Source organism: Camellia sinensis, chromosome 3 (genome assembly GCF_055761805.1).
Source record: "Camellia sinensis isolate YWXY chromosome 3, ASM5576180v1, whole genome shotgun sequence".
Taxonomy (NCBI): domain Eukaryota; kingdom Viridiplantae; phylum Streptophyta; class Magnoliopsida; order Ericales; family Theaceae; genus Camellia; species Camellia sinensis.
In genome coordinates this window covers 21427270-21571448 of record NC_138963.1, presented here as the reverse complement: position 1 = coordinate 21571448, position 144179 = coordinate 21427270, and the positions used below count along the sequence as shown (strand labels likewise).

At 38.5% G+C, this 144179-nt stretch overlaps 1 protein-coding gene and 1 pseudogene across 1 annotated transcript in view; both read left to right on the top strand.

Annotated features, from left to right (window-relative positions):
• Nucleotides 1–43201: 43201 nt before the first annotated feature.
• Nucleotides 43202–111101, top strand: LOC145821366 (type I inositol polyphosphate 5-phosphatase 8-like; annotated as a pseudogene).
• A 26908-nt stretch (nucleotides 111102–138009) lies between these two features.
• The window catches only part of LOC114269987 (protein neprosin-like), a 9055-nt gene continuing 2885 nt past the window's right edge, over nucleotides 138010–144179 (top strand). The window contains exons 1-7 of the mRNA XM_082917872.1: nucleotides 138010–138046; nucleotides 138194–138249; nucleotides 142416–142502; nucleotides 142603–142836; nucleotides 143294–143333; nucleotides 143515–143651; nucleotides 143734–143787. Coding sequence (XP_082773998.1) covers nucleotides 138010–138046; nucleotides 138194–138249; nucleotides 142416–142502; nucleotides 142603–142836; nucleotides 143294–143333; nucleotides 143515–143651; nucleotides 143734–143787 — 645 coding nt within the window. The remainder of the gene's footprint in view (nucleotides 138047–138193; nucleotides 138250–142415; nucleotides 142503–142602; nucleotides 142837–143293; nucleotides 143334–143514; nucleotides 143652–143733; nucleotides 143788–144179) is intronic.

The window sequence follows — 144179 nt, the reverse complement described above, 5'->3', positions numbered from 1 at the left end:
ATATGGACTAAAATGATGGCTCGCAAAGCATGGAAATGAAGCTCATGAAATGGTCCAAAAATAAAGTATTCATGCATAACTCTCAAACACATTTAAAGTGTGGAAAACATGGAAATATGGCATACATATAAGCTCTGAAATATGATTCACAATGATGCCAAAACATGGAAACACAAAATACGCATGCAATAGGCTTCAAAACTCAAAGGTAGGTAAGGGTATTGAACTACAACCATGCATAGCAAACATCATTCGACCATGAGGCCCAAAAACAGAGCTAAGGCAGTCCAAAACATGCATAAAATCAGTTTAAGGCATGGCCAAAAAGTGCTAGAATCAAGGGCCAAAACCACATGCAATGTAAGCTAGTGAGCATGGTTTACACTACAAGCATGTGAAGCATTCAAAAGGCCACTAAATCAGCAAAAGTCAGAGACATGACATGCCAAATAAAGCCCAAAAATCCACTGAAACATGGTTAATACATACAAGAATGAGATGCTCTTTCGATATGCTATGAGGAGGGTTATTCTACACATGCAAGATGGACATCCAATATGGCAAAACAAGCTCTGGACAGAGCCTATGCAGGTCCTAAAACTCATCAAAAATGGCTTGAAACATGGCTTGGAAGCATGCAAACAAGGGCTCCTTTGTAAGGCCAAAAATGCTAGAAAACAAAACAAGGAGAGAGAGGGTCACCCCTCTCAGATTTTGGTGCTTAAAACAGCATACTAGCCACTGAAAATCCACTGGATTTCAGTGGCTAAAAGGCCAAACGAAGGCCAACACAAATGCTCTAAGGCATGGCTCAAAACAAGGTAAAATGAAGCATGCAAGGGAGTGGATGACCCCCAACGGAAAAATGATCTTAAACAAACATGTTAAGAGCCTCAAAATAAATTTTTTTTTCAGTTTACACCAAAGCTCAAAAATTCTTGCAAGTATAGCTAAAAGATGAAGCAAAATAAAGCCTTAAAAGAGAGAAAGTATATTACCCTTGTAGCACAAAAGGACCAGCAATCTCTGGACCACAAAGACAGCCTCTTAACCTCGGAAAATGACCTCCAAGATGCTTAGAGTGATGTTGGAGGAGTTTGGATATGAGGTAGTGTGCAAAGGTGCAAGAACAATACACTTTTGAGCCAAGAATGTAGAGATATAGAGAGATATATGTATTTTGCCTTTACAAAAATTCTGAACCCTCTACAAGGAAGGGGAGCCATTCCTTTATAGACAAGAGGGACTAAAGCTTCTCCTAGAAGCTTCAAACCAAGGGCAAACATCCTCCATACACGTGTATGAAGGATCCAGTCTGTGCCTTCCAGTTGGCACAGCTGGCAACAACTCATAGAGACAAAACTGGGGGAAGCAGGCCGACTAGAAAAGGTGGTCGGCCAGCTACTTTTAGTGGTCGGCCGACCACCCTAAGTGGTCTCCCAAAAAAAAAGTGGTCTCCAAGGGCATTTGGTGGTCTCCATACTGAAAGAAAGCTAGTGGTGTGGTGGGAGACCAGTAAATGTGGCTCAAAAATCAAGGAGACCAGTTTCTCGACAAGAAAACTGGCTGGCGGAGAGAGAAGTGGTCTCTAAGGAGAAAAGGTGGTCTCCCACCCTTGTACCATCTCCCAAACAATGAAAACAAGATCCATGCCAAAGATGAACCAACACCGATGCAAAACGAAGGTTCGGGTGTCAAAACGCGTAGCCGGGTGCCTCGAAAACAGGCTGTTAAGCACCAAAAGTGGCGTGCGACCACAAAAGTGGTCTCCTGAGCCACAGTGTCCCTCTAGACAGAGGAAACAAGGTGTGCTCCAAAAACCGGGGCAAGCGGAGAATGTTAAGCGGTCCCGAGCCGAGGCGCACGGCCGACGGCCCCGAAAACCGGAAACTGGTCTCCAAACGGGAACAGTGGCCTACGACCACGAAAAGTAGTCTACGACCACTGAGAGATGGTCTAAAAGACCTCTCCCTCCCTTCGGGAAGAGAAAACAGGACCTGGTCCGCAAACCGAGTCAAAGCCCAAAGAGTTCCGAGGTCCGGAGGCAAGGCTCTCAACCAAGACTCCGAAGACTCGAAACGAGCACAACATGCACTATCACCGAGCGCTCAATCGATGACGTCTGAGTCTTAAGGTCGGTCAAAATGAGGTGTCTACAGTACCTTAGACCCATGAGGGTGCCTTTCTTTTATAGCCAACACTCTCGTAATCCCAATAGAAGCTTAGCTTCTATGGACTTTGGATTACTACTAATCTTAGACTCCCAGTTAGATTGGGATAAACTCTCTAAGAGTCTTATCTTTATCTAAAATGAAGTCCTCTCCCATTCTAGGACTCTTGTCCCTTATCCGCTCATTTTGGATTCTGGTATCTTCACAAATTACCTCGGCCTAGCCGAGATTACCTCGGCGTCATGACCAGGACACGTGGCACCTTAGCTGGTATTTCGGTGCCACCTCGGCCACGTGTTGTCATTCAAAAATTATATCCCCACAACTACCCCTTAGGTTCTATTACCTCGGCATCCTGAGGTAATGGAACCTATATCATTTAGCCATATAGCATGTCCGCTAAGCTTGCTCTATCTTTCATTACCGAGGTCATAGCTTGTCGGCTCAATGGACCAGGTCCTATAGTCTGTTTTCACCTATGCTTTAGACCCAATAACCAAGTTGGTTCATGTTTCTCAGCCGAGATCATCCTCCTAGCCGAGGTCTTTGCTTTATTAAATCAAGAACTCCAAGAGTTTCTTTACGCGTATGAGCTGTCACTCACAACAACTCAATCATTTTTTCCACGTGTCTTTCCCCCACTGGACCGTACCTGACACGCGCCTTTAAGTCGCATCTCACTTGCGTGCACCGTCTGACAAGCACGTTGTCCTAGGCACACTAAATGCGTTTTTGCCGCCATTTCGTGGTTTTGATCAAAATCACTTCTCTTTCTCCGTCTTTTCACTTTTGCATCTTCGTGTAAACTCTCTCTCTCTACTCTTCCAAATCCACCATTGTCCCAAACTTTCAAGCTCTGCAACTTCTCCGTTCATCTCCTCTGGCGAAACTTTTGCCTCCCTTCTCCGATTGCTACCATCATCTGACTTCGGCGTACCTCACACTGCCCTCATTTTCTTCGGTGAGTTACTTTTTTACCCTACGTTTCAATTTCTCGTTTCACTTCAAATTGTTGCACTTTGTATGCTGCTACTATGATTACATTCATGTTCTTGAACCTTCATTTATGCATTGAATTCAATCATGTATGAAGACATGTTTGTTTCATGATTCTACTTTGCCCAATCTTTTCCTGAATATACACATTGCTCACACACTTGTTCATTCTGCCACTGTTTTTGGCATCACACTCTTGTATACACTCTGTCACAGTGTCCTTGATAGTTGACCACTATTCTTGATTCTGAATCATTGTTCTTATTTCTATTTTCTGTGTCTTTTCCAGATTCTTGCCTTCAATCCTTGTTTGCATAGACTTAGGTTTGGGATTTGTTATAGAACTCACGAATTTTAGGGAAAAACTGGAATGAATTCCCCTTAGATCCCCTTAGATCCTCACAAATTCTTACCTCAGCACACGTTTAGGTTGTAGCTGAGGTCTTCCAAACCTTCACAAAACACCTCCTTCTGAAACCTAACACCTTCTCCCTAAGCCGACATCATGGGTATGTGGAGGTATAGGGTAGACACCCCAACTAAGTTAGAATACTTAAGGTAGGAGTTTGATATCTCGGCCGACGTCCATCTCAGGTTGGCTGGGGAGGAGGACTCCATTATGTCTGATGTAAACTTCATGCCTTTCCTTGTTATAGCTTTCATAGAATGTGGACTTAGGTTTCCACTAGAAAAGTCCTCCATTACTATAAGCTCAACCCGATACAACTAGCCATTAACTCCTATCGAGTCATAAATGGTATCATCGTCTTAGCTAGCCAAGAAAACGCTAGGGTTACCCTTACCGACATCTAGTACTACTACACCATGTGTGGCCTTAAGTTAGAACAAGGCTACATTTACTACTTTAAGCCAAGGTCTACAGAATATAAACTTGTTGCCGACCTCCCAGACTCCAACAAGGGAGCTGGGGACGATTATTTCATTGTCTCAAGCAACTGGGAGTTTGCTCCAGATGAGGACCTTCACCTCTACCCTCTTAGCCGAACAGTATTCAAAGAGGGTAATGGTAAGAGCCATGAGTTTACTTTACTTGCTTTTAAGTCTTTAACACTCTGCTCCTTCTATTGGTTCTAACGTCTGTTTTTTCTTGCAGCTCTTCCTCAACCACAAAAAGACTTTCGTAAGTCCTTCTTTCCCAGCAAGGACTTCAAAAAGCTGTTGGGTCTGCCAGTTGAGCGGCGGAGAGCTCCCTTGCTACTTAACTATATCCCAACCTACAAATCTGTTTTGCCCAATGTCCCGAGGAAGAAGAGCAAATCTCCTCCTTCCGCCACAACTCCTCTAATAACTTCATCACCTCGGCTAGATCAGGGGTCAACCTCCGATCCAGCGGAACAGCCATCTACTTCGGCTCCACAACTGATCCCTCCATCTCAACGCAAACACCGATGTCGAACTGCAATTCCCGTCGAGATGGGTCGTAAGAAAGCTATTGCAGACGACCTTCTTGCCGACATCCCAAATGTTGGTACCGCACAACCTTCACCATCCCAATCTCAGTCGAAGCCAAAGCCCAAAAGGCTAAAGAAAGCTCAGCCCAAGGCAACGGTGACTCAGATCGACTTTGAGGACACCTTGCCAATCTCTAAAATTTCTGAGGCAGAAAAAAGTCCATCAGCCGCCGAGAAGAGGCCCGCCGAGGTTACTCCCTCCGAGTCCACTCGGTCAAAGAGGCCAAGGTCGGAGTCCGCTACGACCTCTGGATCTCTGAGATCTGATGCACCGTGGTCCCCTTCAATCACTATTGAGGACAAGCTAGTAAGGGCCGGCAACAGCGCGACTGACCTTGAAGTCGGCGTTGCCCTCTCTACGGCTTTGCTCCTCCTAAAAGACCTCGAGCGCAACGCAGAGGTGAGCGAATATGAAAACTTCGCTCTGATGTTGCAACGCTCCTATCACGACCCAAACCTGCCCCTATGGGTTCATGACGTAACCGGCCAATAATCCTTAGATTACCGAAGGCCTCTTAGCATAATAATATATAGATAGGGGCTGAGGAAGTAAATACATAAAATATACATAGTCCATCGAGCTGTGCAAACATACTGTAGACACCCCATTTTTGACCGTCCTCAAGACTTGGACGTCATCGTTTGAACACTCGATGATCATCCATGTTCATTCGTTTTGAGTTCCCGGAGGGCTCGGCCGAGCGCCCTGCCTCAGGATCTCTTAACTTGTTTGTTTTGTGCTTGGTTGGACCAAACACTTGTTGGTTTTTGCTTTAGAGGGTAGAGAGTGGCTTGTCTGCCATTCCCTAAACCCACCGGTCATGGCTTGAGGCCACCGGCCCTGGTTTTTTGCCACCGGCCATGGACGGTCGGTCGGCACCATTGATGGACGGTCGGTCGGCACCATTGATAGACGGTCGGTCGGCACCGTTGACGATCGGTCGACACCATTTGATGGTTGGTCGGTTGTGGTCGGTCGGCCGGCACCATTGATGGACAGTCGGTCGGCACCATTGATGTACAGTCGGTCGGCACCATTTGATGGACGGTCGGTCGGTACCGTTGACGATCGGTCGGCACCATTTGATGGTCGGTCGGTCAGTCGGCACCATTGATGGTCGGTCGGCCATCTTTGTTGGCCGATTGGCCATTTTTTTTTTTGCTGGCTGAACCCTCGGTTTTAGCTTCTTGAGGAAGCTTGAACTTTTTGAGCCTTTGTTTTAGCTTCTTGAGGAAGCTTGAACCTTTTGCTCTAGCTTCTCCAAGAAGCTTGACCCTTTTGCTTAAGCTTCTTTGAGAAGCTTTGACCCTTTCTTGAGACTTCTCCAAGAAGCCTTGGCTCTTTTCCTCTATAAAAATGAACCCTCCTCTCCATTTGCAAGGGTTAGAAAAAGATTTGGTTGGAGCATTGCATACTCTCCTCCATAACTCTCCATTCCAAGCTCAAAACACCCTTTTTTCTTGGCCATTTACACTACACCTCTAAGCCTACCACCTCCACCATCCATTCCAGCACCTTGAAACTCATTTTCAGAGGTTAAAGGCTCACTTTCTTGGTCTAGAAGTTGCTGCATTGCTGTGCTACAAGGGTAAGTCTCCATTTCTCCAATTTTTGCACTATTTTGCTCTATACCTTAGCTCCATTTGCAAGCATTTTTGAGCTTTGACATGAACTGAAAAGTGTCTTATTTTGAGCCCCTCTTGAACTTTTTTTAAGGACACTTTTCTGTTTGAGGTCATCTACCTCCTTGCATGCTCCATTCTCTCTTTTAAGGCTTATTTTGCATCATATCTTAGCCTTATTTGCAAGCATTTTTGGACTTCAACATAAACTAGAAAAAGTCTTTTTTTGATCTTCTAAACATGTTTGTTTAAGGACTCTTTTCTGTTTGGGGTCATCTTTCCCCTTGCATGCTTCATTTCCTCATGTTTTGAGCTATGTATTAGAGCATTTGCATTGGCCTTGGTTTGGCCTCTTAGCTACTGAAATCCAGTGGATTTTTAGTGGCTTAGATGTGTCTTTGAGCCTCAAAATCAGAGAGGGGTGGCCCTCTCACCCCTTGTTCTCTTTACTAGCATTGTTGGCCTTCCAAAGGAACTCTTTTTTGCATGCATTGAAGTCATGTTTCAGGCCTCATTTTGTGAGTTTTAAGGTCTGCCTAATCTCTATAAAGAGCCCATTTTGCCATATTTTATGTCTATGATGCATGTGTAGAGCAATCCTATTCAAGACCTTTCAAAGAGACCTTTCATTGCATGCTTCCTAGACCAATTCCAGGGCCTATTTGGTGAGTTTTAAGATTGTCATAACTCATTTCCAAATTTGGTTTTGCCCTTTTGTTTGTCTATCATATAGGTGTAGAATACCCCCTTGCATGGCCTTCCAAAGGAGCCCCTCATTTTTGCATGCATTGACTGAGTTTCAGTGGGTATTTGGGCATATTTTGGCATGAAATACTTCTGTTTTTGGTTGGTTGGGTGAGCCTTCATATGCTTCATATAGTTGTAGAACAACTAATGGTTCACTAACTTTCTTTGCATGCTTTGTGGACCCTTGATGTTAGCACTTTTTGGCCATACCTTAAACTGATAATGTGCTTATTTTGGACTACCCTAGCTCTGTTTTTAGGCCTCATGGTCGAATGATGTTTGTTCTGCATGCTTGTAGTTCAATACTCATGCTTAACTTTGAGTTTTGAGGTCCATTGCATGCATGTGCTGAGGTGTGTTCATGTTTTGAGGTCATTTTTCATCATATTACAGAGCTGGTTTGAATGCCATATTGCCATGTTTTTATCTCTTTAAGTGTGCTTGAGAGTCGAGCTTGTATGCCTCATTTACCGACCATTGAATGAGCTCCATTTCGTTGCATTCCGAGCCACTATTTTAGGCCATTTCCCCACTGTTTCAGACCTGCCTAGGGTTTGTTTGGGGTTGGTTTTGCCTTTGGTGCATTGCTTTGGGTACCTCTAGTGTAATGCACTTCACTAGTTTCGGTACCCGGGCCCCCTAGCTTGCATTGTGTGACATATTTGCATGTTTCGGGACCATATTGCATGCTGTTTCAGAGCTGTAATTTATGCTATTTTATGCCATATTGCATCCCTTGCCATACTTTGGTAGAGTGGTATGTTATGCCTTAGGGTCGGTCCTTTGTATCCATGTATGTTTGCATGTGTTTCGGTTGTCTCATTTCCATCCTAATGGCCACTGATGTGAGCGTGGCTGAGGTCCACTCATGTTGGTGTAAGTCCATCGTGCATTGTGTATGCCATTTCATAGCATTGCGTATACTAGGTTGCATGTTAGAGCATTGTGTATGCCATGTTACATCGAGCATTGTGTATGCCATTTCATAGCATTGCGTATGCTAGGTTGTATGTTAGTCGCATTGTGTATGCCATCTCATTTGCATTGTGTTTGGGATAGGAGTTAGCCCAAGCACGGGAAATGAGGGATGTTTCGTACTCCGAGTGATGGAACGTGTCTCAATTCTCGGTCGCCGACACTCCGGATTACCCATGATGGATTTTAGGCCTTTTTGTGTTTCCATGTGCATTCATTTTACATTGAGTCATGTAATTCGACTCCTCGGCCATCATGCATTGAGATGCGTGATTGGTGGCACGAGGATCGAGGTGTGCATACATATGTGAAAATACTTTGTCATGTCCCTTTCTTGCTCTCTGTTGTAGCAAATCAGAAATTAGTAGCCTTCTAGAGCTTCGCACAGCATTCCGGGATTAATTGCAAACAGAGGCGAATCGGGACATTGCAATGGATTTCCGCGCAAGGCAACTCAAGCATGCATCTTTCATCATTCGGAACAGAGCTGAGGCGGTCCATGAATTTGCATACTAGTTTATTTGCTTTCCTAGTTAATTTGTTAATTAATTAGGGTTTTGTAATATTTAATTATTCATTAGGACTGTAATTATTTATTCGGACTGTATTATTTATTCGGACCCTCCGAGGAAGGGCACAATTGTAATAAGTGTGCGTGCGTGTGATGTATGTCTTCTAAACCCACGTCTTTCTCCCTTTTATTTACCAGCTTATGATGGTTAGATTAGGGCATGCTTCAATTAGCATACAGTATGATAGCATGTTTGCATTCATTCATCTGTCTTACATGCACCGGGCTCGGCGCATCATACTAACTGCATTTGTATTTCAATTCCAAAGTTGAATACATGTTAGCTGTAGCATCATCATGTGCCATCTTAGAATAGCCGAGCCTATTGTAGTTGCATTTTCGCATGTGTTGCATTAGGCATTTCTGTATAGTTAGGATCATGCATAGATTTCTAACATAGCTTCTGTTTTGGCTTGGAGTACTCGGTAAGTTTTATGTTTTAGCATCCTTGCATGTATGCGAGTGACTGCCATGATAGCATGCTTACTATGAGGCTAACTGCTTATGTGATATAACTGCCTGAATGTCTGTGGGTGAAGGTTGGGTTATTTGGATTGGAACAATTCATCAATTGCAAGTTTTAAGCCTACTTGAGAGTGGCAAAATCATGTTTTCTAAGCCCACTCGAGGGTGGCAAATCCATGTCTTAGCCTACTTGCGAGTAGCACCATCAAACCGTTTCCAAAATAAACAAACATGAAATGTTTTGTTCCAATTCAGCCAACTCAGTCTATACTTGTATGCTGTGTGCATCACATAGTAAATCTAGGCTAATAACCGGAATAAGAGCACATAATGTTTTCAAAACTCGATATCATGGTTAGTAGAGGCCGATCTTTGATCGGGCGAGCGGGGGTGCTCACGAAGTGACCTTCCCCAATCGTACCCAAATTCTCGAGCAGAGACAACTTTGGTGATGACGGACACGTGGCCTTAGGCACGAGTCAGGGTTTCCTAAATTCTCCAAGAATAAAATATTTAGGTGGCGACTCTGTATCTGGCAAAGCAGTCCATGTTTGGCACTTCTTTCAAAAAATCTATTTTCAAAAACGATTTGTCGGATTTGGACGCTTTGATGATTCATCGGTCTTGCATTGCACTCTGCGAGATTAGATACAGGACCGTGACATTGAGTCCTGAACTGTAGTGAACCCAATGAACAAAACGGGATTCCCTCCCCGGGCGTTCGAGGACGTCTACACATGCATGAGACTGATAATTTTAAACTTTTATAGACATACGAGTGACGTCATAGATACAGCATTTACACATCGTTTCATGTACATAAAAGTAAACTTGTTCATAGAGCAAAAGATTAGTCATATACACCCATATAAACATAGCCACGAAACATGACTTGGTCTGAAACCTCCTCGTAAGGCGCAAAAGGTGGCTGACAACACAAAAACGCTACAGGCATCATCTCAGGCCTGATCACGAGCCTGCTCACCTACATACATAATAAATAACTAGTGAGCGGACGCCCAATGAATAAAAATAGAGTAAAGGGGTATATGAATGATGTCCCAAAATCATGGCTGAAATAAAACAATTCATGTTCATATTCTTGTTCTGAGCATATAAACAAAAATTAAAGTTCATACTTAATCTTTCACATACGTTCATCAATACTAGTAGATCTCACACTGAGTGGCTTGAATTTTTACTTGTCAATTCTATAGAAGAACCTTCGGCCGGGTGAGGATAACTTGTCAGTCCCATATAGGGACCTCCAGACTAGGAACTTGCATACTTGTCAGTTCTACTTAGAAACCTCCAGCCGGGTACAGATAGCTTGTCAATTCCATAGGAACCTCCGGTCCGGGAACTTATAGCATACTTGAATCATAACATCATGTCACTTATGACGTACTTGAATCGTGGCATACATCACTTGCAACATACTTGAATCATAGTATAGCATCATAATTGCTTTTTATGTCGGACAATCATTCATAGTAATAAACATGGCATTTCCTTCAACAGATCTTATTTCGTATATAGAAAATACATAGATTTGAACATAGCTTTACTAAGTTATTACTCACAGACAATAGGTGTTGCAAGTAGGTAATTCAGCTTCCTTGTGGTGCTTGACCTACATAGTCACAAAACGAACATGCCCTGAATTACACACCCGTAAATGATAACTTGGCCCTTTCTTGTTCTGGTGTGTACTTACTTCATTATCCTCATTATGGGGTCTTAATCATGGCCTAGGGATGCCTAGGATGGAATGAGGATGCAAAGACGCACTTGAAAACATTTCTCAATTTTTGCTGAAAATATGGTCCACGCTCGAGCGTGACTTTCCCCGCTTGAGCGGATATACAAGATGTGAAGGTTTGCTCGAGCATGACATCCCCCGCTCGAGCAGACTGTAAACTTTGGAAAAAGTACTGGTTTCATGTCTTTCATGCTCGACGGACACTTGATCCCTGCTCGAGCGTGAGACTCAAACCTACGCTCGAGCGTGAATTCCAATGCTCGAGCGGACTGTAAAACATATGAACTTCTGGGTATATACATTTCACGCTCGAGCGTAACTCATGTCGCTTGAGAGGAAGTGCACATACTCAGAGTGTTCGCTCGAGCGTGAAGTACCCTGCTTGAGCGTAGATCGAATTTATGAAATTTTCAGATTTGATCTTCAAGCTCAAATTCAACTTTTAAAGCATCAAACTTGATTTTTCTGGGCCAAAACTTGAGAAAACACATGAAAACCCTTAAAACAACATGAATTAAAGATCGTTTCCAGAAATCAGGGCCCAAAAGCATGTCAATTGTACACAATTTCAACTTAAATTTTAGGAATGATTCAAAAACATAACATGCATGGACTTTCTTAATCTTGAGCTTCTCAAAACATGATCAAATGCCATAAAACAACTTGAAACTTGATGATTTCCCTAAATTGAGGTGAATTTCAAACATGCATGAAGGAATTTCCTAGCAACATGTTCTCAATGCATTGAAATGCACATGCATGCATAAATTCATTCTTAATTCCATTCTTTTAGCTCAGTTCTCATGTTAATCCACCTAACACAATTGATTTCATGCACTAGTCAACTAAATTACAAAGCTAGAGATTAAAATTCTCACCTAAGGTTCTCGATTCCTTGTGCTAGAGATGTTCTTGAGTGATCTTTCAAGTTTCCTAGCAATTTCAAACTTGATCTCAATTTCATCCCTCTCTTTCTCTCTCTTACACACACACACACACACACACACACACATACGTTTGTGTGTGTGAGGAGCTCAAATGTGATTAACCATCAAGAAAAAGTTGAGTGGGGTCTAAATGGAGCCTTTTATAGGCTTCATTAGAGTTGATTTAATAAGACTAATCAAATGGGTATTAAATCGTTCCAATTTAACCATTCCAAACCGAATTTCAATTGAACCTACCATAAAATCCTAAAATTCTAATTAACACATAAATCAAATCAATTTCTGTATCGGATGCCGATAAGGCCTTCAATTCGCAAATCGAAACTAAAACATGAACAGATCTTTCTACGCTGAACAGATAGACACATATCAATAATGCAATGCACACGTAATTAACTCATGATTTCTTATTAATTACTTGTTAGGCACACTTAAGCATGAATTAACGTTAATTAAGGGCTGGGGTTGTTACAGCTCCGTACAAGTAAGCTCCTAACACTTGGTATTTTTCTTTCTCTATTTTTCATACTTAGAAAATTTTACTAACTTTTGTTCTGTCCATTTCTTCTAGGCGATCTAGCACGCCCACTCCTTCACGATGTAAGCTTTTGACATGAGGAAAAAGTTGGCTAACAAGATCAGGGAGGTTGCTGGCTTGTAGAAGACCATTAACAAGGCAGAGGCCAAGATGAAGACTTTAATAGATTAGGCCAAGGCAGCCAAAAAGGCTCAGGACGAGGCCAAGGAGAGGGCATGGGCTACCGAGGCCATTGCCAAGGTCCTTAAAGCAAAAAAGAAAGAGGCCGAGGCAAAGACCGCCGAAGCCCAGGCCGAGCTCCGTGTTACCTTGGCCACAAAAGAGGCCGAGATTAAGGTGGCGGACGAGAAGGCATATGTCACGACCCAAACCCGCCCCTATGGGTTTAGCATCGTAACCAGCCAGTATTCCGTGGATTATCGAAGGCCTCTGAATAGATAAATAGATAATAATGGGCTGCGGAAGCAATTATACAAAATAGACAGGGTCCAATGAGCTGTGATACGCATACATGGGACAGAATTTATTTAAACATATATATATACACGTTAGCATGCTAGTCAAAGGACACCAGTATTTACAAACTATTTACAAAAGTGTACTTCCCAAGACCTGATTTACAAAACATTTACAAAGACTAAGCACAAAAAATAGCCACAATACAAGACTTCATTCGGAACTTTCTCGGGAGGTGCAATGGTTAGCTGACAAAAACAGAGTGAAGGTCGTCAACTTTGGCCCTGATCACGTGCCGGTTTACCTACATATATAATATAAACTGTGAGCGAAAGCTCAGTGAACAATAACAGAGTAAAGGGGTTTCAATGAATGAGTCTGTACAGATTCAGAAATCAAAATTCAGCTTTATCTCAAATCCATAAGTTGTCCAAGTCATATACAGTAATCAGAAATCATACATAAGCATACGTGGTACATCCCTTAGCATTAACAGAGCAGATACAGAACAGAAGCAGATACAGAACAGAAGCAGAAACGTGAGGGTTACAAATAACCAGTTCCATAAGGAACCTCCGGATCCGGATAACAGAGAATAAATACGCTAAGCCCCATGACGGGCCTCCGGTACGGGTAACAGAGTGCAGACAAATTAAGTTCTATGATAAAACCTCCGATACCGGGTAACAGCCAATACATATCACATGATGCTAAGGATGCCACGAGTTCATATCAGACATGGACAATCATTCATTGTACAGAATATAGCATATCAGAAAACAGATCTTATTTTATCATACAGAAAATAAATACAGTTGAACATAACTTTACTAAGTTATTACTCACAGTTGGCCTTGAGACAGACAGACGAAGCAGACTGATTAACGGTGTATGGCACGTAACCTATAGAACACATAACAGATATATACCTGAAACATACTTTCGAATTGTGCATAACTTGTTTCGTTTGTTCTTATCGTGTTTCTAATCTCTTATCCTCATTATAGGGTCTTAAACATGGCCTAGGAATGCCTAGGATGGGATGAGGATGCAAAAATGCATTGAAAACCATTTCTCAAATTTTGCTGAAGATAAGGTCCACGCTCGAGCGTGGGTTTCCCCGCTCGGGCGGGCATGTAGATATAGGAGCTCCGCTCGAGCGTGAAATTCCATGCTCAAGCGGGCTGTAAAATTAGACAAAAGATACTGGATGCATGATTTTCACGCTCGACGGGCGCTCGACCCCCGCTCGAGCGTGAGACACAGACCCTCGCTCGAGCGTGGCTTCCCCGCTCGAGCGGGCTGCAAAACTCACAAACTTCTGGGTATCTGCATTTTACGCTCGAGCGTGGGCTTCGCTGCTCGAGCGAAGATGCATGTACTCAGAGTGCACGCTCGAACGTGGATCAAAAATCTAGAATTTTCAGATTGATCTCCAAGCATGAATTTCAACATTTAAGCCTTCAAAACTCAATTTCTGGGCGTGAAACTTTGGAAAACACTTAATAACTCATAAAACAACATGTTTAAAGCATCATTTCAAGAAATCATGGCCCAAGAGCAAACCAATTGTGCAAAACTCAACTTGAAACTTTGTAGATGATTCAAAACATGACATGCATGTACATTTTTTAGCTAAGGCTCTCCAAAACATGATCAAATACTACTAATCAACATGAAATTCATAGTGTTTCCAGAATTAGAATGAAATCAACACATGCATGAAGAAATTCTTGAAATTTAAACTTCAAAATGCTATGAAACATGCATGCATGCATGAATTGATCTACCTCTCTAGTCCTTAAGCTTGATTTTCACATCCTATAACTCAATTAACTTAAATTCATGCATGGACAACTTAAATTCTCAACCAAGAGGGTGATTTTCCTACCTTAAATCTTGAATTTCCAAGTGTTGGAGCTTAAGCACACAATTCTCCAAGCAATCCCTTGATTTTCCCTAGCAATTCACTCTTGAATTCAATCTTCCTCCAAGTCTCTCTCTCTCCCACGTTTTTCTCTCTTCAAAAGGCTCAAGTGATTAAAAATGAATGTAAGAGAGGGTGAGTGGGCTCAATGGTTTATTAAATGATAATAGATTAAAAGAAATCAAATATCATTATTATAATTGAATTTAGTCGTTCCAAATCAAATTTTAATTAAACCTACCATAAAATTCTATAAATCTCGACTAACACATAACACAAGTCAATTTCTGGTTTGGACGCCGATAGGGCTTTCAATTCGCAAATTGAAGTTCAACTGAGAACAGATATTTCTACACCGAACAGATATAAACACAAAAATCATGCAACACACATGCAAATTAATTCCAAATCCTTCCTAGATTATTGTTAGGCATAATTAAGTACGCATTAATGTTAATCAGGGGTCGGGGTTATTACAGCATATGCCGAGGCGGCAGCCGACGTCAAGGAAGATTACAAAAAACAAGTGAAACATGCATGCAACAAGGGTTTCACCCTTGGTTGGATGGCTGCTCTGAAAAAGTTGGATGTTCCTGAGGACTCCCCCCTCAAAAATGCCGACGACCTCGTCCTGCCATTCCTCCCTACTCTAAGTCAATTCGAGGACGAGGTTGAGTCCGAGGAGGAAGCTGAGGTTGAGAAGAATAAAGAGGCTGCTGGGACCAAGTCCCCAACTCTGAATGAGCAAGTCTTGGACTTGACTCAGGACGAAGATGATGAGGTCTTAAAAGATGCCAGCCCTGAAAAGACAACATCTGACGTGCCTATCGCCGAGAAGAGCATCGACCAGAATCTCCAAGAGATTGATGCCGAGCTCGCAGTTGAAAAGGCTGCCGAGAAGAGTTCTCAGATTTTCGAGCCCCAAACCAATGTTGATGCGAATAGTCTAGTCTTGATATTTTTCCTCTGTACTTAGTACTTTTTTCTTACTTTTGTGAAACAATGTCTTTAATTTGGCTGACGTGCCACTTTTTGTAATTTGCTCAAGTAATCCTTTTGTAGGCCGAAGTGCCCTTTCTTGAATGTAAATACAACTTCTTCTTTCAAATGCTTGTATGTTTGTCTTCTTTTTTACTCTTTTGTATGATTCCATACTTAGAACAATTTTTATGTCTTCAAGATACAACTTAACTGTGCAATCTCTTCGGGGTGTAATACCTCGATTATACCCATTAACGGTTTATCTCGGCAAGTATGTAAGTATTTCTTTCAATACAACTGTGGTTTAACTTGTAAACTTTTCTTCAAAATTTCAACAAGTGTTAAACCAATCCTCTAATTTTAAATTTTTTTCAAAATTTCAGCAAGTGTTAAACATGACTTCGGCTAACTTTAACTTGTAAATTTTAAAATTTCAATAAGTGTTAAACCAATCTTCCTTTTAAAATAACCTCGGATTAACTTCAACTTGTAAATTTTAAAATTTCAACAAGTGTTAAAACCATTTTTAGCTTGTAAATTCCAACTTCCAAGTACCATTCTCCAACTCTCTGCCCTCTAATGTGAACCTAAGTTCCACTTGGGTTCTCATTAAGCATGTGTCTTTTGAACTTGTTGTTGAGGTCAGATTCAAACAAAGATTGGTCGAGGTTACCAACCTTGGTCGCTTTGTTAATCTGATTGGCATGTACTGAGTTCCAGTCTTTGTTTGACTCTGCCGATATGGAAAACCCAGGTTAATTCAACTTAGTTTAACTCTACTATATGCAAGTAGGAACTCTGTCATATAATAAGTTTAAGTTATTCGTCATGTTTCAATCAGAAACATCGCCAACTTAGTTCAACTCTATTATATGCAGGTACGAACTCTGCCATATAATAAGTCTAAGTTATTCGTCATGTTTCAATCAAAAACATCGTCAACTGACTTGGTTAGTCATTCTACACAAGTTTAAAAATCAAACTAAAACTTTATTATTACTTCGACTAATAACAAAAAGCTTAAAAAAATTAGAAAATCTAATGATAGAAAAATTTCAGATTGCAAGTATTCCAGGGTCTTGGCAACTTTTTGCCTTCACTGTCTTCAAGCCGATATGCCCTATTGCCCAAGATCGAAGAGATTCTATAAGGTCCCTCCCAATTTGGGCCAAGCTTGCCCTCTCTGGGATCCTTCTTGTTGCCAACGATCTTTCTCAGGACGAGGTCTTCAACTTGAAACTCTCGTAAGTTGACCTTCTTATTATAAGCCCTGGCAAGCTGTTGCTGGTATGCCCCCAGCTGAATTGCTGCTTTCTTCATTCTTTCTTCTAGCAGATCCAGATCTCGAGCGGGGAATGCTTTATTGGTCTCATTTTCTACTCTTTGGGTTCTGATCCTTGGGATGTCGACCTCTAATGGAATAACTGCTTTTGTGTCGTAGGCCATGGCAAATGGGGACTCCCCAGTCGATCTTCTCGGCGTAGTCTGATATGCCCAGAGAACATTGGGCAACTCTTCCACCCAATTTCCCTTTGCTGCTTGCAGCCTTTTCTTGATCCCATTCAATATAACCTTATTGGAGGCTTCTGATTGACCATTACTCTGGAAAAAACTTGGGGTAGAGTAATAATTCTTGATTTTGTACTTTGCACAGAAGCTCTTGATTAGCTTACTGTCAAACTGTGTACCATTGTTAGCTATTATTGCTCTTGGGATCCCAAACTTGGTGATGATGTTCTTCCAGATAAAGTTCTTCACATCAACGTCCCGAATCTTTACAAGGGGTTCAGCTTCTACCCACTTGGTGAAATAATCTGTTGCTACCAGCAGGTACTTCATTTGTCTAGTTGCTTGAGGCAGTTGTCCAACAAGATCCATGCCCCATTGGGAAAATGGCCAAGAGTTGGATATTGGGTTTAAGTCTGCTGCTGGTTGATGTATCAAAGGTACAAATCTCTGGCACTTCTCACACTTCTTGACATAAGCTTCAGCATTCTTCTGTATGTAGGGCCACCAGTATCCCTGAGTAATGGCCCTATGAGCAAGTGACCTGCCCCCAACGTGGCTTCCACATACTCCTTCATGTATTTCATATAGAAAGTCTTCAACTTGTGAGGGATGCACACACCTCAAAAGGGATCCAGTAAAAGATCTTTTTGTAGAGATGTCCTTCTGCTATCAGACTAAACGTCGCCGACTTCAGTCTGATCTTGTGCACCTTTTTGTGATCATCTGGAAGCTTTCCATCTCTAAGAAATATTATTATCGCATCCATCCAGCTTGGTCCCATCTCCACACACATTGTCTCATGCTCTGTGTTCAGTGGTTCTATGCTTGGGCCAGATAAGTAGTCAACCATTATCGTCCTTGCCTCTCTTGGCTTCATTGCACTAGCCAGGTTGGCCAGAGCATCAGCATGGCTGTTATCATCTTGGCTAACTTACTGTAGTCGGCAATTCTGAAATAAGGCTACCAGTCTGCCCACCTCCTTTATATAGGCCGACATTCTTTCATCTTGGGCTGCGTATTCGCCTGTTGTCTGGTTGACGATATACTAGGAGTCACAAAAGACTATCAATTCGTCAGCTTCTATTGCTATTGCCAGGTTTAATCCTACAATTAGTGCTTCATACTTTGCTTCATTGTTTGAGGCCTTAAACCCTAAACGGATGGATTGTTCCACTATCTGCCCATCTGGTGATACTAGCATTACTCCTGCCCCCGCTCCTTGTCGGTTTGAGCTCCCATCAACAAACAGTTAAAAGGTGTTGTCGATGTAAATGCTGCAGGGCCTGAGTTTCTCTTCCTTCCGTTGTTCTGTTATCCCCAACTGGGTTTCTCTTTGTTCATTTGGACGTCGTATACCTCGGCTCAATGGAGCCCGATATATAACGGTGTCTGGTGTGAGCTCGACCACGAAGTTGGCCAAAACTTGGCCTTTGATTGCTGTTCTGGGTTTGAATTCCAGGTCATACTGGCCTAAGGCCACTGCCCATCTGACTATTCTGCCTGTCAGATCTCCCTGCTGCAACAGGGACTTCAAAGGATGCTCAGTTAGCACCACAATTTTGTGGGCTTGAAAGTAATGATTCAGCTTCTTAGAAGCCATTACTAAAGCCAGTGTGAGCTTCTCTAAGGGAAGGTATCTAGTCTCAGCATCAGCTAGGGTTTTACTTGTATAGTAAACAGCCATTTGTTCTCATTTTTCTTCTCTGATTACTACTGCACTTACTGCATGTTCTGAAACTACTAAGTATAAGAACAGCTCCTCTCTAGCTACTGGATTTAAGAGAATTGGAGCTGTGGTCAAATACTTCTTCAAGTCGGCCAAGGCGACTTTGCACTCTTCTGTCCATAAGAAGTCTGTGGCTTTTTTCACTAAACTGAAGAAAGGTTTACATTTGTCAGAGCTTTTGCTTATGAATTTATTCAGGGCTGTAACCCTTCCAGTCAACATCTGCACTTGTTTTGCCGATATTGGGTTCTTCAATTCTAAGATGGCCTTAATCTGATTCGGGCTAGCCTTAATGCCCCTTCTGGTAACCAAGTATCCTAAGAACTTACCAGACCCAACTCCAAATGCGCACTTTGATGCATTGAGTCAGAGTTGATATGTTTTAAGGATGTCAAAAACTGCCTTTAAGTCTTACAGATGATCCTCAGGTTCCTTGGTCTTCACGACCATGTCATCTATGTATACCTCTACGGTTCTGTCAATTAGATGTCTGAACATCTTGGTTACCAATCTCTGGCAAGTTACTCCTGCATTTTTCAACCCGAAATATATCACTCTGTAGCAATACAACCCTTTTGGGGTGATAAATGTTGTCTTCTCCTCGTCTGAGGGGTACATGGCTATCTAATGGTACCTCATGTAAGCATCCAGGAAGCTCATCCTTCCTTGCCCTGAAGTAGCATCCACCAATTGGTCAATCTTGCGTAATGGGAAACTATCTTTGGGATAAGCCTTGTTCAGGCTGGTGAAGTCCATATAGACCCTCCACTTCCCATTCTTTTTCTTCACAACTACCGTGTTTGATAGCCATGTTGGGTAGTTTACCTCTCATATGGCTTTGGCCGCCAGAAGTTTGCCCACTTCCTCTTCTACTGCCTCAACATGCATCAACGTCGGCCTCCTCGCTCGCTGGATTACAAGTTTGGCCGACCTGTCCACATTTAGTCTATGGCAAGTGACCTCGAGGTCAATGCTAGGCATCTCGTATGGTGTCCAGGTAAACACCTCAATGTTTGCTTTCAGGAACGTCTCTAGCTCTTTTTCCTCTTCTTCAGCCAAGCCCAAGCCGAGAAGGAAGAAGCGCTCCTCATCCCCTTGTTGGACAAGGATTTTCTTTAAGGCTTCCTCACTCTTCTCGGCTAGTTTTTTGCTGACGTCCTCCAAGACCTCCATGTCTTTTTCTTCAATCTCTGCTGTCTCTACTTCTCGTATGTTGCAAGTGGAGTTCATTGCTGCCATGAAGCAATTCTTTGCCTGCACTTGATTCCCTCTGACTTCTTCAATTCCATGCTCTGTTGGGAATCGCAACAACTGGTGCAATGTTGAGGGAACAACCCCCATTGCATGCAGCCATGGCCTTTCCAGAATAGCATCATAAGGGGAGGGGGTATCAATTATTGTGAACTCTATTTTCGTTTTCTTGGTGCCAGCCTGCACTTCCAAACTTGCTGCCCCCAAGGGCTACGTTGGCGTTTCGTTGAGCCCAACCATTGGGCCATTGGATTGCTCCAAATTGTCTTGATGAAGGCCAAGCTCCTTGTAACACCTGATAGACATGATGTCACAAGAGCTGCCTTGGTCAATTAAGATGCACTTCACTTGGCACTCTCTAATCTGGAGGGATATTACCAAGGCATCATTGTGTGGATACTGCACCATCTCTAGGTCGTCTTCGGTGAAGGATACCACTGGTCCTTAGCACTCATCTGCCTTAGGTCTTTTCTGCCGGACCTGGTACACATGCTGCAAGTGCTTTACCTTTTGAGTCTCCCCCCGTATCTCATTCTCATTGACCTTTGAGTGAATCACATTGATCACTTGAGGTCCGCTTGCCTGTGGTTACGGTGCTGGGAGAGACGGTGTTGCTAGTGCCTGAGGCAGTCTTGCTTGCTCTTCCCTTGTCCTGGCCTCATCTACTAGGTCCCTTAAATGACCTTGTCTTACCAGGTCTTCCAGATGTGCCTTCAAGGCTCTGCACCCCTGAGTCAGATGTCCAACTTCATTGTGGTAAGCACAGTGCTTGCCAAGGCTTCTTCCCATAAATTCGCCAGGAACCCTTGCTGGTGCTCTGTAATATGACTGATTTCATATTTTTTCCAAGACTTTGTAAACTGGGATTCGGAATACGGTTGTGACTGCCTGTGCAGCTCTCAATCCTGTCTATTATTTATTAGATCCATTGTTACCTCGCCCTCGCTTTGACGAGCCATTTCTTTTCTCTTGTTTTGTCGCTTTTGTCCCCGGCGAGTCTTCCTCGGCTCTGGCATATTTCTCAATTCTGGCCATGAGTTCCTCCATACTTTTTAGCAATGTCTTTGCCAATGACTTTTGAAGTAGACAATCATCTTTCAGGCCGTTCTTGAAAGACACAACCGCCACCTCTTGATTGCACTCAGGTATTCGGTTAAACACCTCATAATACCTTTTGGCATATGTCCTAAGGCTTTTATCCTCACTGATTCTTAGAGCCATCAGGGAGACCACCCTCAACGGTTGTAGTTTGGTCGTCACAAACCTGGCCACAAACATCTCGGCCAGGCCCTCCCAGGTTTTTACAGTTCCTTTCGGCAACTTGTGAAACCAGTCCGATGTAATTTCTCCGAAGGACGAGGGGAACACCTTGCAGAGCAACGGCTCATTCCCGGTGTACAACGCCATCGAGTTCAGGTACAAGAAAACGTGAAAGTTGGGGTTTGACTTACCATCGTATATCTGGAATCTCAGCATGTGGAACCTCTTCGGGGCTTGAATTTGTCCAATTCTACTGAGAACAGCGTTCTCGGCTTGACCGAAGAAGTCACCTTAGCATCTTGCCGCTTTCTCTGGAGGTAATTCCTCAGATCCTCTTTGGTCCGCCCAGGAGCTCGGCTATATCCGAATTTCAGCCTCTTTGGTGCACTACTGCCAGTGTCATTGTGAGTCCTTTTGGACTTCCCTCTATTGGTTATGTTGAAACAAAGTTCCTTCCCTTGAACATCCCAGTGTTCCTTGGTGCAAGCCTCTTTGGTTCGACGTGTCTTCTGGGATTCTCTTCCCGTTGATTCTCCATGCCCAACCTCCCGTGAAGATCGGTGAGAATGTCCCTTGGTCCTGTCGTGCTGAGGGATTGCAGGAACCATTTTCTGTTCCCCTTTTCGGGCATCTTTCTTGGTCGCTGGAATCGACGTTTCTTGTAGTGGGAACGGTGGCTGCATGACGTTGTTCTGCATCATGAAATCGACGACCGTTTGTAAGTCTGCAAATTTGTTCACCATTCCCTTCATCTCGTCATCCCTCCGCAGGCATCTATCTTTCCATACCTGGAGGTCGTCCTCGTTATAATACCCGCTTCGGTCTGATTTCTTTGGCACGTCGCCCTCTTTGCCGACGTCCTTTTCTCCGTGATTCTTATCCTGAGTCTCCTCGTTACAGTTGTCTTCTTCGATGTCAAGATCAATATGTTTCCCACTCTCAGTAGGAATGTTGTCTCCCATCTTCTCTTTCTGTCTGTCGTTGGCCATCTATTCTCCTTTCTTTCCCACAGACAGTGCCAAAGTATGTGTGTTGATTTTCGACCACACTGCCAATCAAGCACTCAGCTGGAGAACACTAGCAGAATAGATTAAACCCAAACAATCTGTCACAGAAAAAAGAGATTCCGGCGGTGGTTTGTCCACCCGGGGATACTCCGACGATCAAGTCAGTTATCTCTCAAAGATAGCAAAAGTACTTAACTCACTATTCAGAATATAAAAAGCGTATCTTAGACCCATGAGGGTGCCTTTCTTTTATAGCCAACACTATCCTAATCCCAATAGAAGCCTAGCTTCTATGGACTTCTGATTACTGCTAATGTTGGACTCCCAGTTAGATTGGGATAAACTCTCTAATAGTCTTATCTTTATCCAAACTGAAGTCCTCTCCTATTCCAGGACTCTTGTCCCTTATCCGCTCATCCCGGATTCTGGTATCTTCGCAGATAACCTCGGCCTAGCCGAGATTACCTTGGCGTCATGATCAGGACATGTGACATCTCGGCTGGTACTTCGGTGCCATATCGGCCACGTGTTGTCATTCAAAAATTATGTCCCCCACAATCTACCCTCTAAATGTTTTTTTAAGGGTACGTAAATTAAACTAATCATTCTTTAGATTAAAAAAAAAAAAAAAAAGCAATCAGTCTCATAAGTTTGGAATAATTTTATCGACTTCTCTATTGGTAAGACTAAAGTAACTTAATTAATATAGATGGTTTGTAAACAAGGATAAAATATATATTACAGTGTAAAATAGATATTCACATCGTATTTTTATTCGTCTAACTAACGAATTATTGATGAAAAAGAAATTATGTATCACTCCAATCCAACATGTAAACATTTTAGACACCAAACTTTTTTGTTCCTAAAAATGAAACCTAGTTGGCTCATCGAAATGTCATTTACAAACCATAGTGCTTGAGAAAGGGACATCTGCACCTATATGGACATTTAAATTATAATGCAAGCTAAATTACACAATATTCCTATGATTTACCTAAGTCATCCGGATGTCATTTGTGTGGTTTTAATAGCAATGTTATTGCTATATTGTTTGAAATTGGTGCAGCATATAAATTGTGGGGGAAAAATTGCAATATGAAGGTTTAAAAACAAAACTATAATTTTATATTGACAATTGATATGTTCTTATCCTTCTTTTGGGGGGGGGGGGATGTCATTTGTGTGATTTTAATAGCAATGCTATTGCTATATTGTTTGAAATTGGTGCAGCATATAAATTGTGGGGGAAAAATTGCAATATGAAGGTGTTAATCAAAAACACAAAAACATGCAGCGGATAAAATAATCAGATCATACCTTTTGATTGATCTAAAATCTCGTGGATAAATCACGTGCTTCCAGAAAACTGATAAACCAACCCAGCAGTGGGGTGATATCACAGATTGAATATCACCCACACAAATCACAGTGCAAATGACTTGATCGTTGTTTCTTGGGAGAGAGTCAGTTTATGGGTAGAAACAGATCATACGTTGTTTCTCTCTTGGTTACCCATAACCATATATCAGATATATAATATATTATTATTATTTATCCATATCAGTTAAAACTGATAATAGCTATATCCTGAGTGGTTATCCTAAATAGGTTTGAATTCAATTCAAAACCTATTTGGATAAGATCCAAATTATGTTCAAATGGTCATGCCACATGGGCGCCCATTACTAACATCTCCCACTCGCACATGAGTTGGCATGACACTGCCACATCTCTGTCTCAATCTCCCAAAAATAAACAATCTCATACTAGCCACTGCACCGTGCGACTGCTGAGAACACCTGCATGTGGGAGCTCTATACTAGAAACTCAAAATGAGCCAGCATAGAGACATCAACCCAAAAAAGAACAGAAATAGTGTCTCATATACCCCAGACCCATCTAATTACACCGGTCCAAAAAACATCTCTAATCCCTCAAAAAGAGCATGTTTGACCCTCTCAATTCTTGCAATATATTCACACTCAATTCGCCTCTCATACAGAGCGATGTGAGTTGCTGGCAGTGAATATACAACAGTGGTGTAATACTAGATGATCTTCCCTTTGCACTCATGCCATTTAGTTTAGGATTGACCGCTTTCCCAGTAATGTCCCTTAAGGCCGAATCATGCATGACCGCAGGCAACATACCAAAGTAGCAGAACATCAACCCCTTACCTTATGACATAGTCAAAAGTCACAAAAGGGTACATAAATGAAAGTCATATCAATAATGACACGTAAGACTCACACGGTGAGGAAGCAGGGATCCATTCTCTCACCTCATTACTCGGTCGCCAAGCACATATAGTATGAATACATGCTACGGTGGAGTAACTCTTCCATAAAGAGTGACGTCATACTCGATACACCGTACAGATATTAGTCTAGTCGCTTTCTAGCGCCTAACCCGAATTCTCTATTTGCTCGCCTTCTAGGCGCCAAATGAGATCTCGCATCTGGCTAATCATAACAGGCATAACATGGAAAGTGGGTACTAACATCCATGTTTGGTCCTTAACACGACCTCATCTTGGTTATAACCAAGGCGACATACATAGTGGATGATTTAAGCCTCTCTTGGCTCCAAAAAAAATAAACCACCAGTCTCATCCTTGCTCGCTCCCAAGCGCCAAGGGCGATTGCTCGTGTGAGTGAGCCAATCTTGCCTGCTGACATCATCATCTGCTAATCATTATGACAAAAACCATAATAGTGTCAACATCCCATCATCTCAAAATAAGTGATCGATTTAAAAAAAAATTGACCACAGCTTGCGCAATTATAGATTCCAAACATAAGCCTTATCAGCACCTCTTGCGATAAGTATATACAACGGAATCCACCATGTGCGCCTCACATGAAATGATTTAAGATCACTACCTCTTGCGCAATAATCTCTCTAAAGATATTTTTTTTTTTGGTGACCAATTTGCGTTCATTCTTAATGCGCCCAACTAGCACAGATGCGCCCAACTAGCGCATTGAATTTTACAAGGAGCAAATTAATATGCTTCTAATAGAGCATTTTATCCACAGTCTAATGAGCAAGGTCAATGTCTAAACAACTCAGTTAACCATTTATCAAAGATAAAACTTATCATGCCGAATACGCCCACATAGCGTACTTTAGGCTCCCACAACAAAGAAAAAATCAAGGAATATAGGTCATCTGTTTCTCCCAAAGACAATCTGAGGATTCACTCAATAGCTAAGGCTCTGGCTTTTACCGATAGGTAAGTCAATGGGTTTGCAATTTTGCATCTAGAATCGTTCTAGGATATTCCTTATGTAAGTCATCGAAGACAAATCGAGAATTTTCCTAAAACAATCCCTAAGGATCGTACATTCGAGCATATGAATTACATCACCCATGTCCATCATATCTAAAATGGAGGACTGCCCACCCTAGGTGGCGACAACCTTATAAATTACTGGCTCATAATGACTAAGTAAGGAAAAACTTCTTTTGGACCATTGATCATGCCTCAGTGGTCTTCATCGATCATCATTGCCTTATCATGGCTTGACGAAATCTAAGAACCACTGTTTGGATAACTGCTTTAGGCTGTAAAAGATTTATTGGAACTAGCAACCTTTTTGCGCTCCTAACTTTTCACCATAAAAGCAGAAGGTAAATCCCTACGGATCTACTTATCCAATTCTCTAATGAGAAATCGGGTCACAATGTCCACAAATCAATGTTCCGAACTTATGTCAATTATAGCCTAAGTCAAAATAACCTCACTCCCCAGGAGGAAGTCTTCTCATGGTCTACACTTTCCTCAATGGTGCGACTTTTCGGTATCTAGCGAGCCTTATGCCTCAACAATGACTATCCAAATTACGCATAACTTTATAACAGTTTTGCGTCATAATGGAAAGTCAACCAAATTATAAAAAATGGTTAATCCTCAAAGACTTTGTCTTAAACTGCGCAACATTGATCCACTTTCTAAAAACAGGGGACTAGAGCCTTTGGCATTATCCTAGGCTCTTTATCATCTTGCGGAGCAATCATGAATGTTTCCCTCTCAATCACCCAGTGATGACGTGGAAAATTTTCACATTTGCTACCACGCAACTAATAATGTAGAGTATTCTTCTCTAATGGAGTAATCCATTAGTAGGCACATCGCTCCCACTGTCCCTAGGATATTGGAGATTTCTTTCCATTCTCAACTAGGCTACATAAAAACGCTATGCTTAGAATTCTCCATCTTATAGAGTTCCAAAAACTCTATTCACGTCACCTTTACTAAGAAAACTTTATGTGACTTTGTTACACTACCACAAAGCTGCTTACCTATATGCACATGACCCAGAGGGTTTATATGACAGCATACAATAATGCGCCACACGACACTTTGTGTTTACAAGACAGCATACAATAATGCGCTATAGAACCCTAGGTCTTAACTTCGCAATCTTATGAGAAGTAGAATAAAGATAAGTTGCTTAATGGTTACAGATCGCCCATAGATGGCTCTCTGCTAACCCATTACTCAAAATGGAGTGTAAAATCTGATATAGAGGGCACTTAGTTAGGGATATAGGCAACAAACTAGTGCAATTCCCAATTGGAAAACATTTTGCGCCATTATCCACCTAACATTAACAATATTTAATACCTTATCTCTACTACACCTGTGTGTTGTTGAGTACTAGGAATAATCAATTCTAAGCATCCATTTCTCTTCACAGAGTTTTCAAAAACTATAACTCAAATAGATACTCGCCATCTTGGTCAAAAATTAGGTCAAAAATTAAAAGCACAAAAGCTCTTATCTAATTGATCTCGACCTCATATGTGCAATGTCAAAAATCATCTCAAAACTTTTGACTTATGGGAGATCAAATAGTCTTGACTCAGATGCGTATTGTAATCTATAAATGTGTCGAGATTGAGGCTTAGCTATCATACCCTTACACATATCTAGTCACAAAGATCATAGTGGACTAAATACGCCAATACAAATGACCTTCTACGGCTTTCCTACTTACTTGTGCGCACCCATTGCGAACAAAGTTACACATTCATATAAGAGTAGGATGTCATAAGCGAGTGGGCCCAAGAAGGCCTACTCAAACCATCGTGTCATCATCTCATTAATGTGATTAAGTATAATAAGCCACCGGTTCATGACCAATGTTATAAACTAATTCCAATCATCTTAATGTGTGAGTTCTCAAAGACAAGTTTTAAAGGTTTAGGCCCAACTGGGTAATGACTCACGACTAAGTCATATTCACTAGATCATAAAAGGGATGTCATGGAGATATCAAGTGCGCCTAAGTCGCAAATTTAACTAGTAAGTGCTAATCCCCTGCACTTTCAAGTCAATTTTATTCTCCATATACTTTACTGCATCTAGTTGAAAGATGACGATACTCCTCTTGCCATATCTATTTCTCGCTTCATAGTTACTTGCAATTAATTCTACTATCCACAAGAAGGAGAGAATAAGCTATCAACTATGACAGCTCCAAATTAACTTAAGCGCGAATTAGGCTAAAGAGTCTAATTCAACATAATGCTCTCACAAGTGATGCGTCAAATTCTTAGAGTCATAACAACCTTGTCGGCCTTGACCTTTTCATCACTATGCCGCAACGTTTGCGCTTAGTGTTAAACGTTAATTAAAAAACGTTAGCCTAGCTAAGGAATTATACAAAGAAGCCCCTCCTCATGTCTCACACTCAAGTGTGGAAACAGTAAGTGTCCAGACTTAGACAAGTTGGCAATGCTAATAGATTTTGCAGCCACTAAGCGCTAATCTTTTAACTTAGTGTTAATAGATTTTGCAACTACTAAGCGTTAATCTTTTCACTTAGTGTTAATAGATTTTTGCAGCTTCTAAGCGCTAATCTTTTAACTTCACGTGATATTTCAACGCACACTATTATAGTGCATGAAATTTTGCTCCATCCAACTCCCAATAATTGGGTAGAGAGCAAAACACTGCTCATACTGGCTACTCGTCTTACACTTAATGACTAATTTATTTAAGCGAGCATTACTAGGATGACGTGACTCTTGAATGTTACTTCATCCAATGATGTAACATTATTTACAAATCAAATTACAAAGTCAATCCGTGCAGCTCATTAGTCAAGATCATATACTGATCTATTGAGGGCTTACTAATTTCATAACTCCAAAACTCGCCAACCAAAAACTACGTAGTATGCCGCTAACCATAGCGCACACATTAGTTTTTATTGTGCTAAACAAGGCACCAAAACCACGGCGACTTTGAGTCATGTTTCCTTACTTTGGCTCAATTAAGGTTTGATCTAAAGTCTCCAAGACTTTTGCTCATCTAAAGAATGGGATTAGTTTGTTCACATTTGAACATCTCTACTAAGTCTGGGTCAATCAAATTAACTTCCATAAGTTAAATCAATTTAGAGAGAAATTCGCATTGGGATTAATTTGATTAGCATAATATAATTTTGCCGCAAAAAACTAAATTAAATAGTGACAATATTACACAAGTCGCAAGATCGAAAATCCGCTATGCTCGTAATCATCTCTTGCGCCACAGGTGACAATTATCCAAAATTTAATTTAATTTATGCGCAAAATATTGGTTTTCGGGAGTTAATCTACAAAGATTTCTCTCAACCGAATATCCTCCCACTGACTATGGCATATACAAAGCATGATAAATTCCATACAATAGCATCTTAATGTAAATTTACAAATAACTCATGCTATATTTATTTAATAATGGAATTCTAATAAATAAATAAATAAATAAATAAATAATCATGCTCCTCTAATTACAACATATTACAAACTCTAAAAAAATATGCTGTATTAAATATTTAAATTATGCCATAACAGAAAGTACATAATCCTGAAATTTTTTGGAATTTTCTGGTATTTTCTGGAATTTTCTGAAATTTTAAATAACTAATAAACACACATAAAATCAGAAATAAATATTCCAGAATCTGATAAAATGCTATAACTATACCAGTAAATAGTAAACTACATCAATAGTCTACAATAAAAAATTCAGCCCCAGAAATTTAATCATGCAACACCAGATGCATTTTAAAGCATAAAACATGAATTATTAGCACAGAAAAAATATTTTATATTTTCGTAAAATTTTTAAAATTTTACAGAATGTAGAAAAATTAATTCTGAGTCTAATGGTACCAACCATGCTTAAAACAAAGTTATAACGAATAAATTATGGCCAATTAACGCAATTCAGAATTAAAAAACAAACAAACAGAGCCTTAGAACCAAGCCAGGCGGGAAAAACGGCTCGGCTCGGCTCGGCTCGGCGCCGCTCAGCGCAATTCGGCGCGAGTCGGCTCAACGCGGCGCGGCGCAGCACCGGCTCGGCGCGGCTCGACGCACGGCTCAAACGCGGCTCGGCGCTCGGCTCCAGCACGCGGCGCGCGTGCGAGGCGCGGACGGCATGCGCGTGGACAGCGCCGCTAACGCGCGCGTGATGGCGCGTGCAGGCGCGTGACAGCGCGTGGGAGCGCGTGGCTGCAGCTCACAGCGTCAGCTGGCGCGTGCATACCACGTGCCGCCTTCCAGGGTGTTTTCTGGTCCCATTTTTGTACTGCCAGACTTCATTTTCCAAAATAAAATCATTTATGCTCTTAAAAATGACATCAATGATCATAAGAATGAAATATTTTGGATCTCCACATCTTTTATAAATATACACATGATAAAAGAAAGCACGAAAATATCCATCAATAGCTCTGATACCAATGTTAATAAAAAACACAAAAACATGCAGCGGATAAAATAATCAGATCATACCTTTTGATTGATCTAAAATCTCGTGGATAAATCACGTGCTTCCAGAAAACTGATAAACCAACCCAGCAGTGGGGTGATATCACAGATTGAATATCACCCACACAAATCACAGTGCATATGACTTGATCGTTGTTTCTTGGGAGAGAGTCAGTTTATGGGTAGAAACAGATCATACGTTGTTTCTCTCTTGGTTATCCATAACCATATATCAGATATATAATATATTATTATTATTTATCCATATCAGTTAAAACTGATAATATCTATATCCTGAGTGGTTATCCTAAATAGGTTTGAATTCAATTCAAAACCTATTTGGATAAGATCCAAATTATGTTCAAATGGTCATGCCACATGGGCGCCCATTACTAACAGAAGGTTTAAAAACAAAACTATAATTTTATATTGGCAATTGATATGTTCTTATCCTTCTTTTGGGGGGGGGGGGGGGAATTTGAGGAATTTAAAAAAAAAAAAATCAATTTTCAAACTTTTTTAAATCTTGTGTTGAGAAAAAATTATCATTATTTATTGCAATTCAAAATGTCTACAATGTGGGGGCAATAGGGAAAAAAATGAAAGAGAAATTAGTAGTTCCTAATAGATGTTTTACAGGCATATAGTACTCGACGAGTTTTATACATTAAATGGTTCAGATTATCAAAACGGGACTAATGATGGGCCCCCACGGGCCCAACAGCACCGTCCTGTCCGATTTCGAACTGGACACAAGTCATACCTCTTTAGTTATGCCTTATATTGTGTTTAGTTATGACATTTTTTTTTATAATTATAACTCAAAAAGTATAAAATTATGTCATTTTTTTAGTTGACAGATACATATGGTATATATACCTTTTAGTGTTCACCTTTTAACGTTCTTATTTACAGTTTGGGTGAGTTACATTTTTCACTTTTAAGTCTTGTTTTAATTTAATTTTTTTGTTTAAATATTCAAATATATTTTTTTTGGGAACACGTTACATGATTCACAAGATTGACAAATATTCCGAAATTATTAATTTTAATCTTAAATTTGAATGAAATGACTAATTAAAAGTAGGCTTATAGTTGGGTATCAAATTGTTTAATTTAAAATAATAAAGGGATATTTACACACAAGTTCTAATTTATAAACTTATACTCCATTAAGTCCTAACTAAGATTTTTTGGACTTTCAAGTCTCATTTAATTTTTAATAGTCGGAATTGCCATTCAAATAATGATTGTTCATCATTTATGATTATTTATAAAGCAATATGATGATTTGACATTTATTTTGATTTTTAAAACTTTAAAATATCAACTTTAAAATTGAAAAAATTTAAAAAAAAATTGTGAAAAAAAAAATTGAATTTTTTTTTGGTGCAAAATTGAAAATTATGTCTATAAATGAGCATGATGATGGAACATTGATGCACAAATTGAAAAAAAAATGAAAAAATTAATAATATTTTCAGTTTTAAAACTGAAAAAAGCCGTTAATGTTCTCAATTTTGTTGGATAGTTGAATCAAACCAATAAGTAGAGGCACAAAAACGTTTAATCTCATTTTTTTTTTCAGTTAGGGAAACAATTATTTGGAGCATTATTATGCAAAATTGATAATGTTCTTAACTTTAAAAATTGGAAAAAAAATTGATAATATTCTCAGTTTTACTAAATAGGATTTATTGGTTTAAAAAATCTGAAATAGGACCTGAACTACCATAACATTTGGAAATAGGATTTTTAAGTAATTAATTACATAATAATAAGATCAAAGTGAAATTTAGATCTAGTTAGAGGAGTAAAAAGTGTAATTTAACTTTACAGTCAGGCTTTGTTTCTAATTTGAGTTCAATCTGATCATAAGGTTGGTTGATGGATGGAGGCCAGTGATAGTATTGGACGGCCAGGATTTGATGCCACGCAACCAACAGTTACAGATAACCTCAACCTCAGATAAGGCAAGAAGAATCTCTCTCCCCTCTTGCCAACTTATGATATGTAATTACTCAAATTTTGATATGTTGCTTCAACTTTTCAATAATTAATTAATTTTAAAAAAAAATTATTCTAGTTATTTCTATTTTATGTAAACATATATGCATCACAGATCCATTATTGATATTTAATTTTAAATATAAGTTTTATTTATAGTACCTTTAATTAGCATGATGTGTCCCAGTCATTGGCTTATAATGAGTTTTTTTTTTTTTTTTTTTTTTTTGTGTTTGGTTAATTTGTGGTTTTTAAATTGGTAAATGGCCAATCAAGTGGTTTAGCATAAAAAACAATTGAGACAATAATCTTTGGTTCAGATTTTGTTTCTCTAAATCTTTAAATTACACACCTAATTTGAATTAACTACACACCTAATTGCTGACCAATGATTGAGTGTCTTTTAACACATTTTCTTAAAAAACATAGAAGTTTGGTTTTGTTATGGTTTGGGGTTGGGTTGAACATATTGGTGTTGTTAATGGTTTGTTTGGATATGTTTATATCTATACTATATATTAAATAAAATGAGATTTTTAACTCCAAGTCTTATGAGAGTTTCAATCTTTCAATCTAAATTTCTTGATTTTTTGATTTAAAAAAAAAATCTTAACACTTATTAACTTCTCCCAACTACTAAGTCTTACCCTCATAATAACACTTTAATGCATTAACAACAAGCATAAAAAAAATTTCTTAAAAAATCCAACACATATGATTATCAACATATTAAACTTTAATATAATATAATAAAAAAAAAGACATTTAATTCCTTGAAAAGTTCAGCACATCTATACTATATATTAAGCAAAAGGGGGTTTTTAACCCCAAGTTTGTGGGAGCTCCAATCTCCCAATCTAAATTTTTTGATTTTTTGATTTTTAAAAAAAAAAAACCTTAGCATTTATTAATTTCTCCCAACCTCCAAGTCTTACCCTCATAATAACACTTTAATACATTAAGAACAAGTATAAAAAAAAAAAAAAAATTGAAATCTAACACATGAATTCCTTAAAAAGTCCCAACACATATGATTATTATCCCTCGTAATAACACTTTAATGTATTAACAACAAGCATAAAAAAAATTTCTTGAAAAGTCCAACACATATGATTATTATTAAAATATTAAATTTTAATATAATATAATAAAAAAAAGAAGACATTTAATTCCTTGAAAAGTCCAACACATAAAATTATTATCAAAATATTAAACTTTAATATAATATAAAAAAGAAAAAAAAGAAGACATTTAAAAAAAAAAAGGCATTTAAAAATCTCAATTCACATATATAGATAATTGTAAATATATTAAGAAAAAGGGGGTTTCTAAACCCCAAGCCTTGTGGGAGCTCCAATCTCTTTATCTTAATTTTATAAATTTTTTATTTAAAAAAAAAAACCTAAGCATTTATTGATTTGGTCAAAATCCCCTGATCAGCATTTATTAACTTTTTCCAATCCACACGCTTGCATTTATTGATTTGGTCCAAATCCCTGATTAGCATTTAAAATCCCCTCATACAAATAATTATAGATACAGCCCGTCTATAGTTACTGCAGTAGCATTTTTAATTTCTCCTGTACACTATGGTTTGTGATAAGATTGTTAAATTATTTTTACAAAAAATCTTAAAAAACATAATTTATATATTAAAAAAAATTAAAACAAATATAAAAATCTATAATTATCCTGTGCATAGCACGGGTGATATGCTAGTATGATTATTATCAAAATATTAAATTTTAATATAATATAATTAAAAAAAAAAGAGATTTAATTTCTTGAAAAGTCTAACACATATGATTATTATCAAAATATTAAACTTTAATATAATATAAAAAAGAAAAAAAAGACGGCATTTAAAACAAAAAAAGAAAAAAGAAAAAAAAAGAAGACATTTAAAAATCACAATTCACATATATAGATAATTTTAAACATAATCCGTGCATAACACGGGTGATATGCTATCTATCTATATCTATATCTATACTATATATTAAGCAAAAAGGAGTTTTTAACCCCAAGCCTTGTGCGAGCTCTAATCTCCCAATCTAAATTTCTTAATTTTTTGATTTAAAAAAAAAAATCTTAGCATTTATTAACTTCTCTCAACTCCCAAGTCTAACCCTCATAATAACACTTTATTGCATTAAGAACATGCATAAAAAAATTCTTTGAAATCCAACACATATAATTATTATCCATCATAATAATACTTTAATGCATTAAGAACAAGTATAAAAAAAATTTCTTGAAAAGTTCAACACATATGATTATTATCAAAATATTAAACGTTAATATAATATAATAATAATAAAAAGACATTTAACTCTTTAAAAAGTCCAACACATATGATTATTATCAAAATATTAAACTTTAATATAATATAAAAAAGGAAAAAAAAAAAGACATTTAAAAAAAAATAAACATTTAAAAATCACAATTCACATGTATAGATAATTGCAAATACAATCCGTGTATAGCACGGGTGATATACTAGTCTATACTATATATTAAGCAAAAGGAGGTTTTTAACCCCAAGCCTTGTGGGAGCTCCAATCTCCCAATCTAAATTTCATGATTTTTTGATTTTAAACAAAAAAAATCTTATCATTTATTAACTTCTCTTAGCTCCCAAGTCTTACCATCATAATAACATTTTAATGCATTAAAAACAAGCATAAAAAAAAATCTTTGAAATCCAACACATATAAATTCCTTGAAAAGTCCCAATACATATGATTATTATCCCTCATAATAACATTTTAATGCGTTAAGAACAAGTATAAAAAAAAATTCATGAAAAGTCCAACACATATGATTATTATCAAAATATTAAACTTTCATATAATATAATAATAAAAAAAAGACATTTAATTCTTTGAAAAGTCCAACACATGTGATTATTATCAAAATATTAAACTTTAATATAATATAAAAAAGGAAAAAAAGAAGACATTTAAAAAAAAAACATTTAAAAATCACAATTCACATATATAGATAATTGTAAACACAATCTGTGCATAGCACGGGTGATATGCTAGTATGATTATTATCAAAATATTAAACTTTAATATAATATAAAAAAGGGAAAAAAAAGACATTTAAAATAAAATTAAAAATCACAATTCACATATATAAATAATTGTAAACACAATTCGTGCATAGTACTGGTGATATGCTAGTTATTATTAAGGAAAATGGGGTTTTTAATCCCCAAGCCTTGTGGGAGTTCCAATCTCCCAATCTTAATTTTCTAAATTTTTTATTTAAAAAAAAATCTCAGCATTTATTGATTTGGTCAAAATTCTTTGATCAGCATTTATTAACTTTTTTCAATCCATCTGTCTTTTCACATGCCTGCATTTATTGATTTAGTCAAAATCCTTCATCAGTATTTAAAATCTCCTCATACAAATAATTATAGATGCAGCCTGTGCATAGTTACGGTAGTAACCTTTTTAATTTCTCCTATACTTTATGGTTAGTGATAAAATTGTTAAATTATTTTTATAAAAAATCTTAAAAAACATAATTTATATATTAAAAAAAATTTAAAACAAATATAAATATCTATAATTATTCAGTGCATAGCACGGGTGATAGGGTAGTATCTATACTATATATTAAGCAAAATGGGTTTTTAACCCCAAGTCTTGTGGGAGCTCCAATCTCCCAATCTAAATTTCCTGATTTTTTGATTTTTAAAAAAAAAATCTTAACATTTATTACCTTCTCCCAACCCCCAAGTCTTACCCTCATAGTAACACTTTAATGCATTAAGAACAAGCATAAAAAAATTCTTTGAAATCCAACACATATGAATTCCTTGGAAAGTCTCAACACATATGATTATTATTCATCATAATAACACTTTAATGCATTAAGAACAAGCACAAAAAAAATTCTTGAAAAGTCCAACACATATGATTATTATCAAAATATTAAACTTTAATATAATATAATAAAAAAAGAAGACATTTAATTCCTTAAAAAGTCTAACACATATGATTATTACTAAAATATTAAACTTTAATATAATATAAAAAGGAAAAAAAAAAGACATTTTAAAAAAAAAATATTTAAAAATCGCAATTCACATCTATACTATATATTAAGCAAAAGGAGGTTTTTAACCCCAAGCCTTGTGGGAGCTCCAATCTTTCAATCTAAATTTCCTGATTTTTTGATTTTAAAAAAAAAAATCTTAGTATTTATTAACTTCTCACAACCCGCAAGTTTTACCCTCATAATAACACTTTAATGCATTGAGAACAAATATAAAAAAAAAATCCTTTGAAATCCAACACATATGAATTCTTTGGAAAGTCCCAATACATGATTATTATCCCTCATAATAACACTTTAATGCATTAAAAACAAGTATAAAAAAAATTTCTTTAAAAGTTCAACACATATGATTATTATCAAAATATTAAACTTTAATATAATATAATAAAAAAAAAGACATTTAATTCATTGAAAAGTCTAACACATATGATTATTATCAAAATATTAAATTATAATATAATATAAAAAAGAAAAAAAAGAAGACATTTAAAAATTACAATTTACATATATAGATAACTAGCATATCACCTGTGCTATGCACGGATTGTGTTTACAATCTATACTATATATTAAGCAAAAGGGGGTTTTTAAGCCCAAACCTTGTGAGAGCTCCAATCTCTCAATCTAAATTTCCTGATTTTTTGATTTTAAAAAAAAAACCTTAGCATTTATTAACTTCTCCCAACCCCCAAGTCTTACCCTCATAATAACACTTCAATGCATTAAAAACAAGCATAAAAAAAATACTTTGAAATCCAACACATATGAATTCCTTGAAAAGTCCCAACATATATGATTATTATCCCTCACAATAACACTTTAATGCATTACGAACAAGCATAAAAAAAATTCTTAAAAAGTCCAACACATATGATTATTATCAAAATATTAAAATTTAATATAATATAATAAAAAAAGACATTTAATTCGTTAAAAAGTCTAACACATATGAGTATTATCAAAATATTAAACTTTAATATAATATAAAAAAGGATAAAAAAGACATTTTGGATGAATTTATGAGTTTTAAATATTTCTTCTGAATTCATTAAAAAAAAAAAAATACAATGTGTAGTTGTTTTCAACAGATAAATATAAAAAAATACTAAGATAATTCTCTTACCTAAAAAAAATACTAAGATAAGTCACTGAACTAATGAAGAAGCAGAAGAAAATACATACATATACAAATGACTAATTTTATTAATACATAAAGCATACTCTCACAACAACTGATCAATTTTATTAATAAGTAAATCATTAAGTAAATTAATAATTTTTAATGATATGAAAAAAGATTTCAGTTAACCATTTTGTTAATAAGTAAATTATTAAATCAATTAATAATTTTTTAATGATATGAGAAATATTTTTTAATAAACAATTTTGATAATTTATTAATGCATAGGAGAATTTTTTTTTTCTTTCTTTCTTTTCCTTGAGTATTGTATTAAATTAAAATTTATCACAAATGATAGTTGTAATTTCTACTATTATATGACCAATTCATATTTTAAATAAATTTTATGGTATATTTGTAATTTGTTAAAAAATAAAAGATTTATGTTTCATAATTAACCAAGAATTTCCCAATCTAAATTTTCTGATTTTTTGATTTAAAAAAAAAAAAAACCTTAGCATTTATTAACTTCTCCCAACCCCTAAGTCTTACCCTTATAATAACATTTTAATACATTAAGAACAAGTATAATTTTTTTTTTTTAAATTCAACACATATGAATTTCTTGAAAAGTCCCAACACATACGATTATTATCTCTCATAATAACACTTTAATGCATTAAGAACAAGTATAAAAAAAAATTTCTTAAAAAGTCCAACACATATGATTATTATCAAAATATTAAACTTTAATATAATATAATAATAAAAAAAAGACATTTAATTCCTTTAAAAGTCTAACACATCTATACTATATAGTAAGCAAAAAGGGGTTTTTATGCCCAAGCCTTGTGAGAGCTCCAATCTCTCAATCTAAATTTTCTGATTTTTTGATTTAAAAAAAAAAAAAAACCTCAGCATTTATTAACTTCTCACATCCTCCAAGTCTTACCCTCATAATAACACTTTAATGCATTAAAAACAAGCATAAAAAAGAATACTTTGAAATCCAACACATATGAATTCCTTGAAAAGTCCCAACACATATGATTATTATCCCTCACAATAACACTTTAATGCATTAAGAACAAGTATAAAAAAAATTCTTAAAAAGTCCAACACATATGATTATTTTCAAAATATTAAACTTTAATATAATATAATAAAAAAAAGACATTTAATTCCTTGAAAAGTCTAACACATATGATTATTATCAAAATATTAAACTTTAATATAATATAAAAAAGGAAAAAAAAAGAAGACATTTTAGGTGAATTTATGAGTTTTAAATATTTGTTCCGAATTCATAAAAAAATAAATAAATTACAATGTGTAGTTGTTTTCAACAGATAAATATAAAACAAATACTAAGATAATTCTCTCATCTAAAAAAAATACTAAGATAAGTCACTGAACTAATGAAGAAGCAGAAAAAAATACATACATATACAAATGACTAATTTTATTAATACATAAAGCATACTCTCACAACAACTGATCAATTTTATTAATAAGTAAATCATTAAGTAAATTAATAATTTTTAATAATATGAAAAAAGATTTCAGTTAACCATTTTGTTAATAAATAAATTATTAAGTCAATTAATAATTTTTTTAATGATATGAGAAATATTTTTCAATAAACAATTTGATAATTTATTATTGCATAGGAGAAATTTTTTTTTTCTTTCTTTCTTTTCCTTGAGTATTGTATTAAATTAAAATTTATCACAAATGATAGTTGTAATTTCTACTATTATATGACCAATTCATATTTTAAATAAATTTTATGGTATATTTTTAATTTGTTAAAAAATAAAAGATTTAAGTTTCATAATTAACCAAGAATATCCCAATCTAAATTTCTTGATTTTTTGATTTAAAAAAAAAAACCTTAGCATTTATTAACTTCTCCCAACCCCCAAGTCTTACCCTCATAATAACACATTAATGCATTAAGAACAAGCATAATTTTTTTTTTTGAAATTCAACACATATGAATTCCTTGAAAAGTCCCAACACATACGATTATTATCTCTCATAATAACACTTTAATGCATTAAGAACAAGTATAAAAAAAAATTTCTTAAAAAGTCCAACACATGTGATTATTATCAAAATATTAAACTATAATATAATATAATAATAAAAAAAAGACATTTAATTCCTTGAAAAGTCTAACACATATGATTATTATCAAAATGTTAAACTTTAATAAAATATAAAAAAGGAAAAAAAAGATGACATTTAAAATAAATAAAAAAGACATTTAAAAATATCAATTCACATATATAGATAATTGTAAACACAATCCGTGCATAGCACGGGTGATATGCTAGTATTATATAAGGAAAAAGAAGTTTCTAACTCACAAGCCTTGTGGGAGTTCCCATACCTCAATCTTAATTTCCTAATTTTTTTATTTAAAAAAAAAAAAAAAACTCAGCACTTATTGACTTCCCCCAACCCACAAGTTTTTTTGACTTCTTCCATACTTACTGCTACACTCTTTTCAACTTCTTCCATACACTATAGTTAGTAATAGGATTGTTAAATTATTTTTATAAAAAATATAAAAATATATATAATTTGTATATTATAAAAATATCTAAAACAAATATAAATTTTTATTAAATCTATGTATCTATATATCTATATCTATATATTATATAAGTAAAATGACAAGTCTTGTGGGAGTTCCAATATCTCAAACTAAAATTTCTAATTTTTTTGATTTAAAAAAATTAAAAAAATCCTCTATAGCTTTCATTCAAGCAAAATTTTAAAATATATATATATATATATAATATCTCTTAATTTATGACTTTCAAATGGAAGGTATATCAAATATATAAAATAAAAAATATAAAGTATACAAATCTATTTCAAAATTCAAATTTGAGGGGCACATTTAAAAGTATAATGATTTATCCCATAATATATAAGTTGCTCCAATTTCTCAATCTCAATTTTTTAATTTTTTTATTTTAAAAAAAATTAGCATTTATTGATTTTCTCCAAACCACAAGACTTTTTTTATTTCTCCCATACCTACAGCTTTATCATTTTCAACTTCTTCCATACACTATAGTTAGTAATGGGATTGTAAATTATTTTTATAAAAAATTTAAAAAAATATAATTTGTATATTAAAAAAATATTTAAAACAAATATAAATTCTTATTAGATCTATCTATCAATCTATATCTATATATTATATAAGTAAACTGGGCAAGTCTAGTAGGAGTTCCAATATTTCAAACTAAAATTTTTAATTTTTTTATTTTAAATAATTAAAAAAATCGCCTGTAGCTCTCATTCCAGCAAAAAAAAGAAGAAGTAACGTCTCTTGATTTATGACTTTCAAATAGAAAGTATATCAAATATATAAAATAAAAAATAGAAAGTATACTAATCCATTTCAAATTCAAATTTGAGGGACATTAAATATGGAAAACATTTCATTAATTTAAATTTAAAATTATAATGATTTATTCCATAATTTATTTATATATCCATATATCTATATACTATTATAATTGCAAAATATTGTCATTTCATTAAAGTTAGAAGTTGTAATTCTTTTATCTCATTTTTTTATTTTGTTTAATTTTTTTGTTAATGAGTGTTACAATATGATTGGTCTATAAATTAATTTTATATTCTTAAAATAAAATTTTAAATTTGAATTCTTACTTAAATAATGAGATCAATATTCATTCCTTAAATTTTGCATCATTTATTAAATTATAAAATAAAATTTCAAATTTAAATTCTTCTTCAAATTATATTACTACAATTAGAATGAGATCAATATTCACATGTGTCATAATAATGTATCTAATATTATTGGTCTAAATATAATTTGTTTTAAATACGTGTGTTCAAATTATTAATCGCTATTATTTTTTATTTTTTTTTAAATTTTATAAAAAAAATTATATCATTCTAAACTATAAGGACTTGAACAATAATATTTTTTAACATAATTTTTTTTTAACAAAAGAATAAAACATAACTTTTTTAGTACTCACCAAACATGGTGGATTTTGTTAGATTTTTTTTTTTAATCTCAATTATCAATTAAAAAAATTAAAATAAAGAATAAAGATATCTTTGGCTCAAATTGTTAAAAAGTTACTTTTGCTAAAATAAATTAGAAAGAAACGCTAATTTTTTTATTATAAGTAATAGTTTGTTAAACTTTTTTTATTTAAAAAAAAAAAGATTATAGGTGATAATTTATTGTTCATCTAGAATTATTTTTTAGATTAAATAAAAATACCATATTAAATTTTCTTCTTACTTTTTTTTTTGTTCAAGTACTTTTATTTTGTAAGAAATTTGTTTTTATTCTATTTAATATTTTGTTGTAATTTTTGAATTACAAATAATTTCTAAAAAATCATATTTAAATTATTTATGCCAATATAAAAGGTAAATTTTTTTAATATCAACTTAGTGGTAGTTTGGAAAGTGTTAAATAAGTATACTTTTTTACTTTTTGTAAAAATATGTATAGAAAAGTAGAGATGTAATGTGATCCAAAAAAGATAATTAAGTATGTTTTTTTTTACTTTTTACAAAAAGATGTGTAGAAAAATAGAGACGTGATGTGATTCAAAAAAGATAAAAAAGTGAGCTAATATGGCACTTCCCAAACAACTCTTTATTCGATGATTCCTTTCTAAAAAGTATATTTTTTAAATATTTTCAAGAAAATTTCTATTGGAAATCTTAAGTATATTGCTTTTCTTTTTGTTCCTTAATATTAAACTTTCAATTAATTTTATTTATTATTTTAAAAAATAAATTAGCAAATAATTTATATATTTATATATATAATTTTGTTTTGGTTGCTCAAGTTATTTGGTGTTTTTGTCCAAATTCACTCAAATTTAATTTGAATTTTTAAATTTCTGCATAGGTCCTCACTTAATTAAAAACTAATTGTTCAATCTTTAAGGTAGCGTTTGATAACATTTACGTTTTTTGTTTATGTTCACAAAAATTTTATAAACTGATTTTTGTTTATTTTTAGAAAAACATAAATTACAAACGTGTTTGGTTTGAACAAAATGTTTAAAAAAATTTAAAAACATAAACTAAAAAATATGTTTGTTCAGGCCTAAAATAGTTATATTTATTTTTATTATTTATGACAATGGAATCACACACATTATAATTGAAAAAAATTAATTAAAAAAATAATTAATTGGAAAAAAATTTAATTGGGAAAAAAAATATTTGAAAAAAAAAATTAATTGAAATTTTTTTTTTTGAGAAAAAAACTATTTGAAAAAAAAAGATTAATTGAAAAAAAAATAATTGAAAAAAAATTATTTGAAAAAAATAATTGAAAACTGAAAACGTAAACTCATTTTTTGAGTTTACTTTTTTTCCTCAAACTTATAAACTGAGACAACCATTTATAAACCAAAAAAATTATCAAACAAGTTTTTATGACAGTTTTTTAAATTTTTGTAAATATAAACTGAAAACGAAATGATTACCAAACATGCCCTAAAAGTTTTTAAACTCGACTCAAGTTGCTTGGGTTGAGCTCACCTAAGTTTGGAATCCTAGCAAGCGGTTGAAAGTTACATCATTAAATTTGTGACAAATTAAAAAATAATAAATAAATTGTGATAAAATTATAGGACTTAAATTGTAAATTTCAATATTCTTTGTTTTTTTGCATACAAAAATTTAACCATTTATATTATTTTGTTTAAAAATAGGTTATTAATTTTTTTACATGTCGTTCATAGCACGGGTTACCACTAATATATATATATATATATATATATGAATCATAGGATGATTGGGAATTTTTTTATAGGATGTTGGTGGGGACATGGAATGTAGGAGGGAAATCACCACATGAAGGCTTGAACTTGAGTGATTGGTTAGGGACTCCTGCCCCTCCTGACATCTATGTTCTTGGGTATTTATTACAGCTCTCCTTTCCTTCCTCACCGCTCTCTCTCTAAAATTCTCTCTCTTACTCTAAAAGTACAATAATTTTAAATACTGTTAGGTTTCTTAGTCTTGTCAATCCCTCGAACAAACTTGGTTTATCGAGGTGTATTTTTTCTATGTTTTTTATCTTCCTCGGTCGAGCGAAGGCTACGTCTGTAAAAAACCTGAGAGGGATGAATCTACGCTCGAGCGTAGGTTGCGTGGCTCGAACGAAGCCACTTATGGAAAAACACGTGAGATTAGTTCCTCGCTCGAGCGAAAGAATCTTCGCTCAAGCGAGCTTCGCAATCCCAGTTTTCCATGAGTACTAGTTTTAATCCAAAAACTAGGATTACGTTTTGAGATCTACTTTAAGGTTTTTTGTGGTTTTCTTTAGAGGGTTTTTGTGAGTTTTCCTTGATGATTTGAGTGGGTATTAAACTCATGTATTTATAAGCATATATCAAGGAGGTTGATTGGTTATATTCAAAAGTGTTCATCTTCGGTGGAATCCGGAGATTCAAGCGTGGAGTTTCAAAGGAGTTTGATACTGTGCGTAGTCATTGATTTGATAGTAGAAGTTGTGGATTCAGCTTCAGTCTAATCAATTCCGAGACGAAGGATGCGGTGAAAGATATACAGAAGATTTGAAGACAAATTTGATCTGTTTGGTAATTTGTTTGTTATCTTTGTAATCTTTCTTTCTTCAGTAGTTGATTGATTAGTGGCGTTTTTCCCGTGGTTTTTTGATCATAATTGAAGGTGCTTCAATTGTGGTTTTTTCCACGTAAAAATCGTTTGTGTCGATTTATTGTTTTTCGAAAACAACAACTTAAATCACTTTCGTAAGTGCTTGATGATTTAGATTGTGTGTTTTGAATGATTGGGAATTAGAGTAATTAAATCTTGATTTAATCACGAATCACTTAGGATTTTCACTTGGTATCAGAACAGGTCACTCTTTGTTTTTATCAAAACTATAGGAGTGTGATTTTGTGTGATTGGTGATATGGATTCAATTCGTGAAGGTAACTCGACCCATAGACCGCCGTTACTTGATGGTACAAACTATTCTTATTGGAAAGCTCGTATGAAAGTGTTTTTAAAATCCATCGATGAGAAAGTTTGGTATTGTGTGATCTATGGGTGGAGTGAACCTATTGTCACCATTGATGGTATTGATATTCCTAAACCCCTTAATAAATGGGACACAATCGATTATCAAAACTCAAGTTGAAACAATAAGGCTCTCAATTCCCTTTTTTGCTCCGTCACACCTGAAGAGTTTCGTTGTATCTGCACGTGTGAGGTAGCAAAAAAGGCTTGAGACATTCTTGAAACGATTCATGAGGGTACTACTTCTGTTAAAAAGTTAAAACTTCAATATCTCATCTCTGCTTTTGAAACCCTTTTTATGCGTGATGATGAGACGTTTAATGATTTTTCCAAACTTAGTGATATCGTGAATTCCTATTTCACTATCGGTGAAAAAATCCCTAAAGCTAAAGTTGTTGGGAAAATTTTGAGGTCTTTACCCAAGTGGTTCCAATCAAAAGTGACAGCCATTGAGGAGGCTCAGGATGTTGATACCCTCAAGCTTGATCAGTTGGTTGGAAACTTCCAGACTTATGAAGGCCACCAGATTTCAAAAAAAAAAACAAAAAGATAGTGTGGCTTTCACTAGTGCTCATGAGATTGCAAAAACTCTTGAGACTGAGTTTGATTTAGAGTCTGAGATGACGGGTATGTTTACTAAATAGTTCAAAAAAAATTTAAAGAAAAAGAAGCCTAATTTCAGAGACCCTATTTCAAAAGACAAGAGTAATGATGAACCCAAAACTTTTCCACCAAAACCTACTCCAAAAACTGAAAAGAAGATTGTAAAAGGGCAAGGGGTCAAGTGTTATGAATGCCAAGGGTTTGGTCATATTGCCCTTGAATGTCCTTTGAAAAAGAATCGGAAGAAAGTCTACACAGTGACTTGGGATGATGAAAGCGGGTCGGAACAAGAACTCGTAGAAACTGAATCCGGTGAAGACGGGGATAGTGTTTTCATGAAATTTTGGTCCACTTTCACTCAACCTCTTCCGAAGCCAGTGGAATTTACTCATGGTCAAAATTTGCATCATGCTCCCACCTTTGATCGGAGTAATTACTTGTATTGGAAGATCAGAATGAGGGCGTTTCTGAGAGCTTTTAACCCAGAAGGCTGGCAAGCCATTAAAGAGGACGTTGAAAGTGCTGACAATTCGAGCAATCAGAGAGTTCTGATTATTATTTGTGGAGCAATTTCTGATGAAGAACAGCAACGGGTTGCTCATTGCACAAAGACTAAAGATGCAAGGGACATTCTAAGTCAATTTCATGAAAGAGGAGAGTTATCTTCACCACCATCTATCATCTTTCTTGCCTTAGTTGCTCGATTGGAAGAGGTCAAGGAGAATGAGGAGCAAAAAGAAGATGATGAAACATCAAAAGACAATGATGAGATTAATGGTGATGATCTACAACAAGCTTACCAAAATCTTTACGATGAATCTTTGAATTTGTCCAAGATCAATGACAAACTCACTCTCAAGCTCAAAGAATGTGAAAGTGAGAATGTCAAGCTAAAAGAAGAACTTGTAACAGCAAAACAAAATGTCATCAAGATCTCTAGTGACAGGCAAGACCTATGTGGGAAACTTTTATCTTGTGAAACTGAAAGGAATGAACTCTTGAAAGTGTATTCCACATATGAAGAGAAGCTTGAAAGCCTTGAGATGTCACAAGCTACATTGGAAGAGATGGTTTGTCATAAAGATGAAGAACTCTGAATTGCTAGAGCCATAATTACCATGTGGAACAAAGGTTCCAAATCATTAGAAGACATCCTCGGGTCTCAACAAATGGGTTGTGACAAAAATGGACTAGGCTATGGTACTGTGACAGCTCACAAGGGACAGGCCTCTACATCATATGACCTGAAGACTCAAGCAAAGGGAAAGCTGAAGGTACACCAGGGTGATCTCTCTCTTCATCTACCTAACGGGGGTAAGATCAACAAAAGGGAGGTAAAACCTGTTTTTATTTGTCATCATTGTGGTAGGTATGGCCACATTTGTCCTTATTGCTTTGAATTGTTTGGTAAGGTGTCTTAAAAGGGTAGAAATTCAAATACTTTTTGGGTTAGGAGACAACCTTACATATCTAGGCGGAACACCAAGATACATGAGGGTGTTCATAACGCCAAGACATTTACTACGACCGCCAGACCTGATTTTGTTAAGACCAAGAAGATTTGGGTAAAAAAAGATAATTTGACTTGTTTAGTTGTTCACATTGCTCTAAAAGCACGTGACTCACACATGTGGTATCTTGATAGTGGGTGCTCTTGTCATATGTCAGGTGACAAATCCTACTTCACCTTTCTTGAAAAATATGAAGGTGGAATTCTTACCTTTGGAGATGGTGGCACTTCTAGAGTCATTGGTAAGGGCTCTATAAGTGTAGCTGGTCTTCCCAAGCTTGAAAATGCTTTACTTGTTGATGGTCTTAAAGCAAATCTTTTGAGCATCAGTTAAATGTGTGATTCCCACCATGAAGTATTATTTTCAAAAAATAAATGTGAAATTTTGGATAAAAAGGGAAATACTGTCTTGCATGAGGTTCGCACATCTGATAACTGCTATGGGATTGTTACTACTAATGATCTCACTTGTCACTCGGCCATCATAAAAAACATTGATTTGTGGTATCAAAGATTAGGTCACATGAATTTCAAAGACCTAACTAAGATAGCCAACAAAGAGCTTGTGAGAGGAGTACCTAAACTGGGTAAGAATCTGAATCATGTGTGTGGACCATGTCAACTTGGGAAGCAAACTCGTGCCCCTCATAAGAAGGTGAACAGCTTTACAACCAAACGTCCTCTTGAATTGGTTAATATGGATCTTATGGGACCCACTCGCACTGAAAGTATCGGAGGTAAAAGATACATTTTTTTAACTATTGATGATTTTACTCGATTTTCGTGAGTAAATTTTCTAAGGAAAAAATCTGATACGTTTGATACTTTCCAGGCCTTAGTCCTTAAAATCCAAAATGAACAGGGTGTTTCCATTGGGCATATCATAAGAATCCGAACTGATCATTGTCGTGAGTTTGAAAACAGTTCGTTTTCGGATTTTTGTGATATGCATGGAATTAAGCATGAGTTTTCTGCACCTATTACTCCACAACAAAATGGAGTGGTTAAGAGGAAGAACAGGGTTGTTCAAGAGATGGCTAGGGTCGTGCTCCTTAGTAAGAAACTTCCTCCAAAGTTTTGGGCTGAAGCCCTAAATACTGCTGTTTATGTCATTAATCGTGCATATTTAAGGCCCGACACTTTACAAACTCCATATGAATTGTGGAAGGGATTGAAACCTAATGTAAAATACTTCAAAATTTTTGGGAGTAAGTGTTACATTTTTATAGATAGAGAACCTTTGGGCAAATTTGACTCCTGAAGTGATGAAGGTATTTTTCTAGGGTATTCAACTACTAGTAGGGCTTTTCGAGTCTATAACCTGCGAACTTCTTCTTTAATGGAATCGATCAATGTGGTTATAGATGACACAGGTTCCCTTACTCCAGTAACAAATGAGGATGAATATGGTGAGTCTCCAATCCTGGATACTGAACCACAAAGTCAAAAAGAAGCTGAGGTCCAAGCACAAGAAGTTGAGATAGCACCATCTTCACAGGTTAGTCAAAGTCCAAAGAGTGCACAGAGAGACACCACTCCTGATGCTTCTGTCACCATAAGTCCTGAGTTCAAACCATCAACAAGGGTGAAACTGAATCGTCCAGCTCAACAGGTGATTGGAAGTGTATTGGATCGAATGAAAACTCGAAGACAAATTTAGGATGAGGTATCTCATATGTGTTATGTTTCATTAATTGAACCTAAGAATATTAAAGAGCCTTACTAGATGATAGTTGGGTCAATGCTATGCATGAAAAATTAGGTCAATTTGAATGTAACAGTGTTTGGACTCTAGTTCCCAGACCTAGAGACATAAATGTGATAGGTACCAAGTGGATCTTTAAAAATAAATCTGATGAGAATGGTACTGTGGTTAGAAATAAAGCCAGGTTGGTTGCTTAGGGCTACACACAAGTAGAGGGTGTTGACTATGATGAGACGTTTGCCCTAGTTGCACGTCTCGAATCTATTCGTATTTTACTTGGTGTTACATGTTTTCTTGGTTTCAAATTATATCAAATGGATGTGAAAAGTGCCTTTCTGAATGGGTACTTGAAAGAATAGGCTTATGTTGAGCATCCAAAAGGGTTTAAGGACCCTAAATGTCCAAACCATGTCTACAAGTTAGACAAGGCTTTGTATGGGCTGAATGAGCCCCTCGGGCTTGGTTTGATAGACTTACTACCTTTCTTCTTGATAATGACTTTCAAAGGGGTAGTGTGGATAAGACTTTATTTGTTAAACATACTAAGTCTCATATTCTTGTTGCTCAGATATATGTTGATGATATTATGTTTGGATCCACTGCTGATCATCTTGTGAAATATTTTTCGGATTGCATGACACATGAGTTTGAGATGAGCATGATGGGTGAGTTGTCTTATTTCTTGAGTCTTCAAATTAAACAGTCTCCTTCTGGGATGTTTGTTTCTCAGACCAAGTATGCCAAAAATCTTTTGTCAAAGTTTGGTCTTAAGTCTGCCAAACATGCATGCACTCCTATGAGCACCAGTCTTCACCTTTCCAAAGATTCCTCTAGTACTAATGTTAATCCTACCCTGTATAGGAGTATGATAGGGAGTCTTCTTTACCTGACAACCAGTCGTCCTGATATAGCTTTCAGTGTAGGTGTTTATACCCGTTACTAAGCCAGTCCTAAAGAGTCTCATCTTCTTGCTGTCAAACGCATCATTAAATATGTTAATAGGACATTAGGGTATGGGGTTTGGGGTTTGGTTTTTTACTAATACTATAGCTGAAATTACTGGTTTTTCTGATGCCGACTGGGCAGGGTGTGCTGATGATAGGAAGAGTACATCCGGGGGGTGTTTTTACCTTGGAAATAATTTGGTTTCTTGGCATAGTAAAAAGCAAAATGCCATCTCTCTTTCGACTGCTAAGGCTGGGTACATTGCTGTAGGGAGTTATTGTGCACAAATGTTGTGAATGAAGCAAATGCTTCATGATTATGGGATAGATCAGAACACTCTCACTCTTTTCTGTGATAACACAAGTGCTATAAACATTTCAAAAAATCTTGTCCAACACTTTCGCATCAAACACATTAACATTCGTCATCATTTTATTCGAGAGTTAGTGGAAGAAGGTCTTGTTGTTCTTGAACATGTACCCACTGAGCATCAAAAAACTGATATTTTTACAAAACCCCTTGATCTTCTTCGGTTTGAGTTCCTTAGAAAGACCTTTGGTGTCATGTTCGATCACTAGAGTGTTACTTGTCTCTTGAGTGGGTGTGAGTGTTTGGCTTTATGTGTGCTTGGATTCTATAATCTCATTGTCATTGATTCTTGTCATCTTTGCATCCAGAAATATATGAACACTGCTCATGTTGCTTACAAGATCTCATTCGTCTTTGTTCATAGCTTATTCTGAATGTCCATGCTCATTTACTCCATGATCTCATTCTAAACATATCCTTGAGATAAACTATTGCGGGGGTTTCCACACAAGTGATCAAAATTCTCTATGGATCACTAACAGTGGTTCTTGTACTTTTTCAGAGGAATTGACCTATACTAGTATATCATGGGTGATGTTGAGTCTCTTAACCATCTACCATCATTTTTCACTTCCACGATTTCTCCCTTAATTCATTGAAGTCCGGGCATTAGGAAAAGACTACCTCAGAGGCACCAACCAGGCCATCCTTTTTGATTTCATTTTTCTCTGGTTTGGTCTCCATACTCTTGAGCGTGCATGCTACCAGTGAGTGTCCACAAGAAAGAAAAGTTAAAAAAAAAAAGAGGAATCATTGATTGAGGGGGAGCCTTTGCGTTTACTCAATAAATACCTTGTGATTCCTAGTGGTTTGAACTTTCTCGATGATGTTTAGTTACTCTTGCTGAAGGTCCAGCCATCCGATCTCTACAAAGATTAACTCTAGCTCTGTGGCCTCTTAAGGATTGCACACACACACTTTCTTTCTGTGAGCTCTCATGTTGGTTTTTGAGTTATACATTCTCATGTAGCTTATGTTCAATGTTTTGAATTTATCTGATTTGCTCATGATTATTCCTCTTATTGTGTTAAAAGCAAGTATGCGGGCTTCTTGGTTTGTAGATTATTTCATTTTAGTATCACCTTTGTGCTAATATACTCACTTACTTTTGTTTCAGGCTTCATTTCGTAGTGTAAGTATTGGATTTTTGCTCAAAATTTTTTTTGATATCTTTTGTTTTTTTTCTTTTTCGCTCGAGTGAAAGAGTTTAGGCTCGAGTGTGCTTCTATTGTTGATTTAGACTTGAGAGCGTGCTTTTTAGGCTCGAGCGACAAGATCTTGGCTCGAACGACTCTAGACACCCCATTTTTGACCGACCTTAAGACTCTGACGTCATCATCTGTGCACTCGGTGATTGTGCGTGTTTGTGCTCGTTTTGAGTTTCCGGAGCCTTCGGCTAAGCGCCTTGTCTCGGGACCTCTTAACTTTCTCCTCTTGGCCTGGTTTTTGGACCATGCCTTGTTGCCTTTGCCTAAAGGGAAATAGAGGCCTGTAGGCCACTTTTTGTAGCCGTAGGCTACCTTTCCCTCTTATAGGCCACTTGTGGTGGCCCATAGACTAGTTTCTAGGGCTTTCGGCTGAGTACCTTGCCTTGCGGACTCTTGTCTTTCTTCCTTTTGGTTTGTTTTTGAACCAAACCTTGTTACCCCTTGCTTGGGGGGTGGAACAGGGGTGTAGACCAGTTTTCCCCCCTGTAGACCACTTTTCTTCCCTGCCAGCCACTTTTGGTGGTCGGCCAGCTAGGGTGGGTGGTCTGTGGACCACCTAAGGTGGTCGGCAGCCTGCCACCACCTTCTACTCTCTTTGTAGACCCTCTTCCCCCCTTGCCAACCAGTTTTATTCCGTGCAGACCACTTTTGGTGGTCAGTCAACTAGTGGGAGTGGTCGGTCGACCACTTTAACTAGTCAGCGGCCTTTTTGCATTTTCTGTAGATATTTTCCTTGCCAGCTGTGTCAATTGTTGGGCACAGAAGGCATCCTCCATACACGTATGGAGGGATTGCATCAAGCCTCTAGCTTGTCTAACAAGCTTGAGGCATGAATTCTATATAAGGGAGCTTCCTCCCTCTTGTTCAAGGTTCAGAAAATATTAGGGCTAAACATATCCCTCTCTCTATATATATATTTGCGCTTAAAAGTGTTGTTTCTTCACACTTTTGCACACAAACACCTACTCAAACACCACAATCTTGTTGCTGAGGTACCTGAGGGTCTTGCTTGGGCTCAAAAGCTGGGTTTAGCTCAGAAAAGTTGCTATCTTGCTGTGGTTCTTCAAGGGTAAGCATATATCCCTTTTTAGGCTTGTTTTTGTATTAGTTTAGGCCACCTTTGCATGCTTATTTTGGCCTACTTGTCAACTACAAAAAGCTTCATTTTTAAGTTTTAAAAGTGTTTGTTTGAGGTCTTGTTTGAGTTAGGGGTTGTCTACCTCCTTTTGTGCCTTATTATGCTTTATTTTGAGCTATCCTTTAAGGCCTTTGAGATCATCTTTATTTGGCCTTTTCACCACTGAATTCCAAAGGAATTTCAGTGGTAGAAAATGTGTTTTGAGGCCTAAAATGGATGGGGGTGGTCCCCCTCCTTTTGTGCTTTGTTTGCATGTGTTATTGGCTTAACACTTTGGCATGCTTTTCTACCTTCTTAAGGCTCTATCTTAGCATGTTTTAGGCTTTATTCTAACATGATATAGCTCTGTTTTGGGTCAGTTTGATTGCCTCTTGCATGCTTCATACCCTTGTAGTGCAATCTTTCCTATAGCCTTAACATGCATCATGCTTTGGACCACAATTTTAGCATGTTTTTTGCTCCACTCCAGCAAACTTTTACTCATGTTTTGCCATGCTTAAGCTCTGTTTTAAGTAGTTTTGGTCATGCATGCCTTTCTTTGTATAGCCATAGCGCAATCTTGTTCATTAGCTTTGAGTTTCAAAGTCTCTAGCATGCTTTACTTGAGTTGTTTGCATGCTTTTACCTCATCCCTCACATGATTTCAGTGCATGTAGTGTGGACATACTCTCACATGTTTCACTCTTTCAATGCTTTTTGAGAGTTGAGCCTTATGCTTCACTTATGAGCCAATATGTATGCATGCTTGCCTAGGCTTTTGGCTACCATCTCAGCATGTTTTTGGTGTTGTTTTACCATGTTAAAACTTTTATTTTTGTTGGTGAAGTCACCCTATGCTTGGTTTTGATACGTGTAGTGTAATCCCACTCATTGGTCTTGCATGCGTCATGCTTTATGGCTCCTATTCTAACATGTGTTAGCTCTACTCCATGCATGTTTTGGCATTATTTTGACTTGCCTTGGGACTGCTTTGAGTCATCTTGGCCCTTTAGGGCTTGCTTGATATCGCTATGGTGCAAGTACCTTAGCTAGTCTTGAGCTTTGAGCCTCCTAGCATGCCTTATTTGTGATATGTGCATGATATGGCATCATTTGAAATGTAATTTCAGAGCTTATGTCTTTGCTATACTCCTATGTTTATCACTCTTTCGTTGCTCTTGAGGGTTATGCCTTATGCCTTGTTTGTGAGCCAATGAATGAGTACGCTTTGCTTGCATTTTGAGCCTATGTTTCAACATGTTTTTTGGCCTTGATTAAGCATGCCTCAACTCTGTTTTGAGTAGTTTGGGTCATGTGGGACATGTTATGCATGGTTGCAGTACAATAGCTTTGACTAGCCTAATGATTCAAGGTCCTTAGGATGCTATGCTTGTGTTGTTTGGATGATTTGGCATTATTTCACACATGATTTCAGTGCATATAGTGTATCTACACTCTCACATTTGTCACTTCTTTATTATGTTTGAGAGTTGTGCTTCAATGCTTGGTTCATGGGTTAATGCATGAGTATCATCTTCTTGTCTTTCATGCTAGCATTTCACAACATTTCAGCCACTGTTTTGGTATGCATGAGGGCTGTTTAGGTTTGGTTTAGTTCATTGAGTATTGTATTGCATGATTCTAATGTTGTCTCTTTCACTTGTTTCAAGCTTAGGTCTCCAGACATGTCTTGCATGCATTGCTTACATGTTGGAGTCTTATGTTTCATGTCAAGATTAGCATATTGTTTGCATGTGTGTTGCATTGCATTGTGTTTGGATCGAATATTAATCCAAACACGAGAAACGAGGGGCGTTTTATACTCAAAGTGATGAAACGTGCCTTACTTCTCGGTCGCCGATCCTCTTGATCAAGCATGATAGAGGTGGAGGCCTTTATGTGTTATTTGTGCATTCATTGACATTGAATTGTGCAAACTTGGCTTCTCGGCCATTGTGCATTGGGATGCTCAGTTGGTGGCCTGAGAGTCAAGCATCGCACTCCCTTGAGCTTCAGAAATGATAGGGAGGGTGGTTGTGCACACATATCTTGCAAATACATTGCTATGCCCCTTGTTGTTCTCTGTTGCAGCAAAACCGAAGTTTGGCAAATTTACTGGTTGGCCGACCAGTAAGAGTGGTCAACCGACTACTTTTTCTGGTCTATAACCATTTTTTCTAGTCTACAGCCCCCCATTTTCTGGTCGACAGCCCACCAGGAGGTCCCTGTGTTGGAGAGAAAGCATTCTGGAGATTGTGCAATTTTTAGAGATCAAATCAAATGCAAACAGAGGCAATCCTAGGCATAGAAATGGATTTCCGAGGTGGCAATCGAGAGCATGCATCATTCATTATTCAAGGCAGAGCAGTGGCTGCCTAGTTTACATACCTTTCATGCTTAGTTAGTTGCCACGATTAGTTAATTCGTTAATTAATTAAAGTATTGTAATAATTAGTGTTTGGTTTGCTAGTTATTCGATTTGGTTATGTAATAATTAGTCTAATTAGATTATTAGATTAGTTTGTTCAGCTTAGTGTAGCTAACTTGTATTATTCATTCGGACCCTCCGTCAAGAGGGCATATGTTGTAATAAGTGTGCGTGCGTGTGATGCATGTCTTTCAACCCCACGTCTTTCTCCCTTTTACTTATCAGCTTTTGATGGTTAGTTCTAGGGCATATTTCAATTAGCATCCTTATGACTTGCATGCGTGCATCATTCATTTGTATTGCATGCACCAGACTCGGCGCATCATTCAAACTGCATTGTATTTCAATACACTTCTTTGAATACATGTATCAAATGTCACATTCATATGCCATCATAGATAGTCGAGCCTACTTAGTTGCATTTTGCATGTGTTGCATTTTGCATGTGTTGCATTAGGCATTGTTGACATAGCTAGGGTCATGTATTGATTTCTAACATAGCTTCTGTTTTAGCTCGGAGTACACTGTGAGTGTTTATGCTTTAGCATCCTTACATGTGTGTAAGTGACTGCCATGATAGCATGCTTGCCATGAGGCTACCTACTTAAGTGTTTAACTGCATGAATGCTTGTGGATGAAGGCTTCATTGCTTAAATTGGAACAATTCATCAAAATGTGCGTTTTAAGCCCACTTTGCGGAGTGGCAAAATCACTCTATTTTCTAAGCCCACTTGAGGGTGGCAGATCCGTGTCTTAGCCTACTTGTGAGTAACACTTTTTAACCATTTTCAAAAAACAAACACGAGATGTTTTGTTCCAATTCTTGCGATTAAGTCTATACTTGTGTGCTGTGCGTATCACATAGTAATTCTAGATTAATAATCGGAATAAGAACACAAGTGTTTATAAAAACAACATATCATGTTAGTAGAGGTCGATCTTTGATCGGGCGAGCGGGGGTGCTCATTTCATGACCTTCCCCCCTCGTACCGAAGTTCCCGAGCCGAGGCAACTTTGGTGATAACGGACACGTGGCCTTAGGCACGAGTTAGGGTTTCCTAAATTTTTCAAAATAAAATATTTAAGTGGCGACTCTGAAATCTGGAAAAACAGTCCATGTTTGGCACTTCTTGATTAAAATCGATTTTCCAAAATGATTTATTGGATTTGGACTCTTTGGTGATTTACTAGTCTTACATTGCACTTTGTGAGATTAGATTTAGAACCACGACAGGAGTCCGAACTATAGTAACTAGAACACAATTCGCGCCCTCGCGCGTGGAGCGGAGTTCGGGCGTTCTACAGTTTCTGGCGACTCTGCTGGGGACTTAGAGAACTTGACTCGAACTCATGATATGTTGTTTTGTTTACACTTATGTGCTTCTTTGCATTGCATTTGCATTGGTGCGCCTAGGACACCGTGTTTGCCGTATGCTATTCCCGAACGGTTTGCCGAAGGCTTGCTTGGAAAAGCATGCCATAAGGTTGACCGGTTACGGGCTCTGCCACGATGGGAACACAAACCTCAGTTTTTACCGAGGCACCCTTCTTGACCACTTGACCTAATGTATATCGAAATTCGTAAAGACCATTCCAAACTAGGACAGGTTGCTTACTCGATTGTAGGTTGTTTGAAAACTGCTGTGTGCGTAGTGAAACCCTAGCTCCTGACAAGATAGGATAGGGAAACCCTACCTCTCCATAGGGGTGTTTTGGCTCTCACTTGCTTGCTATGTGCTTTTAAAGTGTGTCTCTACAGGAATGCATGTATCAGTTTGCAAGTCTGGGTATCAGTCTGAGGACATCAGTATTTGGCGGTATCAGATTTGAGGTAGTGATTTGGGGGCAACGATCAGTGTTTGAGAACAGTTATTTCAGCTTGTGATTATCAACTGTGTGTTGTGTTTATTTAAGCCGAAATGATGTCCGTTTTTCTGCTTGTTGTTTCCTTATTTTGCTTTATTTATCTTTTTGCAAGGTAGTATAGCATCATTGCTTCCGAAGGGGCAGTTTCCTCCAAAGCACTCTGGGTTAGAGGTAAAAGGCTTCATCGATCCGAGGATCTAGTTGATGGACAAGCAGTGTTCTTTTCATTACCCCCGGTTACAAGACAGAGGACAGTTAGGAAAAGAGTATTAGTACAGCAGTCGTTGGTTCAACAATCATTGTCCATCCCACTAGCGAGTAGTCCGACTGAGGTCTTCGTTTATACCACAGAGAGAGATACACCTGTTCAGTCAGATCATCACTTTATGGCAAGTATGGAGGACATGATGCATCAGCTCCAAGAGACCATGCAAGCCATGCAGTGGGATATTGCCCGCCAGGCAGAGGTTGTCGTGCGTCAGGCAGAGATTGTGGCTCAACAGGCGGAACTGATTGCTAGGCTCCAGAAACAGTAGCAACTGCAACAAGCCGGAGCATCTACTTCGCATCCACCCCCGTTCCCACCTAGAGTTCTAACACTCGGGGATACTGCAAACGTCTAGGAAGATACAGACTCTCCAATAGGGCTAGTCCCGCCACCAGTTCTACCACAGACTTCAAAGACACCGGCCTTCTCAACAGATACACCGTTTGAATCTGAGATGGACCCAACCGCTCTGAAGATGAGTAAGCTTGAAAAGCTGTTTAAATGAGCTCAGGGAGTCAACTTCATTCCAGACATAGAGGATGGATACACCGATTCGGCGGTAACATTGTCGGACAGATTGAAGATGCCCCACATAGACCGTTTTGACGGCTCGGGCGACCCTATGGTTCATCTGAGGTTGTTCTTGAATATTTTGCGCCCGATGGGCGTGACAAGACTCCAGAAACTATCACTCTTCGGTTGGACCCTGTCGGGTATTGCGACCATTTGGTACGCCAAGTTGGATGACTTAGTAAAAAGGAGTTGGGAAGAAATGACTGAGGCCTTTGTCGCACAATATTCATACAACACCCAGATTGAGGTCACGACCCGTGATCTTGAAGCGACTAGGCAAGAGCCGAATGAAGGCTTTTCTGACTTTGTCACTCGATAAAGGGCCAAGGCCTCCATGATGACAACTCAGCCATTGGAGAAGGATTAGATAAGGATGGTTGTGCGTAACCTCCAACCCAAGCTGATGCAAAAAATGATCGTCTTACCCCTTCCCACCTTTACGGATTTATACGAGATTGGGGTACAGATTGAGAACGCTATGAAGCAGGGTCTGATCGACCAAGACAGGGAACAGCCTAAGCGGGCATTTATATGCAGTTCAAATGCAGGCGCGAGTAGTGCTGCAGCTGCCAAAACTTCTAATGTGATCATGGTCACCACCACCACCCCAAAAACAGCTACACCCTTCACCGGTGCGTCCGGAACTAGCTCACAAACAGCCAGATATCCACCCCGAGGCTAGAGAACCTTTACTTTACTGTACATGCCTCCGTCCAAAGCTCTGGGGGTTCTAATCAGGAAAGGGCATCTGAAGCCCCTGGAGCCGCGGCCATTACCAGACAAACTTCCTACTTCTCATAACCCGGCTAAATACTGTGCCTTTCACTAATAGCACGGTCATGACACCGACCAATGCTATAGATTGCGTCATGAGATCCAGGATCTGATTGACAACAAGGTGATTGCGCCTCCAGAGAAGTCGAATGTCACCACCAACCCACTCCCACCACATAACCAAGCTCCACCACCCAAACACATCAACCTGATCCAAACCACAACCATTCCATATGACCCAAGCATATATATCACACACTCCCACCTACCCACGCCTGAGGTGTTCATCCCAGACAGCATGAACTTGTGTATGTTGAGCACCTCCCAAACCCAACCTAAACCGGTGGTGGTGAATGTCGAAGACAGAACCGGGATGACTTTAGAGGTATATGTGAATGTTGATTCAGAGCCCGATGGGCCTGGGAGCTTTGCGTACAACACGAGTGGTTATATCACATCAACAGATCAGGTTAAGCCGAGGGTAGAGTTGCCAGCTGAGGCAGAAATCAGTGTGGTTCGGGCAGATGGACCAAGTTAGGGGTTAGATGACCTAGCAGAGCTGGAAGAGGATATTGCCAACCTGCAGTTCTTCAACGAGCAGGACTCAGGGGATATGAACATCAACTGGTTCAACTTGGATAGATCAGCAGAAAATACTGGGTGGCTCAGTGATGAGCCAGATGTTGTTGAGGCACCTCAACCAGAACGGGGGCAATCAGAAGCTGGGATATTAATAGCGGCCGGAATGGTCGAGAATCAGGAGAAATCGCTGGAGAGCACCGGTGCTAAGAATTTTGCTCGAGATCTGGGCAGTTTGAGTACAGTAGACACTGAACATGAGGCTCTATTGAAGCGTCTTGAGTAAGAAAAGATCAAGGATCTTTAGAGGGCTAGGAAGGCCAAAGCCCCTGCGGGGACTAAATGTGCTGTGAGCACAGAAACAGTTGCAATAGAGCTGGACAGCTGTCTGTCGGTTGCTGACAGGATATGGTGGGAAGACTACGACTTACGTCTTGTCTACATCGACGAGGATTGGGGGCAGAACCAACCAGATGACACCTGGTATGTTGAGAAGGTCGACCATATGACCACGAGTGGGCGGTATTTCAAGCCCCCACACTTGGACCAGTTGGAGGCGTCCGGGAAGGACAAAGAAGCAGAGAGGCAGAAAGAAAAGCTGCTAGAGGAGGAAGCTGTGCTGAAACAGCTAAAGAAAATTCAAGCAGACATCTCCATCTGAGGATTGCTTATGGCCTCGAGGGTTCACAGACAGGTCGTCCTTTCTGCCATGGATAGGGCCAAGCTTTTAATTGATACAACTCCGGAGCAGTTGGTAGGGCTGGTTTTCTCGGGAGGAGCTTTCCTGAACTTGATCTTCACTGACAAAGAACTACCGCTCGAGGGCTCAGATCATAACAAACCACTCTACATCTCTATAGAGTGCGGAGAGAAATGGATACCGGTGGTCCTGGTCGATACGGGGTCCGCAATCAATGTATGTCCGTCGAGAACGACGTATGTTATCGGGTTGAAGCCTGTAGATTTTGTGCCTACGGCCCAAGTGATACGGGCCTATGATAATACCAGCCGAGAGGTGATGAGGATCGTACGGATTAAGACTCAGGTTGGCCCGGGGCAACAAGACATTGAGTTTCATGTCTTGGATGTCCCCACAACCTTCAATCTACTCCTTGGGCTGCTGTGGTTGCACCAGGTGAAAAGCAGTCTCTTCCACTTTTCACTAAATGCTGAAGTACCCCTATGGGAAGGGGGTGGCCATCGTTTTTGGGAATTCTTCGATACATCCATCGCCAAAGGTTTCTACACCAGTTCTGGAGATTGAGCATGGCGTGGAGGATGTATTTTTGTCAGGATTCACCCTAGCTACGGCCCGGGTTGTACAGAATATACTAGCTGTTGATGAGGGGCTATACGTCAGTGCACAGTCTGTTTACCTTATGAACAAGCTTTAGCACATGCCCGGGATGGGATTAGGGCGAAGTGGTCGGAAGGGCGTCACAGTATCGGCCAAAGTACCGCATAACCCATATACCTTTGGCTTAGTTTAGCTACCTGCCAAAGAAGATTGAGCGAGAAAAGGAAGAGAGATGACTGGAAGAACCAGGGCAAAGCAAGCTGGGAAGCATTATGAGTTAGTGCACCGACCTATCCAGGGAAACCTGAACAGACGCTTTGTCCAGGAAGGGGAAGACTTCCCATTCTGCGGCTTTCCGGAGCCCTGCATGAATTAAGAGAAGCGGTGTTTGCCTAGCTTCGAAATCTTTTTTGATCTTCAGTTGTCCGGGGATGAAGTTGCCGAAGAGCAGACAGACCCACCAACTGAGGCTGAGCAGTGCAAAGAGGAGGATTCCGAGAGCACATAAATTGAGATAGGGGTAACATTGGCTTGTCTCCTCTCAGATCCTCAGATCGTACTGGAGTGCTTGGGGGGTAACTTCTCAGTTTCCATGATCCGGGATGAAACTGCTGTGGGCCCATCTTCAGGCATTCTTGATGCATCCATTGCACCCTCCCTCGTCTGGCAATACGAGGAGGGCTTTTTATCGAGCAGTTCCGGGTCAGGTAGTGAGCCAGAATCTGATTCCACTGAGTCTATGGAGTCGGAATTAGATTCCAGCTCTTCTGAGTCTGAGTCCGGTATTCTTGGAGGTGATAACCCGGATGCCACTGTCTTGTCCAGGTCGTCTTTTTCTTTTTCCTTTGAGTCTGTTGTAACAGAAGAATCAAGTGAACTGGATGTTATTAATGAGAATGGTATGGCTGTGGCTTCCGAGTACTTTTCTATGCCTTTAATTTATTGCATTAATCAAGACTTTCAAAATTTTGATGAAAATGATGAGGAAGAAATTCCTCTGGTTTTACAACGTTTGATTGATCAAGAGCAGGAGAGGTTTGTAAAACCTTTGGTTGATGAAATCACCTTAATTAACGTTGGTATTGAGAAGGACCTGCGGCTGGTCCAGATCGGGTCCACGTTGTCTTCGAAGGAGCGCGAGCGCTTAGTCGCTTTATTAAAAGATTTCAAAGATGTATTCCCATGGTCCTACGAAGACATGCTTGGAATCGATCCTGAGGTTGTACAGCACCGGATCCCTCATAACTCAGAGGCCCGACCTGTTAAGCAGAAACTCCGAAGGATCCACCCGGACTGGGCTCTAAAAATCAAAGAAGAGGTTACCAAGCAGATTGACGCAGGGTTCCTGTTGGTATTTGAATACCCTACTTGGTTGGCCAATATAGTTTCTGTGCTGAAGAGAGATGGCAGAATTCAGGTATGTATGGACTTTAGGGATTTGAACAAAGCCAGTCCGAAAGACGACTTTCCTCTGCCGCATATTGACGAATTAGTGGACTTCACTGTTGGGCATGCATTGCTCTCGTTCATGGATGGTTTTTTAGGCTACAATCAGATTTTGATGGCACCCGAAAATAGGGAGAAGACTGATTTGACCACCCCGTGGGGAACTTATTATTATAAGGTGATGCCGGTCGGCTTGAAAAATGCTAGGGCTACGTATCAACGGGCTGCGACCACGATTTCGTACGATATGATCTATAAAGAGGTTGAGGTGTATGTGAATGACATGATTGTCAAGTCCAAGGAAAGAGACGGCCACTACACCGCCTTGTAAAAATTCTTCCAACGGATCAGAGAGTATCGGTTGCGGCTGAATCCTAAAAAATGTACATTTGGTGTTACAGTAGGGAAAATACTGGGGTTCTTGATCACACAAAGGGGTATCGAGGTCGATCCTTCCAAAATCAAGGCCATCTTAGAAATGCCACCACTAAGGACTGAAAAGGAGGTGCGAGGCTTTCTAGGAAAAGTGTAATTCATAAGACGGTTTATTGCAAAATTAACCTTGACTTGTGAACCACTGTTTGGTCTCTTGAAGAAAGGAAAGAAGTTCCAATGGGATGATTGATGCCAAGTTGCTTTCGAGCAGATCAAGCAATATTTACAGAACCCACCTGTGTTGTTACCGCCTGAGCTAGGGAAACCGTTGATTCTATACCTGTCAGTGACTGAAACGACAATGGGCTGCATGCTTGCACAAGAGTCTGAGGACAAAGTGGAGAAGGCTATCTACTACCTGAGCAAGAAAATGGTAGATTACGGGACCTGCTACACTCCGCTGGAGAAGGCTTGGCTGGCCTTGGTATGGGCTACCAGGAAGTTGAGGCACTACCTGTTAGCTCACTTTGTAATACTGGTTTCGAGATTAGATCCCATCAAATATCTCTTCGAGAAACCAGCACTTACAGGTAGGTTAGCCCGTTGGTTGCTTCTGCTTTTCAAATTTGATCTGAAGTACATGACGCGCAAGTTAGTGAAAGGGAGAGCGGTAGCGAAGTTCCTAGCCGACCACCCAGTTGAAGGGGATGAAACAATAGAATATCTATTCCCGGACGAGGCCATTCTGCATGTCGAAGAAGAGACTTGGACGATGTACTTTGACGGAGCGTCAAACCAGTATGGGTATGGAATAGGGGTATTACTGATAGCACCCGACAATTCCCACATACCTTTAGCATTCAAACTTCGGTTCAAAGTATCGAACAATGAGGTAGAATATGAGGCATGTATTGTTGGATTGGAAGCCCTCCTAGAACTAGGGGCAAAATGGTTGGATGTCATCGGGGACTCGAACCTTGTTGTATCTCAAGCTAAAGGAGATTGGAAAGTTAAAGAAGAAAAGATGAGAATCTATCACTAGACCTTGGACGTTCTGATTCCTCAGTTTGAGAAACTGAACTTTGCCCATCTGTTAAGAGAGAACAACAGGTTCGCTGATTCATTGACAACTCTATCTTCTATGATAGACATCCCTTTTGGAGTCCAGATGGGTCCGATCATCATTGAATAGAAATTTGTGCCGGCCTATGAGCTGATTGCTGCTATAGATGAGGTACAAGATCAAAACCCCTAGTATTACGATGTCTGGAACTTCTTGGAAAAGGAAGCATATCCACCAAGGGCAAATGCCAAAGATAAGAGGGCAATCCGAAGAATGGCTGCTCTGTTCATCGTCTACGGAGGTAAACTGTACAAGAAGGGTCATCTGGGGATGCACAAGCTATGTGTTGATGTTGAAGAGTCCAAGCACCTGATGGAGGCCATCCACGGGAGAGAATGTAGAGCGCACATGAACGGGGTGATGTTAGCCCGGAAGATCCTTAGACAGGGTTATTACTGGTCAACCATGGAAGATGATTGTATTGGCTTTGTCCGGCGATGCCACAAATGCCAGATCCATGCAAACCGCATGAACATTCCGCCGTCGAAGCTGTACAACATGACTTCGCCATGGCTGTTTTCAGTCTGTAGGATTGATGTGATTGGGGTTGTCACTCCGAAGGGGTCCAACGGGAATGAGTATATTCTGGTAGGGATAGACTACTTCACGAAGTGGGTTGAGGCCCAATCTTACACGGTGTTGAAGGCATCGCATGTTGCTAAGTTCATCAAGAACAACATCATCTGTCGCTATGGCGTCCCAAATGAGATTATTTCAGATAATGGTTCCCACTTCAAAAAGAAGGTGATCGATTTGTTGGAGAAATACAACATGGCTTTTCATAAGTCATCTACATATCGGTCGCAAACCAACGGAGCAGTTGAGGCCGCCAACAAGAACATCAAGCACATTCTGCAGAAGATGGTGGAAACCTACAGGGACTGGCCAGATAAGCTACCATTTGCTCTTTGGGGCTACCGGACTTCAATTCGAACTTCTACTTGGGCAACTCCGTATTCCTTGGTTTATGGGATGGAGGCTGTTTTGCTTATCGAAGTTGAGGTTCTGTCATTACGGGTATTGGCTGAGTGTCAGATAGCTGAGGTAGATTGGCAGCAAAGCAGGTTCAAAGAACTCATGCTCTTTGATGAAAGAAGGCTGAAAGCACTATATCACGTCCAGGATTATCAACGAAGAATTGCTAGGGCTTTCAACAAGAAGATTAAGTCCAGGAATTTGAAAGAATGGGATCTAGTGCTCAAAGACAATCGAGCTCCCACCCACGACCCTAGGGGCAAGTTCAGACCCAATTGGACTGGCCCTTACATCATCAAGTCTATCTGGTCAGGTGGAGCTGTCGTTCTGATGGATTTAGATGGCCTTGTGTTCTCCCAATCGATCAACATGGACAAGTTGAAGAAATATTATCCTTGAGTGGCTCGCTAGGCCGAAAACCCAAAAGGGCGACCTAAGCAAAAGTTAGAGCACATAAAATTTGAAATAATAAAAACTGAGCTCGCAAGGTTGAAAACCCAGAAAGGGCGGCCTTGGCAAAAGTAGGAACGCAAAAGGAGAGGGTTAATACACGAGTGAACCTAAACTAAACTACGTAAGGCTAGATTCCCATCTTTGGGATACGTAGGCAACTTCATTATGAAGTCCAACCATAAACATTGCCTTGATCAACTTTTTCCATGTGATCATGTTGGTCATCTTTGTGCATTCTGTATTCAAAAGCTCGGTTGTGATCTCCAGTGCAGTGCTATTCAGACTAGGGGCAACTTTCCAATTGCTGGATTCGGCGTTGTACATCTCAGTGATAGATCTTAGGCGTGTCCATTTGTGATCCATATCGAAAATGGTTTTGAAAAGTTTTAATAAAAGTTGATTTTGCTCAAATTAATCTTTTTACAACTTAGACCATTTTTGGACCAAACGAAAAATTTTCAGTACCCACAACCTTCAATTATATTGATTTCAGTACAGAGTTCTCCTACTCTTGAATACAAATTGAAGTTGCTTTTTATTACATTCATAAAGAAAACTTGAAAGTATTGATAAAGCAATAAACTCGAGGCATGGATAAGTCAGGTGTTCATGCGCCTCCTCTCAGAGCTTGCGGAAGCCTCTGATGCCAAAGTAGGCACAACCTACGCCTCTTCATCGAGCCAAGCTATGCACTCATTAGAGAGGGTGCAACTGAAAGTGGGAGCGGGGGCTAGAAGCTTTCTCGTCCTCCATGCTGTGGCATACTGAGCTAGCTGTGCACCTCAGACTGGAAATGCGGTAGGGTGCTCTATCCCTTCTTTCGGACAAGTCTGATCATGCCCAAATTGGCACCGGAATTGAAATAGAAAGTAAAAGACACAGTGTGTCAGGCTAATCAGCTGAATGCCAGTCTGGCGAGACATACTGTAACTCATCGCCGGCAGATTGAGCCAGGGGCAATGCCAAGCAATCTTAACAGCGGACAGACTGCACATCCATTCGCACCACCATCCCTCATTTAGGGCATCAACTAGTCGCTGCTGGAAGAAATAGCCGCGAGCTGAATATGCGGGTCATGAGTCCACCACTCTCAACTTGTCCATTAACCATATCTGGAGAGGGATGAAAAATGAGAGATTAAAGAATAGAGAGCTGTACGTGGAGAAAAAAATGAGAAAAGGGTTTTGAAAGAAAAATAGAGCCTGAGGGCCGAGTGATGTGAGGAATACACATATGAGTAGGGAGGGAAACATTACCTGCAATAGTAGTAGACTCCCCGTGAATCTAGTCATCTCCCGGCGATGGAAGGCATCCAAACCTATCAGTGTCTCAGCTAGTGTCATGGCAATACAGCTCTTGCCCTCTTTCAAGCCCTGGACAACCTCAATCAAACGAACGCTAGACCCACCAGAGCCTGGGGCAAGCAAGAAATGAGACAACATACATAAGCAAAGCGCATGTCGCCGAAAACCCTGCCAGTGATGATCGCCACGGTCACCGGCATCAGAAAATTGATGAATCAGGCTCGGAATACCCAATTCTCCATCGCTGATCAAAGACCGAGCGTCATGCAAAGTGAGCCCGCACATCCGTCCTAAGGCTTGGATGTGGCCGAAGCTAAATTGGGGCAAGATCTCTTCATCGCGCTGAGACTCCATCAAAGCTTGGAAGTCTTCAAAAGTGGGACATATCTCTTGTCCGACAAAGCTAAAAACGTGCGTAATCGGATCCTAACACCTAGCCACGGCATGAAGGAATGGAAAACGCAGCGGGGTGTGGCTCAGTGTGAATAGTGCATTTATTCCGAAGCCCCAAAAATTCAGCTTTTTCAAGCCATCCAAGTTAGCAATCCAATTTGTGAGAATTTGGACAAGAAATGCCTCAATTTGGTGTAAAAACTGAGTTAGAATAAGGGAACCACGAAGCTGGAACCTTTATAGAAGATAAGGCACTATTTAGAGGACAAGTGGCAAAAATCTGGAGACCCCTTACATAACTGGTCGACCGACCACTTTTTCTGGTCAACAGACCACAAAAGTGGTCGACAAATCTATTGTGGTGGTCGGCAATGAGCTTAGGTGGTCTACAGCTACTTCTTGTCTCCAGTGGGCAATCCTTAGCCTGTCTGTGTGCTGAGAATGTTGAAAAATCTGAGTTTCTTTCTGCTTCGGGTGCCTCCTGTTGCTTTGTTCATCCAATATGCATTTGCTTATCGAGTTGTTGCTCTTTGATTATTGAGTTATTGCGATTTGTTTATTGGGTTGTTGCTCTTTGCTTATCGAGTTGTTGGAATTCGTTTATCGAATTGTTCTTTAAGTTATTTTGTTTGTTACGTTGGTTCCCTACCTAACTTGGCAATACACGAATGTTCAATTTCCATCAATCTCATTTTTGTGCAAAATAGTGTGATGCGATGCTTAGAATGTAAAATGCAACACTTTTTCAACAAAAAAGCTGTTTTCATTCCATCATGGTTTCTTTTTACAACAGGGTACAAGTTTTAAAGAAAATAAAACTGCCTAAGGCTGTACAATATGCAAAAACTAAAGCAAAAAGAGAAATTAAGCAAAAGCAAAACATCTACATCAGTGCCATCCAACTCAGGACTGAGAGGCCCTTTTTGCCCTCTTCCCTGCCTAAGAGGACTCTGGGGCATTGTCACCGTCAGCACCGCTGTTTGAACCAGAGCCATCCCCGCTCTCATCCTTGGACCCCCCCTTGGCATCATCGCCACCATCAGAACTTGAGCTGGTGCCGTCACATCTGCCCGCGAATGTCTCTGACTGAGGATTCGCTGGCTCCTCCTCTTCACTGGACTCATCATCATGTTTGGCAGGCGCTCGACGTCTCCCTCGGCCGCGTACCGGGATCCCTCTCTCTGTTATTGGAAAAGGCCCGGATTGCCCAGGCTGTAGAGGTGTGACCTGAAAAGGCAGTTTGAATACATCATTCAGGGTATGTATATCAGATGCAAGTATGGTGCATAGAGTGAGTGCATACAGATATAGTATGTGAATGTGATGTGTCGGATGTGATCTATACGTGTAATGAATCAGTGTAGTGAAATGTTCAGTTTCGATATACCAGCAAAAGTATGATAAATGCAAGGAAACTGGAAAGTACCGGGATGCCGTGGGAGTGTAGCATCGTCTCTCTTCTCAAAACCATAAACTCGAGTGAGGCCATCGCCTCAAGCAACCCCTCAACATATCCTGTGGAAGGCTGCAGATGCAAGTTCAAGTCATCAATGAATGTCTAAATATCTGAATGATAGATGAAAGCTGTGAAGCATACCAATGCTGAGTCTGGGACCCTGACATATCGATGATCTGGCAATGGAGACTCAAGCGGAATCTGATAAGGCGTCCCATACTGCCAACATGTCAGCTCTGTCGGAGGATCTGGCCATCCAGCACACTGCCTAGTGGGAGGCATCCCTCTAGCCCTACCTCTCGATGTGTTGGCCCTGCTAGTCGAAGGGATGTCTATAGCTCGAGCGCGGCTCGATGAAGGAATGTCAACAGCTCTCCTCATAGGGGCACGAACACCTGTCAGTGGGGGCATCAGGTATGTGTAGAGGTATGTCATGTACTCCCCCTCCTCATGGAAAAGAACTGCGTCGCACCCTGCATAAGGTCGCCAACCTCCTGGGGAGAGAGACTCTCTGTGGTCCGCATGTCTAATGGAGAAGGTGAAGGGATCTCCTGAACGGGATGGCCCAGTGTCTGGCGTATGAAGCGCTGCCCGAGAAACCAGGCTCTGCCAACTGGTCCCTCAAATACAATTCGGTATCGGGAAACGCCCCATGCCCCAGCAAACTGGAACCAAGAAAACCCTGGTATCGCTACCCAAGGCTGCCAGGTGATCTGCGGATAGCAAGTGCATGATTTGATTAGTTGTCATAGATATGCAAGATAAACCAAAGCTGAAAGCATGAAGAACTGAGCGTTCTGGATTACCTCGGCTGCTCGTACTGTGTCAAAATAATGCCTGAGATATGGAAAGGTCTCTCGGGGTCTGGACCGGCATCGACCTTCAAATCTACGCAAGTACGGCACCTCAAGTGGTGTCTCAACCTCCGGATCAGGAGTAAGCGTCGGGAAATAGGCGCATACCCATAGCTGTGAAAGGAAAGACAGTGGCAATAAGAATACAGAATACACAGAAAATGCAGAATGCAGAATGCAGAATGCGAGGTGTAGAATGCGGAGTATGGGACGTAATGTGTACAATGTGTGGAGTGTGCAGTGTACAGGTAATGAAAAGCAGAAATGTAAATCAAAGGAGCAGAATGTACCTCCTAGGCTCTCCAATAGCCGCCTACTATGTTCCCGCACCTGCGGGAGGTCGAGCTCATATAGCAATAAAGGGTAGCAAGGCCAACGCTGCCCCAATTGAAGTTCCAAACCTGGGATAGGTCTACTAGAGCACTCAGAAGATGTAGCCCGACCGTGTTCCGGAGAACAATGTGGTCCTAAGAAGGAACATCAAGAATCCTCGGGCGTACTGCTCCGTGGCCTCAACAGTCTCGGGCACAGTCCCTCTGTACTGCTCTGTGAACCAGGTGTATCTGACTGTGCCTGATGATCGGTAGATCAACGGATGGGCTCCGAGTAGATAAGTCTAGGCTGCCTCCTATGCACCCATATCAGAGTCATATGGGATCGGCCAACCTCCCATATCGAGGCCTGTAAGCATAGCAAAATCATATGGGGTCATCGTCATGTCCCCGGTAGTTGAAAAATGGAAGGAGTTGGTGGTGTCCCACCATCTCCCTACCAGCGCACCCAGGAGGGTCCTACTCACCGCAAGACGCAATAGCCCCATGCACAATGGGCCGAACCCTACCTTATCAACAATCTGTCGAACACCGTTTGGGAGCTCCACGTACCACTCCCTCGCTATAATCGACCCATATCCCCAGGTAAAACGGGAAGCTACCTCTGTTCAGAATGAGCAGAAATACAGTGTGAGTTGTGTTCAGAATGAGCAGAAATGCAGAGTGTGAGCTGTGTTCAGAATGAGCAGAAATGCAGTGTGTGAGCTGTGTTCAAAATGAGCAAAAATGCAGTGTGAGTTGTGTTCAAAATGAGCAGAAATGCAGTGTGTGAGTTGTGTTTAGAATAAGTAGAAATGCAGTGTGTGAGCTGTGTTCAGAATGAGCAGAAATGCAATGTGTGAGTTGTGTTCAGGATGAGCAGAAGTGCTGTGTATGTAAATGTGTTCAGAATGAGCAGATAAAATACAGAGCGAAAGCATAAAGTGTGCAAGAAATACAAAATACATCGCAGAAAATGTAAAAGTGCAGTATGCACCTCGGGCGTGTAGTGAGACAGGTGAGACTCCAGCTCCCATAGTAGCAAGTCCGCGGGTGCTCGTTGCGCAAAGTCTGTAAAATGATGAAAAGTGTTGGGTGGTAAAATATGCTCTTCTGGACGGTACGTCGTAGGGTCGAAGGGCCAGATCCTAGGCGGCAGCAGAATGATGTTAGGCTCCCTCTCCATCCCCAGAGGACCCTCGTCGTATGGAGCATCGTCAGTCATCTGAAAAGAAGGTGCAAAATGAGCGAAATGAGCTAAAATTGCCAAATGTCAAAAAAGTCAACTCTCGGGGAAGAGAAAAAGTCAAAACTCGGGAAAATGTGCTAACCTTCGAGAGAAACATACCTCAAGTGGTGAAAATGGAGAAAGAAGCTCCGAAAACAAATTCTGATCGGTTCAAAGTGAAGGAAATCGGAAGATCCTAGTGAGTCAACTTCGCGTGGGACATTGGAAAACGCGTCCAAAGCCCGGATCTGAGAGGGAAAAGGGTCTAGGAAGGAAGAGGAGTGATTCTCGGCCTTATGTGTGTGTGTGTTTGTGTTTTGAAGTTGTGTATTTAAAGAGCCAAACCTCAAAAGACCAAACTGCCCCGGATTTTACTAAATTGGTCGACTGACCAGTTTTTCACGTCGACCGACCACCTAGGTGGTCTACTGGTGGTCTACAGATGGTTTTTGTGGTCGGCAGCCCTCCAGGGTGGTCTTCAGGGTTCCATTGTCCTCTCTGTGTGTTTTTATGCTGTTTGGGGTCCTTGGCTCTCGAGAAATGCAAGAAAAGTTCACTATTTTCAGCTCAAAATGTCCCCGCGGGAACTCTGATTCACGTCTTCGATGCACGGCTCATCGTCACTCGTCAGGAGCAAGGTGTATCCTTTTTAAGTACATTGTGACCCCTCCGAGAGGTAAATCAGAGGTCGTGTTTGAATTGGTCTCGTTAAGGCGTGTATTTCCTTATTCGACATTTTACCTCAATCATGTTGTTGATGTTGCACTGAAAATGCATTGTTATTGTGCACCAAATGTGTATGCCGCATGGCATTGCTACGCACTTTTCACTTGCATTGTTATGCGTACTTTACTTGCATTGTTATGTACCTTTCCAGTTGCGTTGTTATGCACACTTCACTAGCATTGTTATGCAAACTTTCATTTGCATTATTATGCACACTCTACTTGCATTGTTATGCAGCCGTTCTACTTGCATTGTTATGCACATTTTCAGTTGCATTGTTATGCACCGCTCCACTCGCATTGTTATGCACGTTCCACTTGCATTGTTATGCACCCTTTCACTTGCATTGCTATGCACTGTTCTACTTGCATTGTTATGCACTTTTCACTCGCATTGTTATGCACGTCTCCCATGCATTGTTATGCACATTTTCAGTTGCATTGTATATGCACGCATTTATCTCGTATTGGAATTGTATCTTGATGTAACGTTGAACATGTGTTTCTACTATATTGCACCTGTCAAAGTTTCTTTTTGTGCAGGCACGATATTGTATGTACGGCTCATTTGAAGCCGACACAACCAGACGATGTTATATGTGTTTCAGTCAGAGAAACTCCGGGTGAGATCATTCTTGTTCCCTCGAACTCTCTTGGTTAATTTTCTCCTCTCGCGTTTGACATGCATTTCGACGTACTTTTCTCCTCTCGCGTTTGACATGCATTTGGACGTACCTTTCTCCTCTCGCATTTGACATGCGTTTAGACGTACCTTTCTCTTCTCGCGTTTGACATGCGTTTAGTCACCTTTGTCCTCTCGCGTTTGACATGTGTTTGGACTTATCTTTCTCTTCTCGCATTCGACATGCGTTTGGATGTACCTTTCTCCTCTCACGTTTGACATGCATTTGGACGTATCTTTCTCCTTTCGCGTTTGATACGCGTTTGGATGTCCTTGTCCTTTCGCTTTTGGTACGCATTTGAGTTGTTTCGTTTGAGAATTTGGGTGTTCTCGATAGTCGTTTCTAGTCTTTTCTGCGTGAGCGCAGTGCAGATTGCATATGTTCTTATATCCTTTCTGCATGAGATGTAGTTTGGTTCGTGTTTACTTGCTTATGTATGAGTTTGCTGTAGCATTTCTTTGCATAACGTTCGCTTAAAATGTTGTATTTATTTTGCATAAGTGCTTCATTATAGTCCTTTTTGCATAATCATAAGTTATGTTCTGCATTGTGCATGTCTTTTGCATCTTGCCCCTACCTGCGTGTGCATCTCTTTGTTATCTTGCTTGTTTGTCTAAGTCTTCAGCCTTGTCAAAAATGGGTCGTCTCTAGGCTTTGACATTCACTCCTGTCATTTCATGACTTCCGAGTTCTGTCAAAGAGAGGCAACTGTAGACATCCCATTTTTGACCGACCTTAAGACTCAGACGTCATCGTCTGTGCACTCGATGATTGTGCGTGTTTGTGCTCGTTTTAAGTTTCCGGAGCCTTCGACTAAGCGCCTTGTCTCGGGACCTCTTAACTTTCTCCTCTTGGCTTGGTTTTTGAACCATGCCTTGTTACCTTTGCCTAGAGGGAAACAGAGGCCTGTAGGCCACTTTTTATAGCCGTAGGCTACCTTTCCCTCTTGTAAGCCACTTGTGGTGGCCCGTAGACTAGTTTTCGGGGCTTCTGGCTGAGTGCCTTGCCTTGCGGACTCTTGTCTTTCTTCCTTTTGGTTTGTTTTTGAACCAAACCTTGTTACCCCTTATCTGGGGGGTGGAACAGGGGTGTAGACCAGTTTCCCCCCCTGTAGATCACTTTTTTTCCCTGCCAGCCACTTTTGGTGGTCGGCCAGCTAGGGTGGGTGGTCTGTTGACCACCTAAGGTGGTTGGCAGCCTACCACCACCTTCTACTTTCTCTATAGACCCTCTTCCCCCTTTGCCGACTAGTTTTATTCCCTGTAGACCACTTTTGGTGGTCGGTCGACTAGGGAGAGTGGTCGGTTGACCACTTTAACTGGTCAGCGGCCTTTCTGCATTTTCTGCAGATATTTTCCTTGCCAACTGTGCTAGCTGTTGGGCACAGAAGGCATCCTCCGTACATGTGTATGGAGGGATTGCATCAAGCCTCTAGCTTGTCTAACAGGCTTGAGGCATGAATTCTATATAAGGGAGCTTCCTCCCTGTTATTCAAGGTTCAGAAAATATTAGGGCTAAACATATCCCTCTCTCTCTCTCTATATTTCTCCTCCTTTCTCTATATTTGTGCTTAAAAGTGTTGTTTCTTCACACTTTTGCACACAAACACCTACTCAAACACCACAATCTTGTTGCTGAGGTACCTGAGGGTCTTGCTTCAAAAGCTGGGTTTAGCTCAGAAAAGTTGCTATCTTGCTGTGGTTCTTCAAGGGTAAGCACATATCCCTTTTTAGGCTTGTTTTTGTATTAGTTTAGGCCACCTTTGCATGCTTATTTTGGCCTAGTTGTCAACTACAAAAACCTTCATTTTTAAATTTTAAAAGTGTTTGTTTGAGGTCTTGTTTGAGTTAGGGGTTGTCTACCCCATTTTGTGCCTTATTTTGCTTTGTTTTGAGCTATCCTTTAAGGCCTTTGAGATCATCTTTATTTGGCCTTTTCACCACTGAATTCTAGAGGAATTTCAATGGTGAAAAGTGTGTTTTGAGGCCTAAAATGGATGGGGGTGGTCCCCCTCCTTTTGTGCTTTGTTTGCATGTGTTGTTGGCTTAACACTTTGGTATGCTTTTCTACCTTCTTAAGGCTCTATCTTAGCATGTTTTAGGCTTTATTCTAACATGATATAGCTCTGTTTTGGGTCAGTTTGATTGCTTCTTGCATGCTTCATACCCTTGTAGTGCAATATTTCCTACAGCCTTAACATGCATCATGCTTTGGACCACAATTTTAGCATGTTTTTTGCTCCACTCCAGCAAACTTTTACTTATGTTTTGCCATCCTTAAGCTCTGTTTTAAGTAGTTTTGGTCATGCATACCTTTCTTTGTATAGCCATAGTGCAATTTTGCTCACTAGCTTTGAGTTTCAAAGTCTCTAGCATGTTTTACTTGAGTTGTTTGCATGCTTTTACCTCATCCCTCACATGATTTCAGTGCATGTAGTATAGACATACTCTCACATGTTTCACTCTTTCAATGCTTTTTGAGGGTTGAGCCTTATGCTTCACTTATGAGCCAATATGTATGCATGCTTGCCTAAGCTTTTGGGCTACCATCTCAGCATGTGTTTGGTGTTGTTTTACCATGTTACAACTTTGCTTTTTGTTGGTGAAGTCACCTCATGCTTGGTTTTGGTACGTGTAGTATAATCTCACTCATTGGCCTTGCATGCATCATGCTTTCATGTTGGAGTCTTATGCTAATCTTGACATGAAACATAAGACTCCAACATGAAAGCAATGCATGCAAGACATGTCAAGATTAGCATATTGTTTGCATGTGTGTTGCATTGCATTGTGTTTGGATTGAATGTTAATCCAAACACAAGAAACGAGGGGTGTTTCATACTCAAAGTGATGAAACGTGCCTCATTTCTCAGTCGTCGACCCTCTTGATCAAGCATGATAGCGGTGGAGGCCCTTATATGTTATTTGTGCATTCATTGACATTAACTTGTGCAAACTTGGCTTCTCGGCCATTGTGCATTGGGATGCTCGGTTGGTGGCCCGAAAGTCAAGTATTGCACTCCCTTGAGCTTGAGAAATGATAGGGAGGGTGGTTGTACACACATATCTTGCAAATACACTGCTATGCCCCTTGTTGTTCTCTGTTGCAGCAAAACTGGAGTTTGGCAAATTTACTGGTCGGCCGACCAATGAGGGTGGTCGACCGACCACTTTTTCTGGTCAACAACCAGTTTTTCTGGTCTACAACCCCCTTTTTTTTGGTCGGCAGCCCACCAGGAGGTCCTTGTGTTGGAGAGAAAGCATTCTGGAGATTGTGCAATTTTCAGAGGTCAAATCAAATGCAAACAGAGGCAATCCTGGGCATAGCAATGGATTTTCGAGGCAGCAATCGAGAGCATGCATCCTTCATTGTTCAAGGCAGAACTATGGCTGCCTAATTTACATACCTTTCATGCTTAGTTAGTTGTCATGATTAGTTAATTCGTTAATTAATTAAAGTATTGTAATAATTAGTGTTTGGTTTGCTAGCTATTCGATTTGGTTGTGTAATAATTAGTCTAATTAGACTATTAGATTAGTTTGTTCAGCTTAGCCTAGCTAACTTGTATTATTCATTCGGACCTTCCGTCGAGAGGGTATATGTTGTAATAAGTATGCGTGTGTGTAATGCATATCTTCCAACCCCACGTCTTTCTCTTTTTTACTTATCAGCTTTTGATGGTTAGTTTTAGGGCATATTTCAGTTAGCATCCTTATGACTTGCATGCGTGCATCATTCATTTGTATTACATGCACCGGGCTCGGCGTATCATTCAAACTGCATTGTATTTTAATACACTTCTTTGAATACATGTATCAAATGTCTCATTCATATGCCATCATAGATAACCGAGCCTACTTAGTTGCATATTGCATGTGTTGCATTAGGCATTGTTGACATAGCTAGGGTCATGCATTGATTTCTAACATAGCTTCTGTTTTGGTTCGGAATACACTGTGAGTGTTTATGTTTTAGCATCTTTGCATGTGTGTAAGTGATTGCCATGATAGCATGCTTGCCATGAGGCTAACATCTTAAGTGTTTAACTGCATGAGTGCCTGTGGATGAAGGCTTCGTTGCTTGAATTGGAACAATTCATCAAAATGTGCGTTTTAAGCCCACTTTGCGGAGTGGCAAAATCACGTTGTTTTCTAAGCCCACTTGAGGGTGGCAAATCCACGTCTTAGCCTACTTGTGAGTAGCACTTTCTAACCATTTTCGAAAAACAAACACGAGATGTTTTGTTCTAATTCTTGCGATTAAGTCTATACTTGTGTGCTGTGCGCATCACATAGTAATTCTAGATTAATAACCGGAATAAGAACACATGTATTTATAAAACAACATATCATGTTAGTAGAGGCCGATCTTTGATCAGGCGAGCGGGGGTGCTCATTTCATGACCTTTTCCCCTCGCACCGAAGTTTCCGAGCCGAGACAACTTTGGTGATGACGGACACGTGGCCTTAGGCACGAGTTAGGGTTTCCTAAATTTTTCAAAATAAAATATTTAGGTGGCGACTCTGAAATCTGGAAAAGCAGTCCATGTTTGGCACTTCTTGATTAAAATCGATTTTCCAAAATGATTTGTCGGATTTGGACTATTTGATGATTTATCAGTCTTATATTGCACTTTATGAGATTAGATTTAGAACCGTGACAGGAGTCCGAACTGTAGTTGTTAGAACACAATTCGCGCCCTTGCGCGCGGAGCGGAGTTCGGGCGGTCTACAACGACCCCGTGTGCATAAGTGTTCTCGCTCGAGCGAGAGAATCTTCGCTCGAGCGACCTGTCGTGATTTAAATGCTGCTACTGCGTCTCTTCAATTCATTTTTGCCCCTTTTGCTTCGATTGTTGTCTCTATCACTCTCATTGGGCGATTTCACTTCCATTGTTGCTTCATTCCTTGGGTTTCACTCGCTTTGGGGGTGTTTGTCTTCGTTAGTCCTGCATCTTCATTGCTGGTAAGTCATTTTGTTTTATTTTATTTGTTTTTCTTCGGTTTGTGTGTTGCTTTGATTCAGTTGTGTCTATCTAGGGTTCTTCATTGTGCATTCTGGTTTTCTATCTCTTTATTGCATCTTGGTTTAGTGGTATTGGACCATTTTTGCTAGGTTTTTCAGTTAGGGTTTAAATTGGGGATTTATTTTTTATTTTTTTTATATTGTCCTGTGTTTCATATGTTCATTTATGTGGTCTATTTGATTTGTATGGATGTTGCTTCTATAGTTCATTTCTTTCATTCATTGTTACATCTGTGCTTATTGATGTTTAACCTAGCTCTGTTTTTCATAACATTTATATTATGCTATGGTTATGAGTCTTAATTATTTTCTAACCATGTTGGACTAATGGTGTTTTGTTGGCTACTTCTGTTTTTTTTTTTTTTGTTTTTTTTTTGGGATTTCTAATATTTTTATTGGGTATCTTGTGTTATGGGTTGCTGGGTTTTCTCTGTGATTGTCTTGCTCTTGTGGGTTGTTTAGTCATGCCTGAGCCCTCAAAGCCTCGTAAAACCACTATGTCTCGCCCAAGTTTCAACACTGAAAAATCTGAGACCAAAGAAAAGTCCAAACTGTTTAAGGAATTTTATGCCTCTAGGAAAGTCCACCTTGAGAGGAATGTTCTTCCTAGTGCATTTCAGTTGCTACCTATTCGTCCATTGTTTGATGCCTTAGGGGGTGATCAGGTGTTGATCTTTTTAGGGCCTCAAAATCGTAGTCTTGTTCGTGAGTTTTATTGCAATATGCATTCTATCCATAAGGAACTTGCTCCCTCTTTTAGCATCTGGGTTAGGAAGAAAACTTTGGTTATCACTGAAGATGTTTTTTGGCTGTTTCTTGGTCTCCCGGAAGTCCATGATTTTCATTATCCTTTTCTTACTCGCAGTGGTGTTAACTTTGATCGAGTTGCCACTGAACTTTGTGGCACTCCCCGGACTTGGATTGTCGGGGTGCTGATTCAACAAAATGAGTTTCTTCCTCGTTTTCATCTTCTTAACCTCATTGTTTGTGCTAATATTCATGTTACCACTCATTCCTCCCACATTACCCAAGATCAAGGGTATGTGTTATATTGTATTGATCACCGTCTACCCATTGACTTGCCTTCCATGATCATCACCAAAATGATCTCTGTTTTTGAGGGACGTAAGTCCTTAGGTTTTCCATATGGGTGTTTTCTCACTCGCTTTCTTACTTCTCTTGGAGTTCCTACCTATGGCGATGATGAGTTTACTTCTCCTGTTAAACCCATTACTAAGTTGACGGTCTCACATAGTCAAGCTCATGTCCAAGCGCCGGGGGGGGGGGTGGCGAGAGTTGGGGTGTGTGGAGTGTCTGATACAGGTGATGATCCCCTTGCTGAGAAGGCGGAGTTTGATGTAGCCCCTACTGATGCACCTGAGATGCCCTAGTTGCGTCCCCGTTCTTTTCGTGGTCAGCTGCAGCAGTTTGAGCAGTCAGTCATGCTTCGGCTTGATCAGTTGGATGCTCGGATGGATACACTTGATGGTCCTCTTGATGAGCAGAGCACGATGCTAGCCCAGATTCTTTCCATGCTCCAGATGCAGCAGCCACCTCCATCAGACTCCTAGTATTTGGCCTATGGTTTTTGGACTTTTTTTTTTGTTATCTTTTTGGACAGTTTTTATTATGGTCTGTATATAAATGTTTCTTCTGTCTCTCTCGGACAAAAAGGGGGAGTATTGGTTAATTTTTGGAGGGTATATATGGGGATATCTAATATATGGGATATATGTTGATTTTGCATGCTCATGATAGTTTTTGCAGGTTTCATTGGACTAGTTTTTGTATGTGTAGACACCCCATTTTTGACCGACCTTAAGACTTAGACGTCACCGATTGAGCGCTTGGTGATGTTGCATATCGTGCTCGTTCTGAAGTTTCAGAGTCCTAGCTGTAAGCCTTCCCTCCGAACTTCCGGACTCTTTCGTGCTTTGTCTCGGTTTGCGAACCAGGTCCCGTTTTCTCCGTTTTCTCTTCCCAAAGGGAGGGAGAGGTCTCGTAGACCATCTCTCAATGGCCGTAGGCTACGTTTCATGGTCGTAGGCCATTTTTCCCGTTTGGAGCCCGGTTTCCGATTTTCGGAGCCGTTGGCCGTGTGCCTCGGTTCGGGACCGCTTAACCACCTCCGTTTGCTCCGGTTTTTGGCACACACATATTTCCTCCCTTTTGAGGAACACTGTGGCCCGAGAGACCAACTTGGTGGTTGAATGCCACCTTCGGTGCTTAACAGCCCATTTTCGGGGCCCCTGGCCGCGCGTTTTGGTCCCCGAACCTCCGTTTTGCATCCGTTTTGGTTCATTTTTGGTGGAGACCTTATTTTCATTGTTAGAAAGCTCGTAGGAGGGTGGGAGGCCAGCAATTTTTCTGAAAAGCCAGTTTTATTTCTTCATCGCTCCCCGTCGCCCGTTTTTCTCACTAGAAAGCTAATGTTGACCATTCCCGGGCCACTTTCTTTAGCCCTAAACCCTATATTTGCGTTGTACACACGTGCGAGGCCACCAATATGAATAGGCCGGCCAGTAATTGTCTCTGACCCTTTTGAACCCCTCTAAAAAGTTGGCTTTTCTCTCTCCTGGTTCACATTTTCTGGGTTTTGACCACATAGTTATGTTGTGCACACATGGGAGGCCACTTTTTTGAGGTGGCCGGCTAGCAATCTTCATTGACCCTTTTGACCCTTGGCCGGCTAGCCAGGGGGGGCCGACCGGCCACCTGAACCTTTTGAACCTGGCCGGCCAGAATCCCCTCTCCAAATGCCTTCCAGCTGTACCCTATGTTTCCCCCCAGATTTTGTATCCGGGGGGGTGCCTTTTGGGGGGGAAATTTGAATTGGTTTTCCCCCCCCCCCCTTTTCCTCCACTCCTCCCTCTATAAAACCAGACCCCCTAGCTCCATTTTTGAGGGTTACAAATTCTTGTTTAGAGCCTTGCTTACATCTCTCCCTCTCCCCCTCTTCCAAGCCTCAAAACCCTAAAAGCCTTGCACCATTTACACACCAACCCATAGCTCCACACATCCACACTCCATTCCAGCCTTTTGAAGCTGATTTCCAGAGGCTAGAAGCTCCTCTTCTTGGTCCAAAGGCTGCTGGTTCATTGCTCTTCAAGGGTAAGCACACTTTTCCCCTAAACTAGTCTTTTCTTGCTTCATTTATAAGCCTTGCTTGCCAACATTTTTGGGTTCCGACCTGAACTGTAAATAGTCATATTTTGTGCTCATCTCCATGTTTGATTAAGGGTCTTTCTCTGTTTGAGGTCTCCTCCTCACCCTTTGTGTTTAAACTCTCTTTTAGGCTTATTTGTGAGCTGTTTCGGACTTGGTCATAAACTGTGAAATGTCTTTTTTTGATCCCCTCTTCAACTTTGTTGAAGGGCTCTCCTCTGTTTGAGGCCAGAAGCTATTACTTGTCTCTTTATCTCTCTTTTAGGCCTTTTTCTTGCATGATATTTTAGGCCTACTTGTGATTATTATCGAAGCTTGACATAAACTGTAAAGTGCCTTTTTTTGAGCCCCTCTTCAACTTTGTTGAAGGGCTCTTCACTGTTTGAGGCCAGCTGTTGTCCCTTGTCTCTATTCTCTCTTTTAGGGCCATTTTTGCATGATAGATTAGCCCTACTTGTGTTTGCTTTTGAGAGTTTTCATAAACTAAAAAATATCTTGTTTTAATCTCATCTTCAAGTTTGTTTAAGGTTCAATTTTTTTTTTTTTGAGGTCATATGCTTCCTTGTATGGTTGATTGTCTCCTATTCTGAGCCTTACACCTAAGCCCTTGTTGCATGCTTTGTTTGGCCTTCTAGCCACTGAAATCCAGTGGATTTTCAGTGGCTAAGACACTGTTTTGAGCTTCCAAATCAGAGGGGGGTGACCCCCTCTCACCTTGATTTGTTTGGTGGTCATTTTGGCCTTCGAAAGAGACCCTATCTTGCATGCTTTGGAGTCACTTTCCAGGGTCAATTTGGTGAGTTTTGGGACTACCATATTTGATTTTCATAGTTTTTTATGCCATGCCAAATGCCTATCTTGCATGTGCTTAATGACTCCTTGCATGGCCCTCTAAAGTAACTCATCATTTTTGCATGCCATGGTTGCATATCAGTGGTTATTTGGACCTATTTTCACATGTTTTATTCACTGATTTTTGCTGGTTTGGTGAGATTCCATGTGCATCATATACTTTCCATGTAAACCATGTTTGCTAGTCAAAATTGCATGCTATTTTAGTCCATCTTGCTAGCATCTTTTGGCCATGCTTTGAACTGAAAATGTCCATGTTTTGGGACTGCTTTGGCTCTGTCTTCATGCTTCATGATCAAATAATGCATGCTTTGTATAGCTACAAGTCATTCCATGTGCCTAGTTTCGAGTTTCGGGGTTCATCTCATGTATCGGGTGCCATATTTCCATAATTCGGGACCATTTTGCATCATATTTCAGTGCTGGAATCTACATGCTTGTATGCCATATTCCATGCCTTGCCATGCCTTGTTAGAGTTGCATGTTATGCCTAGGATCGGTCCTCGATTTGCGTGCATGTGTGCACGCATTCCGATAGTCTTATTTTCACCTAATGGCTACTGATGTGAGTGTGGCTGAGTTCCGCTCATGTTAGTGTAAGTCCATTATGCATTGCGTATGCCATTTCATTTCATAGCATTGCCTATGCTAGGTTGTATGTTAGAGCATTGTGTATGCCTCGTTACATCGTGCATTGTGTATGCCATTTCATAGCATTGTGTATGCTAGGTTGCATGTTAGGGTTGCATTCATGCATATCATGCATATTGCATTGTGCTTGGGATAGGAGTTAGCCCAAGCACGGGAAACGAGGGACATTTCGTACTCCGAGTGACGGAACGTGTCTCAATTCCCGGTCGCCGATACTCCGGATCACCCATGATGGAGTTTAGGTCCTGTTGTGTTTTCATGTGCATTCATTTCATATTGAGTCGTGCAATTTGACTCCTCGGCCATCATGCACCGAGATGCGTGATTGGTGGCACGAGGATCGAGGACTACACTCCCTGAAGAGTAGTCATGCATACATATGTGAAAATACTTTGCCATGCCCCTTTGTTGCTCTCTGTTGTAGCAAATCAAGAATCAGCAGCCTTCCGGAGTTTGGCACCCATTCCAAGAACAATTGCAAACAGAGGCAAACCGGGGCATCGCAAAGGATTCTCCGCACAAGGCAACCCGAGCATGCATCATTCATCATTTGGAACAGAGCTGAGGCGGTCCATGGATTTGCGTGCCAATTTACTGCTTTCCTAGATTAATTTGTTAATTAATTAGGATTTTGTATTTATTCAGGACTGCATTATTTATTCGGACCCTCTGCGCGAGGGCAATGTTGTAATAAGTGTGCGTGTGTGTGATGTATGTCTTCCAATCCCACGTCTTTCTCCCTGTTATTTCTCAGCTTATGATGGTTGGATTAGGACATGTTTCAATTAGCATACAGTATGATAGCATGCTTGCATTCATTCATCTGTCTTGCATGTACCGGGCTCGGCGCATCATACTAACTGCATTTGTATCTCAATTCCAAGTTGAATACGTGTTAGTTGTAGCATTTCACATGCCATCTTTAGAATAGCCGCGCCTATCTTAGTTGCATTTTGCATGTGTTGCATTAGGCATTTCTGTATAGTTAGGATCATGCATGGATTTTTAACATAGCTTTTGTTTTGGCTTGGAGTACTCGGTAAGTGTTTATGCTTTAGCATCCTTGCATGTGTGTGAGTGACTGCCATGATAGCATGTTTACCATGAGGCTATATGCTTATGTGATATAACTGCCTGAATGCCTGTGGGTGAAGGTTGGATTATTTGAATTGGAATAAATGCATTGACTGTGAGTTTTAAGCCCACTAGATAAGTGGCAAAATCATGTTTTTCTAAGCCCACCCGAGGATGGCAAATCCACGTCTTAGCCTACTTGCAGGTAGCACCATCAAACCACTTTAAAAAATAAACATGAAATGTTTTGTTCCAATTCAGACGATCCAGTCTATACTTGTATGCTGTGCGCATCACATAGTAAATCTAGGCTAATAACCGGAATAAGAACGCATAAAGTTTTCAAAACTAGATATCATGGTTAATAGAGGCTGATCTTTGATCGGGCGAGCGGGAGTGCTCACGAAGTGACCTTCCCCAATCGTACCCAAGTTCCCGAGCCGAGGCAACTTTGGTGATGACGGACACGTGGCCTTAGGCAACGAGTCAGGGTTTCCTAAATTTCCCCAAAATAAAACATTTAGGTGGCAACTCTGTATCTGGCAAAGTAGTCCATGTGTGGCATTTCTTTCAAAATCTGATTTCTCAAAACGATTTGCCGGATTTGGACTCTTTGGTTCAGATTTAGAACCGTGACAATTTGAGTCTGAAGTGTAGTGAGCCCAAATGAACAGAACGGGACTCATCCTCCCGGGGCGTTCGGGGACGTTTACAGTTTCTGGCGACTCCGCTGGGGATTTAGAAAACTTGACTCGAACTCATGATATCTTGTTTTGACTACACTTATGTGTTTCTTTGCATTACATGGGCATTGGTGCGCCTAGGACACTGTGTTTGCCATCTGCTATTCCTGAACGGTTTGCCGGAGGCTTGTCTTGTCAAGGCATGACCATAAGGCTGACCGGTTGTGGGCTCTGCCAGTATGGGAACACAAACCCCGGTTTTACCGGGGCACCCTTTTGACCATTCGACCTAGTGCATATTCGGAATCCGTAGTGACCATTCCAAACTAGGACAGGTTGCTTACCCGATAGGTTGTTTGAAACCGCTGCATGCGTAGTGAAACCCTAGCTCCTGACAAAATAGGACAGGGAAACCCTACCCCAACATAGGGGTGTTTTGGCTCTCACTTGCTTGCTATGTGCTTTTAGGGTGTGTCCCTACAGGAATGCATGTAACAGTTTGCAAGTCTGGGTATTAGGCCTGCGGGCATCAGTATCTGGGAATCAGTTTTACCTGAGGGTATCAGTTTACAGGCAAACTTTTGGGCAGAATTTGGTAGAGAGCACGGTCATTCAGCTATGCTCATATCTGTTTTGGCAAAAATGGGCTGAGATGCTGCCTGTTCTCTCTTTTACTAGGTAGTCCTGGAATTATAGCTTCAGAAGGTTCCAATATCCCCCGGGTACATTGGACTAGTGCTGATAGACTTTGCCCAGTCAGAGACTCAGTTCAGAGTAGCCAGTGTTTTCCTTCGCTGAGGCAAGGCAGAGAAGGGCCAGTCAAGGCTCACCGGTTCATCTGATCCGTCAGTCACCAGTCACATCATCAATAGACCGTGATGGCACAGGGTTCGAAAGAATTTGTGGCCGTGATAGCAGCGTTAAATCAGGGAACTACCATGCAGGCTGAGACCAGTATTGAAACGCAGCGTCCATCTGGGGCATCTACCTCACATCCAGCTTTGGGACCCCAGCCGAACTTTGACCCACTTTCGCCAGCTGAAGATTTGCAGGGTCCAGATCCTCGAGAAGGGTTGGCTCAAGCCCGAGTTTTCAGACCCCTAGTGCAGCCTAATGAGAGGCTTTATCCACTTGATGTTAATGAGCTCGATCTGACCGCAGTGAAAATTGCAAACCTTGAGAAGCAATTCAAAAAGGTACACGGCCTTAACTCCATTCCCGACATTGAGGATGTGTACACCGAGGTTGCCGTACGGCTCCCAGACAGATTCAAAATGCCACATATTGACCGTTTCGACGGGTCTGGAGATCCTATGGTACATATCCGGCTTTTCTTGGATATCCTAAAACTGATGGGTCTGACTAAGCCACAGAAACTCTCTCTGTATGGAAGAACCCTGTCGGGTGTAGCAGCTACTTGGTATGCCAAATTGGAGGATACAGTGAAGCAAAACTGGGAAGAACTGGCTGAGGCCTTTGTCGATCAGTATTCCTATAATACACAAGTTGAAATGACCATCCAAGAGCTTGAAGCAACTCGCCAGAACCCAACAGAGCCTTTTGTGGAATTCGTTGCGAGGTGGAGAGCAAAGGCAGCACAAATGACAAATTGTCGCCCTTCTGAGAGGGATCAAGTGCAGATGATGGTGCGAAACCTCAATCATGATATGTTGCAAAAGTTGATAGTCGCTCCGCTATTCACTTTCAAAAGTTTGCATGAACTGGGGGTTCAGATCGAGAATGCGTTCAACAGTGGGATCATTCCCAGAACAAGTGAAGCGACAAGGAGGGTGATTTCAGGGAGTGCCAATGCTGGTAGCAGCGCTATTCCCAAACCCGTAAAAATCAATACAGTCGCCACAACCAACCCTTTTGCCAATCCAAGCCTACAAACCGCCGGCCCAGGCCGAGCTCAAGGCAGAACTTTCACCCCTCTCTATATGAGCCTGACTAGCGCACTAAAAGTCTTGATGGAAAGAGGGTATCTCAAACCCCTCGATCCTCAACCTCTGCCTGACCCACTCCCAGCCAGACATAACCCCTCCAAGTACTGTGTGTACCATCAGCAGCGCGGTCATGGCACCGACCGTTGCTACCGCCTTCGTCACGAGGTCCAAAATCTCATCGACAACCGGACAATAGCTCCACCTTTAGACCCCAATGACCAAGTACCTCATCCACATCTCAATCTAATCCATGCACTGGCCGTCCCTTACGACCCCAGCATATATATCACCCCAATCCATCTACCCAAGCCTGAGGTGTTTATCCCAGAAAGCATGGACTTATGCATGATGGGTGCATCTGAACCCCAATCATCTCAAACCTGTGAGCCCACCACTTCTGAGTTGATGAGAATGATCGAAGATCTTCAGAGAACTGTGGCAGACTTAGCCTTTGGAATTTTGGCTCCATCATTGACCACATCACAGGCTAGAAGTTTCAATCCAAAAGGCTTCTTAATCTTGGAGCAAGCTGCAACTGAAAAGGGCCAACCTGAAGCCATATCAGATCTGGGTGTTGGCATGTCGACAACAACTGGGCTCCGCTCGGATATAGCAACCCGATCCTTTGATAAAGTGGAGGCCAGTGGTAAGAACAAGGTAGGGGTAGACATTGATCCCCATGAACACCTCATGTGGGCTGTTGAGGCATTGAAAGCCGAAGGACTGAACAAACAGCAAGTGATTGCAGTTGTTGCAAAGGCTATGGATGACACTTTCGCTACTCAAGTTGGGGGCAGTCTGAATCAAAGGGAAAATCGGGAGAAGGGCCGTCATACCAGAGACGATCCTGTTAGCTCTAATCCTCCACTCGGGAGAGATCAGTAAGCCAGGCCAGCACCTGCCAATCTCTTTTCTGGTGCGCCCAGCAAAAATCCACAAACCTTGAAGTACCAACCTCGAGGTCGGAGGGTCTTCCATGCCCTTTATATGCCTTTGTCCAAAGCTCTCCAAATCCTTGTTAGACAAGGCCATTTCAAACCCCTTGAGACTCGGCCTCTCCCGAACCCTCTTCTGGCTACACATGATGCTACCCAGTACTGTGCGTACTATCAGCAAACCGGTCATGACACCGATAGTTGCTTTCGTCTGCGCCATGATGTACAAGATCTGTTTGACAACGGGGTTGTCCTCCCGCCAAGCTCTGCAAAGTCTATCGGCACTGGAACGGTGAACTTGAGGGATAATGTGTGATGTGATCGGGGGATGAACCAGCTACAAGTGGCGCTCGATTAACTCCAGACGTGGGAATGGCACGCACTGTTCTGAGTAATATGCAAACACTAGTTTTTGTGCTTTCTAACTTGGGTATCGGGTCAGTCTTGTTGTTTTGTTTTGAGTCTGTCCTTTTGTTTTAAGTCAGTCTTTTTGTTTTGGGTTGTCTTGTTGTATCGAGTTAGTCCTGTTTTGTTGGAGTCGGGTGATTTCGGGGGTGTTACCTCAGACATCACTTGCTTGTTTTGTGTTTGTCTTTTCGTTTTCTTTTGAGTCCGTTTCTGCCTTAGAGCCAGTTGTGCCAACAGATTTTGATTGAAATAGCAGTGATTTTCACACTCTTGTGTTTGTTTCTACCGTGTGCTAGTTGTGTCGGGATTTGAATGAAAAGGCAGTGCATTCCACCTGCTCTTTTGTGCCTTGAAATTATTGCATTGACCTAAGTTTTTCAAAAAACTTTTTGAACACTGCAGTGAAAACGAAGAGGAAGGAATTCCTCAGGTTTTGCAAAAATTTGATCAACTGAGAGGAAGAGAGACATGCTAAGCCCTTAATGAATGAAATTATGTTTGTTAACGTGAGTACTGAGAAGGATCCTGGCATGATCCAGATTTGTCCCACACCATCTTCAGCGCGAGCGATTAGTCGCTTTCTTAAAAGATTCCAAAAAATGTTGTTTTGCGCGGTCTTGCGAAGATCTGTGTGGAATCGCTCTTGAGATTGAGCAGCTTAGGATCGCTCTCAGCCTCGAGACTTGACCCCTTATTTTCAAACCTTGGACTAGAACTCAGAAAGTTCAAAGGTCAACTACAATGTGAGGCCTGTGTGGCCAGACTCAAAGCAGCCCTCGATCTAGAGGCAGAAAAATGTCCGATTGTGCTCAAAGAGCCGAAGATGGATCATTCCACAAATCAATGAAGATCGGCAAGAATGCCGAATCCCAGAAGGGAGGAAAGACGAAGATACTGTTGAAGGACAACTAGGTTCCTATCCACAACACTAGGGGCAAATTCAGCCCCCATTAGATGGACTCCTACATCGTCAGCGAACGACAGCCATTCTCCTGGATTCAGATGATTTCAGGATCTCAAAACCATTTGATATGGACCAAGCTACACTTTTACCCTTAAGAGGCTCACTAGGCCGAAAACCCGGAAGGGCAACCCAGGCAAAAGTTAGAGCAAGAAAAAGAACAAAAAAAAAAAAAGGGAAGAAAAAATGCAAAGAAAAAAAAAAAGAAATGAAGAAAAAGAAATGAAAAATTCTGAAAAAGAATGAACAAAGTAGAAAAGAAATGAAAAGAATTGAAATGAAAAGAAAAACAAAGCTCGCAAGGTTGAAAACCCGAAAGGGCGGCATTGGCAAAAGTTAGAGCGCAAAAAGAGAGGTTAATACCTGAGTGTACCTTAACCCCGAACTACGTAAGGCTTGATTCCCATCTTTGGGATATGTAGGCACCTTCATTCCGAAGTCCAGCCGTAAAACACTTCAAAATCAACTGTGTCCATGTAATGGTTTTGATCATCTTTGCCTTCTCTGTATCCAAGAGTTCGGTTGTCATCGTCACTCTGAGGACTAATTACAATGCGCTGCGATGCTATCCAAACAAGGGGCAACTTTCCGTTGCCATACAGTGTGCCATGGTGCCATTCAAACAAGGGGCAACTTTCCGTTGCTGTGCAGCTCTCTTCAAGCAAGGGGCAATTTTCCTTCGGATCTGAGGTTGTGCATCTCAAGAGTAGGTTTCGTGCTTGTTGAGCATTGGTCGTTTGCAAAAATAGTTTTTGAGAATTTTTACAGAGGTTGACTAATTTTCTCGAAAAATTATTCAATTTTTCCAAAACCGGACCATTCCATGGACCCAAAAAAAGGAAAATTTTCAGTGCTCATAGCCGGACTTGCATGATTTTAAAATCAGAAAATTGAACAAGTATGTTAATCTAACTCTCATATTGGTCAAAATTGTTTTAGTAGAAAGCCAAAACAAAAAATGGTCAAAATGATGACTAGGGGCACAGTTGAGTTAGGTATTCTGTCTTTTCCCCATTGTCAACATACTTGCCAGAAAGGGCACTCTACTTGCCGAAAAGGGCACTGTATTCTCCAGAAAGGGCACATCGGAAGTTGACCGCAAAAGGGCAGAAATCTCTCACATCCTCCAAGCAACGAGGTATCAAGCCAAGTGCGAAGCACGAACTGGAATGGGCTAAGATATTCCACTTCCTTGTTTGGGCAGATCTGATTGCGTCTAAACTCCCCAGCAGAACATTGTCAACCGATGTTAGTTGCAGATTTGCTACACACACAGTTGTAGCGCAGCCCCTCTGTGGGAGAAACTCACTGTTGTGAACAAGAAGAAGAATCTAGCGGAATGCCAGGGGCAAGAGCCCGCAACTTTCTGTTTATCCGTCAACCACTCAGGGGAGGGATAAAAAAAATGAGAGATTGAAGAATAGAGAGATGTGCGCTGAGAGAAAAAGTGAGAAAAGGGTTTTGTGAGAAAAGCCGAGCCTGAGGGCCGAGTGATGTGAGAATCACAAATAAGAAAGGGTGGGAAACAATACCTGGAGAAACTGGCTCCTCGTGCACCAAGAGGTATCTTGCCTTTGTAACACAGCTGAGTGTTGTGTTTGTGCGTTTTGTTTGTCTCGATTCTTGTTTTGAGTCGTTTGAGTGTCAATAGATGTTTCGGTCATTTTACCTTGTTTTTCCTTTGTTGAGTTGTGTTTAGGGTGTTCTACCTTTGTTTTTCATTGTTGAGTCGTTTTGGCTGTGGTCAGTTGTAGGCTCAATACCCGGTTGAGAACCCTTTTCTCATTTCAATTTCAAAAATCGTTTTGTGCTCAGAGTGCCGTGTCGTTCTCTACATTTGTGCAAAACAGGATTGGTTCTTTCATAAAGCTGCAGGGTTCAACCCAGGTCATGTCAGAATAGTAAAACAAGGACCTATCTGAAGTTATTTAGATTCCGGATTGCAAAGCAAAAGAAAAGAGGAAAAATTTGGAGCATCTTAGCATGTTTCAACTTTAGCAAAATCCGAGACTGCATTCCAGGTGCACTTTCTCAGGCCTCGCCGTTTCTCTGGAGTATGAGTGTATCTCGACCCTAAGTGTAAGCCTGCTTCAAGTGAAAATGGCAGTCCAAGCAGCACTCGAGGGTTTCACATGCAGATGTTATCTCTTGCCAATATGAACAGGGTGTGCCCTTTTTGAGCTGAGTGTGTCACAAAGTCCTTCGAAAAGTAAATCGGAGGCACTAGAGTACATGTTTGATGCCCTTCCATTGCATAGAATGTGCACTTTCATATACACTTCTGTTACATGCATGCCGCACATCGTTATGATTCATGCATAGAATATACTTACTTTCGATTCTGCATAGAATATGCTTTCAATATTGCATAGAATATACTCCTGTTTCTTGCATAGAAAATGCTCGTATCTTTTGCATAGAAAATGCACTCTTCCATACTTGCATAGAAAATGCACCTCATTTGCATAGAACATGCATTCACTCGCACTGTCTTGTGCACGTACACTTTGTATCTCACTAGCACTGTCTTCTGCATCTTGTGGTTGTATCTCACTCGCACTATTTTGTGCATTTCAAATCAATCGCGCTGTTTAGCGTATCGCACTTTCTTGTGCATTTCAAAATCAATCGCGCTGTTTAGCGTATCGCGCTTCCTTGTGCATTTCAAAATCAATTGTGCTGTTTAGCGTATCGCGCTTCCTTGTGCATTTCAAAATCAATCGCGCTGTTTAGCGTATCGCACTGTCTTGTACATTTCAAATCACTCGCGCTATTTAGCGTATCGCACTTTCTTGTGCATTTAAAAATCAATCGCGCTGTTTAGCGTATCGCACTATCTTGTGCATTTCAAATCACTCGCGCTGTTTAGCGTATCGCGTTGTCTTGTGCATTTCAAATCGCATGCACTTTCTTGCGCATCGCACTATTTTGTGTAGCTTACATTTGCGCTATTTTACGCACCTCAATCGTACTGTTTTGTGCAGTTTACATTCGCGCTATTTTGCGCACCACATCGCACTGTTTTGTGCAGTTTACATTCGCGCTATTTTGCGTATCGCATTGTTTCGTGCAGTTTATCATTTGCGCTATTTCGTGCACCGCATCGCACTGTTTTGTGCAGTTTACACTCGCGCTATTTAGCGTATCGCACTGTTTTGTGCATTACATTGTATCATTCGCGCTATCTTGTGCATCCCACCTGCACTTGTTAGTGCATTGCATCGCGCTAGCTTGCGCACCTTATCTGTATCGCATTGTTTTGTGCATTTACCATGCTCGTACTATTTTGTACACCTTTAGCATCGCACTATTTTGTGCATCTTCTTAGCGCTGTTTTGTATATTCACTCTGTATCGCACTGTCTTGTGCACCCTCTGGTCTAGGAGACCTTAAATCCTCTATAGGTGCAATTCCTTTGGTGTTTGTCGTGTCCGAACGACTTCCAGTGGTCTGGTATAGCCACCTGTCTGTGTTTGAGGTGAGTTCCTAGGAGACCAACAGAGACGGTGGAAACTAGAGTTCGAATGGCTCATGCCTAGAACGCAAAGGTTCGGGATTTCTGAGACTAAAGTCTGGTTTAAATACCCAGGGGTATATCCTCAGCTTGAAATCTGTATGGCAGCTCCATGGATTGAGACAGCATATGTATGCGCCTCAATTCTGGATACTGAATCAACCTAGTCTGTCACCCTATTGGAGAATAAGGAAAGCTGCGACCATAGTCAGGGAGAAAAGTAGTACCTGTAGTTCAACTAAGAAGAAGAGGAAGATTCCCAGATCAGCATGAGGTAGGACATTGCCGAGGTAAGTCATTGCCAATTGCCCCTGTAAGGTACCTCCATTTTCCTAGCTACCACATTGCATTTTAGTCATTATAGTGCATCGCATAAATCCTAAATTTTCAAACCGGCTTCGCGTAGCGTATAAGTCCAATTTTCAAACCGGCTTCGTGTAGCATATAAGTCCAATTTTCAAACTGGCTTCGCGTAGCGTATAAGTCCAATTATCAAAATCTTCCTGCATATCATTTTGCATTTTGCCTCTGCTTGCGGGCACATCTTTGTTATTTTGTTTGTTTGTCCAAGTCTTCGGCCTTGTCAAAAATAGGTCGTCTCTAGGCTTTGACACTCACTCCCGTCACTTCTTGACTTTCGAGTTCTGTCAAAGAGGGGCAACTATAGACACCCCATTTTTGACCGACCTTAAGACTCAGACGTCACCGATTGAGCGCTTGGTGATGTTGCATATCGTGCTCGTTCTGAAGTTTCAGAGTCCCGGCTACAAGCCTTCCCTTCGGACTTCCGGACTCTTTCGTGTTTTGCCTCGGTTTGTGAACCAGGTCCCGTTTTCTCCATTTTCTCTTTCCAAAGGGAGGGAGAGGTCTCATAGACCATCTCTCAGTGGCCATAGGCTACGTTTCATGGTCGTAGGCCATTTTTCCCGTTTGGAGCCCGGTTTCTGGTTTTCGGAGCCGTCGGCCGTGTGCCTCGGTTCGGGACCGCTTAACCACCTCCGTTTGCTCCGATTTTTGGTACACACCTTATTTCCTCCCTTTTGAGGAACACTGTGGCCCGAGAGACCAACTTCGTGGTCGAATGCCACATCCGGTGCTTAACAGCCCATTTTCGGGGCCCCAGGCCGCGCGTTTCGGTCCCCGAACCTCCGTTTTGCATCCGTTTTGGTTCATTTTTGGTGGAGACCTTATTTTCATTGTTAGAAAGCTCATAGGAGGGTGGGAGGCCAGCAATTTTTCTGAAAAGCCAGTTTTATTTCTTCATCGCTCCCCGTCGCCTGTTTTCCTCACTAGAAAGCTAATGTTGAACCCCATATTTGTGTTGTACACACCTGGGAGGCCACCAATATGAATAGGATGGCCAGTAATTGTCTCTGACCCTTTTGAAACCCTCTAAAAAGTTGGCTTTTCTCTCTCCTGGTTCACATTTTCTGGGTTTTGACCACATAGTTGTGTTGTGCACATATGGGAGGCCACCTTTTTGAGGTGGCCGACCAGCAATCTTCATTGACCCTTTTGACCCTTGGCCGGCCGGCCACCTGAACCTTTTGAACCTGGCCGGCCAGAATCCCCTCTCCAAATACCTTCCAGCTCTATCCTCTGTTTCCCCCTAGATTTTGTATCCGGGGGGAAAATTTGAATTGGTTTTCTCCCCCCCTTTTCCTCCACTCCTCCCTCTATAAAACCAGACCCCCCAGCTCCATTTTTGAGGGTTACAAATTCTTGTTTAGAGCCTTGCTTACATCTCTCCCTCTCCATCTCTTCCAAGCCTCAAAACCCTAAAAGCCTTGCACCATTTACACACCAACCCATAGCTCCACACATTCACACTCCATTCCAGCCTTTTGAAGCTGATTTCCAGAGGCTAGGAGCTCCTCTTCTTGGTCCAAAGGCTGCTGGTTCATTGCTCTTCAAGGGTAAGCACACTTTTCCCCTAAACTAGTCTTTTCTTGCTTCATTTATAAGCCTTGCTTGCCAACATTTTTGGGCTCCGACCTGAACTGTAAATAGTCATATTTTGTGCTCATCTCCATGTTTGATTAAGGGTCTTTCTCTATTTGAGGTCTCCTCCTCACCCTTTGTGTTTAAACACTCTTTTAGGCCTTTTTTTGCATGATATTTTAGGCTTATTTGTGAGTTGTTTCGGACTTGGTCATAAACTGTGAAATGTCTTGTTTTGAGCCCCTCTTCAACTTTGTTGAAGGGATCTCCTCTGTTTGAGGCCAGAAGCTATCACTTGTCTCTTTATCCCTCTTTTAGGCCTTTTTCTTGCATGATATTTTAGGCCTACTTGTGATTATTTTCAAAGCTTGACATAAACTATAAAGTGCCTTGTTTTGAGCCCCTCTTCAACTTTGTTGAAGGGCTCTTCACTGTTTGAGGCCAGCTTCTGTCCCTTGTCCCTATTCTCTCTTTTAGGGCCATTTTTGCATAATAGATTAGCCCTACTTGTGTTTGTTTTTTAGAGTTGTCATAAACTAAAAAATATCTTTTTTTAATCTCATCTTCAAGTTTTTTTGAGGTTCAATTTTTGTTTGAGGTCATATGCTCCCTTGTATGCTTGATTGCCTCCTATTTTGAGCCTTACACCTAAGCCCTTGTTGCATGCTTTGTTTGGCCTTCTAGCTACTAAAATCCAGTGGATTTTTAGTGGCTAAGACACTGTTTTGAGCTTCCAAATTAGAGGGGGGTGACCCCCTCTCACCTTGACTTGTTTGGTGGTCATTTTGGCCTTCCAAAGAGACCCTATCTTGCATGCTTTGGAGTCACTTTCCAGGGTCAATTTGGTGAGTTTTGGGACTACCATATTTGATTTTCATAGTTTTTTATACCATGCCAAATGCCTATCTTGCATGTGCTTAATGACTCCTTGCATGGCCCTCTAAAGTAACTCATCATTTTTGCATGCCATGGTTGCATATCAGTGGTTATTTGGGCCTATTTTCACATATTTTATTCACTGATTTTTTCTGGTTTGGTGAGATTCCACGTGCATCCTATACTTGCCATGTAAACCATGTTTGCTAGTTAAAATTGCATGCTATTTTAGTCCATCTTGCTAGCATCTTTTGGCCATGCTTTGAACTGAAAATGTCCATGTTTTGGGACTGCCTTGGCTCTGTCTTCATGCTTTATGATTAAATAATGCATGCTTTGTATAGCTACAAGTCATTCCATGTGCCTAGTTTCGAGTTTCGGGGTTCATCTCATGCATCGGGTGCCATATTTCCATAATTCGGGACCATTTTGCATCATATTTCAGTGCTAGAATCTACATGCTTGTATGCCATATTCCATGTCTTGCCATGCCTTGTTAGAGTTGCATGTTATGCCTAGGATCGGTTCTCGGTTTGCGTGCATGTGTGCACGCATTTCGATATTCTCATTTTCACCTAATGGCTACTGATGTGAGTGTGGTTGAGGTCTGCTCATGTTAGTATAAGTTCATTATGCATTGCGTATGCCATTTCATTTCATAGCATTGCGTATGCTAGGTTGTATGTTAGAGCATTGTGTATGCCTCGTTACTTCGTGCACTGTGTATGCCATTTCATAGCATTGTGTATGCTAGGTTGCATGTTAGGGTTGCATTCATGCATATCATGCATATTGCATTGTGCTTGGGATAAGAGTTAGCCCAAGCATGGAAAACGAGGGACATTTCGTACTCCGAGTGACGGAACGTGTCTCAATTCCCGGTCGCCGACACTCCGGATCACCCATGATGGAGTTTAGGTCCTGTTGTGTTTTCATGTGCATTCATTTCATATTGAGTCGTGCAATTCGACTCTTCGGCCATCATGCACCGAGATGCGTGATTGGTGGCACGAGGATCGAGGACTACACTCCCCGAAGAGTAGTCATGCATACATATGTGAAAATACTTTGCCATGCCCCTTTGTTGCTCTCTGTTGCAGCAAATCAAGAATCAGCAGCCTTCCGGAGTTTGGCACCCATTCCAAGAACAATTGCAAACAGAGGCAAACCGGGGCATCGCAAGGGATTCTCCGCACAAGGCAACCCGAGCATGCATCATCCATCATTTGGAACAAAGCTGAGGTGGTCCATGGATTTGCGTGCCAATTTACTACTTTTCTAAATTAATTTGTTAATTAATTAGGATTTTGTATTTATTCAAGACTGCATTATTTATTCGGACCCTCTGCGCGAGGGCAATGTTGTAATAAGTGTGCGTGTGTGTGATGTATGTCTTCCAATCACACGTCTTTCTCCCTGTTATTTATCAGCTTATGATGGTTAGATTAGGGCATGTTTCAATTAGCATACAGTATGATAGCATGCTTGCATTCATTCATCTGTCTTGCATGCACCAGGCTCGGCGCATCATACTAACTGCATTTGTATCTTAATTCCAAGTTAAATACATGTTAGTTGTAGCATTTCACATGCCATCTTTAGAATAGCCGAGCCTATCTTAGTTGCATTTTGCATGTGTTGCATTAGGCATTTCTGTATAGTTAGGATAATGCATGGATTTCTAACATAGCTTTTGTTTTGGCTTGGAGTACTCGGTAAGTGTTTATGCTTTAGCATCCTTGCATGTGTGTGAGTGACTGCCATGATAGCATGTTTACCATGAGGCTATATGCTTATGTGATATAACTGCCTGAATGCCTGTGGGTGAAGGTTGGATTATTTGAATTGAAGTAAATGCATTGACTGTGAGTTTTAAGCCCATTAGATAAGTGGCAAAATCATGTTTTTCTAAGCCCACCCGAGGGTGGCAAATCCACGTCTTAGCCTACTTGCGGGTAGCACCGTCAAACCACTTTCAAAAATAAACATGAAATGTTTTGTTTCAATTCATACGATCCAGTCTATACTTGTATGCTGTGCGCATCACATAGTAAATCTAGGCTAATAACCGGAATAAGAACGCATAAAGTTTTCAAACTAGATATCATGGTTAGTAGAGGCCGATCTTTGATCGGGCGAGCAGGGGTGCTCACGAAGTGACCTTCCCCAATCGTACCCAAGTTTCCGAGCCGAGGCAACTTTGGTGATGACGGACACGTGGCCTTAGGCAACGAGTCAGGGTTTCCTAAATTTTTCCAGAATAAAACATTTAGGTGGCGACTCTGTATCTGGCAAAGCAGTCCATGTTTGGCACTTCTTTCAAAATCTGTTTTCTCAAAACGATTTGCCAGATTTGGACTCTTTGATTCACATTTAGAACCGTGACAATTTGAGTCCGAACTGTAGTGAGCCCAAATGAACAGAACGGGACTCATCCTCCCGGGGCGTTCGGGGACGTCTACAGTATGGGATATTATTATGTCTTGATGTCTTTATGTCTTGATGGTTTCTTATATTGAATAACAATTCTCTCTATTTTCAGTTTTGCAGATTTCCATCAAGTTTGTTTTGATAGTTGTTTTTCATTGAGTTGGTTTGTTTAGTTAAGTATATTTGTTTTCTAGGAAATTGTGTTAGAAAGTTTTGTCCAGGAATTGACAAAGGGGGAGATTGTTAGGTCCCTTAGTCTTGTCAATCGCTCGAACAAACTTGGTTTATCGAGGTGTATTTTTTCTATGTTTTTTGTCTTCCTCGCTCCTCGCTCGAGCGATGGCTTCTGTAAAAAACCTAAGAGGGATGAATCTATGCTCGAGCGCAGGTTGCGTGGTTTGAGCGAAGCCACTTATGAAAAAACACGTGTGATTAGTTCATCGCTCGAGCGAGCTTCGCAGTCCCAGTTTTCTATAAGTACTAGTTTTAGTCCAAAAACTAGGATTACATTTTGAGATCTATTTTAAGGTTTTCTAAGGTTTTCTTTAGAGGGTTTTTGTGAGTTTTCCTTGATGATTTGAGTGAGTATTAAACTCATGTATTTATAAGCACATATCAAGGAGGTTGATTGGTTATATTCAAAAGTGTTCATCTTCAGTGAAATCCGGAGATTCAAGCGTGGAGTTTCAAAGGAGTTTGATACTGTACGTAGTCGTTGATTCAACAGTAGAAGTTGTGGATTCAACTTCAGTCTAATCAATTCTGAGACGAAGGTTGCGGTGAAAGATATACAGAAGATTTGAAGACAAATTGGATGCGTTTGGTAATTTGTTTGTTATCTTTGTAATCTTTCTTTCTTCTGTAATGGATTGATTAGTAGCGTTTCGCCCGTGATTTTTTTATCACAATTAAAGGTGCTTCAATTGTGATTTTTTCCACGTAAAAATCGTTTGTGTTGATTTATTATTTTTCGAAAACAACAACCTAAATCATTTTCGCAAATGTTTGATGATTTAGATTTTGTGTTTTGAATGATTGGGAATTAGAGTAATTAAATCTTGATCTAATCACGAATCACTTAAGATTTTCAAATAATATGAAAATTTGATCAAATTTTTATCACAAAAGTAAGGTGCAGGATAAATTTTGTCTACATGTTTCAGTTAATGCATTGAACTATACATAGGATAATTTTATTTACATATTTTAATTCCGAATAAAATTTTGATAAAAATTTGATTGTTTGTTTTTTTTTGCCCAAAACTCACTATTTTTTATTTTTATTTTTATTTTTATGCCACACTTCTACTTCTGTATTTAAGTTGATATTAATTTCAGTACATGTGTAAGTCAGATGTAATAAAAATTTTGCCATTTTTAGACCTACCACCAAGCTACCAGCCGCAACTGTCACACGTAAATCTGGCATAGAGCCTACTAAAAGAAGTGGTTTTTGTATATGTGGTGGGCAATTGCCAAAGCATCAATGGTTTTGACACTGTTTAGTAGAGCTGTGGAAAAGTACTTATAACTTATACTTTAACAGTTTATAACTTATAACTATGAACATAAGTTGATTTCTGACTTATAAATTAAGCTTCTCCTGCCCCACTCAAAGAATAAGCTGATTTCTGACTTATAAAAAGCTATAAGCTGCATTGTTAAACTAAACCAAACACATCAAAATAGCTTAAATTAAGCGAAAAACTGAAATAAACTGAAAAAAAGCTGTACCAAACAGGACCTCTGTCATTATACAAATGATATACATGAAGAAAAAAAAAGAGAGAGATATAGAAGAGGCTATGTAGTGTGGGCCCGTGGGTGAATTCAAATTCGTTTATTTTTTTAGTATTGTGTTAAAATGTGATGAACTTATTTAATTACGATTATTAATTTAATTTTTTTTTAGTAATAAATGATGTACATGTAAGATGAAATGCTTAATAAATTATCAACGTAAGTCAAGTGGTGAGTCCACGGGTCTAGATTAGACTGGTTTAATTTATATTATGAATGAAAAACAAGTTCGACTCAAAATATATATATATATATATATAATTAAGTGTATATATTTTCAAATTTAGAATATAGAAATGAATTTTTGAGTTATATATTTTTGTGTCTATAAACATAGTCAATAATTCTTTGTATGGCTTGTATTATACTCAAATCGTAATTGGATTATGTGAGAACATGTAGGAGAATTCTGTGAGAAAATTCGTGGTAGTGTTAACCAGCAACTTGTCCTTCATTGAAGCGAAACTTACATGCCCACCAGCTCATCAGTAACGTGCCCTTTAAAAGTCTACGAATCCACCCTCAGGTCCTTGTCATTTTACCCGTTTGCCACCCCACCCCCTAACCTTCTTTTGTTTGCCTTTGACCCACCATATAAGAAAAATTCTATTTACACACCCAAAAAAAAATTGATCCAATTAGGATTTTTTATAATATTTGGTTGTGATTAGTAAGAGTTATCACTCATTGTGATTATTATTTTGATTATGTTTTAAGTGATGCCGGTTATGACTTGAGTAGTGTTTAGTTAAGATACAGTGTTGACATCATATAATAACATAATTTGTATATGATATCATTTTTTCAAAAATATGTATTATAGAATCTCTCATCATATACTCGTCTTTCCCAATCACCAAACTTATGACAAATTGAAAGGTTTTTTTTTTTTTGAACACATGATAGGATGTTAGTAGGTTAATAAGCTAGATTATAACAAAAAAGGACCGTAATCACTCCATCGATTTAAATCCCGAATCTCTGGCATTCTCACTATCTCGAGAAATAATTATATGGACAATTAGACCAACTGTCCAACAAATTTTAAATTTACTTAGATACAATTCTAGACCTACTTATAAAAGATATTTGTTCAATTCTGAAAGCAAATTTGTTTTGGATATGTTTTTGAAATATGGGTAATTTTGGCTGACCATTTTGACACTGTACTGTGTGTGAAACAGGTTCCAGGAAAGAATAATACTAGGAATTATGAAAAAAATATCATGAAATGTTTCATGAAGATTTTTCATCCTTTGATTAGTGCGTAGTGTCTTCTTACATGTGTAATCTAATAGTAGAAAATCTTTCATGATCATTTTCATAATATTTTTTTCATGATACCTAGCATTAGTAACGGAGACTGAAGACTTTGGATTTGAAGAATAAAGTCCCCATCGGCTTTAGGAAGGGCCTTACCTCCAAGATCTCAGTTTGCGCCAGGAGCTTTCATTCTCCAATGAAATCTGAAATCAATGGTTTTTGAGTCCCACTGGCAGAGGTGAGAGTTCTCGCCTTCACGTCTACAACGAAACCAACAGCCACTCTGCTCACTCTTCGTCATTGCGTAAAAAGCGTATTTTGCAGCAACCCTCTTAGTTAGAATCTCATTTCTCGTCGGATCGTCTTCAAAATCGTCTGAACTGTATATGATTTGCCTTTCGAGTTGTTTTCGCGTCTGGGGTTGTTTCTCTCTTTAGGCCTTCAGCGGACGATTTTCCTTTTTAAGGAAGAAGGGGAAGAAGCTGCTTGAGAATCCGCTGTGAGGGAATGCCCTCTTGTTTACAAATGCCTTGTTGGAGGAATATCTACTGTTTTTGCTTTGCCTTGTTAGGCAAGGCAAAAAAGGAAAGAAGCAAGAGACGCTAGAAGCGAAAGCGGAAAGCACGAACACCTCAGCACGAGATGAGCCCTAAGCGCACTTGAGTTCAAGCATGCCGATAGGGAAGGAAAGAAGCAAGAGACGCTAGAAGCGAAAGCGGAAAGCACGAACACCTCAGCACGAGATGAGCCCTAAGCGCACTTGAGTTCAAGCATGCCGATAGGGTGGTTCAAGTTTCGCGGCCGAAATCGTACCCTTGAACGCAAGAAACGTGCTAGGCGCAGAGGACAACGGTCCAGCCGCCAAGTGGCTCTCCCTCATTCACCAAACGTTAAACGACAACAACAGAACTGACCCTAAATTCCAAACTATTACAGCAATGCCACCAACACTGATCTGAAATAGTCACCACCCTAACCACTAAGTCCAAAACCAAGGCTGAGCTTCTCAGATTTGCTCTCAATAGAAGATGAACTCAATGGTGAAGATTTTCAGAGGTTTCTAAGCCTGAATTCGAACCCGAGCAAAGAAGGCTCGCCAGGCCTGCCTTATATGCCAATGAGGCACGAGACTAATACTAGTACTAGTCCCATCCAGCATCGGTACTGCTTGGCAGCCAGTAAGCAGATGGTTGGTATTTTTTTATGCGTTTGGGTTCGAGCAGACTTGAGTCGGCACATTGGCAATTTGTAGGTCTCATGCATTGGAAGAGGCATCATGGGTTATCTTGGAAATAAGGTATGGCCACATACAACAGCCTAAGGTACTTATGTGTGACCATAACTTCCGAAATCAAAAGTAATTTAGAGTTTAAAATTTGTGAATTAAATTCATTCAGCGTATAGACACACCACCAAATTCACTTATATGACGAGTACGTACATTTTGGATGTCTTAAACCCCTAGTGAAAGAATTGCTTACATGAACTTTGTTTTATTGGGTTAATAATAGGGATCGATATCAATCAGTATGACATTGCACCAAACTACATTTTGCTTTGTTTGCACCACTTGGCCTCCGGAGAGAAAGAAGTTGATGAAGTTCGAAGAAATTCAGATGTTACTGAAATTTTGAAGAAAACAAGGTTTACTCATTTGTGCGACGTGCCCAGAAGAGCAGTTCCTCCTCCTGAAAGCATTTTGGAACATGAGTAAGTGTATATGTGTAGATATTTAGGTCATGTTTGTTTGGGTGGACATGAGCTTGGGATTGGATTAATAGTCCAATAAAATTATTAATCCGATATTTGGTTAAACAATTGAAATACGGATTAATTATTTTAAACTTGACTATTAGTTAAGATAGGATACATAATCCAACGGATTCGTAGTCCTAAGACTATTAGTCATGGGAATGCTAATCCAGTCCGCCCAAACAAACATGGCCTTAATCTGTTAGTCATTTTTATGTTGAAGTTCTGAAATTTTCTTGTTTTCATTTACATTCTAACTTCTTTAAATTTGTTTTTTTATCCATAATTAGTAAGATTATTTGGCTTGGGGACCTCAATTATCGACTTGCTTCTGGTTGCGGTGACACACATGAGTTACTGAAGAAGAATGAGTGGAAAACACTTGTAGAGAAAGATCAGGTGAGTGACCGATACAAATTAATTTGTTAACTTAAAAAAAGAAAAAATTCTATTTCTAAATATTTTGGTAAGATAATACAGAATCACTTTATGTAGCCCACACAAATTAAGGAGTATTTTAGGATCCAATTTTTATTTTTTTTTTATTTTTTTTATTTTTTTTTATTTTTTTTTTCAAGTGTTTGTCTAGCTTAGGACTTTGAAATTTTAAAATTGCTTTGAATATTATTATCATATTTGTTTGGTTTTGTTTGGCAGTTGAGGATAGAGCGAAGAGCGGGGCGTGTATTTGAAGGATGGGGAGAAGGGAGAATTTATTTTGCTCCAACATACAAATACCTCGCCAATTCGGATAGTTATGTTGCCCAAAATTCTACATCTAAAGAGAAGCGAAGAACTCCGGCCTGGAAAGTCTTCAAAACTAAGTTTTTTTTTTTAAAAAAAAAAAAACAAGAAAAGTTCAAAAACACTGTTGTTTTTTCTATTTTCTTTGCAAGTAGTTTTTCACGAAACCATTTTTTTAATGTTTAATAAAATTAAATTTTTTTTTTTTTATCAAATGAAAACACAAGAAGAAAACAATATTAATTGGATTCTATGATTATTTTGCGTCATGTGTTTTTCACTGATTTATCTTTTATGATTTTTGTGGGAACATAATTTTCTAAATGCCAACACTTGGCCGAGGTGACACCGAAGTGTCAGCCGAGGTGTCACGTCTCTTAGTCATGACACCGAGATGATCTCGGCGAGGCCGAGATTATCTGTGAAGAAATCGGAATCCGGGATAAGTGGATAAGGGACAAGAGTCCTAGAATGGGAGAGGACTTCAGTTTGGATAAAGATAGGACTCTTAGAGAGTTTATCCCAATCCTACTGGGAGTCTAAGATTAGCAGTAATCCTAAGTCTATTGAAATTAGATTTCTATTGGGATTAGGTAAGTGTTGGCTATAAAAGAGAGGCACCCTCATGGGTCTAAGGTATACTTTTTATGCTCTGAATAGTGAGTTAAGCACTTTTGCTATCTTTGAGAGATAACTGACTTGATCGTCAGAGTGCCCCGGGTGGACGAACCACCGCCAGAATCTCTTCTTTTTGTGACAGGTTGTTCGGGCTTAATCTATTCTGCCAGTGTTCTCCAGCTGAGTGCTTGATTGGCAGTGTGGTCGGAAATTGACACACACAATTTGACGTCGTCTGTGGGAAAGAAAAGAGAATAGATGGCTAATGACGGACAGAAAAAAAAGGTTGAAGACGACACCCCTACTGAGAGTGGGAAACATATTGACCTTGACGTCGAAGAAGACAACTGTAACGAAGAGACTCGTGATAAGAATCACAGAGGAAAGGACGTCGGCCAGGAGGGCAGCGTACCGAAGAAATCAGACCGAAGTGGGTATTATAACGAGGACGACCTCTAGGTATGGAAAGATAGATGCTTGCGGAGGGATAACGAGATGAAGGGAATGGCGGACAAATTGGCGGACCTGCAAACGATCGTCAATTTCATGATACAAAACAGCGTCATGCAGCCACCATTCCCGCTGCAAGATACGCCGATTCCAGCGGTTAAGAAAGATGTCCAGAAATAGGGGTAGAAAATAGTTCCTGCGGTCTCTCAGCACACCAGGACCAAGGAACACTCTCACCGGCCTTCAAGGGGGGTCAGGCGAGGAGAGTCAATAAAGGGAGATTCACGGAGAACGCATCACACCAAGGAAGCTAACCCTAAAGAACATCTGCATGTTCAAGGGAAGGAACTCTGTTTCGATGCGACTAACGGAGACAAGGTCAAAGCCACATGCTTAATGAAAACCCAAGTGGAACTTAAGTTCACATTAGGGGGCAAAGAGCTGGAGAATGATACTTGGAAGGTGGAATTTACAAGCTAAGGTTGGTTTAAAACTTGTTGAAATTTTAAAAAAAAATTACAAATTGAAGTTAAGCCGAGGTCATGTTAAAAGAAATTGGTTTAACACTTGTTGAAATTTTAAACAATTTACAAGTTGAAGTTAAGCCAAAGTTATTTCTAAAGAAGTATCTACAAATTATTGCCGAGATTAGCATATTACCAAGATTTGAAAAATAGTGAAGGACAGAGCGAGCTTAGCCGACGTGCTAAATGGAAGAAACGATATAGGTTCCATTACCTTAGGATACCGAAGTAATACAAACTAGGGGGTAGTTGTAGAGACATAATTTTTTAAATGACAACACGTAGCCGAGGTGACACCGAAGTGTCAGCCGAGGTGTCACGTGTCTTGGTCATGACACCGAGATGATCTCGGCTAGGTTGAGATTATCTACGAATAAACCGGAATTTGGGATAAGCGGATAAGGGACAAGAGTTCTAGAATGGAAGAGGACTTCAGTTTGGATAAAGATAGGACTCTTAGAGAGTTTATCCCAATCCTACTGGGAGTCCAAGATTAGCAGTAATCCTAAGTCTATTGAAGTTAGGTTTCTATTGGGATTCGGTAAGCGTTGGCTATAAAAGAGAGGCACCTTCATGGGTCTAAGATATGCTTTTTATGCTTTGAATAGTGAGTTAAGTACTTTTGCTATCTTTGAGAGATAACTGACTTGATCGTCGAAGTGTCCCCGGGTGGACGAACCATAGCCGGAATCTCTTCTTTTTGTGACAGGTTGTTCGGGCTTAATCTATTCTGTCAGTATTCTCCAGCTGAGTGCTTGATTGGCAGTGTGATCGGAAATTGACACACACAATTTTGTTTTACCCTTTGGCCTCGTTTGAGAATAGGTTTTTTTTTAGTAACTTTTTGACTAAAATATGATGTAAAAAAATTAGTAGATTTGGAATGACTTTTTAGTTTTTTATAAAAAGATGTGCAAAAAGTATAGAGAAAAAAAAAATCATTGACTTTTTAATATAAATTGTTGGCATTTTAATTTTTTAATAATTTTTTGAATTTTAAATTCCATTTGTTTGTTCATGCATTTAAACCAACTTGCCCCACTTAATGCCAAACCTCAAGAAAGTCATCTTTTTTATTTTTTTTTTCTTATAAAATATAATTTAGGATTATAATAAATTAATGCTGACTCAATAATAATTATTATCCTTTTCACAAAATTATGGGTTACGTTATTAAGTTGATGTGATATACTCTTTTATTTATTATTGGCTATATGGTAAAAGTGAGACTTAAGAATTCGCTTTGTGCTTGTTCTGAGATGTTGAATGTTAAACATCAAATTCTGACTTCACTTTTTATCACATGAAAATAGTAAGTAAAATATAGTCACATAATATACCCGTCACATAAAATATTTTTTCCATTTCAAATTATTGTCAACATTTCACATTTTTCCAAGACAATAGTGGTCAACTAAAACTATTAACCATTAAACTAAGAAGCCAAAAAAAAAAAAAAAAAAACATGTGTGAAACTTAAAAACTATAGAGTTAGTGTGGGTGTTGATTTCCGACCACACAACCAAAGGGGGAACTTAGCTGGAGAGCACCGGCAGAATAGATTAAGCCCGAACAACCTGTCACATAAAGATAAGAATCGGGCGGTGGTTCGTCCACCCGGGGGCACTCCGACGCTCAAGTTAGTATTCAAATATCTCTCAAAGATAGCCAATAGTGCTTAACTCACTAGACAGAACATAAAAAGCATACCTTAGACCCACGAGGGTGCCTCACTTTTATAGTGGTCAGTGTCCAACTTCCTCTAGAAGTCTTACTTCATGGGACTCTATCCTTTACAAGGATAACATCTATCACAACTCACACTATTCAGATTAAGATGAACTTTTTCAAGAGTCTCATCTCTATCCAAATAGGTAGTTTGATGTCATCTAGGGCTCTAGTTCTCTATCCAAATATCTCAGATTCTGGTATTATCGCACCATACCTCGGCCTCATGGTCCGCCCACGTGGCACCTCAGCTAACAACCTCGGCCACGTGGAATACCCAAAAATATGTCCCCACAACTGTCCCCTAGATTCTATTACCTTAGCAAACTGAGGTGATGGAACCAATACATGTATTCCTTTGACCGAGATCATGACTTATCGGCACCAAGAAATAAGGACTCATATGTCCACTCATCAAGAATCAAGAATCATCATGTTTTATCTCATCCAGGTCTAACATCTCAACAGAGATCACATTACTAGTAGTGATCATGACTTGCTAGTTCAAGAACATCAAGATCTTAGTATCATCTCATCAGAAACCAAAAATAAACAAGTTTTTCCCTCATCCAATTTTAACATCTCAACCGAGATCAATATCTCAACTAAGATCGCACTTTTCAATCAAGATCATCATCAGATTGGAGCATACCAATCACGTCCCCATTGTGTCGCATCAGTTCTACCCCCCGCCACTTGATGTTAGCCCGGGCACGTCGGGAATCGAAATCATAACTTTTTGCCATCTTTTTCCAATTCTAGCAAAACCTTTTCATTTTCTCATTTCGTGTCTACTTGTGCCTTTAGACTCTCTTTCTCTTGGCCTCTGAAAACCATCATCGCTGTTCTTGAAGCATTCATTCCTATTACAACTCTGGTCATCACTTCTGGTGTGCACTCAGCAGTTTTGTTCCAATCATAACATTGTTTGACTCCGGCGAATTCCTTTCCGGCATTTACTTCCTCGGCTTCACTTTGTAAGTCCTAGATTTCTTTTATTTTAACTTCAGTTCTCCACTGTTTCATGTTTTTGAGACCTATTTCTTCTGTCTGTTCTTGCTTATTAGTAGATTACTGCCTCTGAATCCTGTACATTTGCATAGACGTAGGTTTGGGATTTGCTAGAATCCACACTTAGGAAAGCTAAAACAAATTTTGCCCCCAAACCTTCCTTAGAACCCTAAAAATGATAACCCAGCAGTCCTTAGGGTTTCGCCGAGGTCTTTAACCCACATAGTTCAACTTTTCTTGCCAAATTCACCCTAGTCGAGGTTATGTGGATGTTCAAATGGAGGGTAAACTTCTCCAATAAACTAGAATACTTCCATTAGGAATTCTTTATTCCAGCCGACGCTCATCTAAGGTTGGCTGGGGAGGAAGATTCCATGATGCCTGGAGAGACATGTATGCCCTACCCTGTAGTATCTATCATTTGAGGATGGAGTTAGATTCCATCTTGATATCTTGTTTTGCCTTGGGCCAAGATGCCTTTTTTTGTATCTAAACAAGTTGTCTTTTTTAATGCAAGTCATCTTTTTTACTAAGTGTTCAATGCTTGTCTGTGTTTTTATTGTCTTGTATGATTCCATACTTAGAATATTTTTGTACTTCTCCCAAGTATACTTTAACTGTGTAATCACTTCGGGTTAGAACACATCTGACACGTACCACCTTGAATCCACTTCATCTCGGGTACACCCTTAGTTGGCCACCTCAAACCAACTTACCTCGGAATTCACCTTTTACTATGATCTCGGCCAACGGGCATTTTTATAAAAATTCTTTAAACAACATTCAACAAGTATTGTTTCCTTACTTGTACATACTGCCTTCCAATATTTCCTGGTTTGACGAATTGGTTGGTGATCTCGAGTAACCAACAACTCGAGTGTCCCCTCATCTAGATACCTCAACTGCCTCCAACTTGTAAAAAATTTCAACAAGTGCTAAGCCTATTCCTTATTCCTGCTTCATGCCCCCTAATGTGAACCTAAGTGTCACTTATGTTCACGTTAAGCATGCATCTTCAATTTCACCGAAGTCTGATTCAAACAAAGACTAGCCGAGGTGTTCAACCTTAGTTTCTCTAAAGCAAACTTAGTTCCATGGCAAGTCTAGGTGAATTCAACTTAGTTCAACTCTATTATATGCAAGTATAATTCAACTCTGCTATATAATAAGTCTAAGTTTCTCGTCATGTTTCATTCAGAAACATCGCCAACTTAGTTTAACTTTATTATATGCAAGTATAATTCAACTCTGTCATATAATAAGTCTAAGTTTCTCGTCATGTTTCATTCAAAAACATCACCAACCTAGTTCAAATTTATTATATGCAAGTATAATTCAACTCTGTCATATAATAAGTCTAAGTTACTTGTCATGTTTCATTCGGAAACATCGTCATAGGACTGGTCGGTCCTATCGCACAGATTTCAAATTCAAAAAAATCAAACTAGCGCTTTATTATTACTTCAGCTGATATGTCCCATTGCCGGCAACCGAGATGATTCTATTTGGGCCAACTTAGTTCAACTCTATTATATGCAAGTATAATTCAACTTTGCCATATAATAAGTCTAAGTTATTCGTCATATTTCATTCGGAAACATCGTCATAGGACTGGTCGGTCCTATTGCACAGATTTCAAATTCATAAAAATCAAACTAGCACTTTATTATTACTTCAGCCGATATGCCCCATTGTCGGCAACCGAGATGATTCTATTTGGGCCAAGTTTGGCCTCCCTATGATCCTTCTCATTACCGACAACCTTTCTCAGGATGAGGTCCTTAACCGTGAACTCTCTTGGGCTGACCTTCTTGTTGTAAGCCCTAGCAAGTTGTTGCTGATATGCCCCCAGCCGAAATGCTATTCTCTCGCACGTTGCAGGTGGATTTCAATAACATTTTCACGCTTTTTTACATAGGCTTCAACTTCCTTTTGCATGTAAGGCCAAAAGAATCCCTGTGATATTGCTCTGTGGACAACGGATCTGCCCCCTACATGGCTTCCACATACTCCTTTGTGGACCTTATATAAAAAGTCTTTAACCTGGGAAGGATGTACACATCGTAATAGAGGTCCAGTTAAAACCCTTCTGTATAGATAGCCTTCTGCCGACAGGCAGAACCTGGCCGACTTCAGCCTGAACTTGTGTGCTTTATGTTTATCTTCAAAGATTTGAGATTTGCTTACTTAGGCTGAGCTCTTCTCTTCTCGGACTTAATCATCTAGGCGGAGATCTTGTCTTTTGGAATCTGGGATCTGCTCACTTTAGGCTGAGTTTTTCTCTTCTCGGACCTAATCATCTAGGCTGAAATCTTATTTTCTAGAATCTTGGATCTATTCACTCAGGCTGAGTTCTTCTCTTCTCAGACCTAATCATCTAGGCCGAGATCGTGTCTTTTGGAATCTTGGATCTGCTTACTCAGGCTGAGCTCTCATCTTCTCAGACCTAATCACCTAGGCCGAGATCTTGTCTTCTGGAATCTTGGATCTGCTTACTCAGGCTGAGCTCTTCTCTTCTCGGACATAATCATCTAAGCCGAGATCTTGTCTTTTATGATCTGGGATCCGGGATCTGGAATCCGAGATCTGCTCACTTGGGCTGAGCGCTTGTCTTCTCAGACCTAATCATCTAGACCGAGATCATGTCTTCTAGGATCTGGGATTCGAGATCTGGAATCCGGGATCTGAGCTCTTGTCTTCTCGGACCTAATCATCTAGGCCGAGATCGTGTCTTCTAGGATTTGGAATCCGAGATCTGAGCTCTTGTCTTCTCAGGCCTAATCATCTAGGCCGAGATCTTGTCTTCTAGGATCTGGGATCCGGGATCTGGAATCCAGAATCTGCTCACTTCAGCTGAGCTCTTGTCTTTTCGGACCTAATCATCTAAGTTGAGATCTTATCTTCTAGGATCTGGGATCCGGGATCTGGAATCCGAGATCTGCTCACTTCGACTGAGCTCTTGTCTCTTTGGACTTAATCATCTAGGCCGAGATCTTGTCTTCTAGGATTTGAGATTTGGAATTTGGGATCTGCTCACTTGGGTTGAGCTCTTGTCTTCTTGGACCTAATCATCTAGGCCGAGATCATGTCTTCTAGGATTTGGGATCCGGGATCTGGAATTCGGGATCTGCTTACTTCGGCTTAGCTCTTGTCTCTTCTGACCTAATCACCTAGGCCGAGATCTTGTCTTTTGGGCACCAGTTTTGGTTATTGGTGCCGGCATGTCTTGTAATGGGGATGTTCGGTTACACCACGTTGTTCTGCATCATGAGGTTGACTACTGTCTGTAGATCTATCAACATATTTGCCATGTTTTTCAGTTTCCTCGTCTTTTCTCCGGCATCTGTCCCTCTATACCTGAAGGTCCCTTTCACAGTAGTACTCATATCGGTTACTCTTCTCGTTCCCTTCTCGGCCTTTGGCAACATTATTCGCCTCAGGATTCACTTCTTGCACTTTTTCGTTATGGTCCATTCCTTCAGTATTAGGATCTACATGCTCCTCCTCCTTACTATGGATGTCGTCCCCAATCCTCACTTCCTGTTCGTTGTTGGCCATCTATCCTTGCTAAGTTCCCACAGACGGCGCCAAATTGTGGGTGTTGATTTCCGACCACACAACCAAAGGGGGAACTCAGCTGGAGAGCACCGGCAGAATAGATTAAGTCCGAACAACTTGTCACAGAAAGATAAAAATCCGGCGGTGGTTCGTCCACTTGGGGCACTCCGACACTCAAGTCAGTAATCAAATATCTCTCAAAGATAACCAATAGTGCTTAACTCACTAGATAGAACATAAAAACAATACCTTAGACCCTCGAGGGTGCCTCACTTTTATAGTGGTCAGTGTCCAACTTCCCCTAGAAGTTTTACTTCATGGGACTCTATCCTTTACAATGATAACATCTATCACAACTCACACTATTCAAATTAAGATGAACTTTCTCAAGAGTCTCATCTCTATCCAAATAGGTAGTTTGATGTCATCTAGGGCTCTAGTCCTCTATCCAAATATCTCAGATTTTGATATTATCGCACCATACCTCGGCCTCATAGTCCGTCCACATGGCACCTCGACTAACAACCTCAGCCACGTGAACTACTCAAAAATATGTCCCCACAGTTAGCACAAACCATCTTAGGCCAAGGTCAAAATAAAAGATGAACCAGTTTCACTTTTGTTAACAGTCTTTTAAAATATAATAATGCACAGACCATTTATTTAGAAATAATAAAAATAAGAAAATTTGAAATCACATGGTTGAAATATTAATAATCATGTCCTTATCTAGGTTTCCCATTGATTAGGAATTGTATTGGGAAAAATGAAGAGTCGGTTGGTGAGGTTACAATGAAAACCTTGTTTAAGTTTTCTTATTGTTAGGATCAACTAAAATTATATTATTCAAATGTTACAAATGGCTGATGTACAATATATTTCTAAACTATAACATTAGAATAACTATATTTTTTGTAATATTATGGCACATACATTATTATATTCAATAAAAATGAGTGTCACATTAAAATGTAGTAAAAAAAAGAAAAAAGAAAAAAGAAAAAGAAGAAGATAACCATCTTAATATTATTATTATTGATTTCTTAAAACTATGAATGGCTAATTATGTTAGTACCATGTGGTATTGTTTAGTAATTTGTACTTGCTGCTATAAAACCTTTGGTTTTGTTTGTTAGTTAATTATACTTTTATTATAAGAAAATAATTTACAAACACAAATTTATATAAAATATATCTAATAGAAAGATGTGTCAATGAATTTTTTTAAATTATGAAAGACTATACATTCTTGTTGAAAATAAAATAACTACAAAAAGTCATGTGATTGTGTATAAAAATTCCATTTATAAATCGTTATTCATGCTTTTAATGACAGGTGTGACAGAATATTGTGGAAAGGCGAAGGACTAGAATTCGGATCCTCGGCCGCCCTACCCGGCGGCCCTACCCGGCAGCCCCCCAAAACGACGTCGTTTTGGGGTTTTTTTTTTTTTTTTTTTTTTTCTTTTCTTTTCTTCTTCTTCGTTCTCGTCTTCTTCGTTCTCGAACGGAAACCAGAGGGAGGGGAGGGGAGAGGGAGAAGAGGGAGGAAGGAGGAGGGAGGCTGCGCAGCCGATCGTCGTCTCGCCTCGCCGGCCGTCGCAGCCGTCCGGTCGTCGTCTCGCCTCGCCATCGCAGCTCGTCGCAGCCCGTCGCCGGCCGTCGCAGCTCGTCGCCTCCTCCTCCTCCTCCTCCTCCCCCACTGGTTATGGCCCCCTCCAGTCCTCCCTTCCCTTCCTCCTCCTCCCTCCTCCTCCCTCCTCCTTCCTCCCTCCCTCCCCTCTCTTCCTCTGCGTTTTTTTTTTTTTTGAAAATTTGCCCCCAAAACGACGTCGTTTTGGGGGCTGCTGGGTTTGGCTGCCGGGTAGGGCGGCCGACAATCCGCGCTCGAAGGACTAAAGCAGATGTGGTATGTGAGGAGTGAGTCCAAGTTCTCAGACCACAGACCAGTTTATTCATTCTTCTCAGTCCAAGTCAATCTCCCCAACAAGAAGCCCAAACCCATTTGGCCCACCACCACCACCAACCACCCTGCACCACCACTACCACCACCATTGCTGCCGCCACCAGCCACCGCCTTGTCATCAATATGTGTTGCCAAAATTCAAGCAACAGAGTTGTTGCTCCTAACCAGGGCACAAAGCTGCATACAGATCACACCAAGGTTCTCAGTCACAGCCCAAAAGTGACCCACCAATGGGATCAACACACCTGTACACATACATACTGACAGACTGACATGTTGACAGGCGGCACCCGTGAAGCGTGGCCCCTGACACTGAAACTGGTCCGGTGTCGCAGTAATTTTTTAACGGTTTCGGAATTATTGACTGTCTAATGGTGTTCATGATTGGCCCAACCCAAGTGTCATATGTTGTTTTCAGTGGTTCAGATGAATGGTCATATACAGATAAGATATTAAAAACACATGCGGGTTTTGGCGTGCCTGTTGCCACAGCGTCCGATGGATGACACATGGCTTGATCAGGGGACAGTTTCAAATATGGGACTAGCTGGAACTTCTTGATAATCATGATGGCTTGATCAGGGGACAGTTTCAAATATGGAACTTCTATTAACATCATCATGCCGATTGCCATTTATAAGATAAAACACTCCTAGTCATTGAACAGCCAGGGATCCTTCGACGCCTAAGTCAGTACTCTAATATTATCAAGATATTTAATAGACTAATTTATAAAGAGAAATTTTCTACCTCAATCCATAGGGGCGTCGCCTATTCATAATATCTAGTGACGTGCCCATCAATTAGTTTCAATGTTTCAGAAGTCATATTCCAAACAAACTTCAGTTGTTTAGGACTTCTATATCAATAAACTTTCATCTCTTGATGAGTTTTGCATAACATAAAATGTTACTACAGTGTTTGATAATGATTTAACTACGGTCAAATATGCGATAATCCATAATTTTGCCATGTGACAATGTCGAGACACATAATTTCTGTAGTTATTTTTATTCCTCAATTGTCCCCGAGCTTTCATTCTCTTGAACCCAGTGAAATAGTGAAAACTTTCTGCTGTTCTAACTAAAAATACATGGGTGGTAAGGCTTATTCTAAAATGCCTAACCTTATTAGGGCTTATTTCAACAATACCTTGCCTTGCTAAGACTTATTTCGACAATACCTAACCTTGCTAGGATTTATTCTGAGAATGCCTAATCTTGCTAGTAATTATTGCAAAGTGTGTTAAGAACTACCAAAACGCCAACTTGCTTCTTGGTGAGCAAAATCCGCTCGGTGAGGAATCCCGCTGTTGGACAAACCACCAACTTACTTCTTACCGAGCAAAACCCGTTCGGCAAGGAATGCCAAAGTTAGACAAACCACTAACTTACTTTGCCAAGCAAAAACTAGCTCAGCAAAACCCTCCAGTTTATTTTGCTGAGTAAAACTCGCTCGGCGAAGATTTTTGAAATTAGAAAAAATCCTCCAACCAACTCACTTCATCGAGCAAAACTCGCTTGGCGAAGATTTTTGACCAACCTACTTTGCCGAGCAAAATGCCGCTCAGTAAAGATTTTAAATTTTTAATCAAGGGGCAGCGTAATTCATCTTATCCCCTTGATCTATAAAGCTTGGACTCCATCTTAGCATATTTGACCAAATAACGGTCTCCATCCACATTCGGTATATAAAAATTCTTTATGGCCAGAGTAACAATACATAAAATTCATGCTCTATAGATAACCAAAATCCAATATAATAATTGATCTTCCATATCTTTATAGTCGAAATAATAGTATATAAACTCTGTGCTCTGCAGATAATAAAAATCCGATATAATAATTGATAATAATATCACTAAACTCAATGCATCAAATCCATGCTTTATAGATAACAAAAGTCCATCACCACACATAATAAAATATCTTAATGCATAAAAATCCATGCGCTTTGAAAATTTAATCAAGAACCTGTTTGTTATCGCAAGATTTGTCCACATCAGTTCATGCTGAGCCTATCACATGGATTATAAATTTGAATTCAATATTCTATTGATTTCTTGAAATTGATCACATGAACTCCTCTTAGGACCTTATTCTAGGTGCAAGTATAGAAAAGTTGCATAACCAATTTAAGTTTTGCAACATATCTAATTCATAGGGCTTCGCTCCAATCTTTGCTGTTCAGAGAAGATGACTTCCGTATTAAATTAGAGTACCAAGCTAGGTCTTCGAGTTCCTGATCTTCCGGCCTTGTTGCACCCGTGCTTGTACATCTAGTTAATGGTATTATTGAAGAAAAAACCCTGTCGTGCTCCAATAATATGATGTGATTGGCACACCACTGTGGATCACTATACATACGGCTAAAAAGAATTGCTTTACCTACAATACAATATTCAAATGGCTCCACCTAATAAATCTTGATGCCTACCAACACTAATGCAAAAACATTACACCTGTTTTGTTTTTGATGATCTTAGCGTCAGATCACGTAAGTGGAATCACGAATTGTATGATCATCAATTGGAATAACGAATTGCATGATTATTGTGAATGGTTCAATCTCTTCATTGAATTATTTCATTTCTGCAAGTGGCATCAATTATACAAATATAGAAAAAATCATGTACTTGTTAATGAAGAAATCCAACGAAGAAGATGATTAGCACCACCACGTGATCGCCATCTACAAGACAAGCAATTTCCATTTACAAGACAAAACACCCTAGTCATTGAACAGTTGGGAGCCCTCTGATGTCTAAGTCAGTCCTCTAATATTATCAAAATATTTATTTAATGGACTAATTCATAGAGAGAAATTTCCTACCTTGACCCAGTGTGTCGCCTATTTATAATATTCAGTGACTTGCCTATCAAGTAGTTTGAATGCTCCAGAAGTTCCATCCTAAACAATCTCCAGTTATTTATGACTCTTATATCGATAATACTTTCATCTCCTGATGAGTTTTGCATAACATAAAATATTAATATAGTGTTTGATAATGATTAGATAGATACGATAATCCATAATTCTACCACGTGACAATATCGAGACCCATATAATTCCTGTGTTATTTTTATTTCCTCTCATTATACATACTATGATTTTTTAATAGGAATTTTTGTATTGCTTTAGCTTACCTCCAAGTGAGAACATGGCATTGGTAGGTAGATTTTAAATTCCAACTAAGTTTTCAGAAGAATATAAAAGTTGTATCTTTGAAAAAAAAAAAAAAAAATCGGCCATGAAGTTGTAAATCATTTTTTTTTTAAAAAAAAATTATTGGAGGGGTTTTGGAGTTTCAACCCAACTAATTTAGTAGTCTTCTCATTCCAAACATGTTAGATAATTATGGCTCATAATTTTCGAATCTCCTCAAGAGAAAATGAGACATAAATATTAATCTCTTAATAAGAAAGTCCCAAAGTTCACAAACATATCATCACTTTTATGAGCAATGCTAAAATATCATTGAAAATTTAAATATTATTATTTTTTTGACAATCAATCACATTTAATTATTAGGTAGTGATAAAGAGCTTTAATACTAGTCCCAAGAAAGTCATGAGTTCAATTTCTTTTTAGAGGGGTTAAATTAAGGGTGTGTAAGTACTTAGGTGCTTTGTCAAAGGTGGGGAGATTTTCTCCCTTAGATGCTAATCTAACAACTAATAACTAATATTTGCCAATAAAAATTTAAAAAAAAAAAAAAAAAAGCTCTAATACTAGAGCTCTAACATGCGCTCTAGTGAGGTGTCAAACAAAAAAACAAAAAAAATAAAAATAAGCCAAAACATCAAATCATTACATAAGACCCACCATTAGATCTCTTAAATTAGAGCTCCCAAACATTATTACTTATTATTATAATTTAATTAGATGTTAATATAGTTTTTAGCGTTCCTTTCCATTTAGGTTTCAAGACTTTCTTTGAGTATTTTTTTTTCTTTTTTACTCATAAGAGTGCTTAGGGTTTTGTACACTAATCTCTCAAGTACATATAGTTTCAAGAAGTGAAAAAATAAATGTTAAATAAATGATCAAAAAGTAGAGTGTGAATATCATTTCTTGTAAAATATAGCTTTTATATGAAGATGTGAAAACACATTGGGCTTATACTTTTAATCATTAAAATCAATGGTGGGCATTGACATGAAGGTTTCTTGCCAAGTTTGGCCAACATGGTATGATATCGGGCTTAAAAATCAAATACAAAGCCCGACCAAAAAATTGCAATTTTAAGTCCATCCAATAAATTAATATTTTAGATAATATTGCAAAAAAGATAGGAGTTTAAATTACAACTAACCTCTTTTATTACAAATTAAAATGTTCTTATATTTTCTTATTTTTTTTTTTACAATAAATTAGAAGCTTGGTTGCCATGATATTATAAGTTCTACAAAAAAAATTAACTTTCTTATAACTTTTACCACCACTGGCTTGTGTTGTGTATAATTATTTTGCTTTTATTTGTATATATAATTTGTTATTTGATCTTATAATTTGCTTTTTAAGTACTAAAGTGGGCATTTGAGTGATATCATGTGTTCATATATTGAGTTTACTCATGTAATGAACTTTAAATTTGCTTTTCTTTTCTCTCTCTCTCTCTCTATATATATATATATATATATAAAATAACCTTCTACGATATACAAAATTATATTGTGAAAAGTATAATGATTTATGACATATAAGAAAATACTGTAAAAGATTATATACAGCATACAAAGTATGCCAGAAATATATTTAAAATATCTTTTCTGCGCCATACAAAATTACGTCGTGAAAAATGTCATGATTTATGACATGCAAGAAAATATTGTAAAAGATTATATACGCCATACAAAGTATGCCATAAATATATTAAAAATAACCTTTTACGGCATACAAAATTATGTCGTGAAAAGTGTAATGATTTATGACATACAAGAAAATGTCATAAAAGGTTATATACAACATACATAGTACGTCATAAATATATTAAAAATAACTTTCTACGAGATGTAAAATTATGCAATAAAAGTATAATGATTTATGACATAAAAAAATGTCGTAAAAAATTATATACGACATACAAAGTATGTCAATAATATTTAATTTATTACTTTTTACAACTCTACTTCAATGTCGTAAATGAAGATCAACTTTCCACAATATGTCATATAACGACATTTGTGTGCATGTTGTAAAAAAAGTTTTTATGACATGCATTGTAAGACTTAAAAATTCAATATTTGTTGTTGTGACGTAACTTTTTCCCAAACTGTTTTGTATCTTTCTCAAAGTTAATAAAATTAATTTTGCTTGCCGTTCAAAATAAATAAATAAACTATATTACTCTAAGATTTACATTTTTATTTATACTAAAATAATTCTTACAAATTAACAAAATTAAAAAATGAAAAGATATATTCTTGCTAATAAAAAATATTTAAAAAGAAAAATATTAATTTTTGTTAAACAAGACATATGAAATAGCAAGGCTAAAATGAGGAAATATAATAATTATATACTATTATACTAAACTATAATATTCCTAATTAAATGTTAATTTTAAAATATAAAAATAAAAATAAATAATATTTTAAAATATCGTCTCCATCACTAAGTAATCTTGGAAATGAAGCAATCTAAATCTTACTAATGAAGAAAACTGAATCAATGAAAATTAAGAAACTTAATAAATCTTGAATATTCTATACTAAACTACAAAAATCCTAATTAAATACAATATTAAAAATATTAAAAAAAAACTCTAAAAGCTTATCCCACATCAAATTTACTATTAATGTAACTATCAAATTAAATTGAATATAATACAAACCACGTTTTGCATTATATTAGTAAAGATAGATATTTAGCGAGTAATTATTGAGTGTTGTTGGAATACAGTCACGTAATACTTTAGGATATTGTGATTGGTGGAGAAGTGAAATTCGTGATTTTATATAGAGTGATTAGGGAATATAAAGGGTACAATATATAATGATTAGTGTTAGTAATGGGCGCCCATGTGGCATGACCATTAAAATTTGATTTTGAATCCTTATCCAAATAGGTTTTGATTTTGAAATCAAACCTATTTAGGATAACCACTCTTGAAACAGACGTTATCAGTTTGAACTGATATAGATAGATATAATATATTAGATATTATCTGTATCTTAACTGATATGGATAGATATTATAATATATTAAATATTTGTTATATGGTTATGGGTAATCCAAGAGAAACAACGTTGAGTCTGTTTCAACCCATATTCTGACTCTCTCCCAAGAAACAACGATAAAAGTCATTTTGCACTGTGGTTTGTGTGGGTGATATTCACCATTGTAATATCACCCCACTGCTGGGATTGATTGATCTGATTCTGGAAGCACGTGATTTATCCACGAGGTTCAATCATCAAAAGGTATGATCTGATGATTTTATTCCGCTGCATGTTTTGTGTTTTGATTTACATTGGTATCAGAGCCATTGATGGATATTTTCGTGCTTTCTTTTATCATATGTATATTTATAAAAGATAGTGAGATCCAAAATATTTCATTTTTATGATCATTAATGTCATTTTTTAGAGCATAAATGATTTTATTTTGGAAAAAGGAGTCCGGCAGTACAAAAATCGGAACTGTCAGTACCCTGGAAGGCGGCGCGTGGCATTCACGCGCCACCACGTCGAAGCCACGCGCGCCCACGCGCTTCCACGCGCCTACACGCGCCGGATGCCCTTCTGACGCGCCTGCACGCGCCATCACGCGCGCGTCGGCGGTGCTGTCTACGCAGGCGCGCCGTCCGCGCCCGCACGCGCGCCGCGTGCGGAGCCGAGCGCCGAGCCGAGGCTGAGCCGCGGGCCGAGCCGAGGCTGAGCCGCGCGCCGAGCCGATCCTTGAGCCGACTTGCGCTGAGCGGCGCCGAGCCGAGCCGAGCCGTTTTTTCCGCGCTGGCTTGGCTCTAAGGCTCTGTTTGTTTGTTTTTTAATTCTGAATTGCGTTAATTGGCCATAATTTATTCGTTATAGCTTTTTTTTAAGCATGGTTGGTACCCTTAGACTCAGAATTAATATTTCTACATTCTATAAAATTTTGAAAATTTTACGAAAATAAAAAATATTTTTTCTGTGTTAATAATTCATTTTTTATGCTTTAAAATGATGCTGGTATTGCATAAATAATTTTCTGGGGTTGAAATTTTTATTATGGACTTCTGAAATGTTTTAATATCTACTGGTAATATTGTCTCATTTTATCAGTTTCTGGATTTTTTATTTCTAATTTTATGTGTATTTATTAGTCATTTAAAATTCCAGAATATTTCAGAAAAATTTCAGAATATTTCAGAACAATGTACATTTTAATTATGGCATAATCTGAATATTGTTTCTGTTTACTAGTTTCTGGATTTTTTATTTCTAATTTTATGTGTGTTTAATTAGTTATTTAAAATTCCAGAAAATACCAAAAAAATCCAGAAAAATTTCAGGATGATGTACTTTCTGTTATGGCATAATTTAAATATTGAATACAGCATATTTTTTTGGGTTTGTAATATGTTGTAATTAGAAGAGCATGATTATTTATTTATTTATTAGAATTCCATTATTAAATAAATATAGCATGAGTTATTTGTAGATTTACATTAAAATGCTATTGTATGGAATTTATCATGCTTTGTATATGCCATAGTCAGTGGGAGGTTATTCGGTTGAGAGAAATCTTTGTAGATTAACTCCCGAAAACCAATATTTTGCGCATAAATTAAACTAAATTTTGGATAATTGTCACTTGTGGCGCAAGAGATGATTACGAGCATAGCGGATTTTCGATCTTGCGACTTGTGTAATATTGTCACTATTTAATTTAGATTTTTGCGGCAAAATTATATTATGCTAATCAAATTAATCCCAATGCGAATTTCTCTCTAAATTGATTTAGCTTATGGAAGTTAATTTGGTTGACCTAGACTTAGTAGAGATGTTCAAATGTGAACAAACTAATCCCATTCTTTAGATGAGAAAAAGTCTTGGAGACTTTAGGTCAAACCTTAATTGAGCCAAAGTAAGGAAACATGACTCAAAGTCGCCGTGTTTTTGTTGCCTTGTTTGGCACAATAAAAACTAATGTGTGCGCTATAGTTAGCGGCACGCTACATAGTTTTAGTTGGCGAGTTTTGGAGTTATGAAATTAGTAAGCCCTCAATAGATCTGTATATGATCTTGACTAATGAGTTGCGCGGATTGACTTTGTAATTTGACTTGTAAATAATGTTACATCATTGGATGAAGTAACATTCAAGAGTCACGTCATCCAAGAAATGCGAGCTTAAATAAATTAGTCATTAAGTGTAAGACGAGTAGCCAGTACGAGCAGTGTTTTGCTCTCTACCCAATTATTGGGAGTGGATTGAGCGAAATTTCATGCACTATAATAGTGTGCGTTGAAATATCACGTGAAGTTAAAAGATTAGCGCTTAGAAGCTGCAAAATCTATTAACACTGAGTGAAAAGATTAGCGCTTAGTGGCTGCAAAATCTATTAGCATTGCCAACTTGTCTAAGTGTGGACACTTACTGTTTCCACACTTGAGTGTGAAACATGGATGAGGTGCTTCTTTGTGTGATTCCTTTACAAGGCTAACGTTTTGAATAACATTTACCACTAAGCGCAAACGTTGCAGCATAGTAATGAAAAGGTTAAGGCTGACAAGGTTGTTATGACTCTAAGAATTTAACGCATCGCTTGTAAGAGCATTGTGTTGAATTAGACTCTTTAGCCTAATTCGCGCTTAAGTTACTTCAGGAGCTATCATAGTTGATAGCTTATTCTCTCCTTCTTGTGGATAGTAGAATTAATTGCAAGTAACTATGAAGCGAGAAATAGAGATGGCAACAGGAGTATCGTCATCTTTCAACTAGATGTATTAAAGTGTATGGAGAATAAAATTGACTTGAAGGTGCAGGGGATTAGCACTTACTAGTCAAATTTGCGACTTAGGCGCAGTTGATATCTCCATGACATCCTTTTTATGATCTAGTGAATATGACTTAGTCGTGAGTCATTACCTAGTTGGGCCTAAACCTTTAAAACTTGTCTTCGAGAACTCACACATTAAGATGATTGGAATTAGTTTATGACATTGGTCATGAACCAGTGGCTTATTATACTTAATCACATTAATGAGATGATGACATGATGGTTTGAGTAGGCCTTCTCGGGCCCACTCGCTTATGACATCCTGCTCTCATGTGAATGTGTAACTTTGTTCGCAATGGGTGCGCACAAGTAAGTAGGAAAGCCGCAGAAGGTCATTTGTTTTGGCGCATTTAGTCCACTATGATATTTTGTGACTAGATATGTGTGAGGGTACAATAGCTAAGCCTCAATCTCAACACATTTATAGATTACGATACACATCTGAGTCAAGACTATTTGATCTCCCATAAGTCAAAAGTTTTGAGATGATTTTTGACATTGCACATATGAGGTCGAGATCAATTAGATAAGAGTTTTTTGTGCTTTTAGTTTTGACCAAGGTGGCGAGTATCTATTTGAGTTATTTTTTCAGAAAAACTCTGTGAAGAGAGATGGATGCTTAGAACATTGATTATTCCTAGTACTCAACAACACACTGGTGTAGTAGAGATAAGGAATTAAATATTGTTAATGTTAGGCAGATAATGGCGCAAAATGTTTCCCAATTGGGAATTGCACTAGTTTGTTGCCTATATCCCTAACTAAGTGCCCTCCATATCAGTTTTTACACTCCATTTTGAGTAATGGGTTAGCAGAGAGCCATCTATGGGCGATCTGTAACCATTAAGCAGCTTATCTTTATTCTACTTCTCATAAGATTGCGAAGTTAAGACCTAGGGTTCTATAGCGCATTATTGTATGCTGTCTTGTAAACACAAAGGGTCGTGTGGCGCATTATTGTATGCGGTCATGCAAACCCTCCGGGTCATGTGCATATAGGTAAGCAGCTTTGTGGTAGTGTAACTAAGTCACATAAAGTTTTATTAGTAAAGGTGACGTGAATAGAGTTTTCGGAACTCTATAAGATGGAGAATTCCAAGCATAGCGCTCTATGTAGCCTAGTTGAGAATGGAAAGAAATTTCCAATATCCTAGGGACAGTGGGAGCGATGTGTCTACTAATGGATTACTCCATTAGAGCAGAATACTCTACATTTTTAGTTGCGTGGTAGCAAATGTGAAAATTTTCCACGTCATCACTGGGTGATTGAGAGGGAAACATTCATGATTGCTCCGCAAGATGATAAAGAGCCTAGGATAATGCCTAAGGCTCTAGTCCCCTATTTTTTGAAAGTGGATCAATGCTGCGCAGTTTAAGACAAAGTCTTTGAGGATTAACCATTTTTTATAATTTGGTTGACTTTCCATTATGACGCAAAACTGTTATAAAGTTATGCGTAATTTGGATAGTCATTTTTGAGGCATAAGGCTCGCTAGATACCGAATGGTCGCACCATTGAGGAAAGTGTAGACCATGAGAAGACTTCCTCCTGGGGAGTGAGGTTATTTTGACTTAGGCTATAATTGACATAAGTTCGGAACATTGATTTGTGGACACTGTGACCCGATTTCTCATTAGAGAATTGGATAAGTAGATCCGTAGGGATTTACCTTCTGCTTTTATGGTGAAAAGTTAGGAGCGCAAAAAGGTTGCTAGTTCCAATAAATCTTTTACAAGCAGTTATCCAAACAGTGGTTCTTAGATTTCGTCAAGCCATGATAGGGCAACGATGATCGATGAAGACCACTGAGGCATGATCAATGGTCCAAAAGAAGTTTTTCCTTACTTAGTCATTATGAGCCAGGAATTTATAAGGTTGTCGCCACCTAGGGTGGGCAGTCCTCCATTTTAGATATGATGGACATGGGTGATGTAATTCATATGCTCGGATGTACGATCCTTAGGGACTGTTTTAGGAAAATTCTCGGTTTGTCTTCAATGACTTACATAAGGAATATCCTAGAACGATTCTAGATGCAAAATTGCAAACCCATTGACTTACCTATCGGTAAAAGCCAGAGCCTTAGCTATTGAGTGAATCCTCAGATTGTCTTTAGGAGAAACAGATGACCTATATTCCTTGATTTTTTCTTTGTTGTGGGAGCCTAAAGTACGCTATGTGGGCGTATTCGGCATGATAAGTTTTATCTTTGATAAATGGTTAACTGAGTTGTTTAGACTTTGACCTTGCTCATTAGACTGTGGATAAAATGCTTTATTAGAAGCATATTAATTTGCTCCTTGTAAAATTCAATGCGCTAGTTGGGCGCATCTGCGCTAGTTGGGCGCATTAAGAATGAACGCAAATTGGTCACCAAAAATATCTTTAGAGAGGTTATTGCGTAAGAGATAGTGATCTTAAATCATTTCATGTGAGGCGCACATGGTGGATTCCGTTGTATATACTTATCGCAAGAGGTGCTGATAAGGCTTATGTTTGGAATCTATAATTGCGCAAGCTGTGGTCAATTTTTTTTTAAATCGATCACTTATTTTGAGATGATGGGATGTTGACACTATTATGGTTTGTGTCATAATGATTAGCAAATGATGATGTCAGCAGGCAAGATTGGCTCACTCACACGAGCAATCGCCCTTGGCGCTTGGGAGCGAGCAAGGATGAGACTGGTGGTTTATTTTTATTCGGAGCCAAGAGAGGCTTAAATCATCCACTATGTATGTCGCCTTGGTTATAACCAAGATGAGGTCGTGTTAAGGACCAAACATGGATGTTAGTACCCACTTTCCATGTTGTGCCTGTTATGATTAGCCAGATTCGAGATCTCATTTGACGCCTAGAAGGCGAGCAAATAGAGAATTCGGGTTAGGCGCTAGAAAGCGACTAGACTAATATCTGTACGGTGTATCGAGTATGACGTCACTCTTTATGGAAGAGTTACTCCACCGTAACATATATTCATACTATATGTGCTTAGCGACCGAGTAATGAGGTGAGAGAATGGATCCCTGCTTCCTCACCGTGTGAGTCTTACGAGTCATTATTGATATGACTTTCATTTATGTACCCTTTTGTGACTTTTGACTATGTCATAAGGTAAGGGGTTGATGTTCTGCTACTTTGGTATGTTGCCTGCGGTCATGCATGATTCGGCCTTAAGGGACATCACTGGGAAAGCGGTCAATCCTAAACTAAATGGCATGAGTGCAAAGGGAAGATCATCTAGTATTACACCACTGTTGTATATTCACTGCCGGCAACTCACATCGCTCTGTATGAGAGGCGAATTGAGTGTGAATATATTGCAAGAATTGAGAGGGTCAAACATGCTCTTTTTGAGGGATTAGAGATGTTTTTTGGACCGGTGTAATTAGATGGGTCTGGGGTATATGAGACACTATTTCTTTTCTTTTTGGGTTGATGTCTCTATGCTGGCTCATTTTGAGTTTCTAGTATAGAGCTCCCACATGCAGGTGTTCTCAGCAGTCGCACGGTGCAGTGGCTAGTATGAGATTGTTCGTTTTTGGGGAGATTGAGATAGAGATGTGGCAGTGTCATGCCAACTCATGTGCGAGTGGGAGATGTTAGTAATGGGCGCCCATGTGGCATGACCATTAAAATTTGATTTTGAATCCTTATCCAAATAGGTTTTGATTTTGAAATCAAACCTATTTAGGATAACCACTCTTGAAACAGACGTTATCAGTTTGAACTGATATAGATAGATATAATATATTAGATATTATCTGTATCTTAACTGATATGGATAGATATTATAATATATTAAATATTTGTTATATGGTTATGGGTAATCCAAGAGAAACAACGTTGAGTCTGTTTCAACCCATATTCTGACTCTCTCCCAAGAAACAACGATAAAAGTCATTTTGCACTGTGGTTTGTGTGGGTGATATTCACCATTGTAATATCACCCCACTGCTGGGATTGATTGATCTGATTCTGGAAGCACGTGATTTATCCACGAGGTTCAATCATCAAAAGGTATGATCTGATGATTTTATTCCGCTGCATGTTTTGTGTTTTGATTTACAATTAGCGAAGAGTATAAACATGTGACGTTTCAAGAGGAATTAATAATTTTTTGATATTTTAAGCAATTATTGATCCACCAATGATAGGGTAAAATAGTTATTTTACAAAAAGATTCATATTATAACTTCGAATACATACATTTCACAGTTATTAGAGGCTACTATAAGCATCTTCTCCCAAATAAAAAAGGCCATAGGGCCACATGTTTGCACCAACTTATTTGCACATCCATTTGCCTTGTCACGGAAGATTTGTCACAGTTATTGAACTACTTCTAGAAACCTGCAATGAAGTATTACATAACTCAAATGTTTTATTTATTTATGAGTAAATTACATTATTAGTCTTTGTAATTTAAGTGGAATGTCACTTTAGTTCAGTAGTTTTAATTTAAATTCTATATTTTTAATTTTGTTATAGCGTGATCTCTTCATCATGTACCATTAACATTTCAAACAGAAAAAAATAGAAATTTAGTAATATCTACCGTCTTGCAATTAGTGAAGTTTTTTTTGCTCGAAAAAAACAAAAAAAAAAGGGGGAAAATACCACATACAAAATTAGAGGGACAAAAATGTTTTTTTTAAAAAAAAAAAAAAACTAGGCACCACTGGTGTAATGAACAGATTACACCAATTGTCCCGATAATTTTTTTTGAATTGTATTTTGATTCATCTAGTTTGCTCATGATCTTCTCTTTTCTTTTCTTTTTTTGGTTTAAAATTCAAATGATACATAATGGAAGGACTAGGTTTCAAGAAAACTGAAAGTGTAAATTTCAAAGTATTCAAATTAAAATTCAGAGGCTCAAAGTGAAACTTTCCTCAAATTAGAATAACCAACGCTCTAATTTACCCTTTATTTATTTTTGCAATTTCTGGAAACTAATCCAATTTATTTCTATTGAATTATTTTTTATTTGTAATATGTCCTATTTGAATATTGATATTTTACCCTAGTAAACACTTTTAAAATCAAGTACATAATTAACACATTATTAAAGTGCTTAAACATATTCTCCACAAAACCTACCTCCGCAGTTATTCCATCCACCAACAATGATTCATCCCACTAAAAACATCACCACTAATAGCACTAATGCATTAAAAAAGTAAAAAAAAAAAAAAAAAAAACACAACTCCAAGACCAAAACATCACATCATTAATGGCGGGACTCACTGCCACCTAATTAGTGGGAGCACTAATTAGTGCTCCCAAGCATTTTTCTTCCATCCACGGGAGCAAGTGCTTCTGACTGATTAGATATTCTGCAGTAATCAAACAATAAAGTTAATTAGAATTTATGAATTTGACGGTGAGTTATTATTTAGAGCCTCTTCATTTTTCCTTCATTTTTTCTTTATTATTTAGAGTCTTTTTATTTTTTCTTATTTAATGGTCATAATTTTTTTATATAATTTATAAAGTCTTAGTAGCCTATAAATAGTTCTTTTCATCTACTCTTTTTTACACCAACACATCAATTATTTTTTATCCAAGAGAGATTACTAGTAAATAATGATATTTTTCTTGGCGGAGCTTTGGGTTCACCATCTTGTGCAGAGTTGGCCTGAACCATACGATAATGGTCGAGCTGTTGTATCCTAAAGGGGACAAGTCATAGTTTTGTGACTGCTGCATCGGTATTTGAGTTCTTCCTAACGCAATGGGCTTGGTCTTCTTAAAGAAAATGAGATATCCGTATTTCAGCTTAATTTATTTGTATCTCATTTTCTTTACATTATGTATTAATAAAATATTTTTTTTTTATATTTATCAATAAAACCATAATTTACCCATTAAAGACAAAGCTTCTGTTGACACTTCGAAAAGATAAATAGACATAGAATTGCACAAACCTAAAACCACCTTTACCCATTTCAAAAACCAAGCTTCGGTTTACACTTTGAAAAGATATATTCAGCTACAACACCCATACATAAAACAATATGTGAGATTTATAAAAACAACTTCACTCCTTAAAAGCATTATTATAGTCCCAAAGTGAATTTTTGCATACTGAGAATAAATTTAGCCTAATTAAACAATTAAAATGTGAGAAATGAATTACTAAGAAATAATACAATCGCAGCAATATCTCATTAGCATAAATGCAAATTATATATTTGTAACAGAAATCACAATTGAGTAATAGAAGAATATGGAAGTCCATTTTAGGTAAGGAAAGTATATATATCTATATTCATTTTAAAAGTGAATCTTTAAGAAGAAAAAAAACCATAATATCATTTCAAAAGAAATCTAATCTAAAATCTTTTATCAGAAATTGAAAAGATTCAATAAATTATGAATGTAGATCATAAAAAATGTAATTGATAACTTGTTGGAAAAATGGTTAATATAAGCATATTTTGGACCAATTTTGAGGCCAAAATTGAGTGAGCTCCAAACATCTTTTGGGATGGGTCCGAAGAGGTGACGTGTTCCTTGCCGCGTGGCAAGTCACACGGTGAAGACGGAACGTCAAAACCATTTATGAGTGAATGGGAAGTTGACGTCGTTTTCAGGACTAACATTAATTTTTTAGATAAAATTCATTTGAATTTTTTCAATAAAAATTATTATGAGAATTTAATTTAAATCTAAATTCAAATTTTTGGGTTCCTGAGTGGTTTCTTAAAGTTTGTCAAATAGATTAATATTTATATTCCAAACAGTTTTAATAAATCTTTTCAATTGAATTGGTTTTATCTGATTAAACTATTCTAATAGTTTAATAAAAAATATTCCAAACAGTGGTAAACTTTGTTCACCAACGGCTATGTTTTCAAAGTTGTTTGGAAGGGAAAAAGAAAACTGTTCCATGTGATACGGGCAGAAACTGTTTGAAACAGTTTTGCACCGGTTCACTACATGTTTTGTACCTATTCGGGTCATTTGTTTGCCTATAAATACAATTCATTCCAGCAGTGTTTGGATATCCGAAAAAATCAGTTTGATTTTTGTCTCTTTGCTGTCCATTTTATTCTAGTGCATTTATTCTTCATATATTAGTTTTAGATTAAATTTAAGAGAGTATAGAACGCAATGTTTGGTTCGCCGTACGATTTTGTTTGGTGTGCTACAACAGTTTTGTGAAGATCATTGTATCCTGAGAGATAGACGCCATTCAACCGTAAGCACCGTAGCGGGGCGAATCTGTCTTAAGGACAGAGTGTCTCACACTCGACTTGGTCTTTGAATTTTTTTTAATTGGTTCAACAAAATAATTTCTGTAAGTTTTATTTTATTTTGTTTGGCTTTGTTTCAATATGTTTTATTTACACAAAAGATTATTCCTACAATCTTAAGACAGAATCGAATTATTCTGTTTACAGAATTTTTCGTTTGTTTCCCTTTCTCTTTCTTCTTTTACAAGAAAATTATTTTCTGTAGATTTACAAAATAATATTCTGGTTGGAAAAACAAATAGTGATTATATGCTATTTGACAAATAGTAGTAATATACTGTCTCTCTTCTTTGACAACAACTAGTAGTACGATACTAGTGTCATTAATAATTCAGAACATATTTTGTGGAATCTTTTCAGAAATTAATTTTGGGTTTTAGAAATTATTTTCTGAATTTTTATTACTTAAAATTCTAGTTTAGTATTTTAATCATTGAAGTGTTACAGAAATTAATTTTCAGTATGGAATTAATTTGGTTAATAAAATTTTATTTTATTTCCAAATTAATTGAAAAAATAAAAGTTATTTTCTTATTTCTTTTATTTTAAAAAAATTTAATTTTCTGTGTGGAATTAATTTGGTTAAATAAAATTTTATTTTATTTCCAAATTAATTGAAAAATAAAAGTTATTTTCTTATTTCTTTTATTTTACAGAATTTAATTTCCTGTGTGGAATTAATTTGGTTGAATAAAATTTTATTTTATTTTCAAATTAATTGAAAAATAAAAGTTACATTCTTGTTTCTTTTATTTTTACAGAATTTAATTCTGTGAATTTGGATTAATTTTCTGTGTAATATAAATTCTAATTATAATTTTGTGTTATAATTTAGAATTGATGGCTACTGAAACTAATGCCCAAACAAGTACTACTGTGGTGGCTGCAATTGCGCCAACCCCTCTCTTGTGGTGACAGTACCGGTAAATCACGGTGAAAAGCCAGAAAAGTTATCAGGAACTGACTTCAAAAGATGGCAACAGAAAATGTTGTTCTATCTTACAACTCTGAACCTAGCTCGTTTCCTCCGTGAAGATGCTCCTATCCTGAAAAAGGATGAAACCGACCGGCAAGTGGTTGCTGCGATTGATGCCTGGAAACATGCCGATTTCCTTTGCCGGAATTACATCTTGAATGAACTTGACAACACATTATACAACGTCTACAGTCCAATCAAGACATCAAAGGAACTTTGGGAATCGTTGGAGAAAAAGTACAAAACGGAAGATGCCGGCTCAAAGAAATTTGTGGTTGGCAGATTCCTGAACTTTGTAATGATTGATTCAAAAACTGTGATCAGCCAAGCTCAAGATTTCTAACTCATTCTGCATGACATTCACGCAGAAGGCATGTCTCTCAGTGAATCCTTTCAAGTTGCAGCCTTAATTGAAAAATTACCAAAAGGCTGGAAGGAATTCAATAACTACCTCAAACACAAGCGCAAAGAAATTTCTATGGACGAATTAATTGTGCGTTTGAGGATTGAGGAGGACAACCGCAATTCTGAAAAGCAAGCTGGTAAGCATCCTATGGAGTTTAAGGCAAATGTGATGGAACATGCTTCAAAAACCAAGAAACGAAAGTCTTTTGGAGAAAGTTCATCACAAGGCTCTAAAGGGGGAGAAAATAAAAAGTACAAGTTTAATGGCAGATGTTACATCTGTGACAAAGAGGGACATCAGGCCAAAGATTGCTGTAGCAAAGGCAAAAACAAAAGAAGAACAAGCAAGAAGCCTGCTCAAGCCCACATGACTGAAGTGGTCAAGATTTCCACTGGTGTAGATAACATCAATCTTTCTGTAGTTGTTTCCGAGGCAAATCTTGCCGGAAATCCTAAAGAATGGTGGGTGGAAACTGGTGCTACTCACCACATTTGTGCCGACAAAAAGATGTTCATATCTTATTCTACAGTAGACAATGGTGAACAACTTTTTATGGGCAACTCCTCAACCTCCAAAGTTGAAGGATAAGGAAAGATTGTTCTCAAGATGACATCAGGAAAGGAACTCACTCTCAACAATGTGCTGCATATACCGGACATTCGCAAGAATCTTGTTTCAGGATCTTTGTTGAGTAAGAATGGGTTTAGGCTTGTATTTGAGAGTGATAAATTTGTACTTACTAAGAATGTGATGTATGTAGGAAAATGTTACATGTTTGATGGCCTTTTCAAGTTAAATGTAATGATCGTTGTACCCTCAGTTATTAATAATAATACATCTTCTTCTTATTTGCTTGAGTCTTCAAATTTATGGCATGGTAGACTAGGACATGTTAATTATGGATCTTTGCGTAGATTAATTAATATGGAATGTTTACCTAAATTTGACATTGATTAAAATCATAAATGTGAAATTTGTGTTGAGGCAAAATTATCTAAAACTCCTTTTCATTCAATTGAAAAAAGTACGGAACCACTTGATTTAATTCATAGTGATATTTGTGATTTTAAATCAATTCAAACCAGATGTGGGAAAAAGTATTTTATCACTTTTATAGATGACTATACTGGATATAGTTATGTTTATTTAATTCGAACCAATGATGAAATTTTGGAAACTTTCATTCAATATAAGAATGAAGTTGAAAATCAACTTGGTAAGAAAATCAAAAAACATAAAAGTGATAGAGGTGGTGAATATGAATCACCTTTTGGTGAATTTTGTAAAGAACATGGAATAATTCATCAAACCACCGCTCCTTACTCACCACAGCAAAATGGATTTGCTGAAAGGAAAAATAGGACTTTAAAAGAAATGATGAATGCCATGTTAATAAGTTTTGAATTATCTCAGAACTTGTGGGAGGAAGCAATACTTTCTGCAAATTATATTTTAAATAAAGTACCCCGAAAGAAAGTGAATCAAACACCTTATGAAATGTGGCATGGTAGAGTACCATCTTACAAATACTTAAAAGTGTGGGGGTATTTGGCTAAAGTGGCTATGCCAAGAATAGTAGTGCATATTGGTTTTTGATTTATAAATTAGAACATACCGAAATGCATGTAAATACTATTATTGAATCTCGGAATGCATCTTTCTTTGAACATGTGTTTCCGAATATGATTGGCCAAGAGACTAGTAACAATAAAAGATCTCATGATGCTATTACTAGTCAGGATCAAGAACATAATCAAGAACAAGAATTAGATCAAATTGATGAAGAGGAACCTACGTGTAGTAAACGTGCTAGAATCTCAAAATCTTTTGGTCTAGATTTTCTAACATATTTGTTAGAAAATGAACTTTTAACTTTTAAAGAGGTTATGTCCAGTCCAGAGGCTCCTTTATAAAAAAAAGCTGTCAATAGTGAAGTTGAATCCATCTTGCAAAATCACACTTGGGAATTAGTGGACTTACCACCTGGTTGTAAACCTCTTGGATATAAGTGGATTTTCAAAAGGAAAATGAAAGCGAATGGATCCATTGACAAGTACAAGGCAAGACTTGTGGTCAAAGGATTTGGACAAAAAGAAAGTTTTGATTACTTTGACACATACTCACCGGTTACTAAAATAACATCTATTAGAATGCTAATTGTCATTGCATCTCTATACAATCTAGAAATTCATCAAATTGATGTTAAAACCGCTTTCTTAAATGGTTAGTTAGAGGAAGAAATTTATATGGAACAACCAGAAGGGTTTTCTGTTACAGGGAAAGAAAAGAAAGTGTGTAAATTGGTTAAATCATTATATGGTTTAAAATAAGCGCCAAAGCAATGGCATGAGAAATTTGACAAGGCAATGATGTCAAATGGATTTAAAGTTAATGAGTGTGACAAATGTGTTTATATTAAAAACACGGACAAAGGTTATGTCATTGTATGTCTTTATGTGGATGATATGCTCATCATAGGTAGTAATAATGAGATGATTAAAACTACCAAGACAATGTTGAATAAACATTTTGACATGAAGGACATGAGCATTGCTGATGTAATTCTTGGTATGAAAATTACCAAAACATCAGAAGGATATGTTTTGTCACAATCTCGTTACATTGAGAAAATACTTGACAAATTCAGCAAAGATGATGATCATCTTGCTAGAACACCTGTAGATGTTAATTTGTATCTTTCTAAGAATGTACAGAAAAGTATTTCTCAATTAGAGTATGCCCAAATTATTGGAAGCTTAATTTACTTGATGAACTGCACTCGCCCAGATATAGCTTATGCAGTAAGTAAATTAAGTAGATATACGAGTAACCTAGGAGTAGAACACTGGAAAGCAATTATAAGGGTTCTAAGATATCTCCGATTTACTCGTAACATTAGGTTAAATTATACTAGATATCCAGCAGTACTTGAAGGTTACTGTGATGCAAACTGGATATCGGATACAAGAGACTCAAAGTCCACCAGTGGATATGTCTTTACTCTTGGTGGGGCAGCTGTATCTTGGGAATCTTCTAAACAGACTTGCATTGCTAGGTCTACTATAGAATCTGAATTCATAGCTTTAGACAAAGCAGGGGAAGAGGCAAAATGGCTTCGTCACTTTCTAGAAGATATTCCAATATGGCCAAAACCGGTGCCTGCTATATGCATGCATTGTGATAGTCAATCAGCAATTACTAGAGCATAGAGTCATATGTATAACGATAAGTTACGACACATTCGTCGTCGACATAACACTGTGAGACAACTACTTTCTAATGGGGTTATTTCCATTGAATATGTTAAGTCTAAAGACAACATAGCGGATCCACTAACCAAAGGGTTAGCAAGGGAGTTAGTTAAAAATTCATCGAGGGGAATGGGACTTAAGCCTATTAAATAAGAGTTACCACAACGGCAACCCAACCTAGTTGACTGGAGATCCCAAGATCTAGGTTCAAAGGGACAACCGAGTTGTGAATGACTCAGCAGGATCACTGGGGAGTCTAACTCCTACCCATTTCTATGATGAAATAGTGATGTCTGCAGCGTTTTAGGTTAAGTAATACTTTTAATGATTCTTATATCTAGGTAAACCTAGTGGAGTATGGTAGGATACTCTTCATAAGAATCACCTATGTGAGTGTGAACTGGGCCGGTTCTATAAGATTTGTGAAGGGCTACAAGTCTTTAGAGCACTCATGAGAGACCAAGTTGTTCAGGGCCAAAATGAACACAATAGTGAGAACTAAACTGTGTTTGGAGATATATTATGTGAGTTCTATTGTCTTGGTTTACACAAACGGCTGAACAGTTCAAGGCATCATGTTCACTGGTTAGCTAGTAAATCCAACAGTGTCTCACAAGGGAAGGTTCAAAGCCAAAAGCTACTTATCCTTTGCAGAATATTTTCAATTTCTGTACTCTCTGTAATTAGATCATGTTGTTGCATTTTCTCTCCGTCAAATTCCATTCATGTGGGGGATTGTTGGAAAAATGGTTAACATAGGCATATTTTGGACCAACTTTGAGGCCAAAATTGAGTGAGCTCCAAACGTCTTTTGGGGTGGGTCCAAAGAGGTGACGTGTTCCTTGCCTCGTGGCAAGTCACACGGTGAAGACGAAACGTCAAAACCATTTATGAGTGAATGGGAAGTTGACGTCGTTTTCGGGACTAACATTAATTTTTTAGATAAAATTCATTTGAATTTTTTCAATAAAAATTATTATGGGAATTTAATTTAAATCTAAATTCAAATTTTTGGGTTCCTGAGTGGTTTCCTAAAGTTTGTCAAATAGATTAATATTTATATTCCAAACAGTTTTAATAAATCTTTTCAATTGAATTGGCTTTATTTGATTAAACTATTCTAATAGTTTAATAAGAAATATTCCAAGCAGTTGTATACTTTGTTCACCAACGGCTATGTTTTCAAAGTTGTTTGGAAGGGAAAAAGAAAACTGTTCCATGTGATACGGGCAGAAACTGTTTGAAACAGTTTTGCACCGGTTCACTACATGTTTTGTACTTGTTCGGGTCATTTGTTTGCCTATAAATACAATTCATTCCAGTAGTGTTTGGATATCCGAAAAAATTAGTCTGATTTTTGTCTCTTTGCTGTCCATTTTATTCTAGTGCATTTATTCTTCATATATTAGTTTTAGATTAAATTTAAGAGAGTATAGAACACAAGGTTTGGTTCGCCGTACAATTTTGTTTGGTGTGCTACAACAGTTTTGTGAAGATCATTGTATCCTGGGAGATAGACGCCACTCAACCGTAAGCACCGTAGTGGGGCGGATCTGTCTTAAGGACAGAGTGTCTCACACTCGACTTGGTCTTTGAATTTTTTTTAATTGGTTCAACAAAATAATTTCTGTAAGTTTTATTTTATTTTATTTTATTTGGCTTTGTTTCAATTTATTTTATTTACACAGAAGATTGTTCCTACATAACTTACATTGGATTTTGATCTACTGTGAATCTCACAAAACGATCACAGTCTATGAAAACATTTGGGTTGCAAGAAATGAGCTCTCCGCTGATCTTTGCACAGAAATGAATTTCAACTATTTTATTAATCATTGAAGCACCAAAATTACACTTGATTTGTATGATTGATCCAGTAAAACTATCAATTACCGCCGCAAATTGATATAGAAGGTAAAACAAGCCATTTGGTGCAACACTTGTGTCATCAAAAGTTCATCGTTTTCATAAACAAAGTTCATCAAAATTTAAAAAGTGAAAACAGATTACAAATGCAGAAAAGTATTAAATACGTACCACCTAATAGAAGAGCTGCCTAGATAGGATCAGTAATTAGGAGTTCTAGGCTTGGTACTAGAATTTGTATATTTTCTCTAATGTTCCATTCAATTTGTTGTTTCAAAAAAAGTGCAAGAGAGAAATATACAGAGGGTTGTATATTAAAGCAAGACGCATGTTTGCCCCATTCATAGCTCCAAAATCTCATGTTGTCACCCATGAGATTCGACCATTGTATTGACATCATAGGAAGAAGGTAGTTCAATGATGTAACCTACAAAATATTAGAAATTAGTAATGGGACACAATTTTGTACTACTACATTTTATTTTAATTTATTTTATTTTTTATATTATCATGCTCACCATAGAAAAATAGCTCTATTTTTCATAGATATAATTGTTGCTCATCAGATCAAAAAATAACAAACATTAAAGTGAAAATAATAAACTTACTTAGGCTTGAGTCATGGGTGGCCATGTAGCGCATGTCAATTGATGATCATTATTGTCAATGCCAAATAGGCCATGAATTTTGAATTCTTGCGGGATAGGGAGTACACAATGTGTTGGTCCATTTTAATATTTTTTATTTATTTATTAATATATCTTGTTCATGAATGGAGTTTCATTACTTTGGTAACCTCTTATCTTGTTCATGAATGGAGAGTAATTAGAATTCATGAACTTAGTAGTGAGTTAGTTTTTGGAGTTACTCCATTTTCTCTAGTTTAATGATCATCTTTATTTTTTGTGTAACTTGTAAGGTCCTAGTGGCCTATAAATAGTCCCTCTCATCTACTATTTTCTATACCAACACACACCAACTATTTTCTATACAAGAAAGATTGCTAGCAAAGAATAGTGTTTTTCTTGGTAGAGCTTTGGGTTCACCATCTTGTGCAGAGTTGGCCTAAACCATACGACAAGTGGTCGGGCTGTTGTATCCTGGAAGGGACAAGTCATAGTTTTGTGACTGCTGCATCGGTATTTCGGTTCTTCCTGCCGCAGTGGGCTTGATCTCCTTAAAGAAAACGGGATATTTGTGCCTCAGCCTAATCTATTTGTATCTTATTTTCTTTGCATCATTTATCAATAAAATATAATTTTTTTTGGTATTTTCACCAACAATTTAAAGGAGATCAAACATGGAACAAGTGCCAGAAAAAACCAATGATGGAATTGGAGATCTCAACAAGCCTTTCAAATTCAAGGGAGTTCATTTTAAAAGGTAGAAAGGAAAAGTTCTTTTTACCTCAGCTTTTTAAAAGTTGCATATGTTTTTACCGAGAAGAACCCAAACAAAATCCCAACCGAGGAGATGAATGATGAAGACTACGAGGCATATGAAGCAAAAGTGGCTTCCTATAATACAGATGAGTATAAATGTCGCTTTTATCTCTTAAATTTCCTTACTGGTTAATTTTATGATTATTACTATGACACCATTTACACTTTGTCTTCTATTAACTTTTGGCATGCTCGCTTGTGTCATATTAACAATAAATATGTGGGAATCATGAGTAATTTAGGATTAATTCCTAAAGTGATAAAAAAAAATTGAGAAATGCGAAATTTGCAGTAAAGCAAAAATTACCAAGAGGCCTCATAAAAGTGTTGAAAAAAATACCGACTTGCTAGAATTATTTCATACTGATTTGTGTGAGTTTGAAGGAATTTTAACTCGAGGTGGTAACCGATATTTTATCATTTTTATTGATGATTTTTCAAAATACACAAACGTATATTTATTAAAAAATAAAAGTGATGCTTTTGAGAAATTTAAAGAATTCCTTCTTGAAGTGGAAAATTAATTCGGTAAAAAGATTAAGAGAATTAGAAGTGATAGAGGCTGCGAGTATGAATCTCTAGGATTCAACTTTTTTGTTTAGTCATTAGGAATTATTCATGAGATTACTCCACCATATTCACCTTCATCTAATGGCGTAGTTGAAAGAAAAAATAGAATGTTAATTGATTTGACGAATGCTATGCTTATTGATTCAGGTGTTCTCTCAAATCTTTGGGGCGACACGATTTTCACAACTTGCCATGTGATAAATAGAGTGCCACACAAAAAGACTAAAATTGTACCTTATGAGTTGTGGCAGGGACTTAAACCAAATTTAGGTTATTTGAGGGTTTGGGGTTGTTTAGTTTTTGTGAGGTTTGCAGATCCTGAACGACCTAAATTGGGTGAACGAGCTACCACATGTGCTTTTCTTGGTTATGCATTGCATAGTACAGCTTATAGATTTTGTGATATGGAAAATAATATTATTTTTGAATCAGGTGATGCTATTTTTCATAAAAATAAATTTCCTTTCAAATCTACAAATAGTGGGGGTCAAATAATTTCTGAAAATATTTTATCCATGCCTAGTTCTTCTACTCTTTCTCAAGTTTTTCAAGAACAAGAAAATTCTCAAATCCAACCAAGGAGGAGTAAACGAGCTAGAGTTAAAAAAGATTTTGGCCCTGACTATTATCTTTACAATGTAGAAGAAATTTCCCTTACGGTGCAAAAAGCTTTATCATCACCTGGTGCTATTTTCTGGAGAGGGGCTGTAAATGATGAGATAGATTCACTACTTTCAAATTAAACATGTAAGCTAGTGGATTTACCTCCAAGTTGTAAAACTATTGGGTGTAAATAGGTCATTCGTAAAAAAACTTAAACCAAATAGAACTATAGATAAATATAAAGCAAGGCTTGTCGCTAAAGGTTTTAAGTAACAAGTTGATCTTGATTTCTTTGATACTTTTTCTCCGGTTACTAGAGTTACATCCATTAGACTATTGATTGCAGTGGCTGCAATTCATGATTTAAAAATTCATCAAATGGATGTAAAAATATTATTTTTAAATGGAGATCTAGATTAGGAGATTTACATGGACCAACCCGAAGGCTTTGTAGAGCCTGGCCAAGAAAGCAAGGTGTGTAAGCTAACTAAATCCCTTTATGGTTTAAAACAAGCTCCTAAACAATGGCATAAAAATTTTGATTCCTGCATGCTTGAGAATGGCTATAAGACTAATGAATGTGATGAGTGCATATATTATAAAACTTGTGAGAATGCACATGTGATTATTAGCCTATATGTGGATGATCTACTTATCTTTGGCTCTAATTTGCATATCATAAATGAGACTAAAAATATGCTTAATAGCCAATTTGATATGAAAGATCTTGGTAAAGCCAATTTTATTTTGGGAATTAAAATTACCAAGGCTAAGGATGGCATTTTTCTTGATCAGTCACATTATGTTGAGAAAGTTTTAAAGAAATATAACTTTCTAAACTGTAAACACGTAGCTACTCCTTTTTATGCAAGCATACATTTATCTGTTGTAACAAATGAAAAAGAAATGATTAATCAAAATGAATATGCTAGCATGATTGGTAGTTTGAGATATGCTACTGACTATAGTAGACCTGACATTGCATATGCCGTTGGAGTACATAGCAGGTTTACTAGCAAACCAAGTCAAGATCATTGGCTAGTCATGGGAAGAATTATGAGATATTTATCTGGTACCAAATATTATGATTTGTTTTATAACAAGTATCCTGTAGTACTTGAGGGATATAGTGATACTGATTGGAACACTTTGTCAGGTGATTCTCTCTCTACCTCGGGCTTTATTTTTACCTTGGGTGGTGGTGCTATATGTTGGAAGTCTAAAAAACAGACTATAATTGCTAAGAAAAATGAGTAGGACCCCCACAAGGAGGCATCCCCTTTGACCCCCTCTCTCTCCGATTGGCTAGTTTTTCTTTTTTCTTTTCTTTTTTTTTCTTCTCCTCCAATCACCACCCGCCACGTGTGTGTGGGGGTGGTGATTGGAGGGGGTCGTAATCACTTCCCAATTGCTAATTCTACAATGGAAGTTGAGCTTATAGCGTTAGCTTCAGCATGTGAGAAAGCGAATTAGTTGAGAGATTTGTTACATGAAATTTATTTTTGGGAAAAATAAATTCCTCTTGTGTTAATTCGTTGTGATAGCACTGCTGCTATTGGTAGAGTGAACAACCATTTTTATAATGATAAATCCAGACCTATTCGAAGGAAACACAGTAATGTGAGATCCTATTTGAGTAATGGCATCAAAACTATGAATTATGTAAAATCTGATGATAATCTTGCAGATCTGTTAATCAAGGCCTTGGCGAGAGATAGGGTCTGGAATACATCGAGGGGGATGGGTTTAAAGCCTATAAAATCATAAACCATGTATAACGATATCCAATCTAGGGACCAGAGATCCTGTAACTAGGTTCAATGGAAAGAACGAATCATATGGTCGTTGTAAAAATGCACTCTTTAATATTTTGTTCTCCATCCCTATGATGTAAGTGCATTTGTCCTGTAATGTTGAAGGGTTGAATTTTTATACTCTTAATGAAATTCTGTAGCTCTTGTTGAGTGGGGTGTGTCAATTACAGGAACATTCTTGACAGATTTTACCTATGTGAGCATAAAAGTGGAGTCACTTTCTATGAGAACAAGGCTTATTCTCAAATATGCTCATAAAAACTAGGATTAGCACAAGGCCGTAATGTGTTGGCTCGTAAAGCTCATGTCAACACCTGGACTATTATGTGTGAGCAGTAATACTTTGGCCCCTTTGGTAGAGCTGTTGAAAAGTAATTATAGATTATAACTTAACAGATTATGACTTATAGCTGTGAATCTGTTTGGTGCAGCTGTGAGATTATGGATTTAAGCAGTAGAGTAGTGCTTGGTTAATAACCTGTAAAATAACTTTTTACTATGTAATTGTCCATTTTGCCCTTATATGACATAAAAATGATTATTTTGTCATTTTTTCAGTTTTAATTTTAAAAAAATTATTTCATTAATAAAAGTTAATAAAATTAGCATCAATTAATACTAAAATTAATAATAGTATCAATTAGTATCATTTTTTTCATTGCAAATTAATTAGTATCAATTAATGGCTTAATTACCATCAATTAATACTAAAATTAATAATAGTATCAATTAGTTAAATTTATATTGATATTAACTGAAATAAAATTATTATTTATTTAAATTGTGCAATTTATTTAATTTTATTTAATTTATTATTTAATTGTGCAATTTAACCATTATTATTATTTTTATTATTTAATTTTTATTTTTTTTTAATTATTATTTTTATTATTTTGTTTTTAATTATTAATTTTGTTTAATTTATTTAATTTTTGTTTTTTTTTTCTTCTTTTCCTTCCTGAAACCCTAGCCACCGCCGCCGGTGGTCTGCAACCCTAACCACCGCCGCGATCTGGAACGGCAGAGAGGAAGTGCCATCGCTCGTCACCGTTCACCAGCCTGAACAACGCCAGAGATGGTTTATTGGTTTGTGAGAAACATAGAGAGAGAGAGAGAGAGAGAGAGAGAGAGAGAGAGAGACGACGGTGATGCCTTCAGATCGAGATCGCGATGCCTTCAGATTGCGAGATCACGAGACTGTCGATTTGGCTCCCATAAACACTAGGTTTCCGTCGCTTTTCGCCACCGCGAGCCTCTCTAGGGCAGTGATTGTCACTCATAGATTTGAATCTGAACACACACACACACACGCACACACACACACACACACAGAGAGCTAGGATTGGTTGGAAATCGCCTCCCTTTCGTTGGAAATCGCCTCTCAGAGGCATGCGAGAGACAGAAATGAGTTGTGTTTAGTTTATATACGTGGCACACTGGTAATAACTTGAAATGGTAAGGGGTATTTAAGTCATTTTTCCCCTTAAATCCCCAGCTGCGAGCTTAAGCTGAATCAAAAAACACCTCCAGAGCAACTCAAAGAATAATCACTTTTTTGACTTAATTTAAGCTAAAAGTTGATCACTTGAGCTCTACCAAACACACAAAAATCATTTAATTTAAGCTAAAAGCTGAAATAAGTTGGATTTAAGCTCTACCAAGCACTCCCTTTATTTCCCCTAAGCAGTCATAGTTCAAGTCTGAGACCACTACTGACTCTGGAGTAGAGGTTGTTGTTGTTTCACTAATGAAGGTTCAATGCAGAGCATACCTTCATGATGCATACTAGTCTATCTTTGTTTGGTAATATCTCTTGTCGTTGTTGATATTAAAATAAATGGGGGATTGTTGGTCCATTTTAATATCTTTTATTTATTTATTGATATATATTGTTCATGAATGGAGTTTCATTACTTTGGTAACCTCTTATCTTGTTCATGAATGTAGTTTCATTACTTTGGTAATCCCTTATCTTGTTCATGAATGGAGTTTCATTACTTGGGTAATCTCTTATATTGTTCATGAATGGAGAGTAATAAGAATTCATGAACTTGGTGGTGAGTTAGTTTTTGGAGTTACTCCATTTTCTTTAGTTTAATGATCATTTTTATTTTTGGTGTAACTTGTAAGGTCCTAGTGGCCTATAAATAGTCCCTCTCATCTACTTTTTTCTACACCAACACACACTAACTATTTTCTATACAAGAGAGATTACTAGCAAAGAAGGGTATTTTTCTTGGTCGAGTTTTGGGTTTACCATCTTGTGCAGAGTTGGCCTGAACCATATGACAAGTGGTCGAGCTGTTGAATCTTAGAGGGGACAAGTCATAGTTTTGTGACTACTGCATCGGTATTTGGATTCTTCCTACCGCAGTGGGCTTGATCTCCTTAGAGAAAATGAAATATCCGTGCCTCAACTTGATCTATTTGGATCTCATTTTTTTTGCATCATTTGTCTGGTATTTTCACCAACACAATGTCTATTATCAAAACAGAACGAATCAGGCCTTTGTATGGCCAATTTATTGAAGCTAAAAGCTGTGCATTATCAGGAACGAGAATGACAAGCACAAACAACTTGCATAACCAATTCATGGTAGTAAATAAAAGTGTAGGAATAGTATTGAAGAATGAATCAATTTAAAGAATATTGAAAAAAAAAATGTTTGGACGAATAGTGAATCAATTTAAGAATACAAGTTGCATGATCTAACAAAAATATCTAACTAACCAACTGAGTTTGTTACAAGAGTTTTGCTAATACACCTAACCTACACGCGTCTATACACACACAATAGAGTTGTAGCCTTGTGATAGAGCTGCAGCCTTAGCATTGCTTCTGCAGTTGCTTGTGTTGCTAATCTTGGCAGACTTAGCAGCTTTAGCCATCCTTCGTCTGATCTACAATCTTTTAACCATTGTTAGAGCCCTGAACTGTTCATGGCACGTTAAACTAATCAACCTTTGGATTTAAAAAAAAAAAAAGGATGAATTATAAATATATCTTTTGAGATTTGTTTAAAATATGAATTATTCATTGTAATTTAGAAAATTACTAAATATCTTTCTGTCAAAATTTTTTATTTAACAGAATTAATTGAAAAATTGAAATTTCTAACTGTTTATTTATACAATAATAAAATTATTTGAATTGTTAACTGAAATAAAATTTTAACATTATTAAAAACTGTTAATTAACTTGATGATTTGTTAATAAAAAGACCTATTTATTATGAAATTAGAAACCATAGGGCGTATAATGAAATTTTCAGAACTACAGGGAGTAATTTATAATTTAAGTATACCTTAAGGGGTGTGTTTGTAATTTATCCAAAAAAAAAAAGAAAAAAAAAAAACAGAAGCAATAAGTCTCATAAATTTGGGATAATTTTATTGACTTCTCTTTTGATAAGACGAAAGTAACTTAATTAATATAGATGGTTTGTAAACCACGGTAAAATATATATTTCAGTGTAAAATAGATATCAATATCATTTTTTTTTCCCATCTAACTAACGAATTATTGAAAAAAAAGAAATTATGTATCACTCTAACATGTAAACATTTTAGGCACCAAACTTTTTTGTTCCTAAAAATGAAACCTAGTTGGTTCATCGAAATGTCATTTACAAACCATAAATGGACATTTAAATTACAATGCAAGCTGAATTACACAATATTCCTATGATTTACCTAAGTCATCCGGATGTCATTTGTGTGATTTTAATAGCAATGTTATTGCGGTATTGTTTGAAATTGGTGCAGCATATAAATTGTGGGGGGAAAATTGCAATATGAAGATTTAAAAACAAAACTATAATTTTATATTGACAATTGATATGTTCTTATCCTTCTAGGAAAAAAAAAATCTCTTTGAGGAATTTAAAAAAAAAATCATTTTTCAAATGGGTTTGATGGTCTTTCTATGGTTAATATTACTTGTAAATGGTTTTACTTACGGGGATATAACGGTGGACTCAATCGCTAAACAGAAGAAGCTAATAGCAAGGGAAGGAAAACCTTATGGCTTCCTATGCTACTATACCTGTTATTTTGTGTACTCATTTCCGTGCTATCCATTTAACTCAATTTATAAATGATTTAATTAATTATTTGGGCACATAGATAAGAAGTAAGATGTTCTTATTTGGATCACCCTTGGGGGGGGGGTGATGACAAAAATGCAAGGCCAGACTTTTCATTTGAGATCTAAATTCAGTATGTTTTGCAAGTGCATGCAATTCAATTCAGTATGTTGATATGAGGTATTTCTATATAGAGTAATTTTAGTAGTAAAGTAGATAATTTATTACTTGGCTTGGTCTATACAGAAACTCCCTAAAAATTCTGGTTTTGTTGCAGAGTGACGATGGGGACATTATCGACTGCATTGACATTTACAAGCAACCAGCTTTCAATCATCCTGCACTGAGGAATCACACAATCCAGGTCTGCATTACTTTCGTTGAGAAAAATATTACGTTAATCTCTAGATGATCCGTAAATTTTTAAATGAAAAGTTATTCCTCAAATGGTTTTTGTCATTCAGATGACACCCAATTACAATCCAACCATGGAAGGGAGAAGACCATCATCGACAAAGGGGGAAGGAGGATCATCAGTCTCTCTCACATCCCAGTTGTGGCAGAGAAGTGGAAGTTGTCCCAAGGGCACAGTCCCTATCCGAAGAATACGAGTTGGCAAAAATTTAATGAAAGAATACGGGAGGAAACCCAGCTTATTTTCCCAACAATTTAAGCCCCTTGACAAACAAAACCACTCGGTAAATAAAATAAAATTGAAGTTTCCAATTTTGAGGTTGCTGTCTCTGTATTTATAATTTTTTGTTGTCATGTAAACAGTTGGCAGTTTTGGTAACTGTGTGGGTGATTTTCCGACCACACTGCCCGCTTAGTAACCAGCTGGAGAGCACTGGCAGAATAGATGGCACCTGACTGACCTGCAACAGAAATATAAGAATCCCGCGGTGGTTTCGACCACCCGGGGCACTCCGATGATCAAGTCAGTATATCTCTCAAAGATAAATCAAGTACTAAACTCACAAGCTTGAGTATCAAAAGCATACCTTAGACCCATGGGGGTGCCTCTCTTTTATAGCCAATACAATCCTAGTCCCAAAAGGAGCCTGGCCCTAATGGACTTAGGATTACTGCTAATCTGGAACTCCCAGTGGGATCAGGATAAACTCTCTAAGAGTTTTATCTTTACCCAAACTGAAGTCTTCTCTCAATCTAGGACTCTTGTCCATATCCAAGTTGAGTTCCCTTTTCATTCTAGGACTCTTGTCTCTTATCCGCTTATCTCGGATTCCGATATCTTCGGAGGCAACCTCGGCCTAGCCGAGATGACCTCGGCACAACGACCAAGACACGTGGCACCTCGGCTGACACGTCGGCGTCACCTTGCCACGTGTTGATACTCAGAAAATATATCCCCACAGTAACTAATGGCTTGAGGTATTCAGGAGTTGAAGGAGATATTGAAGTTCATAATCCATTTGTTGAATCAGATGACGATTACAGTACCTCCAGAGTTGCTTTGAAAAATGGCGATGAGGCCATTCAATTTGGATGGGCAGTTAAATCATCAATTCAATCCATACATTATCTCTGATCTTTAATTAATTAATACTATTCATGACGATATCTATGGTTTTCAGGTAAATCCCAGTGTATATAGAGACAAGCAAACTCGATTATTTGTATATTGGACGGTAAGCCATTGAATTAAATATTTTTTTTTATCAGAAAATGTGAAATTTTTATTAAAAATATAAAATTAAAAGTACTTACATCAAAAAAAAAAATTGAAAAGTACAATCTACCCATACTATACTACTACTGCTACTTGCATTCACAAAAACAAACTCTAAACCTCACATTTTTAAATATAAATAACCAAAAATTAAAAATAAAAAAAAAACAAAACAAAACTAGTTAACTAGATATTAACTGCACTACACCCAATGCTATTGAACCTCAAAATCAACAATTCCCCCAGTTTAGACCATTACCTAGGCCTTCAAAATGGTACAACTTCTAAATATATGGGCCTTGGCTCCCCCGTTATCAATCAAACTTTTCGTAACCCCAACATGGTCCCACA